The sequence below is a fragment of the Prinia subflava genome, chromosome 6 (genome assembly GCF_021018805.1).
Source record: "Prinia subflava isolate CZ2003 ecotype Zambia chromosome 6, Cam_Psub_1.2, whole genome shotgun sequence".
Taxonomy (NCBI): Eukaryota; Metazoa; Chordata; class Aves; order Passeriformes; family Cisticolidae; genus Prinia; species Prinia subflava.
This window is the reverse complement of record NC_086252.1, coordinates 18,412,398-18,534,293: the sequence shown is the minus strand read 5'-3', so window position 1 is coordinate 18,534,293 and position 121,896 is coordinate 18,412,398. Positions and strand designations below refer to the sequence as shown.

The 121,896-nt window shown below is 42.0% G+C and overlaps 2 protein-coding genes across 8 annotated transcripts; both read left to right on the top strand.

Annotated features, from left to right (window-relative positions):
• Nucleotides 1-2,353: 2,353 nt before the first annotated feature.
• On the top strand, nucleotides 2,354-91,742 carry MAP3K20 (mitogen-activated protein kinase kinase kinase 20). Of its 4 annotated transcripts, none has more exons than XM_063400504.1 (20): nucleotides 2,354-2,698; nucleotides 9,315-9,504; nucleotides 32,383-32,470; nucleotides 36,118-36,219; nucleotides 36,979-37,044; nucleotides 37,984-38,012; nucleotides 38,138-38,275; nucleotides 44,146-44,232; nucleotides 47,754-47,828; nucleotides 53,127-53,233; nucleotides 58,621-58,756; nucleotides 69,450-69,494; nucleotides 70,264-70,294; nucleotides 70,412-70,551; nucleotides 71,625-71,687; nucleotides 72,694-72,786; nucleotides 83,520-83,636; nucleotides 85,163-85,237; nucleotides 86,274-86,424; nucleotides 90,675-91,742. In XM_063400504.1, exons 2-20 carry the CDS (start codon nucleotides 9,346-9,348, stop codon nucleotides 91,352-91,354), a joined length of 2,382 nt encoding a protein of 793 aa, XP_063256574.1. In that variant the 5' UTR covers nucleotides 2,354-2,698; nucleotides 9,315-9,345; the 3' UTR covers nucleotides 91,355-91,742. The 4 variants fall into 4 exon arrangements, with proteins under 4 accessions (XP_063256574.1, XP_063256573.1, XP_063256572.1 ...); XM_063400503.1 differs by having other exon boundaries at nucleotides 2,516-2,655; nucleotides 90,675-91,734; XM_063400502.1 differs by lacking the exon at nucleotides 2,354-2,698 and adding an exon at nucleotides 2,730-2,894.
• Nucleotides 91,743-102,687: 10,945 nt separating this feature from the next.
• Nucleotides 102,688-111,892, top strand: CDCA7 (cell division cycle associated 7). 4 transcript variants are annotated; one of them, XM_063399813.1, is made up of 10 exons: nucleotides 102,688-102,954; nucleotides 104,407-104,529; nucleotides 104,909-105,019; nucleotides 106,433-106,684; nucleotides 107,056-107,133; nucleotides 107,803-107,991; nucleotides 108,421-108,561; nucleotides 108,962-109,111; nucleotides 109,653-109,789; nucleotides 110,116-111,892. In XM_063399813.1, exons 1-10 carry the CDS (start codon nucleotides 102,745-102,747, stop codon nucleotides 110,144-110,146), a joined length of 1,422 nt encoding a protein of 473 aa, XP_063255883.1. In that variant the 5' UTR covers nucleotides 102,688-102,744; the 3' UTR covers nucleotides 110,147-111,892. The 4 variants fall into 4 exon arrangements, with proteins under 4 accessions (XP_063255883.1, XP_063255882.1, XP_063255885.1 ...); XM_063399812.1 differs by having other exon boundaries at nucleotides 107,800-107,991; XM_063399815.1 differs by lacking the exon at nucleotides 102,688-102,954 and adding an exon at nucleotides 103,462-103,720 and having other exon boundaries at nucleotides 107,800-107,991.
• Nucleotides 111,893-121,896: the final 10,004 nt, after the last annotated feature.

Sequence of the window (121,896 nt, the reverse complement as noted above, 5' to 3'; positions counted from 1 at the left end):
GAGGGCTTTCAGGTGAGCCATTTTTCCACCTTTTCCAGATCACAATTCTGATGGAATGAATGGCATAAAACTGCCACCATGTAGTTACAGCTAACATTTCTTAAACTAGCTAAATTAACATTACCATACACTAGGGCTACATCTTCTACAGCAGTGTGTACAACCTTCCCAGTATATCCCGGGCATGACTTCCACCATGTTTTCCAGCCAATTTTTTAAGCTAGAAATGGAAGCAAGCCATAGCAACCACAGAAGCAGCCGTGCTTCAAAGAAACCTCCGCATTAAGCCTGAGATGAACTCTAGGCCAGTCTTGAAGGAGAACTGAGAAATACGGAGCAGGTGTCCACCTCCAAATTATCTGTGTCTAGAGTTTCACATACAGTTTAAGCTGGCATAACCACTACACTGGTAAAAAAGCACTTCCAGGCTCCCATCAGCTGCTTTTATCAGCCCTTGCTCCTTTTCTGCCTTTGTGCTGGCACAAGTCTTTGTGCAATTGCCTGATGACCTGCATTCTGCTCTGAGTGAAACCTGATTTGTTTTCTCTGCAGCAGCTTCTCCTGCACAGCCCAGTTCCCTGCTCAGCCGTGCAAACACCATGCTGGCAGAAGGTGAGGTGGGCAGTGCAGCAGCAGGAACAGGGCTGGACAGGCGGGGCGGGGCTGTGCCTTGTGCTTTTGGCAGGCAGCATGATTTAAACCACCTGGACATATGCATGACACTGTATTTTACATGTTGAAACATGGTGAGATGTCATTACACAACCTGTGATGAGACGTAAAGAGACAATTCTTTTGCATCCTTTCCACTCTAAAATTGAATTTAAAGCTGCTTGAACTGCCTTTATGCTTTGCTAATTGTTGTGGCTTTACAATAACTTCTGTTAGTTTTAAAATATTTTCTTTTTCTGCCTGTCTTGTATCAATTGAAGAAGTCTGAGATTAGGATTGAGGTCTCCAGACAGAATTTCTGAGTTTCTCTCTTTGAGTTTGCTGTCTCAGAAAGGAGGGAAAACATAACACCATCTGTTGGCTCATTGTTCTGTACAGTAGTATGGCCACCTGAGAAACTGCCATTACACTGGTTTCTGATCTTATCCAGCTATTTTTAATTTAATTTTCATGATAATGGAAAAACAACTTTAAAATATCTAGTCTCATTAGCCAGAGAGCAGAAAGAGTACAAGCCCCAAAATGCAGGCTTAAAACCTTGCAGCAGTTTCAACTTCACAACAGTGTAGCGCTGGGGTTGATCAGTCCTTAGGCAGATTTCTTTGCTTTCTCCCACTTGTCCCCTACTACAGCAAGTGCAGTTAGGTGATTTAAACAAGAGGCAGGTTAACACATTGCCTGGTGCAGACTCTGCACTCCTAGTCTTGAAGTAGGAAATATTAACCACCCCCTCATTTCTCATGTGCTACTGGAATAGTTTATTTAGGCCCTGCAACCAGGCCTAAACTCACTTATGGTAAATCCCTGCTCTACAGATACACAGCCATGGAAAAAATGTTTGGCACAGCTGACCAACAAGCAAACAGGCACTCTCCCAGAGGCCATCCTCCCTGGTCAGCCCAAGCCAGGAGGGCCAACCCTGTCCTGTGGTACATCAGGCACAGCATCACCAGCCAGGCAAGGGATGTGATCGTCCCGCTCTGCTCTGCACTTGTGCGGCCCCATCTTGAGTGCTGGGGACAGTTTTGGGTGCCACAATGTAAGAAGGTTATAAAGCTCTTAGAGAGTGTCCAAAGAAACCCAACAGAGATGGTGAAGGGCCTTGAGGAGAAGCCACATGAGGAGTGGCTGAAGGCACTGGGTCTGTTTGTCCTGGAGGAGACTGAGAGGAGACCTCACTGAAGATACAACTTCCTCATGAGGGGAAGCAGAGGGACAGCGCTGATCTCTTCTCTGTAGTCACCTGTGACAGAACCCAAGGGAATGGCCTGAAGTTGTGTCAGGGAAGGTTTAGATTGTATGTTATTAAAAAGTTCTTCGTGCAGTGTGCGGTTGGGCACTGGGACAGGCTCCCCAGGGAAGTGGTCACAGCACCAAGCCTGATAGAGTCCAACAAGCACTTGGACACCGCTCTCAGGCACACAGTGTGATTCTTGGGGACGTCCTGTGCAAGGTGAGGAGCTGGACTTCACGGTCTTGGCGGGTCCCCTCAAGGCAGCACGGTCTGTGGCTGCGGTTCCGAGCAGCTCATGCTCCGTCCCTCGCCTCACGCCAGCCCCACCCGGCGCTCGCGCTGTGGGTGCAGGGTGCGCGGGCCGTGAGGGGCCGCGCGCGCCGAGCGCCAGCGCTCGTGTGTGTCCCGGGGCGGGGGGGGCGCGCTCGCCTCCGCCCGCCGCAGCCGCGGCCCGGGGCCGGCACCGCCCGCCCTGCCCCGGCACCGCGCCCCCTACAGCCGGGGCACCGCGCCGCCCGCGCCCCCGAGCCGGCGGCGGCCGCGCCTCCCCGCGGGGCCCGGCGCGGAGCGCGGGGTGGCGCCGCTGCGAGGCGGTGCGGGGGCGGCGGCGGCTCCGGCTCCGGCTCCTGGCACCAACCGGAAGCGCGGGGGACGGAGCGGGAGACGCGGTCGCGCCGGTTGTAGGCTCCCTCGCCGGCTCCGGGATCGGCGCCGCTCGGGTCCCGCCAGCCCGGAGCCCCTCGGGAAAGGTGAGGACGGCGAAGCGGAGGCAGCTCTCGGGGCGGCGGCGCGGTGGGTGCGCATTCGGCCGGGCGGAGGGAGGCGGCGGGCAGCGGGCCGGGCCGAGCCGTGCGTGTCCCCTCCGGGTTTGACGTTCCCCGTGATGAAGCAACAACTTCAGAAGCGCTGTGAAGGGAGGCGGCCGGCCGGGCACACGGCCTGACCTTGCGCCGCCGTGGTCCCGCCGCGCCGGCCAAAAGCCCCCGCGGTGAGCGGTGCCCACGCTTGGCCGTGCAGTGGGACGGGGGTCGGGACGGGCCGTGCCCCGCCGGGAGGACAGGGCAGGGCAGGGCTGAGCGGTGCCCGCCGAGCGACACCCGGCCGGGACGGCCCGGCCTGGGAAAGCTGCTGCCGGACAGCGGGACACGGGCAGCGGGATATGGGCAGGGGGATATGGGCAATGGGACACGGGCAGCCAGCGTCCGTCCGGGGGCTGCCGCGCTCGGCCACCCCTGCGCTCCTTCGAATGCGTTTCAAATGCAGCGCACCTGCTGCATTTTGCTGTTGTTTTGGGCATAAAAACCGTCGGGTTGGGATCTGAGGTGTGTCTTTCATTCCCTCCATTTTTTTCCTTCTTTTAAGTAAGCTGTCGATTTCTGGTTTTGCTGTGTTTGCTTAAGTTAGCTGGTTTCCAGCAGTATGATCTTTTATTAAGCACGTGTGTGTGAGCCATCTATTACCCTGTATCCAGTATGCTCTGCTGGGAGTTTTAGCGACAGAGCCATCGGGAAAGCCATGGATCGTTACTTTTTCTAAGTTCCAGAAGCAGAAATAATTTGAAAGCACTGGATTAACTGGGTCACTGCCCGAAAATATCATAGCTTTCTGCAGGAGGTATGTGGTTAGATGCTTTCAGGAATTTGTCCTGGAATTGTAAGTCCTCTGAAGCCTACTTATTTTATCTATCCGTGATGTGCTTTGCATACCGGAGGCATTGTGTGAGTAATGGTAACCCTGGAGAGCCTGGCTCACCGTGAGGGGAGGACAGAAACACGGACAAGACTGAGGCCCAGGTCCTGCAGTCTGTGCCAGGACCAAGCTGTGCTGTGGGCCTGGATGCAGCCTTGGCTGCCTTGTCTTCCTTGCGTGCTGTTGTGTGTGTACCCCTGGCAGGCATCACTTACAAAGTGTAATGTAAATGAAGTGACCAATTTAGGGGTTTTCTGAGAAAAAATGTTTTCTGTTTAAAGTGAAGCCTTTAAAGCCTTCAGTCTCTGCCGTTGACACAGCTTGGCTTAAAATTATTCTTTTCCTGCAGTACTCTAACTGTTTAGGTGGAGTTGAGCCCTTTTTCTGCTGCAGTGGTTATATAAATTAAAATAAAATTAGAAATGTTATTAATGGAAGTTATGCAGAATTCTTAGGTTCTGACAAAGGACAGGCTCAAATGTTGTTGAGTCTGTAACTAAGGTAGGCAGAGCCATGGCTCCAGTCTCACCATCTGCAGGACTGCTACTCAGTCTGATTAAGAAAGTTTAGGACTTGTAGAGGTTGTTGGCTTTATTTTAACTCATTGGGAGATTAGAAGATTAGGATATATTTAATTTGGATTTGTGCTTGGAGTTTGTTTGCATCTTATCCATCAGCAGTTCATTATATGATTAAGGAGTTTTTTTAATATAAAAAATTCTTTCCACAGTATCTTTTGTACCTCAATGTCACTGTAACTCCTTTTCTGTTTTCTGTTTGGAGAAGACAATTGCTAACCATGTTTTGGTGTTTGAGGGTGGGGGTTTTTGTTGGACTTTTTTATTTTTTTTAATATATACATATTTTTTTAACTCTGTATAAATATACTGCTCAAAAAATCCAGGTTGGTATGCTTAAGGACTGTAGGCCATGTTGGATACAAAGGATGATTTGGGTCTAAAAATGGATAGTCAAAGATCCTGAAAGCAAATGGGCTGTTTTGCCAAATAAGGAAACTTGGCACATTCAGCTGTGTATTTTAAGATAGCACAAGTGTGGTGTGCTACTACTTTATTGGCAATATGTTGGCAGTGTGCCTTCCTGCAAGAAGCACTGAATCCTGCTTTGTGGAACCACGCAGTAAAGTGAGGGGCAGGGTTGTTCCCCGTAATAAATTACAAAGGCTGTTCCTGCAGTAATTGAATACTTGAGCAGCGTCAGGTGCACGTGCAAAATGAGAGATGCAATTTTCGGTTTTGCAGCCACGCACTAAACAAAATATGAGTTGTAGTTACTGTGCAATTTGTAAATTCTTTCCTCCCTCCTGTCTCTACGTCCCTCAAGTGGAAGCTCTTTATACTCTGGGAGCAGTAGCTGAATGACAGAAGGAAAGATCTTCTGTTCTGTACGTGGAATAAAGCAGAGTGTTGGGTATGGCAGCACTTCCCCTCCATTGCAGTTTGCAGGGAGGTGGGAGGTGTAAGTGAACGTGCTGAGTTCTTCCAGTGTTGCTGTGCTAAGATGTGGGGCAGCCTGCAGCAGGGTCGGTCTGCAGCCCATGGGCCTGGACATTCCCTCACCTTGGGGTGTCATGGGGGAAGAACAAATATGGGACCCTAGCAGGGCCAGGACCCTCACATTGGTGTATCCCCTAAAGTGCTGTAATCACCAGAAGCCAGTGATGGTGGATGGTTTCCTACCCCTGCATCACTGGTGAATTGAGCCTGTGGTGACATAGTGTGGTGACTTCGCTTGCTGCAAAGTGACTCTGCGTAATAGTCCTGACATGTTACATACTAATGTTAAATAACAATTTCAAATGTTAAACACTGCCAAATGCAACACAGATCTCTTACTTTGTGGTATGAAATGAACAGCTTCTAACAGCATGCTCAAATATAAATTACTATGTGGAAAAAATAAAAGAGCCAGGAGAAGATGTAGCTGCGCTGCAAGATTACAAGCTCATGGCACCTATTAGAAATAGAAAAAGGAGAAAATTCTTTTACCTCCAGGAAGATCCCATAGGAATAACTGAAATAACCATCAGTTTAATTATTTCCTGAAATACCTGTCATTCACTGTTTCTGAACTGTCATGTTTTCATTTAACTGAGAGTAAGCAGCAAAGTCAGTCAATGCAGCGTTTCCCTGCTACACAGTGGTGGTAGCTGAACACCCGAACCGTGAGTGGGGAAGGAGGGTGCGGGTACCAGCCCCTCTGAGCTGTGTGCACGGGAGGTGCTGTAGGGCCCCAGGCCGTGCTGCTGAGGATTGCTCTCCTGCCTGTAGAGGTGTAAGATGCGAAAAAGGGCTGCACATTGTTGGAATGCTGTGCCTATTTCAGATGCAAGTGGAAGACTGTGGAGTTTAATGAAGAACCTGATCTATTTTTTTTCTCTTAAGCAATGTTATAAAGTCAGATTTTTAAATATCTTTAAAACAGGATGACAAGTTAATAAGTGTGTATGGATTTGTCATTTGCAATTGTTAATCTAAACAGTTGTTTTCTCAAACACAACACAGAGATTGATCTTTCTAATTGAGGATTACCTACCTTGAATCCAAAAACATAGAGTAATGTTTAAACAGGTCTGTTGTTTCATCTAGAAAAAGAAAACTAATGGAGGCTGGTTTTAATTACAGATCTCTAAACAGAGTGTCTCTTGTAAATCTCCTCTACTTTCTCTGGAAAAAAAAACATCTGGAACAACCTGATGCCAACCAATGAATCATTCTTTAAATAACATTAACTTATTGTATGCTGGTGCCTTATGGCTTCTCTACAACTACCTGAAAAGAGGTTGTGGTCAGGTAGGGGTCAGCCTCTTCTCCCTGACAACCAGTGACAGGACAAGAGGACATGGTTTTAAGCTGTATCAGGGCAGGTTTAGGCTGGACATGAGGAAGAAATTCTTCACAGAAAGGGTGATTAAACACTGGAGTGGACTGCCCAGGGGGTAGTGGAGTCACTGTTGCTGGAGTCGTTTAAGGAGTGACTGGACGTGGCACTCAGTCCTGTGCTCTAGTTGACATGGTGGTATTCAGTCATTGGTTGGACTCAGTATCTCAAAGGTCTTGCCACCTGATTCACCGTGTGAACCTGTGATCTGCAGCTGGTTGACTGCTGTAGGTAAATTTGAAATTGAGAAGGTGTTTAAAGAATGAGTGGTAGCTTCTGCAAGTGCTTGTGTCCCAGGCACTGGATTGTGAGTGCATGAAAATTTAGATAAAGTTTGAAGCAGTAAGGAGGACCCATCAGAAAAGTACTCACTTGTATTTGTCAAGCGTCTGGTGTGCATGTTATTCTCTGCTAATGTAATTTTCAGGAATAAAATAATTTACTAGTTTGTACAGTTCATTTGATGGTTTGGGTGAACAATATGTTAAATAATTTGACAACTCTTCAAAGCTATTGAATTCAGAAAGTGAAGGCCAGAAATTTCTTTCCTGGGATGTGTTTTTCTTTTCACTTGGTTTCTTCTTCCTTCTGCCATCTCAAATGCAATGATCTGTTCTCAGCTATTCCCACTTTCCTGTTAAATTCATGGTCTAGTTGGTGCATATGCTTTTGCCTGGGAGTCACATCACTCGTTTAGTTAATTCTGTTGTCAGTAAGGAAATTGTTCACTCAAGTGTGATTACCCATGCACATAAAATTGTGCAGGGCTGTGGCCCTAAATTGTGAGGTCTTTGGGTTGAGAAGTCAACCTGTTTTATTTGTCTGTCAAGTGTCACATATGCTTGAGACACCATGTAGACAGCATGAACTTGGAGCAACTTTTGCAGTAAACAATGCAAATGAACTTTTGTTTCTGAAGATCTGCTAATTAAGTGGCACTAGCAAAGAGCAAAACATTAAAACATTCATTACTCTCTTTGTAGGTTTGTAGGATTGACCAATTTCCTTTCTCTAAAGAAAACATGTGTAGGCTGTGCAGAAGATGACTCTGAGATGGCAGGAAATTAACAACAGCAACAAGGTTAAAACAAGAACAGAAGGTCAGCAGGACAGTTCAGGCACTTGTATTAGGGAAGAGGCTGCAGAGCACTGGAAAAATGGACTGCATTTCACATCCCACTGGTAACCCCTTGCTCTGACTTGCAGCTCTGGGGAGAGAGCATTCATGTTCCCTCTCTGAGAGCTCTGCAGGCTGGCTGTCAGTGAAAGGCTTGAAGTCTGCTCCTTGCTAAAAAGCCTTCAGTACACACAGTAAAGTTGTCATGGTCTGGTCAGCATTTATCTTTATGGGTGGTCAAGAGGTATAAAATGAGCAGGCAGAGAAGGCTCTATGTTATGTTGTGTGTGGAAAAGCATTGATATCGTCATCTTTCATTTGGAGAATAGCTGCAACCAAATAGTGCCAGAAATTCCTGATCAAATGATATCTTAAAATTTTAGTCAGAGTAGCTACACAATCAGGAGAGCAATGGGGCAAATAATGCCATTGTGTTTGTTACAGAAGGGGCTGGCATAAAGAGATTCTGGCAGTCAGCAATACAAGGAGTTAACACAGGTGTGTTTACCAGCTCTGGACAACACATAACATGGGTTTTATCTCAAAAAGCCCTATGGAATGGAGGTTCCTAGAAGACATTTTATATTTTGGTAGTGTAATTTACCAGTGAAATTGGATGTATAGTTTTCATCATCAACCCAAAATCTCCGATTCTTTTTTGGCTTGTTTCATTAAAACTGCGCTCTCATTTTATGCTGATAAATTTACTGATATTAATTGCAAGTATAGCAACTTTTGATGGTAATTAAAACTACTTTGTCTAGGCTGGTGCATCTGAACTGAACCCCCAGCAGACTTGCAGACAGTTCTGGAATGTGCTGTGTCCTGCAGTCCCGTTAAAGACTGAGTTTTCTGATCTCATATCATTAGAAAAAGAAACCTAAAATTAGTCATTGTTCATCCATTTGGGTGATAATGTTTCTTGAAATTCGCTACAGCCATAAGCTGTATCACCGTGAAATCTCGGGGAAGGACATTCTGTTCCCGTGTCAGCAGGTTTGGGATCATCTCTTGAAACTGCCGACACCAGTCTTGGCACAGGCTGCAGAATTTCACATAATGTAACCCAGATGAATTACTCTGTACTTGCGCTTTGTTACAACGTGCAAACAGCACTGAGTCACTCAGGAAGAGAGATTTACCATGGCCAGGTTTTTCCACATCCTTGCATGAGGTGCTCCGGCCTCGCCCGGAGCGCTGGTAGGGCGCACGGTGTGTGCCAAGGTGCCACGGCTGCTGGCCACGGCTGCTGGCCACGGCTGCTGGCACAGCTGCTGGCCGGCCCGGCCGGGGTGCCGTGTGCCCTGTGCCTGGCTGGCGTGGCAGGAGGACGGCGTGCCCGGCGTGCCGGAGTGGGCAGGCGACCCGGGCCCAGAACACGCTTCCTGTCTGTCCACAGAGAAGGCAGCCACGTGCCTGCCTTTTGCAGGGCTCTTTCTGAGGTGTTTGGGCAACATCAGCATTGCTCCGAGGAATACTGTTAGTTGTTTCTGTCCCCCAGCTCCTCCTAAGAGCTTGTGCATATTATGCAAACTTCTGCACAGCTTGTTGGAATGCAAGTTCTCAGGCACTTTTCCTCCTGTGGCCTATGGATTTTACTGTAGTCTACTTATGATTCTGATTTTGGGGTGACTGCGGATGGGTAACAAAGTCCCTAAGTTCTTGGAGCATGTGCATTAATAAAAGCTTTTCTCTTTACAGGTTTCGCTGTGGTATATTTTGTCATTATGAGATGTCGTCTACCAGTGCTTCATTTGTGCAAATTAAATTTGATGACTTGCAGTTTTTTGAGAACTGCGGTGGAGGGAGTTTTGGGAGTGTCTACCGAGCCCGATGGATTTCTCAGGACAAGGAGGTGGCAGTAAAGAAGCTGCTCAAAATAGAAAAAGAGGTAAAAGTTTACTTTTCATTCACTTTGTCTGCTGTGGTAACAAGAACAAAAATCCTTTTCTAGTGTTTTCCATCCTCTAGGTAATGCAGGGAAACCACCTTGGGATTTTTGTTTAATTACAAGGCTCTGTAAGCCATGAGGTTACAGTAAAGATGTAATGGGCAGTCCAAGCTGAGGGGGTTCATTTAAAAGTATTATTGATTTACTGTCCGCTGTTCTTTCCCACTTTTCTTGTTTCACAACTCTCCTCTGCCTGGCCCTGAGGAGGAGGAGAGCTGGCTGCACCTGTGGAGCTGCTTATTTCCCCTTGATACCACCGGCATGTTGCTGGATAGGAAGAGGTGGTGTTCCTGTCATTACCTGGTGCCATTTTCTCCTCCTGACGTCTGCTCTGTGGTTCACATCTGTATGTTCACTGCAGGCTTAGAGTTGTCTCTTCCCTGCCTGCTGAAGATTTTGATCTAGGGCTCCACTGGCTCCTAGTTAGTCATAGCCACAGAGTCGTAGTTTGGTCTTGTAATGAAGTAGTTTTAACCCTAACTGTTCTGCCAGTCACCTTCTTTTGGGGCATCTCGTGACCTGGAAAGGCAGTTGGGTCCTTGGCAATCCTAGGGGAAATGGCAGAATTACCTAAGTGCACCTTTACCAGCTAAGGTTGGTTTGTTGTGTTTTTGGTTTTTTTATTTTTCTAAAAGCTTTTTAAACTTGCCTGAAAGTCCTGTTGACCCCTCAGCTTTGAACAGTTTCAGCAGAGCCATGATGTATGTGGTCCTCACAGTGCTCCAGTGAGCACCACCGATGGAGCAGTGAGCACACCGCGGTGCAGTGATGGACTGCAGTTCCTGGGCTGCTGTTCCTTCATGACCATAGGTCACTTGTGTACAGTATCCTCAGACTGTGTAGGAAGACAGTTACAGGCTGGAGGACAGAGCAGTGCTAGGCATATGGACTTAGTAAATAATCAGACACCAAAGTTCATCCAGTGCTGCAGCAGTGGAGCTGCCATGATTGTGTCATGCTTAGTGATGTGATAAGCATGTTTGATCATGATTAAGCAGGTTGCTGTCTAAAATAATGTAAAAGGATCTCAAGATTTTTCTAGGACAATGGAAGATTTGTACCTTCTGTCTAATGTCAGTTGTGCTGTTCTCTTTATTTCTACTATTTGTTAATATCAAAAAATACATGAAAAGTATAACTTGTGCTATGCAGTATCAATAATGCACTCCTTAAAAATAACCTGGCTGGCAGATCTCAATCAGGGCCAGTGAAATACCTTTACTGAACTGTTTCTGATGGTGTTATGCTGGTATCTATGCTAGACCTTTTGCTATGTACTTAAAGCATTTTTTGAAAGTAAATTTAAAAACAGTATTACTACATCTTGTGATGGCATCAAACTTACTGACATCAGAAAGGATGGAGAAAGGAAAATCCTGTGTATTAGTTGACACAATTGGACCATTCAACAAAAATGTATTTTTTTAAGACAGCAGAACACAAAGTTCAGCTTGGGTAGCAAGGAACACAGGTTGTACAGTAGGAAAAGGAAACCATATGCCAGAAAGTGTTTCTTATAATTTAAGGGTTTATTTAGGGATTAATGAAGACTTGAAACTCAGTAAGAGCTCATATTGTGGTGCTGTTAGGCAAATTAGGTTAATTGTTTTGCATATGCAAATCAGGATCAAGTAATTTGTAACAACCAGGCGTGCTTTATCTTCGTATGTAGCACCGGGAAAATTGTTGTTAGGCATATGTGGTTCTGTTGTATTCAAAAGGGTGTAAATGAACTATAAGGGCAGCCCAAGTGAATCTGCAAAACACTGAGTGAGGGTGTCAAGAGTGAATGATGAATATCATCCATCAGGATGAGTTGACAGAAGGGGAGCAAGTCCTTCCATCACAAATTTGCTTATTTTTCTTCAGACTGGTTATAATTTGCAACTTAAACTAAACAAGACAGGTTATGGGAGCAGCTTGGTATGGGCACTTTCTCTTGAAGGTTTTCTGGGAAGGCAGTAGAGAGGCAAGTGGTGATGTCTTAAATAAGTCTGACAAGCTTTGGCTGAACTTTTCTGTCAACAACCTTGGAGAATTAAAAAGTTAGAGGTTATATACAAAAATTGCATTTTCATGTGGAGAAAGTGATGGGATAGTTTAATCTAGTGCAAAAAGTTATTGCAAGAACTAGTGCTTGGAATCTGTAGCCAGAAAAATTAGAATGGAAAGAAAAGCACAAATTATCAGGAGCGAGGATGAGTAATATTTGGCACAGACTACAACTAGGACTAAAGGAAAGGATCTAAAAGGAAAGGACTAAAGATGGAGGATCCTTTTCATCTGTCTTCTCATTGAGATGTCTCTTTAGACAATTATATTTGTCAAGTTGTTGAGCTCAAGACAGGAGCATTTTGGTGAAGTATAGTGGCTGTACCAGAGGCCAACTTGGTGGCCAAAAGGTCTTGTGACCCTACTGGCTGTCACATGTTTACATATGTACCATCTTCATCTGTAGTGATGACAATAATGAATGTCTGTAACTGAACTGCACTGAAAGTCATGGTGAGTTACTGACTCTTCTGATATCAGTACAAAAATATCTTGCTGTAACTCTTGTGTATCTGTGTTTAGTAGGTACTTGGATGCATTTAGTCCAGAAAACTAATTATTCTGTGCATTTGGACGGTGTGCTCTCAGGCACTCTTGGGGATGGTCCTGTGTGGGGCTGAGAGTTGGATTTGGTTATCTTTGTGAGTCCCTTCCAGCTGGGCATAACCTGTGATTCTACTCTTTCTAGTTTATTTGGAAGGAAGTATCCTTTTATCTTCATGACTGCATGTCTTGTATTTCTGTTAACTGCTGCCAGTAATCCATAACAACTGATTAGAGGGAAAACATAGGAGAGTTGTGAAAAACTTGCTCAGAGGCATTTCATGCTAGCCAAGTCCAAGGGAACAAGCCAAGTCAATAGAGCTATGGTATCATTCTGCAAATATGTTCTATCTGTGTGTCATTTTATTAAACAAGCCAATCACAACCAGCAAAGATCATGAAAGTTTTATATTAGCCAAGAGGCTAACAAGTTCTAACATGTGAAACAAAGCAATTTTTGTTCCAGCATAGCATACTAGAATATGTGCTTAAAAAAATTACAAATACTTGTAAGAATGTTGCTCAGACAGATTTGTTTGAAACTCTTTGAAATCTGAGAAATACATCTACAAGGCATTAATGTTTTATAGACAGGCAGTAAAACACAACTTTATGGGAAGAGATGTATGTTTATGTGAAAAAAATACACCTAAACAGGTCTGATAGAAAAAAAAATATATGCTACAAGGCCTTGATTAGAATACCAGATGTGAAACTGGACAAGAATTGTGCTGATTAAGTAAAATACAGGAATGTGGCCTGAGTGATTAAATAGCAGCAAAACAAAAACTAAGTTGCCATTTTGTTATCTAGTACAACCACTATAGTGCTTTTAGGTTTAAAGTAGGAAACAGCAGTTCCTAGTGAATAGTTTTGTAGAAAATTAAGCTGTCAGCATGATGTTTATGATGCATGTGGCAGAGTAGAAATGCCTACTGTAGCAGGACCTGTCCTTTTGCCCTAAGTGATAATTGTGTCCACTCATTGAAGAAAATTGCACATCTACCACTCCAGAAGTTATTTGGTATTTTTGTGAGGGATTTATAGGAATTATTAGATAAACCTGTAATTTGGCTCCCACTGAAATGAATGGGAAAGACTGGGCCAGGGGCCTTATTCTGCAAATTGCTAGCAGTTCTTTTGACTCCATTATCTTGAGCAGATAACTGCTGGAGTGAAGTGTTACAAATGTTGTTTTATGCCTTGCCAGGTTAGCTTTTCACTGAGGAGCACTCACCTCCTGTGATTGCCCATCTCTGAAGTTCACCTGTCATTTGTCAGTGCTTTTGAGGGCTGTGCTTTTGGTGGCAGTTTGTTGGCAGCTGCTGTGTGGAGTGTGGTTCTTCACCAGGAGGTTTAGTACTGCTGGAATTTCACCTGGAATTTGAATTTCTTTTTAATACCACTGGTCTTTGAAAGTACTCCATGGTCCATAAGCTGTCTCTATGCTATTGATGGGCAGCAGTGTTGCTTCAGCCTTTACAACCAGGGTACTTGGATACAAGATCACTTGATTTTATCCAGTACATACGTTCCTGGACTCCTTCAAAATGCTGGCAGTGGTCTGTGCAAACTGTAGGAGAGAGGTGGAAAAACCCCAGTAAAATGTAGTTGTAATCTTACTGGGAAATACTTAAATATTTCTGGTGAACTGACAGAACTAACTTGTGGATAAAGAAGTTAATTGAGCAAGATTAACTATGCGTGCTTTGTCCAGTCATGTCTTTAATGCATTTGAGTTTTATGAGACTCAAAAATAAAAACATGCTTTCTCTAGTTTTGATGCTGTATTGCCTGGAGTCTGACTACCATGGAAGTTAATTTTATGTTGTCAGGGCTTCTTGTATGTGATACATGTGTTGTAAGCTTTAGGGGACATTTTAATGCTTCATAAAAATTTTCATACAGCATATAATGCAGCTTGTTCACTTTTTTATTTTTATGATCCACTTCTGGAAAGGACTGTCCAGAAGACATAGATTGTGCTTGTACCTTCTGAAGGGGATGAGTTAAGTATAATCACATGCATGTCACTGGACTTACCTCATTCATGTTTGTAGTGCTAAAAGAGAGCATGTGATAATTTTAATGTGGGTCATGAGAGTAAGGACTGGCAATGATTCGCAAGAGTAACAAGAGAAAAACAACAGAGTAAAATAAAGCAAAACAAAACAAACTGAAATGGATAATTTAGTCCTGAGAGGACTAAAAATAGTAGATGTTCTTTTTCTTTGTAGTTTGTAGCTGGTATGGGTATGGTGCCAGCCTTGAATGACTTTCCACACTGGTCCTGGCTGTAATGAAGGTCAATTTCGATGCTCTGTCAATATTTTATTAGCTCTTTCTAGGAGCTTCTACTCCCTTACCTCTCACAGGTCTGAGTCAGCAAGTATTGAGTGTGAGGAAAGTGAGAGAGAGAGGCTTAGCAGTTGTGAAGTTATGCAGGGTGTAGGAGTCGAATATATGAACTTTCCAGGGATATCTGCACCTATGCTGAAAAATTACAAAGTTTACAGTAAATGATCTCATGGTAACCCATCCAGCCCCCATATTCATTCAAAGAAAAACAGAATCACAGAATCAACTAGATTGGATGAGACCTTTGAAATCAAGTCCAACCTATGACCTAACGTCACCTTGTCAACTACACCATGGCATTGACTGCCACATCTGGTCTTTCCTGAAATACCTCCAGGGATGGAGACTCCACCACCTCCATGGGCAGCCCATTACAACGCTCAGTCACCCCTTCTGGGAAAAACTTCTTCCTGATGTCCAGCCCTAAACCTTACTTGGTGCAGTTTAAGTCTCTGTCATCTTGTCCTATTGCTGGTTGCTGGGAGAAGAGACTGATTTTCACCTCTTTTCAGGTTTACTGCTATGTGGTGTTAGCTGCTAAAAGGAGTTAAAACTGTATTTATTATACCAGAGGAGTGTCTTAAAATGTCTTAGCTTGTGTTTTACAGAGTGGTTATTTTGCAAGGTTTTCTGTTTGGGTTTTTTAATATATTTTAGTAAAGGAATTGGCTTAGAGCGCTCCTCTTGGTGCTGACTAGGGTATTCTCAAAAGGTATCAAGAGGATACTTAGAACCCTTTATAGACTGGAAGTTGTCAAAATTGCTTCAGATGCTGCAGCTGTTGTGTATTCTGTATCTTGCAGGATATCATTTTGGATAGGACAGACTTCTGCAATGAATTTGACTGATTCTTTATTTGCCCTATTCTTAGCTTTTATTCAAGGGGTAATTTTCTGGAGGACTTTATTTTGTAAATGAATGTCATATTTCCAGGAGTCAAGAAAGTCACTGCATGAGATTTTCTTAGTGGATGCTTTGGGTAAGACTGTGTTCTAAGTGTCATGGCATATGCGTTGCAACCAAAATATTGTCCAAACCCCATTTTTGGGAGACAGCAGTATAATAAAAGATGATGTAGCATTGCCAGAATGCAATTATTCTTGCGAAGAACAGGCTTTAGTTTCATTTTGTCTGTTTTAAGACACTTCATTTCTGTGTCTCTCCCTCCTAAAACAATCTTGGAAACACAGGAATCTAGACATAGAAAAGTATTTGTCTGTATTTTGCTACGTTTTATTGTAGTGAATTTTTTACTCATGTATTTAAACATTCTTATACCAAGTTTTCATTAAATGAGTAACAACTTGAGAGTTGCCTCTTATAAATAACAAGTATTTGTAGTACAAGCTGTGTGGTTTACTGGTTTTTTTTGACCAACTTAATTTGAGATTCTTACTTACACTGGCTTGTATATACACTTTTTTTTTAAAATCAAACCAATTTTGGGGTTAATTTGATGTGGACATCAGCTTCAGTGAAACTGATGTGTCAGGGCCCACATTGGCAGTATGTGGCTTCAAAAGTTATTTTGAATTACTTGAGACACAGTAACTGTCAGTGGTGCAAACCAGTGGATTTTGTACTAAAACTGTAGAGGGGTAAGTGCGCATGTCCTCTTGACTGGTGGCAGAGTTGAACAGTTGCTATGTAAACAAATTTGATTAACAGGTAAATTATTAAGCTAAGATGCACCAGATATGTCTGTTGCTTCCTTTTGCTTGTCTTTTGAAGTGCCACTTACAAGTGCCTTTGTAAGTGAGAAATTACCTTGCATGTGCTGCTCATTAGGAATGTAGGTACAGTTTCCTTGGCTTGGTTGAGTCACAGGAAATTACTGTGTGCCTGATCCCTGTGTTAGAAATATCGCTGTGAGGTTTGGACCCTTTCATCTCAGCTGCCTTCAATGTTAGTGGTTTCTTTTCTTATTTTTTTTTTTCCAGAAGGTGCAACATCTGCAAGTGAACAAGTTTTTGGGCTGGTTTCTTAATAAATGATGAATAAATGTTGTTCAGAATAGGGAGAAAATCCCTGTTTAGAAAACACTCTTTCTTATCCCCTTTGCTATCCACAACATGCAGCCTGCTAGGATATTATTGACTATCCTATACTTTTGTAATTAGTTTACTTCCATTGCATATTGTCCTAAATATTATTCTGTCAACTGCAAGTTTTTGTTTGACAGTAGCCTGCTCACATTTCCAATAGATACTTAGTTGCAATTAAAGGCATTTTTTTCTATGGTGGTTTATTTTGTTTGTTTGTTTATTTTGGACTATTTTTTGGTGGGTTTTTTTTTGCTTTTTTTTTTAAATTTTATTTTGAATTTTTCTCTAGATATGTTTCTTCTGTTTCAGTCCTCTTTTTGCATGGACTCGTTGCTATTTATGATTTGGAGCAGAGGTTGTGTTGCTTATTTTTTTATGCCAGCAACCCTTGACATCGAATGGCAGCTCTTTTGTTTCCCCTCCCACGACATTTTCTGACCCTGAGCTTCTGTTGAAGTGATTAACTGCAAAATGGTATTTTTGGATGTTTAAGCTGTCCTGAAGCTTTGCTGTGGAAATCTCATGGATACAGAAGAAATCCCTTTCTCTCAAAGCGCTGTTCTAGGCTGTTGCAGGCTCAAGCAATTGAGGATTGGTTCAAGTTAGACTTATGCTGACATTTATTTAATGATATGGTTTTCTTAAAACTAGGTTACAAGTAGAAAATCACAATGACAGGTGAGTGGTAACTTGAGAGATGATAAGTGATTGCATGGGACAGTGATTTGAGGGACAGCTGACAAATGTCTGTGACCCACATTGAAGTTTGGTGGTGTTGCAATTCCTGGGGATGCTAATTAAATAACTTGCACTCACTGCAGCATACCGAGTGACAAATTGTTTCTGATGACCCCAGAGTAGCTCTTGAGGTGTGTGGAAGTATTGTTTGAATCTGACACAGTTTCTAGGTTGTTGCACGCCTGTGTGATGGTTGAGATGAAGTCAGAGACCTGTGCTGGAGTTGATGTGATCGGAGTCTGGGACCATTAATCTCCTGGAGACATTTTCCACAGGAGTATTCAAAGCTGAGGATGGGCTGCAGTCTCTGGCTGGGTCCCCAAGCTACCCGCCACACACATGGTGGCAATGGAATTTTGAACAAAGAGTTTTGTGCTTTTAGGAGGCCAATAAAATAACCTATAGAACAAGATAGGCCCTACTTTACTTCCTTTTTTTGTTGTTGTTTTTTAGTCCTTAATTTAAACTGGCTGCATGTGAGTTGTGTAAGGGTCTGAGGCACAAGATTTCACTGAAAACAGAGTTGAAGAAAGCAGAAAATATATCCTAACTTGAATGCAAGCATCAAAATCAGTCTTTTTAATAGTACTAACACAACTAAGATTGTAAGTTTTATTTCATATTTACCTATTTCCACTTACTCAGGTGCTGACAGAGAAAGTTTCCTTTTTAAGAGGACGATATAAACAGTCACAGGAAAACATTCAGATGTGTTTATGTTAGCTGGAGGCTGCAGAGGAGTCCAGAGAACAGCTTCAACATTAACTCTTTCTCTTATACTCGGTTAATTGTACTCACACACCAGGGAGATGAGGCCAGCAAGGGCAAACACAGAGCTACTGATCCAGAGCTCTTCTGATCCAACTGCCTCCAAACTGCTCTGTTTCTTCTTTTAAATGTTTCATCTGTTGCAGTTCAGCTACTGGGGAAGAATCCTATTTGCAAATACATATTTGTTTATTAGACTAATGTTTAGAGAATCTGCATTCTGCATACTTTCTATTTAAGAAAGTCAGCTCCACAGGGAAACACAGGGTGTCTTGCACACAGGAGGGTCCCCCTATAGGTGCACTTCCTTGGCAAAATAGGGCCTGGCCCTTGGATATCATTGAAGGGGAACAGTGTCTCACATCTTCCCACTTGTTTTCTGCCTCTGGTTGCTTATTTATTTTACTCCAAAACTCCTGAAAATTGAGGTTCCTTGTGGCTAAATGATGGAGGCAATGGAGAAAAGAATTGTGTTATGATATACATGACTGACCAAATAGCTGTGGGTTTTGTGTATTGGGCATCTGACTTACCAGTAGCTGCATCAAAAATAAGCATGGCTTGTAAATTCCCTTGAGCTGTTGTAGGAGAAATGAGGAAGCTCTTGGTAGACACCAGAAGATGGGATGCAGTTGCTTGTACCAAGTTGCTCTTGGAAGGTGGGAAAACCAAAAGATAGGCATGTGGGCTGGGCAGGTGGCAGCCTTTCAGTGAAAGCTGAGGCACTCTGGAGATTATTGTCTGGCAGAGGCAGAATAGGAGAGATGAGTAGGTAGTTCTGGAAACTTGTTAACATCAAGTAGTTGTTGCACCCTCAAGCAAATGAGCGACATTTTCTGAGGGATTATCTTTTCCTCTTGGAAGAATCGTAGAGCTGAGAAAGTGTCATGCATGCCTATGTGAAATTAGAGGGAGGAAAAGTGCTGAAATCACTTCTTGTCTGATCTTGTAACAACTTTAATTTTAGTAATGTTAGATGCATTTGAGGCAAACCTTTCAAATGTGAAGGCTTGTAAGTAATGATTAGTGGGTTTCCATTTTTGTGAACTGTGTACTTTTAATCTCCTAAACCAAGGAAAAGGCTTTTTGACTTCTCTGTGACGATATGTCTCTATATACTTAGGATGCTGTGTGTGATGTTAAGTGTGTAGAAACAGATGGCTACAATTAGGAGATGTTTAATTCCTCTTTCTTTTGGATGTTGCCTTGCTATTACCCCCTTAAGAGTTTGTGAGAGCTCTAAAGGCAAATGCAAAATCTAGACCCCACTCCAGAGGACCACATATTTTGGAGTTCTGCTCTTAACTTTTGGGTTCTGGATTGTTTATGTAGTTGTACCAAAGTTTTTATTGGAAGGCACCTCTCCAAGCCAGTGTCTCATGTGTCCTGTGCAGAAGTTGGCAGTAATGTGCTTTCTGGCACTGGGTTCCGATTGGTTTACTGTGTTCCCATTACAGACCGATTCCCTGTAAGGGCTATAATTCTGGAAGGAGCCCATTCCCTATTCCCACCGACTGGAAATAAAGCTTAGTTGTCATAGGATCAACAAACATTCTGTTTTTACTTAATAAATTTGAAACCTGCAGTAAGAAATCTCCTGCCTTTTGTATGTCTCAAGTATTTGATTCTGTGCTGTACAGTGAGAAGCGGGATATTTGGTGCCTGTTATAGCTGTTAGTGAGACGAATGTGAAGTAACAGCACTAACAGGGTGCCTGACTCAAGAAATTTAGGGCGAGTGACACTTGATTCTGTAGCAACATTGGCATCAGCTGTTAGCTCTGGGGACGTGGTCATTGCCTTGAAACTGTGACCCGAGCTCCCTTTTTGAGAAACGAAGAACCTGCAAACCCACTTCAAAGACCAGGGCAGCTGCTTTGTTTGTCTTTTAAAAATCTGTATTTCTGCCTTTTTTGCTTGGTCAATGTTTAGAACCATTGAAAAAGGAAATGTGACATGGGGACTGAGATCCTGCAGCTAGAGCTCCTTTATAATTACATATTCAACCACAACCGCACAAAGGAAAATGAGAGTCCCTTTTCCTTTATGTACCTTATTTCAGTTTTCCCTTAGGTTTAAATTGGCGTTTTGGGCTATATTCGCTTGAGCCACTGAAGAGCTTATCAGAAAAGGAAGGAAACAGAGGGAGGGAAAGAAAGATAGATTTCCAAATGATAAGCGTTTGAATAGTCGAAGTTCAATCCCTAAAACAAAAAGTGGAATCTTTTTTTTTTTCTAAATAATGTGCTTTACAGTCTCACCTCTCATCTTGAGAAACATAAAAGAGCAAGTAAAAGAGATGACCCAAATCATAGAGCCCTTTGAAAGAAAAAATTCAGCTGTTTTGAACACTTACAATCAAAGGAAGTGGTTTCCCTAATTACATGAACTATGTGAAAGCTCTCAGAATAGCTCTTCCACCCCAGGATTCCTTGCACTTTAGAAGTTTGCATAAAAGCTCACATGGAGAATCAGATGCAAAGTGTTTGATTCAAATTTTATTAGGCAGAAGTGAGCATACATTCCTATCTCTGGGTTTGACAGCTGCTTGGGTTTGGACCACAAGCCTGGGTTTGATGGATTTCAGTCCTATACTTAAATCTTTCACTCTTCAGGTTCTCTGGTGAGACACCCCTATCGAGAAAAGTAGAATTGAAAAAAATGGAGAAAGGATAGAGGGATTTCTTTGTGAGCTTTCAGTTGAAGATTCTTCACCCTGATTAGGCTGTTCATTGTTGTGAAAACCCCTCTGTGTACATAGCTCATATGAGGAATTTTGCTTTCTCACATTTTAAAGAAACTGTGTATCTTAAAATATATATTTGGAAGAATTGCGATCTGAATTCTACAACTTTAGTATTATTCTAGCACCCCCATTTACTTCAATCCACCGAAATTCTGAATTCAGTAGAGACTTTGAACAAAAAAGCAACATTTTCAAAAGACTATTACACCTTGTGGTTTCTTTTTGTACATACACATTAATAAGGTACGTTAGTCTAAACTAAACAGTGAGGACACATGAAAAAGTGCAGGACACTTCTAAAGATCTCTGGTGCTGTCCCTGAGGATACAATACGGATTAATTAAGGGTTTAAATATTTAAAAGTAATATTGCAAGGTTTGCAGTAATATGCGAGACCATTGCACTTGCTCTGCACAATAGTGATCTCAAAATGGTCCCATTCTCCCCTCAGAGCTAACTACAGTAATTATATCCAGGTTTGATAAAGATGGAGATAATTAATAAAATTGACCCCGAGGAGAGAACTTAAAACTCTTCAAAGTGCAACAATTCAAACTCAAGAAGGAAAAAAGGCAGGAGGGTTATGACAGCCTCCTGCATATATGGAATTGGCCAAACCCTCTTTATAGTACCACTGTATGCCATTTGCAAGATACCACTAACTCTCCTTGAAGAAAAGGGGGAGTGTTTCTCTAGGTCCCTTTTTTCCTGCCAATACTGTTTTGTTTTTTCTTCTCTTTCTTCCAGGCAGAAGGAGGGACGTTCCCTGGAATCAGGGAATTGTCTGCTAGAAGTAAACACCCTCAGGAGGCCAGTGGCGTTGCAAGTAAAGTGTGCAGCACAGCAGCAGGTCGTGTAGAAAGGGAAGGGAAATGTTGCACAGCCATATAGCCGTGACAGGGTGGAACAGAGTTCTTGCTGTGTTGTCTAGAGAGTTGTGTCTCAGGCAGCAAAGCTTTACTAGAGGATGATTTTGCTTGGTTGAAGGAGAATGCTTGAAGTCATTCCACCCTTGCTTGACCTGAAGGTGGCGTGGAAAAATTATATCTACTTGTGTCTGATCCTTGATAGGAGTCAATTTCTTAGGCAAGGGTTTGGGTGTGTCTGGCACTGGAAAATGGGAAGCTGTGGTATATGTGATGTTATTCTTCCACGCCAAAGGACCTGTTGCAGATTTGAATGTACCTTGTGCCACCAAAACATCATGGAGCTCCTGGGCCTTGTATCCAGCTTGTGAGCTCAGTTCATTCTACTGAACTTTACTAATCTAATCCTTGTCATGCTTGGAGCATAAACCAGTTAGTAGTTCCGCAAAGACTACAGGCATTGCTGGAATAGGAAGAGATGCAAATTCTCTCTGCTGCACTCAGATTCAGATTGGAATTGTCATTAGCAGCAGCATGATGCCTTCTCTTCAGCTCTTTAGGTACAGCCCAGGAGAGAGCTTTTGTTGGACTCTGCACGTGACCCTGGTCCTGAAAGTTCCTGTGGTCCCATGTATATACAGTTCTTACTTCCTCTTTTCTGTTTCATTTATTGCAGGTCCTCAGCAAGCACAGTGCAGGGTGATGGAGGAAGTAGTGCAGATCAGTGGTTGTAACCACAGAATAGATGATCTTCTTTTTGTAACTGGCCTTTTAAATGTAATTCATTCCCTATTAGGTATGTGTGGTACTCCTCTTGTATTAGTAAGTACAGACACTTGTAGCGGTTACGGTGCCTCTGGTTGTTCTGCCATAACTTTGGGGTAGGAGCTGACTAAAGGTATTGTTGTTTCATTGGAGAAGAGCAAGGAGAAAACAGACTTTTGACTTAGTTTGGTATTGTGTAGTGGTACAAGACCCCTGTGAGTTCTCTGCTCCTTGTAGGTCTGCAAGACTCAAAGCAACTGCCTTCATAGGTCACTGTAATCAGTCTCACTCTTCTAGATAGGTTCTTCTGGATTTCCACTTTCTGCAGAGTTCAGAGACACTGGCGTTCAAGCTATTGACTTTTTAAAAATGTATTTTGAGGCTGACCATTTGTATTCCTGTATAACAAGGATTAGAAGTGAAATAGATGTTATTGCCATATCTGTGTAAGCTGAGAGCTATAAAGATGCCTAGATAAGATAGGAATATGTACAAGAAAATCATCACAGAGAAGTAAGGGAATAGCTGAAGTTACATGTCAGAAATATATAGTAGAGTAATGATAATAAGTGTGGATTTATGACTCTAAAATCATTTTTAAAATATTGCTAGTTTTCCTCCAAAGTTTGTATCTTAGCCATTGTTTTACTTGAAATTTTTTATTTATAATGGCAAAAAGATTGAGCTACCATAAAGGCAGCATAAAAAATCCCAAGAAAAAAAAATATTGGGCCCATGTATCATAAAGATAAAAGCTTAAAATTTGATGAATTTTTTCTAGTTTTATTTTTTGACCATTGCTACCCAATAGTAGTAGCATTTGAACCGATTTTCTAAGTAAAATACAATTTTCAGTCATAGACAAAGAAGAGCGACTTTTCTGAAAAGCAAGTAGAATTTACCATGGTTCATGCTGGATTTTTTGGATAGTTTAAAAACATGATGTGTGTCATTCAGATAATGATGACAGCTAATTTTCCTGAAAACCTCAGATTTGTGAGGTTATGCTTTGAGGTAGGTAAACATCACAGAAAAATGCCTCTTATCCATGGAGGACTCTCATTCACTTCAGCAGAGTGCCAACATCTATAGTTGGCAACTACTTTCCTTTCTTTTTATGCCTGCTGGTCACAGCTGTAATTTCTGTTTTGAAGGCTTTTTTAAGTTAAGTGGACTCCAGGTAGGGAACTGTTCATACCTTTTCTGCAGGGACAGCTCATTTTTGAGTGATAGCTGGGGAGAGCCTTATGCAGAGCTGTAGCAGCCCATGTGGAAAACAAACCCTTGTGTTTTGCTGTTAACATATAACAGGTAACACATCTTGTGAAGTGTTTTTTTTGTAAGGGTGAGCTCAGCCTGCCTGGTTGAGGAACATTTTCTGGAATTATAACATTCACTAGGATTCCAATAAGAGGGATTCTCCTCAAGTGTTGTCCCTGTCATTAGCTATAGTAGGTTTGATTTATCCATTCGAAGACAGTCTTTAAGTGAGTGTTCATCAAGAACACAATGGATTCTTTTTCCCTGTGGTTAAATTACAGTTTTCATGATCAAGATGGAAAAATACTTCATTGTAAATATCAAAGCTGCTTTAGAAGAGTGGATCAGGGTGTGTAAGTGCAGCTGTTGCAGTCTATGCTAATTGTTCAGCAAAAGCCACTGTATAATGAGATTTGACTTGTTCTAGGTTATCTTATCAAGATTCCTTACAAATACCCTGCAGACCTTAGAAAAATTACTGCTCTGCCTATGTGTGTATGGCCATGGGTCCTTGAGGGGGGATTAGTTTTGCCCATCACTTTCATATCAAAATGCAAACAATGACTTTGATCTCAGAAATAATTTCCTTGGATATTTTTCCATTTGTTTGGTCTGAAATGATCTCTGTGATGCATATTAGCCATGATACCCTCTCACCTGTGGAGTATGCCAGGAGTCAGAAAGTTTGAAGTTCTGTCGTTCTGTTGTATTTTAGGAATGTTGAGGATTTTGTTACTGTTCTCCATAGTCAAAGCTGGTTTGTTTTCAAAGTGATTGTGAGTAACTTGGAAAATTTCCCAACACTGAAAAGAGAAATGATCATTGCTGAAACTAAGCTGTTCTGTGGGAGCTCAGGTATTTCAGCCCTGCTGTTTAGTCCAATCATGTATTGTTTCTACTCAATTGTTGGTGTTGCTTTGCAGCTGGAGGCAGCCTAGTACTCCAAATCTGCCTGAATTAAAAATTACAAATATTGCAGACATTGCTCATTTCTGAATTCTTACACCAGTAAAAATATTTTTTATGCATGTTTTGAATAGTTTTACTTTATGTGAATAGCAGTAGTGAAATCCAGACTAAAAATTAAAAACTAAAAACTAAATTAAAAATTAAAAATTAAAAATTAAAAATTAAAAACTAAATCCTAAACTTGTTCTTGGCAGATCTGCCTTTATTAGACACCTTAATATTAAATGCTCATAAAATCTCACATTGTATACTGCAAAATGTTACAGTCCTATGGGTGTATTTCTACTTGAAATCTATCTGAAAAATTAGTTGTTTTTCCATAATCTTTGTTTCAGTTTTTTGTTTGTTTGGATTTTTTTGTAAACAGCAGTGTAAATGTAACATAGAATTTTTGCAAGCTTACTAACCATTCTGTAAGGATTTTCTGCAGGAAGTGCCTCCACTTAGATTTTTCAGTCTGTTAGCAGCCTTTTCTCTCACAGATAGCAAGTTTTTAACCCTTCTCATGAGGAAAACCAACACCATGATCCTGCAGTTGCTTAGTTAGTGTTGTGAGGGCTCTGCATGGTCATTGTCCTGAGCTGATGGAGGTCAGAGGGAGGACTGAGCCAGTTAGCTTGCTCTCACTCCCTCTTACTGCACAGGGCAGAGGGTCTGCTGCCACATCACGAGGACAAAGCCCCTCTGAATTTTAGAGGGACCAGCTTGCTTTTCATGGGCTGAGCAAGCCTTTGCAGTGTTTTGACAGGCACATTCTGATTTTCCAGCTAGTTCTTTTAATCGCCAGCCTTCAAATTATCCATAACATATCAAGTTCTGTGCGACAGTTGCTGTAAATAACTATAAATAAAACCCAGTTTTCTTTTCAAATGGTCAATATCTAATTCATTTTAGTACTAACAAATCCTATGGTGTTGCATGATGCAAATGAATTATTTTAAAGTAAATTTCATAAGATGGGTTGAGCCTAGAACAGAATACAATAAATGTATGTCCATATTCCTTATCTGTGGTACATTATGATAGTTTAACAGAAATGAGCTGTCTTGGTAATGTGCTTTTTTCTTCCTTCAAGATTGTAACCTTAGAGTCAATACAAGGTATTTAAAGTGTGTGTTTCTGTCATGCTATCTCCAAAAATGAGAGTTTTTTGGTGATATACACTAGTGGATTTAAAATAATGGTAAAATGTTTATATAGCAATGAGAATTTATTAGTTTCCTGTACATTTCCACTTTTAGTCTCTGGGATTTGTAACACTGTAGAACGTAATTTTGGATGCAGATTTCATGCTTTGAAAGATTTGCTCAATCAGAATGCTTCAAAGTAAATATTTTGTACATCATTGTAGATGTACTTATGAGAATTTAATTCTGTTATTTACAGAAATGCTGGTGACATCAATCTAAGACTGTAATTTAACTCTTTCCCATGTGGTTTAAGAAACAGGGTACTGTTTGTTAATACAGCCTGAATATAGAGGCTGTAAGATATAAGTGCTGAAAGTTTTGACATGTAAATGGCCTACAGAAACCAGCTTTTTTTGGGGATGAGTTATCATCTAAATGAATACTAAAAAAGAAGCCCAAGTTCACACAGCTTTAAGTGCCATGCACCCATAGTTTTAATACTATAATTGACTGTGGGAAGGGATGGTAACACGTGTATGCTGAGAGTGTGCCCATTGAAGCACTTTGTAGCTGCTTATTTGCAGGTAAAAAATCTCACTGAGGATTCTTTGGCTTTGCCACACTCGGGTAATTTTCCTCTTGCATTGGTAGTATTAAAGACAGTTTAATAGGTTTAATGAAAATTCTCTGAACTGGACAATCAGTATCCTTTGCTTCTTATTTGGGGCCCCTAAAGCACAAAATTCTTGTTTGTATTATTTTCCTTTGAAAACTTTATGGTAACAGACAAATCAGTAGGAAAAGTCCCAAATTTTTATTTTATATCTGCATAATTTTCTTTTCAGTGTTCAAAACTATAATAATTACTTAACATCCCTATATAATTCTCAGTAATAGTTTTATGTTTCTGAAATCCCTAAGTATCCCTTTATTGCATATTGAGAATATAATTTGTTAGCAATGACAGATGCCGACTGTTTTAGTATTTAATCTGCAAAACGATGCTTTGAGCTTGTTCACCTAGAGGAGCTGGTATTATAAGAGGTGTCATCCTTCATTAGACATCAGTAAATTCACAGGAAAGGATTCATGAGACACTGGAAATGGACATAGACTGGATATATTTCTGAGCAGGAGTCTAGAAGTAAAGGTGTGGGATTTATATGTATTAGCATTCTGTATCTTTTTGTATGTGGATGTCACTAATAGAATGATTTTACTAAAGCATCAGTTGGCCTCTTCCAGCTGCCCTTGTATTAGACTGCAAAACCCGCTGAGAGTAGCTAAGTTGCAACTCTCCCCAAAACATGACAAAGGTCAAAGCCTTTAAAATGCTACGAGACTTAGGAAAAATATCTTTCCAAAACTGCCTTAAGTATGTCTAAATATCTCCTTAATAAACATGGCAAACAGTTCTCTGGAAAATTAAATAGCCAGACTTTTGCACAAAGTAATAATAAATATTATAAGGTAGTTAAGGAAGTTGTATTAATCAGATTAAGTAGCTAACCATGTGTAACTCTATAATTTTGCATGGAGTGAAGGTGCCACTTGCTGTGTGGTTAACTGATTTGCTAAGAGGAGAGTTGCCTTGCTGATGCAATGGTTTCACAAGGGGCTGCAGCTATTTCCTGTGTTAATCCCAAACCAGTGTGCTCAGACCAGAGTGGAAAGACACTTTACTCTTTCCAGTCAGCTGTTTCAAAGGCACCTGGAAGAAGTGGTGGTTGAGTTGCTTTGGGCTCAGTTTGTCTGGACCCATGCAAAAAAGTCTTTTGATACTGAAAAACTCTGTGAACAGATGTTCTTTTACAGTTCCAGCTGTGCTGCTGGAACAGACTGCCCAAACCCTTGATCACTTCTCTTGACTACAAGTGTGAGTGTAACAAATTCCTAATATATTTCCAAGGAGAACCAGAGTAACTAAAATATGCTGAGTTGTTTGGTCTTTGCTAACTTTAACTGCCTTGGCATAGGGAGCTCTAACAAGAGCAGCTGCAGCTGCTATGAGTAGCTGGCAAGTGACAACACAGCTGTATGCAAAGTGCTCTGTCCACATCCTTGCTGCCTTTGCGGCTGCAATTAAAGATCTGACGATATGGCCTTGTCTGATTCCCAAGTAATGCCAGCTCAGCATCAGGTGGCCATTGCCCACATCTGCAGTCAGCACTGACTTTGAAGACCTCATCTGGGCTGCACTTGCTGCTTTTGCTGCACTGCTACAAGGCAGAGCAACGAGTGAGGGCTTGGGTCATCCTGGTGAGCTGAGGTTTGTGCTGCTTGTAACGAGACCACGCTGTCCAGCCAGCTTGCTTTGTCCCCTCTGCTGCTGCTGGCTGTGCTTAGAATCTGTGTTTGTGATTTCTGTCCAGCTGTTGCTGAACTTAGACAAGACCTGGAGGAAAACCTTATTTGTCCCTGCTGAAACACATGAGGATATGGTTATTCATGCGTGGCTGTTTGTACTCCAAGGTTAACACAGTACTAGGGGTCTACAAGCAGCCCTAGGGTGATGTCACTCTTAGATGATGTAACTATCGTTTTCACATAAGTCAATAAGTAGAGATTAAACAGGCATAAAACCAAATTACATGTTAAACACTATGATCCATACCATGGTTCACAGGACACGCTTACACTGTTTGTGCACTTAGGGATTACCTGGATTTCAAACTCTTATGCTGTAATTGTTTTATGAATTGGGTTTGACTTACACTAAACTAGTAAGTGAGAATGAAATTAAAAAGTTTTCAATGTAATTTGTTCTGACCGTGGATTTTGTGATATCTGAATTATGTAAGCAGTGGATTAGGTTTGTTTAGAAATCTGAATCCCTTTGCCTTCAAGAAATGGTGTGCAGTCTGTAATCCCTTCAGCAGGATTCAAGAGAGGGGACATAATTTCATCCATACCTGTGCCGTACGTGCAGTGTGGACAATTTTAGCATAGTTTGATGGTCAGTAACAGGCTGTTACAAAGTTTATCATGGCACTAAGCATAATATTCAACTCTGTTGCAGTTACTTTGTGTGTGTGTGTGTGTATCTTATGTCCAGGGAGTTTGTATTTATGTATTTGGATATCTCCTTCACCTGAACTCCACTAGTTCTGCTTCAACCCAACCTTTAAAAAAAAATTCTGTCTTTCACACAAAAAACTAATGTAATAAGGCAGTTTATTTGTCATCACTATTTAGGAAATAAATTGATACTCATTTAGCTTGCATAAGATAGCAGTTTTACTGAGGGAAGAATGTCACGCCCAAGCCAGTAAGGGCTGACTTCTTCAACAGCCTGTAGACAGACATGCATGACAGGATTTTCTTCCAAGCATTTAGGCATTTTGGATTTAAGTACAGTTTTGATGCTTAAAAGTGATTCTAGATATTCTTGTTAGTGTCTAAGAGACCTTTGACATACCAGTCTTTAACCACCACTTTGTAATTTGCTGTCTGGAAGTAAATTTCATTGAAATACGGCACCTTCTTGTCAAAGATAGTACAAAAGCTTCAAAATATGGACTGGCTTGCATCTGCTTCTCATTGGAAGGAATAAGTGTTTTTAAATTGGCTAATAGAGTTCACAGCTGATCTACAGCAACAGAAGAGAACAAAACATGAAAGGAATAGTCTAGAATCACTAGTGCTAACAACAGCAGAGTGATTAAAAGTGTTTAGAGAGGATTTCTTTGCAATATAATGGTCCTTAGGAAAAGTTGGCAACCTTTTTACCCCAAAGTTGTTCATTGTCATATCTGTGGGCAATTAGAAGATGCTTCTGTAGATTTCTTAGATGGAAGCTTGTTTTGGGATCTGTTAAATCCCAGATTAGAGTACAAACGTGGCTGTGAAGGTGATGGTATTAGCTGTGGTTGACCCAAGATTTTTTCATACTTCTGCAATATGATTTTAGTGTATATAATGTAAATAAGATAATCTTAAAAATATCTTTTTGCATTTCCAAATGATAAAAGCACTGTGTGTCAGTGTGCCTGTGGTAGTGCAGTGCTTGTCCTCTTGGCCTGATACTCATATTTGGATTGCAGCTGCTGTCGTGGTAGCACCGGGTGATTGGTTGGTCTGGGCTTTGCTGCAGTGCAGCCCCTCCTGTTGTCCTGTGACTCCAATGGGCTTTCACTGGATCCAACAGCATCGTGTGAGATGGAGAACAGTCGCTGGGTTCTGCACATAGTTGTGGTGGGATAGGGAGCTATGGAACTTGGATTTGTTCATCATGGGCATTTTTAATCATTCTCTGAGAAGATTCATCTAGTACTACTTTTGTAGCCAGGACCTAAATATAGCTGGGACCTAAATATTTATGCTATGGGAAAATTAAATATGAGACCCATCAATTTAATTCTAATGACCTGTTGAAGTACTTGTGTTGTAAACACCACAGCAGATGGCGTGCTCGTTGCTTTGAAGACATGGTGTGTTTTAAGTACTTTACAAGAAGATGGTTTTATTCCATTCCTCTGACCAAGGTGTTAATGAAAGGGTGGTTTAGATAGTTTTACTAACTGTTTGTGTTATTCCTGTCTCGTATCAGAATATTCAGATAGGCAGTCAAGGAGACTGCGGTCTCCTGGTAATCAGGCAGTAATGCTGATAGAAATTAGAGAATTAAATGCCCAACTGAATATTCCCTAAGGAGTATACAAACATAATACAAAAGTGCCTGAGATGGAGATTTGAGTGACTCAGTGGTCTCCTGTATCCTCCAGCCTAGGGAAGGAGGTTGGAGGTACAACTCATGCTTCTGCTGCTTCAAGAGACCCTTGTGCTGGGAGGATGGTGGGGCTGCAGTTGTAGGGCAGAGTTCCTTCTGCTGGCAGATCCTTGACTGGCCCTAGGAGTGTTGCTGTTTACCTGCAGGTGAATTTTCCCATATTTTTAGATAGCTGCCAATGAAATTATTTTGTAGCCTTGTAGAGTCACTGAAAACAGGAAGGCTATAGCAGTTTCTATGCAGAAATGCACAGTACATCAGCTACTGCTAGTGTAATAAATGTAGAGCTATAGCAAACCAGTATTTGTTTGGCCTGTGTTTTATAGGTGGTACCATGATACATGTGGTTAATTGCATGATTACAGGTTGTCCTGGGGTGACTTTATGATGCTTGTATCCCCAGCTATCTGTTCTGTTTATGTTGGATGTTATACTTTGCTTTTCTCCTAATCCTATCTCACAGCAGAAGAGACACTCAAACCACTACACAAATAAAGGCATTAGATGACTCAATTTTTTGCTGTTGTTGTTGCTTAAAGACTTTTTTGAGTAACTTCAACACAGTTTTGAAGACCTTTAGCTAATGCTCAGACACTTACACATATTCAATTAAATCCTAACTATAGCTTTAAACTTAACTTGGGTTACAATAATTCTTCATGCTGCTTAGCCTGCTCATCAAGAAAAGCAATATTACTGTCAAGTGAGTAATCTTTTTTCACAATACCAGAAAATTAACTTTTAAAATGTATTCTGTTTTCAGCAAATCATACTGCAGACTGACTCACCTACAAGTCCACAAAATAATTTAATTGGCAGTTATCTGAGAACATGTGTGAAAACTCACCTGTGAATAAACAGCAACACTCCCACTGCAAGTCAACGGATCTGTGAAAGGATCTGTCAGATACTTTTGATAAGTTCTGAGGAGTTAATTGTGATCTTGTTTTGTTTAGAGGTTCTTGCCTGGTATAGAGTTAACATAATCTCGAAGTCTTAAAGGAAAGCATCACTGTGGAGAGAAATATAAAATAGTACAAATCTGTATTTGCATAATTTGTATATTTGTGTAAAAACATGTGTCTAAAATCTGTTGAGTATTTGTTTTGATATGCTGCAGAGGTGTTGAGACACTGTTGAGACACTTTGCAGGAGATACCTGACCTTTTTTCTTGAAAACTACAGGACATACATGTCTTAGTTTCTGTGGATACAGTCTCAGTGTCTTGCAGTCTCCTGCTCAAACCCAGCTGCACTGTTCAAGTGGAATTTGAAGGTTTTGTATTTTTATCCAGAATTGCCAAACATCTGTAGTCTGCTTTGAGAAGCAGTTTCAACTGCAGTGCTGGGTATTTGGCAATCTCAAGCATGCTTGCTCTTTGTATTTAATCAGATGCCTCAGCGCATGCCTGGAAATTCCACATTGCCAGTAAACATTGGATGGAGCTGTGTGTGTATGGAATGCTGTAACAGCCTGGAGTGCTGGACTCGCTGAACCCGTGGTACTTTGTGCATAAACACAGATTCTGGATAGGGCTGCTGCTGCTCTGCCAAAAATCCCACATCCCTCTTGGAATAAAGTTTTCCAAGATCTTCAGTTTTTCCAAAGACTTAACTTCCTACATCATTGCCTTGGCCATGAAGGAATAGTCTGAAGCATTCATCTGCCAAACTCTTTCACTAGGTTTTCAAATGCCAAGCATTTGTGAACAGTCTTTTCTAGATATGTGTGTGCTTATATATATATATAAATATGCTGTATATGTGTATACTCAGAGTATGAAATAAGCTATCATAGTAAATGACCCATCCTGAATTGTCTAACTTGTTTATTTGTTTGTTTTCAACAGGCAGAAATACTCAGTGTGCTCAGTCACAAAAACATCATTCAGTTCTATGGAGCTGTCATTGAACCTCCAAATTATGGCATAGTTACAGGTAATGGTTTTGACATTCCTAGAATTATGTGGAAGTTGTTTTTTGTGGTATTGTTGGGGGGTTTTTTTGTTTGTTTGTTTTTTCTATCATGGCTTTAAGCCTCCTGCTCTTATCTTGGGAGATGGTCCAGATTTAGAATTTTCTCTCTTTCCTGTATGAGACAAACTACATAAGATAGGAGTAGAAAGGAAACCCAAGGCAAAGAAATTTCCCAACTGCTCAAACAAATGTTTAGAGTGATAAAACCTGTGAAAGCATGGATTAGGAGGCATATTTTCACATGTCTGTAACCTTTCAAAGTTCAATGTGAAGAGTAGTCTTTTGCATGTGGTACAACCTAACACTAATTTAAGTCACTGCTGGTCAGGTTTTTATTGGGTCTTAGATGGTGGTCAGAACTTGTGAAAATTTGGTTTTTTCTACCTGCCTCTTAGACTTCTAGGTATCACAGCAGATGGCAATGTAATCTGGTGGGAGTGCATCCGAAATGCAGCACACTTCAGGGCATGGGAGCTTTGCTTATTCCAGGAGTATCAGCCTACTGGAGGTCATGGTGTGGCAGCCAGCATTCCAGAGGTGCAGGGGGTGACCACAGTCTACAGCACTCAGAAATGCACTGATGATGGCATATAGACAGGAACTTGAATTCCTTCTGGAAGCAATAAAACTAATAGAAAGCTAATAAATCAAGTAATGTAATTTTACTATCCCTTTTAATATAAGTGTAAACCACCAAGCAGAGTAGCAAAGGAGAGGTGTAATCAATGACCTGGGATGATGTCTGGATCAGAAGTCCTCAGCTTGATCTCACAAAAGATCACTGTTTGGAGGACATACGACCTGCTTACCAGTCACAGGAGAGGCAGCAACTCAAGTAATTCACTGTGCTATTGAGAATGGGGACTCTTTAACTGCCTGTGGGAAAGAGTCTATGGTGTGTAGTTCAACAGCTTTGTTCCATAGAGAACTCTGATCACACCTGGCTAAAGAGAAAAGAGGTTTGGGGATTTTTGAGAAAATTGTGTTGATTCTCCATGCAACTTCTACGGAGACTGGAGTCTTGTGGGTTGGAATGGAAGCAAGGCTCCACTTCCCCAGACCATTTTCAAATGAGAGAATGGCTACTGATAAAAGAAATGTTAATTACGCTTCAAATGTCTTTTAGAGGGATTTTCACTTTGTGATCTTCTGAATGGCCTTCAGTGTTGCAGACAATCCTGTGTTTAGTCACAGATTCGTTTCTTGAGAGAGAAAATCCCAAAGTAGAAGAAATCTTGAGGAATTAATGTTTCTTCAGAGTGATGGGGATGAAAGCACTCAGCCAAGTATTGGCATGTACTGAGCATTAGCTGCATGTAATGTGTTATGTGGGACTGGTAAAGAGTTTTCTGAGAAGGGCTATAGCTGGAGATAAAAAAAAAGTTTTCCTGCTGTGATGTATGTCAGTTCCAGCTCATCCTGCCGCCCAGTGAGCTGCTGTCATGGGTCACATCATTCTAGATGTTACTGGCCATCTCTGTCAGCAGCACTCTCAAGATGTAGCTTTCAGATAAGGCTTTTGGCAACAGCCACCTCATCCCAAAAGGTTCTCAGAGCTTGTGCCCCCATTGCACAGAGTCATGTGTGCCACAGCCCATCACAGGGTGGGTCCAGTAAGGCAATCAGAGCTTTTCTTTCTAAAGCAAATATTTATTTTCCATTATTGACAAAACATTGTCCTTGCAATATATTTCCAAATCCACAAGCTCCTAGTAAATATCTGTGGCACAATAAATATAGAAGGAATACTAACAGTGGAGCTTTGTTGATTGAAGCTTACTTGCCTCTATTCACACAAAGTGGCAAAGGGCTGGAGCAGCTGAGTTGTCCCTGACCCTGGTAGATCAAATTATGCATTGTAAAGGCATGCAAAGCATGCAGCCAACCTATTCCTGAAGAATCCATTTATAAGACAGAGGATGACATCAAGGGTAAAAAAAAGCTTCTGTTTTAATTGTGGAAATGTGCAGGTCAGCAGCTTACTCCTGTCTCGGTGACATCAGAAGCAACACGTCTGTCCTTTCAGTGGGAGGCTGTGCAGCAGTGATCCAAAGCTAACTTGTCACTTGAGTGTTTACTTTCAAAGCGCTTGCTATTTTATCCCTCTTTCATTTAGCACTGGAGTCTTCCTATCTGACTTGCCATGTTCTAGGCTGCAGCTTCAGTTTGGTCTCAGTTTCCTTCCCCATGCAGCAGTCTCACAGTGTTTTTCATTTCCTTGGTTAGGAACAATGGAAATTTTTTATGCATTTACCCCATCATGTATCAAGTATTGATTAATATTATTGTTTTAAAAATTCAGGCACATTTGATGTAGTCTTAAAGGCAATAATTTTGTGGCTGATTTGAAATGATATGAAGATTTTGAGAGTCTTTTAGATAGGCTCTAAATTCTGCCTGAGAAGCACATTGAATAGCCCTGGGAGAGAGGGACAAAAGGCTTAAGATGCTCCTTGTATCCTCCTGGTCTTTGGGCTACTAGGGCTGCACTGGGTGTCATCTGCCTGCCCTGTCATTGCAAACAGATAAAAGAAAATGTGTCAGCTGTTTCATCTTATGAACCCCCTGTTGTGTTTTTAGTAAAACATAAATGAATTCTAAAGAAGATAAAACTTATTTAATAAATACTGAGTAGGAGAGCTATAGCCTTTAAACTGCTATAAAAGACCTGCAGCACAAGGAGATCTGTCCTGCTTATCTCAGGGTTAGAATTCTAGTTTCATCCTTCCATTTTTCATGAACAAATTATTTGGTCTGCTTTTCTGTTTCTCCATGAGGAAAAAAGTTGCAACTTCTACTTGCAAACACTTTCTTTGTAACAGAACATTGTATATTTAGCATGTGGCTTTACTTGGAAAAAAAAAAAAAAAAAAAAAAAAAAGTTGTTTTATTATGGAGCATCATTTATACACAGTATTGCTTACCAGGGGGGTGTATCTTCTGATTTTGGAAACAATAAGATGAATCTGATACCACCAAGCCCATCTGTTAACTGTTCTTCTACTCAAAAGTGGCAAATTCACTGTTTAAAAAAAGTAAGAATTTTAGGTTATATGAAAGTGTTACTGCAGAGATTTGAGTTGTCTCCAGTTTCACACCTAAACGTGTGTAGGGCTAACTAGCTTGTGATTCCTGCTTTGACAGCTCTGACAGTCAGAGTGGATTCCATCTGCCACGCTTCCAAATACCAGCGGGCCCCAAAGGCCCTTGTTTGTCCCCACAGAATCCTGCTGTGGGATTCTGTAGGTATATTTAAGGGAAATTGAGATGAATATCTGCTTGTCCTGAACAAGGAGCACGCAGAACCTTTTACTCTGGAATTTGAACTGCTTTGCCTGTTCTAATGCCTTTTCATTTAAATACCTGTTTTTCAGTATGATTACACTTTTTTGTTTGTTTTTTCATTTTATGTTAGTAGTAGGTTATGTCTGCATTGGGATAATCAGATAAACTCTCCTACCACACTGGTAATAATATTAAGCTGTTGAACCCAAATTCTGTCATTAAGCCAGAGGTTGACTGCTTTCTGGAACTGGCAGAGTTTCTGTCATGTCTTCCAAGTTAGGTGTAATGTTTATAAATGTCTTGTTGTTGCTGTTTTTCAACAGAGTATGCTTCTGCTGGCTCACTGTTTGATTACATTAATAGTAACAAAAGTGAAGAGATGGATATGGATCATATCATGACCTGGGCCACTGACATAGCTAAAGGTAAGCAGGAAGGGTGGTGTATACTGCCCTACACAGCCAGCAAATGTACAGCTTTCCTTAGAAAGTCAGGAAAGCTTCCTAGTCTTCCTTATTCAAACAGTACTAAAACCAATCAAACATATATAAATAAAAAAAGCAAAACCCATTCACTGTTCTTCTTAATATCTTGCTTGTTATGAATCCAAAGTATTCTGGAGTGAAAATGGCTTCTATGAGCCAGTTCTGGTGTGCCTCTAAATCTCAAGAGGATCACTTTGCTGATGTAGAGTAATTATGAGGTAAAGTGCGTAATTGCCCTTACATTTGGGACATTAAGGAAGCTGAGGGCTTATTCTCAGCAAACATACTAAAATTCTTCATGTAACAATGTAGAACAAGCTGTTCCATCCTTTGTGTTCTCTATGACTGACCACACAAGAATTAGTGTCAACTAATGAAAAAAAAAAAAAGTGAATTCATATCTGGCTTAATTGTGTAAACACCTCCTTAACTATATAGTTAGAGAAAATAACTACATGTGATGTTAAAAACCATTAGCATATCCATGTAGATGCTCTGAGAGATGTGTGAGTTTTGCTTAGTGCTTTAAACTCAAAGTAGATTATGGGAAGCTTTGCTTTCTCCCTCAGCACGTACATATGGCACACAGGTATGGCAACTCGTAATGAGTACAACTCCTGGGAAGCAGGAATCGTGACTGCAGACCTGTGATGGCCCTGCTCAGCCTGTCTAACTAGATTGTTCCTTTGCTTTGTGTAGGAATGCACTATTTACACATGGAAGCTCCAGTCAAAGTTATCCACAGGGACCTGAAGTCCAGGAATGGTAAAGTAGCAAAACACTGAAATGCTCTGCATTTACTGTTACCTGTTAATGTGGTATTTAGATCTGTGCCTGAGCTTTGTGAACAAGCAGAACTAATGCCTTGGTTGTCATCAAAGCTGCACTGGTTGAGGCACAGAAAAACCTGTTCCCTCCTCCCCATCCTGAGCCTGTCTGAAGTGCGTTGCAGACCTGTCATCATCTAGAGCGCTGTGGAGGACTCTTTCAATTTGTGTCTTGCTGGCCATGATTGGTCATGAAAGCTGATGAAGCTTTCAGATACTGCCTGGGCACTCCTCCTCTCCTTCTTTTTTCTATTTGGAAAGGTTGAGTACCAGGAAGGGCTGGCAGACACCAGACACAATAGACTGAATAAGTCCTATTATTTCTTACCAGAAAATCTTGTCTTTACTGTGGCCTTTTTTGAGGTTTGACAGATATTCAGGCTTTTGAGTGATACACATTCAGTGTTGAGTCTGTACTTAGCAGTTGACAGTAGTTTCTGAAATTTGCTGAACATTGCCTATTAGATGAAACTTCTACTACTAGTGGTGGGATAGGAGAGGCAAAGATTTTAATAATGCACACAGGGAGATAATAGTCAAGAAACGTGTAGGTCTCACCTCAGTTGTAGGTTTTCTCCTTTTATTAATGACTCTTCCAGAGTTAAACCTAAGTATACTGGGGAGAATGATGTCCATCTGTGTTGCTGTCTTTTAACTCAGTAAGGCCCAAAAGATTTTGCATTTCTTCAGAGGCTTGCAGGTATTCAGCAGATGTTCTGTCACCTTCTCAAAGAAACCAGGATAGGTGTGCACATTCGGATGCTGGCTCAGCTTAGGGTCATTTGTCTTATTGAAAAATGAAGTATTTTACTGTAAAAATGTATTGTGCTTGATTTTAGCATTCTTGTAACCTTTTGGTTTTTCTTTTCATTTTCAGTTGTTATAGCTGCTGATGGTGTGTTAAAGGTATGAACACTTTAATTAATTATTTGTAGAGAGATGCTGCTCTATTTTCCATGTCTGCTGGATTTTCCATGTCTGCTGAGTGAGGTTGATACTAATACCAGTTGAATTTCTTTTTTTTCCCCCAGATCTGTGATTTTGGTGCCTCAAGGTTCCACTCCCATACAACACACATGTCATTAGTGGGCACCTTCCCATGGATGGCCCCAGAAGTTATTCAAAGTCTCCCGGTGTCTGAAACGTGTGACACGTACTCGTACGGAGTGGTGAGTGCCTCATGTCGCTGTGCATTGTGGCGTGGTGCAAGAGCAACAGAAAACACCGCACTCCCTTTTAAGACTGACCCATAATTTGTAATTATATGCTTGAAAATGATAGGAAGAACATAGTATCTTGCATGTTTAGTAACATCTGATTAGATTAGCAGCATGCTGGTGTAGGAAGTGCATGTTTTGCCACAATTATTCAGCCTATGTCCAAAGGCTTTCGGGAGTTACTGAACAACCTGCATCATGAACCTCTGCATGTGGGTTTTTTTGTGGAACCAAGGAGAAAAGGCTAGTCTTGTAATAGGAGTGTAACAAGATGAAATCATTAGCATTCCACTTCCACCAAAGTGGGGTGTCACTGATTTTTATTAAAAAGCAACTGCTCTGTGCTTTTAATTGTTTAAAAGACACTGCTATCACTATCTGTGGGACCCCATCTGAAAATATAGAGGCCCAGCACTGCTTTGCTGAAGGGTGAGGAATCAGTTATAGTTCATAGGAATGTCAGGTTTTCAGATTCAGTAGTGTGAATTACTTTACTCTGTCCACAGTTAAACTCTTAATTTAGTTTTGCTCTGCAATACGAAGTAGGCTAGAAATAGCCCTGCTGGTCCCATCAGTTGTGTGCCTAACCCCATAGCCTTTCTCTGGCAGAGGACAGTAAAGAGTGCTTGGGGGGAAAGGAAAGGAAATGGGGCTGTACTTTCCATGCATATTGGTGCATTAACCATTTTTCTGTTTGGATTCGACAGTGGGTGGTGGAATGAGAAATTCTTCACTACCTGTCAAGTATTACCTCTTTCTCTTTGAGGAATGGGAGGAGGTAGATGTGAGGGAAGCACTGTGGTTTTAAGCTAGCACCTATGGCTATATGTAGCTAAGCTGGTGTCTCCGTAGAGGGTGACTTAAACTTTTTGCCAAACAATTGTTTAGAGTGAGAAAAATTTTCAAGACATGATGTGACATCACTTAACAATGAAAGTTTGAAAGGAGCCTAAATTGTCAGATTCAAACCCCTTGCTTGCTTAACTGAACTAGTTCACAAAGAGAAAGAGAACATAAGCTAACAAATGTGGATGTTAATGTAAACTGTTACTGGAAGCAATCACATATTATCCACTGAAGGGAAAGATTCCAGTTTCAAAACAGCACAACAATGTGAGAGGAAAAATTCCAAACATGGTATTATAGTTCAAACTGCTGACATAGTCATCTTAGTTTGAATTTACTTTAGGTAATGTTTTCAAAGTGGGAGAAGGTAAGAAATTGTTTAATATCTTATCATGTCAAGTATTAACAGTGCCTTGGGAACAGTATGTTGTGCAAAGTTTATTTTAGCTCATTCAAAAAGTCAGATTCCTTTGACAGTTCTGTGCTTGGAGGTGGAACTGAACTACCTTCCTTATGAAAACAATTCAGTGTTGCCAGAGTATTTTAACATTGTTATGGGTGTGTAGTGCTACTTTAGAATGTCTAGTAGTGACCCACAATTTTTAATATATTATTTCTGAACTAATGTGTTCTACTGTGGGTAGAAACTCATGAATTCTTAAGCACTTAGGAGTAATTAATCTTTTTATAACTCTAGCCCTGTAACACCATCATTTTCAGAGGAGATAGAGGGGTAGAAATGAAGAATGACAGTGGCCCAGGTTCTCTTTTTCCGAAATAACTGATATAAAGCTGGTTATACCAGCAAGAAATGACCTGAATTATTACACTGAAAGTTGGAATCTCCCTATAATAAGCATTATACCTGCCAGAGAATTAGCTAGGGGTCTGGAAACAAGAAATCTGAGAAAGGGTATTTTTGTCTCTTTAAGTTATTATCATCTATAAAAACAAAATGAAAAGAATCCCTTTTTGAAGCATAACACTTGCCAGCAGCTTTTGTGCTAGAGAGACAAATCTGCTTTACTTCAGTTAAAGTCCTCTTAACAAAGAACAGAATCCTTTCAAATGTAAACTAGTAAGATGCTAGGAATAGATGTTTCATTTGCAATATTTGTCATCTTCCCTATGGTTTTCTTTAATTTCCTTTCCTCTATTTTTTATCTGAGAGTCTTTTCTTTCTACAAACCAATCTGTGACTTTAAATATTCTGCTTAAGTTGTGTGAGACCTTTTTTCCATGAAGTGTTGAAGTCTTTCTCCAGGCTCATAGGTCTGAGCTGCCTTTCAGCTGAAATGAATTTTCTTTTTTGTGAACAGTTGTATACATGTTTATAGCTAATGTTTAGATTAGCTTGTCCTGCTCTTCATGGATGGTTAAACAGGCCTATGTATTCTCTGACATACACAGTCAGTAATTTATAGTACTGTCATGAAATGCTAAAGCTAAATTTTCCAGGAGAATTTATTACCACATGAAGACAGATCTTACACTTTCCTTCAGCCATGCTGTAGTTCTCTTTTCTGATCCATTCCCAAGTCTGTACTCCAAACAACTGAAACCAAGTGCTACAAGTGATCAACCCTGAGACTGACTTGTGTGTCACGGGGTGTTGCTCAAAACTTATTCTTGCCATCTCTGCCATTCCTTGCTATCTCTGCCAGATAGGAAAGTGTATGTGGAATGACAGTGTCACTCTAAAAGCTGTTCAAAATCATGAAGACATATGCTCAGAATATGTTATCCTGGTAGAATTGTTTGTAGTGCACCAGTGTGTGTTTGTGTATCGGTATAAATGTGTTTAATCACAGAAAGCTTATCTGATGTAACTGAATTATTTTATCACTTACAAGGACAAATGAGTAAAACCATTAATTGGCTATTGGTGGCATAGAGACTGCCATTAAATGCAGCAGCTGTTCAAACACTGCTTTAGTTATGAGAACATATGTTATTTATAGAGGGAATGTTGGCTAGCTCCAGGGGTTATCCCTTACTCTTTTTGAAAAGAATGATGCGATCTTTAACTGCAGTTGGATCAATGCAGAGAAGACAGACCTAATTTTCATGTCTGAGGGCAGTACCTCTGTGAGTGTAATGCTAATGCTTATGCTGTGGCTCCTGACTGCTGTCTGTCAACAGTTGCCTACCAGACAAAGCATATTTTTTTTTCAGGGAAGGTGTTTGGATTGTTTTCTTTTCCTCAGACTACTTGGATGTTCCCCTATCCAAATGGCACTTTGAATCTTGGTTGGCTTTGCCCTGGTATGGAGACAGGGAATGGGGTAGAGGTGCTGTGGGTTTAATTTTTCCTTTGGGTTATTGTCACCTAGTTGAGAGGATGGGAATTGAAATGCACAGCTGAGCTGATAGAATTAAGTATGTGAGCTTTTTCTGAAGCCCACATATTTCTTATTCTCAGGTTTGTGTATAGCATGAACATTCATACATTTATCTCTCCTTTCTGTTCCTCTGTATGCAAAGATGAGTCCAACACCTTCAGAGGCTGCAGCTTACAAACCACTATATTAAATGGCCTTGCTTTAGTTTTCATCATTGTTTCTAGCTTGGCTGTTTTCTCTGTGAGCAGCCGCTGTCCATCATCAAGAGATGTGATGTGATTGGGAAAGCAGGTGATCCTCGCCATCAGAGGTGGGAGGGGAAGTGAACCATGTCAGTCTCTATCAGATTATACACCATATAAGAAAGATAAATTGATTTCCATATGAAGTGAGCTGGGGAGCCAGTTCTGAAAATGAACAGAGTGTACCTATTACAATAAAGAGGCTGGGGTAAGTTAGGTTGAGGTCTTTGCCTGCTGTTGAATCACCCTGGGGAGAGGAAGAGGCAAATGAGAATGCAGACAGTACCCATTTGCTGCTGTTTAAAAGTCTGCTGATGCAATCACTCACCTTAGCTGGTGAATCAGGGTAGCTAGTCCATGAGAAGGGGTTGAAACTCATGTAAAGCTAAACACAGAGACACATCACCGTTGGAAGGAAAGGTTTTCTCTATTTGGCCCGAATATGAAAATTGCATTGTTGTTAAAATATTTCCTAAACCTGTGTAAAGTAAATACAAAGGCTTCCAAAATCTCACTTTTGTATCTTTTACTTTTTATTTATTAGTGAAAGTAATTAGTAAAGGCATCAAAAAAATCCTTCATTTGTGTCAAATAACTGTTTTTCTCTTCAACAATGTGCAGTCTTGGAAGAGTTTATAGCTAGTACTGTTGGTTTAGGGAGGCAGTGATCTGTTCGAGCAGTGGAAATAAACACTAAAGGTGTCATGATAAAGGAATTCGGTGCAAAATGTTCTGCACAAGCATATGTGCATGAATGAAGCAAGACAGCTCTTACAATTTACAGTCTCCTGAAAGAAAGGTAGCACAGCAGTTTTCCAGCTCAAGGCTCTTGCAGACATTTAACATATATTTCATTATGTTCTTTACTTGGAAGGTTATTTAGATACTGCTCTGTCTGATGTGCAAACTTGAGTTTTTTCCTCTGTAGTTTCATGGTGCAGTCCAAACAGATGAGGTTGTTCTGCAAGGCTGCTCAACCACATGTTTGACTTGGTCCAGGGACCTTTGTTTTAAACTGACTGTGTTATACACTGTTTTTTTCTGTGAAGTACATGGGACTAGTAATTTTTTTCCTTCTCTCACAATTAAATTTCCTTGTCTACCATGAGAGAGTTAAAATTGAGGGACCTTTTTTTTCCTTCTGAAAGGATTGAACTGAGGCTAACAGGATAATTGAATATGCCTGTGATAGTTCTTCCCCATATATTTCTTATACTCAGAAAAACTGTTATTATTTTTCCAAGATACCCTTATCTATACTAATCAGTCTTCTGACTCAAGCAGAATTATTCAAATAGGTCTATTGTTGGAGTACCCTGTTCACTTGATTAAAGGCCCAACTCTGCTTCAATGCAATTTTTTTGCCTGACCTCCATCTGCCAATATTGTTGCATTTGCTTTCTCATTATTTTCATAGCTGTCCACAATCCATTCAAAATGATGCAGCTGGAATAAACCTGGGCACTAACCCAAACAGTGAGGATATAGAGACTTGCATCTCTAGTACTTAAGGATCTTAGTGCATTTTGGCAAATCCTGCATTAAAGATTTACTGTGGTTGTTATATTTGATATATAAGCAGAAGAAAAGGTTTGTAGATATTTGCAACAAGATGCGTGTATGAAAGTTCTGCTTTATAAAAAAGGGGACATATACAAGTGGAGGTACAAAGTGCTATTAATTTGGTTGAATTCCAATATGTTGTCCCAATGACAGGAAAACAAGTTGGATTCATTGACTTGAAGCCCTTTTGATGATGCCAAACTCTTTTCTACAGAGTAGCTTAGATTCTTGGGTACTGTGTTACCAAAAGGCTAAAAGCATGCAAAATTAGGAGATCTTTCTATATCTAAGGACAGTAGATCTGTCGAGGAGGACAGAGTAATTTTTAATATGCTGTATATTGCTTAGTTTAATACGATCACATACTTGGAGATAAACAATTACAGTTTTGATTGAAAAATTATGTTTTTATAGGCATATCATAGAAGCAAAATATCTTTTGGATCATATTCACTGGTTGCAATTGCATGGAAATATTTTTAAATGCAAAATTACCGCAAAGCAAAGATATGTCTAGTTGGGAGCTGAGAAGGAGAGGAAGAGTTCGTTGTCTTCCCGAGAGCCATTTGCCAAATGTGAACTTTACAGTGTACAAAGATAGTAAAAAAGCAACCCAGTTTTTCATCTTGGCTTTTCTGTAGAGGAAAAAGCAGAAACGTTCAAATTAATTTTGTGAGAGGATCTTGCACACAAACACTGGTCCAAGTTCCTGCAAATGAAAACTGGTTGCCTGGTAATTGGATACAGAATAGTGCTGTATCAAGGTTTAATAATGTATTTAAAATACAAAGTACAGAAATAAAAATGCTTTTCTTTTTTTCTCTTCCAGGTTCTCTGGGAGATGCTAACAAGGGAGGTCCCCTTTAAAGGCTTGGAAGGATTACAAGTAGCTTGGCTTGTAGTGGAAAAAAACGAGGTAAGACTACGTTTCTACATTCAGGTACATAGATCAGAAAACAGTATTGGGGTTTTGCAAAAGACTTTTTCATCTTCTTCAAATTGAAAGTAAGTTCACGCGTATGGAAAGATTAGCAGTAGGAGCTAACACAAAGGGTCAAAGTGATGTTATTCCTCATGAATGGACCCTTTACATCTAATTGTTGCAGCTTCACGTCGTGATGCTGTAGATCAAAAATTGTACAAGTACTGTACTAGTTTCTCAGTCTCAATTGTAAAACCTAGGGGTTTGTTCTTAGTGATGAAAGAAGCCATTGCGTCCAAGGTAGGGGAACAGTTTAACTCCATCTCCTGCGTTTAGGACATCTTTTTACTGGCCGGGAGTTGATATATCTGTAAGAGACCTTCAGCTACTTCAACTTAACTCTCCCAGCAGGAGTCACTATAGTACAAGAAACTGCCGCTTAGATGAAAATTTCAAAAATAAAAGAAGAAAAAATAGTTTTAAAAAAAGAGAGAAATTACAGTTTTGCCACCTACGTTCAACACGACATTGAAGATGAGCTCCTCACTGGTATCGGCAAGGCTGTGGCATAGCTGCAAGCCTCCTCATGCAGAGTCTTTCCATTTCAAAAGCACTTCAGTGGTGTAAACACCGTTTGTACAGTGTCCCCAGCCTCGCTTTTCTTCTTCTCACAAATTGAGGCTTTCAGTTAGTTGGACATGTGAGCGTATATCTGAACACATAGTCCCTTGATATCAAAGACAGTAACTACATTTAAAAAACATTTAAAGTTGTGACTGTACCACACACAGACAAGCATGGAAATCCTCCACAAAGATGAAACCTCCTCTATCTAGACACAGCGGAAGCTTGGGAAACATTACAATGGCGAGGCACTGGCTGTACAATACAGATTTCTATTATTCTACATAAACTGTTTCTCAAAATGCTTCAGAGTTAAACAGAGGAGTTAGGTTTCCTCCTCTTAGTTTAATGTTTTTTGTTGGTGTTTTTTTCCCTCTCTCTTTTTTCTTCTTTTTGGGGACTGGATTAATTCCAGTGAGTGTCACTGATATACCAGTTAGTTGGAAATGCTACACTAACAGTGTGAAGATTGTGAATGTGGTCTTCTACTGCATTTATCAGAGCAGGGGGCACAAAGACACTCTTTGCCTAGTTTAGGAAAAGCCTCACACATCATTTTGAAGGAGGAACCATAAAGCCTTCCATCAACAGTATTTGATCCTTGTGCCTACCACATGTAGTTTTATGTAAGGGGTACAGAGTGGCATTGGGAATGTTGTAAAGAGATGCAGTCACATGCTGAAACATGGCAGAGAGTAAAACACACATTTCTCTACAGTTTTCCAGAGCAAAGAATTGTGTAAAATACAATATGAACAAAATGTGGATGTGACTATTTTACTCATGGCTGAAGAAACCTAAGGGGTGGCATTCTCAGAGCCAGCTCTTTGCCTGTCAGGTACCACTGGCCTGTTGCTACCATTTTCCTTAGAAGGCTGTGAGGGAGCTTAGAGGGCATTGCATACTTTTAATTTTTTCTGGCCGTGACATGGATGATATGTCCAGCATAAGCCTTGTAAAACTCAGCTTGTGCTTCTTTTCTTCCTAGTTTTCTGTGTCCCAAAACAAGTGTTAGGGTCAGGTTCTGCTCTCAGTTCAGTCTGTTGATATCAGTGGGATTGCATGGTTCCAGTCTACAACAGGATTGGATCACTGTTGAGCCACTCCTCCATTTTTTGGACTGCAAGTCTTTTGTTAAAATCAATGAGGGATTGAGGCCAAAACAGAATTACATAAGGTGAAAAATCCCCTTTGTAAAGCCTGAGGCCCACAAATGGACTTCTAATGTTTCTGTATGGATCTCCTTTGATACTATGCATAATTTCTCAGTGTTATTTTTATTCTGGTAGAGATTTTTTAAAGCCATTTTTAAAAGAAATGTAAAGCAAGAGAGTTCAGGTTATGCTGGACATGGTGTCAATAAATTGCCACTGAGAAATGTATTCTTTATTATAATACTACATTTGGAACCTGCTACCTCTACATTACATATTAGATAGGTGACATTCTTCAGAAGTGAAACAAGTGGTGATTGCAACTGATTGTCCACCTCCTGGAACAGTGAGGGTTACAGACAATACTGTAACAACCGGGGTATTTTTAGGGTAATGACTCAATTAGAGATCAGGCACCAGTACAACTTATTTATGCATTGTACAAATTTCTGTGTATTTCTTCCACTGAAACCCTTGCACGTTAAGTTATGACATTATTAATCAGACTTATGCAGTGTCCTGCCTCTGTATCTCATGTTTCCAGTTCTTCCAGGGTTCAAATGCTTTCGGAGCAGAATTTTTTGACTCTTACTTTTGGCTCCTGTTTCTTGTAAGGCTTTGCAGGTCACGTTGCAGTAATGCAATGGTAAAGGGTGACATAACTTGCTCTGCTTTGCTTCTGAAATGGCAGTAGTAGGTCAGATGAAAGGGTCTTCCTGGCAGGTTAGTCTGAACAGGAATGTAATACCTGGTTCTCACCTCTTAGAGGCCAAGAACCCTTTTTCCAGCTTGACCCCTCTTACATTTGGACTCATTTTCACGGAGAAACTGGTTTTCTATCTAACTTTAAAAAATTATTTATGTAATATGAAACATTTGAAGTCAGTTAACAGCTTTAGTGAGAGCAGAGGGATCTCCTTCAGTGTGTAATGTTGGAAGCATATGCAGTCAAGGGAGAGGCTTCAGTATCTGTGTATGTGAGAAAGGATTTGCTTCTAAGGCTTTCCAGTCTGGAGGCAAGCTGTTAATGTAAAAATCTTCTAATTTAAAACTCTCAGCAAATGAAACCAAATCAGCTTCAAACTAATTCTCTGTAGTCAGTGGTCCTGGCTATAACTAGCAACTCCTTGTCTTCAGTCATTAGGAAATATTTATGAGTTCACTGTGCTCTGTGAGTGCTTTCTGAGATCTGCATGTCCTCATTAATCCTTCTGACCACAGGCTCATGAAACGTCTCTTGTGTCATGTAGAGCTTCACTTAACTCTTTTTAACTCACTTAATGTAATCTATATTTCAGCTATTTGTGTGTCAAAAGTGATTATAGTATTGTACAGCTAGATCATTTATGTGGGAGAAAGGAATTAAGGCAGGCTGTCCATTATGCCTATCTGACAAGTATCTTAAAATATTATGCAGTAACCTCCACAAACTATTATATTTTAGTTTTAAAAGCAGTTTGTCTTGGTTTTGCTTCTTCTCTCTGAGCTTCCTTAAGGAACTCCATTTGTGGATTTAATACATTACTTTCTTATAGGTCTATTAAAAATTATTTGTGCATCTTGCTAGTGTTTGTAATTTTGATTTTTTCTTTCTAATATGTCTCCACATTTTTTATATTGTGTTTAAAAGAGAGAGTGTGCTTTAATTCTTTGAAGTCTGTTGGTCTCATAGGAAATTGCTTAGTAGCAGCTTAAAAGGAAATGCTACCAGTAACTGGTATATTTTCTTTTCATTAGAGATTAACCATTCCAAGCAGTTGTCCCAGAAGTTTTGCAGAACTGATGCACCAGTGTTGGGATGCTGATTCAAAGGTAATTAAATGTGTGTTTGATTTCTGCACCACCACCTCAGACTTTTTTTTTGCAAAGTGCATTAGCCTTTCTTTGGGTGACAAGTCTGAGCTGACACCACTGACACATTTCTTCACAAAGATACCCAGGACTGTCTTTTTTTAGAGAGTTTATATACTCATACCTAAATCTCTCTCTCTTTCTCCCTTTTAATCAAGAGTTATATGCTGCTAACTTTCCTGACAATGACAGGAAATATGGTAAGATGGCAAGAATGTAGCCATTTTGGAGCAAGTGGAAAATTGTGGATTTTATATTTTCTTTAAAAAGTTAATACTTAATCCCTCTTGGATGTATGTGAGCATCACATTATGAAATACAAATTTCAAGGTCCAATTCTGTGCCCTACTTGTGCTGAGAACACAAATATAAGTAAAGAGTAAGTTAATCCATAAAACATGGGTAGGAACAGCAGCAACACATTATAAATTAACACTAAACCTTTCCTAATCTGTTCCCTTAGAGCTTGAATGGTGAGCTTTATAATGACCACACTGTAATAATATGATAATAGCGGTGCTGTTTAACCTTGAAAACAGAATAAAAAGTTAAAAGAGCTGCACCATTGTCACTATTAATCTGCTGCTACAAGGAAGGGATTAAGTAAGTATTTAGACACTAAAAGCTTTTGTAGATTATGAGAGTTACCTTCTTTAAATGGACTTTGTGACCACCCTATTGTACATAAAACTGGCTGGAAAGAGCCTGTGGGCATAGTTTTAGTACTAAGGATTAACATCTATTTCCTTTGCCTATGAAAATATTTGAGACATCGAAGAATAGTTAAGCAAAGGAAATTGTGCTCTTTTTTCTCAAGTCAAGGCACCAGGAAGAACTTTGTTTCTTTAAACTCAGGATAAAGTTAGCTACTACTTCAGAGAAACCAAGATTAATTCCAAGACAAATTAGAGCATATAGGTGCTCTAAACTAGAATTCATTGCCAGAGTAACCATAGAAGAATAATATGAGAAAGGAAATATCCATTCTTGGTCTCTCTTTTAAAAGCAAGGGGTTGCTTTCCTGCAGAATGGATCTGAGATCCATCAACATGTGATTTCCACACAAACAGACATATAATTGCCATTCTCTTAATAACTCCTTGTATCCTCCCCACAGAAGAGAAGGGAGAAAAATGCTTCGAGTTTTTCAATCTACAAGTAGGCTGCTTAATTTTTAAGTCAGTAATTACTGAAGAGGACGTTCAGTGCCAACTGCTTATCTTTACTAACTGCTCCCAAGTGTCAGCATCACTACCAAAGGCCTCAGAATAAGAATTATTGGAGCTTCTTTTCTGTAATTGTGGCACATACTAGATCAGCTCAATCTCTGCCTTGTTTGGCCACATCCATAAGTGTCCAAAAGACTCTTGCTGTTTCTCAGGGAGAGGGAGGGATTTGCATGTAAAAAAATGATGTTTAACCATCAGGCTGTGTTCTGCCTGACAGAGTAATTTATCTGGGCGTGGGCTGGTTCCTGGGGATGTTGTTCCCAGAGGTCTCTCTGATGCATGCAAATTGTGAATCTCGTGTGCAATGGGGTTTTTCTGACAGTCTTCTCTTCGCTAGTTTTTTTTTCATGCAGCTCTTGTGTTAGGCAATTAGAGCTTTGTTCACATGACTGAAGTGGAGTAATCTGTGGTCACAGTTTGGACATGTGACTGACTTATTCAGTCACGTGCTGGGAAAGGTTCGCTGCTTACAGCTCTCAAAATGCTTTGATAAAGGGCTGTGTGGCCTGCCTGAGCCAAAAGATGGAGCACGCTCCTCTGAAATACTGCTCTGTGTAACGTTCCCGTTTTGCCAGGATTAGCTTTAGAAAATCAGATTGTTGATGCATGAACAAGTTACTGAAGGTCAAGCAGGGGTGAGCTTGAGTATGTCAGCTGCTCAAAAGCAGTTGCTAAAGTGCATACTTCTAGCCCGCAGAAGTATGAGGTAACTTTTGGTGGTTTACCCCTGAGAAATGAGGGATATGCGTTTCTGAGGGGCTAAGGAATACACTTGGAGAGCTGCTGCAGAGCAGCTGGAGCGTCAGACACTGCTCACACCAGAATTTCTTCATAGGAACAGAGTTATTAGTGTTACTTTGAATTCTTGAGAATTTCTTCATACATGGAGAAAATTATCTGTAGTGCTCCACGTGATACTTGGAATGGTAGTCTTTATGCAGTTTAAACTGCTAGTTGAAACAAACAGCTCACACCTTAAAATTTCTACCAAACAAGTTGCTTTTGCTGGGGTATTAAATAATTGTAGAAACAAGGTTGCTCATCACTGATGTCTTTGTTTACTGGGGTTACTTGCTTTTGAGACTTGGGTGAATAATGCTTTCTCATTTCATCTGTTCCTTCAGTTTCTCTCCACATCAAAGATGCTTATAAATTACAGAGTATTTTAATGGAAATCAGAAATCTGGGAACAGAGAAGAAGCAAAAAAATGAAAGACATATGGATTAAATATCCTAGTTTTATGCAGACCTATTCAGTAAGAAATACTGAGTAGAAGGAAACAATGAAAACATTAGCCAAAATTATTTCTAGAGGGGCATATATTTTAAAGATTTCAGTATGAGACATCACAGATATAAAGGGAAACAGTTTTCAAAGGCGACTCATGCCTTGATATTTTAAGAATCCCATATAAGGGCTTTCTAGAAAGTGCTAAGCAGTTATCCACTGAAAATATGACTTTTTTTTTTTTTTTTTTTTTTTTTTTAAGTCTCTCAGCTCAGGCTCCCAGTTTCACAAATCACTTCTTGCCAGTTTTAACCAAGGTACCAGTCTGCATTTAGAGTGCATTTATTAAATCTGAAATTATCCTTTTCTAGGGGCAAGAAACCAACGAAACCCAAGTGACAGTGTAGGCTTGTGCCTTCCTGTCAGAGTTTGTCTCCATGCAAAGCTGTTACCTGTAAATATGGCAGGGTAGCTGCTGGCTGTTTACAGAATTTGCACAGCCAGAGATGTACGGTACTTTGGCAGTACTGTGTGACTCTGCATTTGTTCCAGCTCCAGTTGCACCAGCTCTGCAGCTCCTTTGCCTGTAGTGCAGGACCCACCAAGTGATTCTTGCTGCTTCTCCCAAATGAGTTGGTTGATCCTTTTGCCTGCCCTTAGTAAAAGCCCCGCTCTCTGTCATTGTCTCCACTCTGGTTACTCCAGGCAAGCCTGACAGCAGAGTTGACTGTGCTCACTCAGTGTTAGTCCTGCCCTATACTTCCCAGTATACACCTGAGAAAAAAGGAGCAAGAAAGCCTCATAGATGTATTTTGTAAATTATTCCGAAGGGTCCATAAAATGATGTAGATAATGCAGCATGGCAAGGTTTGCCCTTGGTCTTCCTGCAAACAGAATTTGTTTAGTGTAGGTAGGCACATTGTGTACCTGCCAGTCTGTTGGACTGTGTAGCAGTTGCAGTACCCTGGTAATTTACAGGCAGCCCCTATCTCCTGTCTGGCAGCTTTCTCACCATTTGGGAGGCCCTTGAATCCCTTCAGCAGTTCACTTCCACAAGAGACGCAGCTGTAGCAACAAAAAGGATGTGAAGGCTGGTCAAAGGTTCTTCTGCCCCAAAACTGCACTGGAGTTGGTGGTGGTGGTGCCACGGGTGGATTTTGTGCCTGTGCCCCAGTGCAGCCACCTCCTGACTGGGGAAGTTCAGGCTCTTCCCAGGGTGTGTTCAGAGGAGCTGCTCTGCTTTGGCAGGTCCAGCTGTGCACATGGAGGGGAGGATGACTGCCTCCCCAGCCCCCTGTGAAGGCAGGGCGAGCCTGCTGGGTTTCCATGCAAGGGACTGTGTCACCAATGCAAGCAATGTGCTTGAACAGGTACCTGTTGCTGTGAAGCTCTGTGTGCCCAGTTTGCCACTCTGCTGGGCTGGGGAACAAATTGCATAAGCACTTGTGCCTGGGGCAAGCGTGTCTGTGGCAAAGAAAATCTGTGTAGCTCACTGAACTGCCCACTGCCTGAAATCATGGAGGTGGACCAAAAAATGACAGACAAAGCCTCCTGTTACAGCCGAACAGTGCAGCATTACAGTATAAGAGAGCTTGTCTCTTTTTTTGTTATGCATTTGACACTTTTTCATGCTGTTTGACATTTAAAATAAAGAAATTGTCTGTCTTTTATAATGTGGAAATCACTTGGATCTTCCTGAGAGAGACACCTCAGCATTGTTCCTAATTGTTTTTGTGCTCCCAAATTAAAATGCACGTTTTAATTGCGGCATCTGTAATTTTAGCAGAAATGGTATAATTAAAGGCACAGTAGAGAGAGAATGTGCATCATCCCCTTATTATGTATCTACATTTTGTTTCAACCTTTTGTCTCAACCTTGTCTGGGGTCTGTCAAACAGACTAACAGAGTCAGTGCTCTTTCAAGAAACACATTTAACTAGCTTTTTCAGTTTTCAGTTATTATCCTACTTCACAGCTTCCCCTGAGAACTAAGGGAAAAGTAAAAAAAAAAAAAAAAAAACCCCACCAAAAAAAAAAAAAAAAAAAAAAAACAAAACCCCACAAAAAAACCCCAAAAAACCAAACAAACAAACAAAAAAAACAAACCAACAAAACAAAAACAAACCCCAAAAAGCAACAGAAAACTTTTAACTAGTCTTTCTGACTTGTGAGCACAGTGTGTCTTGGATGGAGAGCCCTGGAACAGAAAGTTCAGCAAATGAGCCCAGGACAGAAGAGCACAGAGTCCACTAAAGTGAGCTTAACTGCCAAGCAAGATATCCTTCCTTAGCCTCAATCTTCTCTTCTTCCCTGACTGCTCTTTAAGTAGCTAAATGAGAATTTTTCTGAAAGTATCTCCTCTGCTAGAGGGGAGCTGCCAGAAACCTGGCTTGTTCACACACCAAAGAGTTTGTTAATACCTGTAAAAGGCCAGTTGCTGATGGTCCAGCCTTCTCTTTTGGAAGTATTTTCCCTCTTAGCTTGAGAAAAATTATTCTTTCAAATTAAGAATCTAGATGATTATTGATGATTCTAATGTTAATACTGTTTTACTAGTAGACATGGGAGACTAAGCTAAGGCTTGAGTCCTACTAGCCTGCGTGACTCTTCTCAAACTTTTCTTTAATGGAAGAATAAGAAGAAAGCATTTACAGATTACAGTCCTCTTGTATGATGCTGTGGTCAGAAAGAAGAGTGGCAATTCCTGTAAATTGTGGGGTTTCGGTTGAAAAATTTCTGCAGATAGTTTTAGTAGTTTTATATGAATGCAAATGCTCTGTTTGGGTTTTCTTTTTTCTTCAGAAAAGACCGTCTTTCAAGCAGATTATTTCAATCCTGGAATCTATGTCAAATGACAGCAACCTTCCAGACCAGTGTAACTCATTCCTGCATAACAAGGCGGAGTGGAGGTAAGCTTCCTTCCTCCCGAGATGATATGATGTGGTTTTACATTGAAATGGGATGAGTGGGTTTTTTCAGAAAGACATCAGACTCCGATGATGTACTGGTAGAAAATATGTGTGCTTGAAGTATTTTTAGAACATAACTTACCTTGTTGTTTTTCAGGAATGCCCAGAATGTTGCGAAACTTGTATTAGGAGCCAATGCACTTAGCTGTACCCTATATTTATTATTACACTGGTTTAGGCATCATGATATTTATGGTTTTGTGATTCACATCTTAAAACCTATTACAAGTTTTCAGTTAATCGTGTGGGGGCAAAAGAACTCAGATAACATGTAGGTTTGATGCCATTTTCATAAAGTGCATCAGTGATGTCAATATTAAAAAAGATAAGGGGCCTAAACCCCCTTCTTCCTAGTCAAGCCTCCATTTGTCCTCACTTGTATGCATTCTACCATTTTTATGTGTTCTCTCCTTTGTATCAACTGTGTGTTCACACATCCAGCATATGCCCAGGCCGGTCCTGTTTTTATGTAGTGTTCCAGCATTGCGTGAGCATACGATTTTAGCTATTGCCGATTGTAATTGTTATTCATAAGTGATTATAAATGGAGGTGAGATTTGAGACAATTTTATTACTGCAGTAAAACTTCCAGTCTCTTCTTTGGAATGTGCCAAAACTTCAAAAACCTGTCCCTGAAACTTATTTGTGGGTTAGAAAACTTGCTGCTTCGCAGTACAGCCTTCTGTTTGACACGGAGTGTTGAAAACAGATCTGCACAGGGAGGTGATTTTTGCAGACGCTCGTGCCTCGGTCTATATTAAGAAGTGTTGGGTCTCTGCCAAATAAGCGGGGAGCAGGAGCACCCAAAGATTCCCGGGACGGGTGGAGGATGGGGACGAGCACACGGAAACGGGGCTTGTGTCAAGCCCGGCAATCCCGCGTTTCTTCCGCTGCCTTCCAAGGAAGGCAAGAGGTAGATTTTTTTTACCGGGGCGAGTGGAAAAACTGAGCTGTGGCCGGGACGCCCGGGTGACACGGCGGGGTATAAATAGCGCGGGCCGCGCCCGCCCGGCTCGGCCCCGCGGGGGCTGCGCGCCATCTGCTGGCGGCAGCGCCGCACTGCGCCCCCCGCGCCGCCCCGCGGGGCCCCGCAGCCCGCAGCGCTGAGCTCGGCACAGCCGCTGACCGGCGAGCTTACAGACCCGAGCTTCGTGGCCACCGCCGGGTGGGCAGACTTGGAGCATCGTGCTCGTGCGTTTGACAGCAGACACAACAAGGAGGGTTGGGAAAAAACTACACCCTAGTGAGGGGTTTCTTATACACCCCTATATAATAAAGAATATTTATTTAAAAGATGAGCAAGTACTCAAATGCCTTTAGAAAAAGCTAATAACTACTTAAACCTTGCCAGTATAGCAAAATAAAAAGCTGTACTAGCTGACATTTGGTAACAAACATTGTTTTACTTAATGAGTGTATTTCTTGAAGTGTGACTCAAGTAGCCCAAGTATTTCTTGCAAATTTTGTTTTGATACACCTAAATTTCTCAGATGAGTAATGTCTGAAAAGATGATAATGAAAAGCCATGTAGCTACAAAAAGCTCTTTGGTACTGTCAGGTAATGAAAAAACTTCTTAGCACGGAGACTTGTGTTAAAAATAAATGTGGCAGTTTTTCTGGAAGAATAAATGACTTGGAGACAAGGAAATATGAGAGAGAGAATATAAAAATTCATGATGGGACACGATTTGCCTCTAAGCAAAAATGATTTTTGAATTGAGCCAAAATGAAAACACAATGTTCAGAAAGAGCACAAATCATGTGGGCACTTGTTTGGAAGCTGGAGGGTGCTCTCCTATCCAGCTTCTGGTACCAGCTTCCTGCCCTGATGGGAAAGGCATGTATGTATGGAAGCTTTTGTGAATGTTTACCTGAATAAACAGAACCTATGCAAAAAATTTTCCACCTGAAGTAGAAGAAAGATACATAAAGTGATCCCAAAGGACAAACTCAAAGAGACTTAAGTTTTTTACTAAAAATAATTGCACAGAAGTTTATTGTGTTTTAACTTCTGCATTGAAAAATCTTTGCTTTTAGTGATTGCCTTTTTTTCCCCCATGGTTTTTATATCCCATAGTGATTTGTAAAGAGATAGTGGAACCAGCAGTAGGGAAAGAATGAGATATATTACCACAAAATAGGGAATTTTAATGAAGCCTGGATATCAGAGCCCTGGAGAAGGGTGGGCTTAGGAAAAGCAAAAATTATGCTTGTTCCTTTGAGGGACCTCTGAATTAATGATCCAGATCCTGCACTTTCACAAGGATACTGCACTTACCAAAGCAAATCAAAGCTCAGACAAGCTGGATTGCGTTTTTCCCTACTCTTAAAAAAGGGCAAGCTGAGGTTCTTTTTGTATAGACATGCCAAAATTGTAGCTATAACAGCAAGTAACTGGAGTCTTCAATATCACTGACTGGCTGGCATGAAAACTGAGAGCGGACTGAGTCTATACGTGACTGCTGGAGTTGATAAAACAAATGATATTTTGACTTATCTATACAATGCAGTCTTATTTCCACCGTTTTCTGGTCTTAATTTTTATATTAATGTCACATTTTGATCTGCTCACTCTGTATTTGCTTAAAATAATTCAGTGTCTTCTTTCCTAACTGTTCCACATGTGTTTGGCACATTTTTGTTATTCATAAAACACGGGCACTGCCTTATGCTTGAATTGCATAGGTCTGTCGTATGTTTAGGTTCATATTCTGTGATCTTTTTGGAGCTCTTTCTCAAGTCACTTGAATTACAGTCAGAAAAAATTACCGTAGAAGTAATGATGTTCCAATTCAGTGAGAGATCACATTAGTCTGTATTTAGTCATATATACTAACTGCATCTCTCCCTCCATCCTCTCCCCATGAGTGGCTGCTTCAATGTCGAAAATAGTTTATTAGTGATACTTATATTAGTGTATTACTAGCAATTCAAGACATATAAACAAATGCCAGTCATTGTTTTAATCTGTGAATGTTTATCATTATAGTTTGTAGTAATGCAGAATTTGTTCTTCAGAGTCACGGAATAAAATTATTATAGAAAAACCAGTAAACTCACACTGCATAACTACAGAAGCAAACAAATCCACATGCCCTACCATGTATAATGTTTCAAGCTCCTTCATTTATGGAGTAAGACTCATTAACTGGGCAATGTACAGTAGCTTTCTCTTTAATTACACAGTTTCATTATGCAGTGGAATTATTTTTCAGAATGCAACTGTTTTTGCAGACTGACCTTTTATTGTAAGAGAAGTTTCTGTCTAATGAAGAGAGATAATTACTGTACAAAATAGACTTTTGACATAGAGAAAACTATTGTTACCAGGACTCCCCTAGTGCATAATATTATTTTAAAAGAGAATGTAATTTACATATTTAAAAAATTATAGAGTTGTGTGTAAGTAGCAACGATTATGAGAGACAAACTAAGAAAAGCAGTGCTTGCAACTGCCCTCAAATTGCTCTGTAGTTTCCACAGTAGATAGCATAGTATGTATTGCACCTGACAAAAAGGATTTATGAGGAATGTGAGTGTCTGCAGAGGAGTCACTTTCTGACCTTCGGTCCAATGCCTTTTCGTTTGTTCCTGTGTTGTCTCTTTATTATGATGTGTGACCACTTTCTATCCAGCACAGGGATCAGTCTTAATCTATGCATGCCTAAATATGATAGAGAATTTTTCTTGAAATCTGAAGCATGATAATTATGAGGGGTATTTGTTCTGACCACCACATAGAACAGCTCACTCGGCAGGACTCAAGTGTGATAAATGCTTTTGCCCCCAGGTGGCTGATTTCTGCAGTAGAATTAAGCATGGTGGTAAAGTTTGCAGTAGGATTTGCAGGTTATTCTAGGACTGAATCCTTTCACTGTACTTTGTAAGCATTACTCTCTGACACAGATGTCTTATCAAAATGAGAAATCCATAAAATTTGGAATATTTCTATGATTTGATTTGCTTCAATAGGCTCTTTGGGTATGCTATTTTCCCACACTGAGAGGCTGAATCCTTTAGTGGAGAAGAGTTTAATCATTCCATGCTAGGACAGGAGAGTTACAGAAACGAGTAATTCTCTTTCTCCATCCCAAGTAGAAATGGCAAGTAACTCTGTTAGTCCTTCTACTTTCTTTATGAAAACATCAGAAGAAGCATATTTTGTTCACAATGTGTTAACACAAGAAAAATAATGTGGAAGTTTGAGCAGAATATTTGACCTTGCAGAGTCCAAATAGCTATCTTTGGAGCTCTCTTTAGGATCTCTTGTCTTCTTAGGAGCTCACTTTTTCAAGGAGAAAAACAAAACACCGTGATTGACTCTTCCCACAACTGTCAGGATATAGGTGGCAGGCAGTGCACAGTCCCAAGCGGGTGCAGAAATGTTAAACGCAGATACAACCTCTGATACTAATTGGAGATTTTTCTTCGGTTAACCCACAAGCAAAATATTTGTCTGAATCTGGTAACAGAAGTGTTGTTCACCTTCTGTGTATTTGTATAGTGCAAAACTTGTTAAACTCTTTTCCAAGACCATGTTCAGTGCGTGTGTTTCAAATACACTGTCCATCAGAAAGGATGTCAAAGGAAACTACTTTGTTAAGGGAGGTACATGCAGTGAGACGAAATAAAGATGGTATCTGCAACTTTCTTCATCATACTGCCTTCATTTCCCGCCCTTCCTACTTTTCATAACTTTGTATGTATGGTGAGAAGTGGAGAAAAGTAAATCAAATCCTTTTCACAACTGTTCCAAACTTGAGAAGCTTGTATTTGTAACCATTTGCAGGGCTGGCTCATATCACAGTTCGTATTTTTGCTCTTGTATCTTCACCTAAAGAAGCAGGAAGGTAAATGGGGAAAACATTCCCCCATAAAATGCTTCTGTGCATTTTGAGTGTAAGTCCAAATAGTATTTACAGTCAAGTTATAAACCCAGAGAAATGGGCTTCTTGGACTGCCTGTATTGTGTTGCTAATGCTGTCCCATTACCAGTTCTCAGTGCAGTTTCTTTATGGATCAGATCATGTTTCATGATGCTGGGGGGAAAGAAGGCATTTTTATTTAAAAAATGTTTTTGTTATATGGTATTTTACTCTTTTAAATGTTATTTTTCTTCAGCTGAAGGTATTATGGTTATTCTGAAGTATAAACATTACCATTTGTTCCTAAAGCTGTGAAAGACTTTGCATTTGGTAATTAAATGAACTGCTTGAGTTAGTATTGTACTTTTCAGGCTTTCACATTTAATTAACATTCAAGTGGGAATTATGAACAATTTATATCTGTCAGGAAAAGACAAGACGTAACAAATTGTCTCCGTGCAGATGTGAAATTGAGGCAACCTTAGAGAGACTAAAGAAACTGGAGCGTGATCTGAGCTTTAAAGAGCAGGAACTAAAGGAACGGGAGAGACGTTTGAAGATGTGGGAGCAGAAGTTAACTGAACAATCAAATACTCCTGTAAGTAGACAATAATTCAACCTTTCATCTTGTGTCAGAAGTATTTGGAGCTTTGTCTATGTAAATCTCAAGACATACCAAGGAAGTAGTGCTCCTGTTTTCAGTTGTTCCTTTGGGCCAATTGCATCCCTCCAGATAACAATATTTTTTTTTAATTTCACCTAATAAATTAGATACCACATATTACTGAGAGTTCCTATTGTGACATGGGCATTTTAAGTAGTCTCCCACTTATTTATTTAGAGTTCTCAGCTTTAAAAATGTTTACATTCAATAAATTCTTTTTTCAACTACAAAGTTGTTGACTTTATAGGATGCAGGATTTGGTCTTAAATGTAAGAATCCTTTGTATCTTCCAGAAGGCATGTCATGAAACTTACACAAATTTTTAAAAATTCTGTTCTTTTTCTTTGAGAAGAAGCAAATTCCCATTCTGTGAAAAGGGGGTCAAAATTTTAAGTATTAATTTAAGGCTCTGTTCATAATTACAGTTAATATAACTTTGACTTGCCAGTTACCAGCTAGTAGAATTCCCATATATCTGTTAGTAAATTGAACAAAAAACCTTCCTTGCGTTATCTTGAATTTCTTAATGAAATACTATGCTCTTCAACCACTGATTGGCAGAGGGAGGACCACAGGGTTTAGTGCATGGTGAGACATATTACAACAGAGTTGTTAAAAAAGAATACTCTGATACCTAATTGTTTTTAAAGCACTAGCTAAAACAAATACCAAATTGAGATTGCAGTAGCATATGATTTTTCTTATGCTCAATTTTATCCTACTTACAACCTTGATTCCAGCCAGACCCATTTACATGTGACTTGTTTTGAAGGCATAGCTTATTGGTGCTCTGTAAATGAAGTTGGGTTTGTGTTCCAGCTGCGAACATGCAGTAATGAAATGACGGAGGATAGATGTTTTCCTGTGTGCAGACTCTGTATGTTTTCAGTCGATATCTGTATGCCTGCTTTAACACTTGCAAGATTCCAGTAACTGAGCTGTGGGCCATCCTCTATCCTGAGCACAGCATGAGGCACAGCCGTAATGAGCAAACCTTTTCACCAGCAAGGCCCTAGGGTTTTTTATGCTGTACTTGCTTATGACTTGTACTTTTCACTTAGAGCTGGCATTGCTGCAAGAATAAAGCATTGTGCTAAGGCCTATTGTGCTAAGCATGAACTGTCTTTCTGCATAGCATTAACCCAACTCTCCTATTGCATTTAAATGCAATTTCTTTTAATACAGAAATATAGGTTTGTTTTTTCCATACATCTTAAATGAACTGTTACACAGAACATATTTTTTAAAAAGCCCTTTTATTAGAAAAGATTTAACATACTGGCATAAAAAGACTTGTTCAAGCAGGATTGGTTTTTTCGTAGCACCGGTTACACATACAACTATATTGTAAATTCATAGCTGTAAATCATTTGCAAAATATCTTTGGGCATTCTGATTGCAAGCTGTAATCCTTGGGAGTCAAGCATCTGTCTCCCTCCATTAGTTCAGGCAGTGTCTGCTCAGCATCAGACTAGAGGGTTGCAAAGGGAGCTGCAGTGCTTGACTTTAAACTACTTTGACTATAAAAGCAGGAGTAAGGGTATGGCAACCAGAGCTGTGACACTTCTTAGAGTTCCCACTAGGCACAAACCTGGTTCTCAGCCAACACTGGGCCTTGTAGTGTCTCAGCTGTCCCTGCTCTGTGTTCTGTAGTCACCTCTTCACTTGGCTCTGCAGCAAAGACCAGAGGCCAGCAGTGGTGTGCAGGAGCAGAAACTTAAACCAAGGGACAGAAGAACAGCGAAGCTGTCTCTGCCGCTTGATCCTCCAGTGTTGTAGGGTTGTATGGTAGGTAACTATGGAGCAGACTGCATGGTAGGTAACAGGAGCAGGCTGCTCCTGCTCCAAAGAGTAAAGTATAGCTTCACTCCCTTCAGCATGAGGGAAGGATGAGGTCAATATTTAGGAATGCTTTTCTGCATTTCTCCCTGCTCTTGTTTTGACCCTATTTCTACTGCATCTTATACAAGAGATACCTTTGAGTCTGATCTCTGCAAATTTCTTTGTGCTGATCTCCAGGAGCCTCTAGCACAAGGGAATCTGGAGCATTTTGGTGGAGTAAAATATATCCATAGCTGCAGTGAAATGGGAGACTTCTCTTGAAAGATTTGACTTTACAAGAGTATGTGTGTAGCTAAGATGAACATCTTTCTTAGAGGAAGACAGTGAGCAAGGCATGAAATCCATAGATCACCTGTGATGCCCTGTACCTGCAGGTGGTCATTTAAGAACCATGGAATTTAGAGAGATTGGTGGATCTCGGCCATTTGTAAGAGTCTCTTCTGATAGTTATCATATGCAGTGTGTCACTAAAGACATGTCCTGTCCCAACAAACTTTTTAAATCGTCCAGATAACAAGATGGCAAAATATAGAGGAAGTAAAGTATTTATAATTTGCAAAATGAGCCATTCACAGCTTACCCAGCCTCAGACATTGAACAGTCAATGACCCAGAAAGGTGTTTTAGGGAAAAGCTGATTTGCAGCTTTGTTGATTTTTGTAGGGAAATTCTTCCCACATGTTAGGGGATGCTCTTCTGTGGATCTCAAGTGACTGTAACTACCTGGCAATCCTACCTACCAGCTTGTGGGCTGTGTACTAGGTCTTGTTTTTAAACAATTTCTTCTTGTTATCAGGAAGAGCTTTTGGTGATCCTTGATCCAATTAGCACGCTGTTAATGGTGTAAATGGGTTTTTTGTACAGCCAGGTGTACAGAAGCTTAGCTGCAGGTCCTTTCATCACCTAGTGGTAGGATGCATTAAAAGTATTTAGGGTACCCCATCACCCCAATTTTTTAGTTTTATTTTTGTTTCTTAAACCCTGATTACTAACTTTACTTAACCACAGCGCAAATAGTAAGTCTATGTAAGCAGGGAAAGCTCAAGTGGAACAGAAGACAGATACTGTCTTTAGAAAAGAAATAGAAAATTAGTCAGTGTAAGTGGTTTTACCAAGAAAGGGGCACTCTTTGAGCAGTCCTGGCTTGTGTTACATACCAGGGCATCACCATAATCACCCTTGTAACCTGTTGTGATCAACTGCCATTGACTCTTCAGTCACTTTTCTGATTAGGTTAAAAAAAGATATGAAAACCCATGAATTTTTGGGAGGTGGTTTTACAAATGCTTTGAAAAGAGAGAGCCTAGTGCAGGTGTTCACACACAGCTCCTTTGCTGTTGTTTTAGTAGTATCTCAGTTTGGCACCCCAAGACAAGTAGGTAGTTTAATTCAGGGTGAGACTGCTGAGTTTTTATTCCTTGTGAAGCACAGGCAAACATGTCACAGACGTTACTAACCTGGCCCCTCTGTGCAGAGGCATTAATCATTTACCTGAAGAGGGCATATTTCATTTGTTACTACAAACAGACTGGGCCAGGAGATTGCCATTATTTCTAGGTGAAGATTAGTAGAAATTTAATATGATGTACAACCAATTGACAGATGTCTCTTGATACTATTAAAGAAAAAAAAAAGTTTAAAAAAAAAAAAAATCAAGTATCTAACAAGCTGACCCAAACCACCCCTCTTCCCCTGCCTGCTTGTCCCTGGGATGGCTTCTGAAGGTGTGGTGCTGGTGCAGGCTGGAGGCCAATTCTCCTGTCCTTTGCATTGGTGAGACTCATTTCTGACTGTGGCTGTTGTTGCAGGGTGACCCTTTCTCTCCTTTTGAGCATACCCTCAAGACTAGTCTGCTGCTGCTTTCATTTCTGATTTTTAGGGGCTGCTGCTTCTCCATCAAATTGCAGAGCTTGTTTGGATTCTGTGGTCTTAACCTGATTTATTCTTCAATCCTGAAAAGTTGAATTAAGCAACTCCAATTGTCTTGGAACCAGTCCACCTGGTTGGGAAATGTCATATTCGGGTTTCTGCTGTACAATATGAAGGATTGAAGAGTTTGAACCCTTTTTTGTCATGAAAGCTCTGTTGCCTGTGGTTCTTGCCATGCCACTCAGTGATTTTGCACTTTGGTTTAAGAACAATGACCCCAGAAGGACACTATCTGTTTTAATGAATTCTTACTTGACCTCCGTGTTTAGATTCACTAATCGTATGCTTTCTGTTGATTGCTGACTAATCTGGTGGTGTCTTTTTCCTTGATTTTTAAATTGGTTCTAACTTTCACTTTTGCTCTGTCCTTTCCTCCTTTGAATAGTTTTTCTTACCTCTTGCTGCAAGAATGTCTCAGGAGTCTTACTTTGAATCTAAAACAGAGGAGTCAAACAGTGCAGAGATGTCATGTCAGATCACAGCAACAAGTAACGGGGAGGTAGCTGGCATGAACCAAAGTCTGAAGGCCTTGATGATGACGGGCTTTGGGGATATCTTCTCTCTGAACCAAGCAGGATCTGTCCTGCATTCTGGAATGCAGATAAACATGCAAGCCAAAAAGAATTCTTCTAAAACCACCTCTATGAGAAAAGGGAAGAAAATCAACATGGCTTTGGGTTTCAGTGAATTCGACTGGTCAGATGATGATGATGATGATGATGATGATTTTGATGACACAGATGACAGCAGTGAATGAAATAAGTTGTAGAATTAACCCTGAAATCGTTTTAGCAAAGCAAAACAATAAAGTTTTAGAACAAGAATTCTGTCAGTTTGGTCTGTTTAAATCCTGTAAAAGAACAAAAAAACAAACAACAACAAAAATATTTACAGGCTGAGCATATTTGTGTGTAGAAAGATATGTTGTTTTTGTTTCAATTGTGCTGACTTATTTCTGCTTTGATTAAATTTGGAACTAAAATTTCCAAACTAATTGAGATTATTATTATTTTATGATTATATCTATAATTCCTAGTGCCTGATTACAGAAACTATGGCTTGATAAATTTAAGATCTGGAAACACTGGGAGAAACTTCAATGCTATTAATGCCATTAATGTACTTCAAATTTTTCTTCTGTGTTTTTTTATCATTTCCCTTACCCCTTTAATTGTCAATCATATGCATATGCTTCTATTTCCAGATTTGCTATTCTCTGCAGCCATTCTTACTGTTGTACTGGAGGGGTTTGCTGTGTTTCTAATTTAAAGCCCTTTCCAAGGCAACATTGTTGGAAGTCACAAATAGGTTTCTAGGAAGAGGGAAGCTTGGGGGGGAAGAGAGGGGTTAGTTAAATATATAGTTTAAAAACTGAATAGCAGCAGAACCCAGATAATCCCTATTGGCAGATGATTTGTATAAATGTTCTTTTTTCCCCCCCTCACGTGTATGTGCATGTGTATATAATTCACTCTAGCAAAGTAAACTGCAATCAGACCTCTGCATCTATTATCAGATATTGTGATCTAGAAGCTAATTTTCTGCTATGTTGATGTGAATCCATGGAGCCTCATTAACTCTGATGGACTTATTCTTGTACCTGAGAGCAAAAATCGGTGTTTGTAAATTTTGATTCTGTTGTATCTGCTAAACGGTGTGTGCCATCCTTAGCACAGGACAAAGAGAACCCACTGTGACCTTTCAGCTTGGGCCCTACTGCTGTGGCTTATGTGAAATTCTCTGTAGTAGAATCTGGCAGTAATGTCAGGCATCTTTACTAGACTCTGCATAACTGTTTTTTGCAGCTACATGACTTTTAAAGTATTGTTATTGTCGCTGCTGTTACAGCTTATCATAAAACTCAGTGTGTAACAATCTGCTGCAATAATTGCCTGCCAGGCACTTATGTTGAGAGCAGTGAGGATGTTTCTCCTGATGACCCCTTTAGTGGTGATGCAGAAGGAGGGAGGGAAACCAGTGCGAACACAGATGCAGGTTAGAAAGGAAGATGTTGTAAAATATTTGCCAAGGAAGAAGGGCAGCATTTCAAAAGAAGAATGTTACTATGTTGTTCAGCAACAGTGAGAATAAGCCATCAAAATTCCATTCTCAATTACTGTAAGGGTTTATTTTATAAAACTTCTGGTTTTCAATGGCTTCTTTAATTATAGGCTTGCCTGTTACACAGCTCTAACCTACATATTATGGTGTTTTGTGGATAGCTTAGAGGAAAATGGATACATTAGATAACAGCAGGCCTGAAATCATTACCTGTTCACTCAACAAAACAAAGTTCTTTGAAGAGTTTTTCTAGAGTGGGCACCTCTTTGGGCTGTGAGAAAGAATTGTTTTATCCTTAAGCATCAGCACTGGTCTGGTCACCTGCAAGGCACGAGTGCTGCGCTTCAGGCTGGCCCACTCCCTTGGGCTTGCACAGGATTCCACCTGCCAGATGTGCAGTTTAACCTTCTTCCAAACACTCCCAGAGCTTATTGACTTGAACTTAACCCTCTTGTATCTGGAAGCTTTCCTCATGATGAAATTATCATTTAAATGATGCGGGAAATGTTCAAAGTATCCCAAGAAGAAACCTCCTTTGGCTCAGGTGGGGATGGCTTCTCAGGTCCATCAAAGCGACCTGATTTTAGGGAGAAAAAGAGACCTGGAAGGGCAAATAATGAAATAGAAATAAGAACAAATAGCCTTTTCCAATGTAGATTTGTACTGTTTTTGTAAGTCTACGTCTGCTAATATCCACAGCAATGATATTATTTTTGTAACTGTCACTTTGCACTCAGCAAAATTTGATGGATATGTGTAATGTAATATGTGCACTTTAGGTCTTAAGATGTGTATCATTGTGCATAAATTACCATACCACATAAGCAGTATAGGGTTGTACAACTGAAAAAAAATTTTGGTTCAGTACATTTTGAATTCAAAAACCCCCAAAAATCTGTTCCTAGCATTGATATTTTGCACTTTTTTGGTGTTTGACAATCTTGGATCACTTCATGCACATTTATGTTTGTGTGAGCTTTAATTGAATTTGTAAATTCACTCCTTAATCTTTATAGAAATAAAAATAGTTTTAAAATAGTGTGACACAGGTTTTCATAGTTGCAACATCACATGGTTTAAGTCTGTCTTCAAGGTTTTGTGCTTACCCAGGGGTGTAACTTATATCAGCAAATATCATCAGAATGTGGTAACGTGCTTGTAGTAATTTCTACTATCTACTTGCTTCAGTATTTTTTATTGAAGCAAGATGGATTTTTCCCCTTGTCTTTTTTCCCCATGTTGTTTCTCAAAGCAAATTAAACTGTATTAAGGGAAAATTTAAGCTCTTCTAAAACTTCTGCAAAGGTGACCTATCAATCATGGATAAGGTGATAACATGACAAACTGTTTTGATGCAGTTGAGATAGTGTTATACTTAGGATATTGGCTGTGCTTACTAAAGAAGCAGTGGTATTAATTGCATTTTTACTTTCCTGTGATGAGTTTCACATCATGTGTCTCCAGTTTACAAGCCAGTTACCATATGTGAGAATCAAGCTGTGATTGATTCTCAGAAATGCTTCTCACTAGATAAAGGCTTTGAAAATGGCTCTGATGGGCAGGTATGGTGGTTGCAGGAGGTCAGAGTATTCCATCTTCCACTCCTGATTTTGCTCTGCAGTGTATCCCAGTCCATCTTCTACCTGTCTCATCACCAGGTTATACCAACCTCCACAACAGTGCACAGCCACAGAGTGTGTCAGCATATGAAAGCATTAACCAAACCCAGAAGGCATTTCTCTGGCTGCTGTGGGGCAAAGCCAGAACAAATCACCAAAAGCTTTCCTGTGCCTTGTACACCTCTTAGCTCTTGAGGCCCTGCCAGGCCTTTTGGGTTCCCAGTTTCCTCTGTCTTCCATAAAGCCTGAAGGTATTTGCAGTAAAATATCACTTCATTCGGTGGAGGAGAAAATTCAGAACCAGGCCTGAACTTCACATTTTTACCAGGCTGCTGTACTGCAAACATTAACTTAGGTGGGTAAATGGCCTCAGAAGAATGGGAAGGGTTGACTTTTGGCTTGCCTAAAGGTGCATGGTCAGCTGGGACCAAGACAGGATGTCCAATTCCCTTTCTTTTCCTTCCAGTGGTGAGAAAAAGTGGCAATGGGACTTAATGAAGGAAAACTTTTGCTCTAGTTGTTTTTGTTCCAATGACATCACTGATTTCTTGGAGCAGCAAGTGCCTTAAGGTGCGGTGTGTAGGTGGGCTGCATCACCAGCCCTGGTGTGCTCCCTGACATGGAGCTTGTCCCTCTGGATGGGAAGGGCTTTCTGGAGGTGAGGTCTGGCCTGGCCTCTTGTCACAGTCATGTTCATGGCTTGTCATTTGCTTATCATTCCAGAGGTTTCCTTATGTGTTGATTCCCTTTCCTTCTGGGTTTTAAAGTGTTTATTCTAAGTTAAACATCTGATGCAGTAATGATGGGTGTTGCCCTCAGCAGTAGCAATAGACCAGTAGTGTGCATATAGCTTTTAAGTACTGAGCAGTGTCACTGTGTGTCTTTAGTGCTGAACTTCCTTTATCTGTAATCAGGCAGCTTTTACAGGTTTTTAATAAGACCTCTGACTTGACAGGGGTTTTAACTACAGTCCTAGGTAGAATGTTCATGTAGAAAAAGTAAGTTCATTTAGTAATTTTCACAGCCCTTAAAATGCACTGGTAGGAATCTGGAGGAGAGACCTTTCCCCTTTCCCCCAGGCTTCAACTTAGTGCACACTGTAAAATCTGCACAGAGATTTCTGATGTGTGAAGATATAATTTTAAAACTGTAGAACCAACAACTTTCTTTTAACGTTTTATATTGTGTGCTAAATACTCATATGCCTTTTTAAGTGAGATATAGTCCACTGCATTTCTTGCTTTTGCACTACTGAAGAAGTTTTGTACTGAATAGTAGGAGTTGATGCTACTTACACTTTAGGTTTGAACTGATGGAATTCGAATAGAAAATATTTTCACTGTGTTAGAAAACTTCATTTTCCCTTCTGAAAAAGCAAAGCTGAGCGCAATGCCTGTGCCAAGACTCTTGTGCTGTAAACTGAATATATCATTTGTGTGGAACATGCAATGTTACACTTCTGTGTGGTAAAATCTTGCAGTGTCAGTTATCCTCTTTATTGCACTTGACATACCATGTCTTGTTTTATTCACACTGTTGATTCCATTTTCCAGTGTAAAACCAAAGCAAACAAACAAACAGAAATGTATTCAATTTCCTCAATTGGTGTCAAAAATTTCTTTTGGTGTGAACTTTTCCCTTGCTTCTCTTTTGTTCCAAACTTCTATTTTGCAATAAACATTTTGACAGTAAATTTTATGCATTTGTGTCACTGTGTAAAATGCTGGTATTCCAACAGGTTCCTTATTGTCTGCTGGTTTAAGTCACTTTTTCGTGTTACTAACTGTGTGACATTTCTCCTTTATTCTCCCATTAAAAAAAAAAAGATTATAGAATACATAACTCTTCTGCCACTGGTTATATTTAAACATGAAGAAAGCTGAAAAAACCCACTGTACATCTAAAAATGCATTATTGGACTTCTTCAGTAAATTTTTGAGTTGTACAAATGGTTGCACCAGGCTGCTGCTGCTGCAGCTGCCAGTTTGACTATAAGTACCTACAAAGGGCACAACTCACGGGCTCCTGGGGGTGTTGACCATTGCCCCCTGCCCTCCCTTGTGCTGAAGTGCTGCCCCAGCACTGCCTGTGCCCACAGCGTTCTGCCCAGGCTGCGGGTCACTGCCAGCCTGCAGCTGGAGGTGCCGGGGTGAGGGCCTGCCCAGGGACAGGCTTGGCGTGTGGTGAGGTCTGGGGAGCCTGGGGGTGGCAGGGGTCTCTGAAGCAGGTGACAAAGCCATTGGTGGCTCATGGGTAACTGAGCTGAGTCTCTCCTCAGTCACTGGAATCTACATCAAAAGAGTTTGCAACTACACCGTGGTACTGAGCTTCTGTGAGGCGCTGACTGTCCAAATACAGATCTACAGCAATTAGTGCTAACCCTTTAAGCTGGATAAGAATGCCAAGAAGGTGACCCTTGGGATACCATATACTTGAATGAGTAAAATGGCAATCACTAGTACAGTGACGTCTTCTCCTCTGTCAGTCTTCAAATCATCCCAGAATTCTGTTTAATGCAGCCCTTCCTCTGTGGTTTCCTGGTGCTTCAAGAGCTAACACCATCTTGCATCCAACAAAGTGTAGGAGGAGGCTGGGAAGTGCTGCACTCCCCCAGCCTTATGGGAGTAGTTACAAAGCAGTGGCAGAAACCAAGAGAGACTTGTCTGTAGATGGGTGGGAAGACAGTCTGCAGTCCTGCAGACAGGCCAGACTCCAAATTTGGGTTTTGCTGCTGTCCAGTGAAAGTTTTCCTTCCTTTTGCAGAAAATATCCATCATTTGGGAGGGAGTCGTAATGTCAGCATTTTTTTCATTGCAGAAATCAAGTGGCGCCATAGCAAAAGCCTTCCTATAGTATCAGAACCAAGAGGAGAGGCAGATAGAGTCCCTTGCCATCAGATGGTTTACTTTTGCTTCCTAAGTTGTTTTTGCTGGGGATCTGCTGCTAATTGTATCTGCAGAGAGGGACAGGTTCGATTTAACACTGCCAACACACAGTTGGAGCCAGCCCACAATCAGTGTGAATACAGTGGTTTAGTACATCAGTACAAGTTGTAGCCTAACTCCTGCACTTTGCAGGGAAAAAGGAACAGAATAGTTCAGCCACCACAGGAAAAATTGGGTGGAGGGGAGACAAGTGGTCAGATGGTTTTCTTTTCAATTCGTATCTCTCACACAGTTGCTGCCCTCCTTTGATATTTGTGCATGGACCGAAGAAGATGTGGTGAGTATTTTGTGTTAATGTGGCCAGAGTCGTGATGCTGGAACTCTGTAACAAATTACAGTGGGCGTGGGGGGAGGGAAGGCCGGATCAGAACATCTGGGTGAGATTTTACTGCTGTTTGTTTGGTGAAACTGGTGTCCCAGAAAGGCTTGAAAATGACCAAGAGTAAATTAAGGATTTGAGTTACCTTCATGGAACAGCCACGTTCTCCAGTGTCCAGAAAACAGTGGGAGCTGGGAAGTGACAGCAGCCAGGAGGGCATTCCTGGGTCCTCGTTTAAAGAATGTGGAAGTGCCCAATGACCCAACCCTGGATAGGACAAAATGATTTCAAAGGTTTTATCCCACTGTGGGCCACCTGGATGGCAATTGACTGAACAAAAGTTTAGGGCTTTTTAGGGGGTGTGGAACCTCTCTTTCATATAAAATAATAATACATTTACCAAAGGATTGCCTGGAAAGCCAGTGCAAAAACCATGAAAGCCCTGGCTCCTTCACTTCAGCCCTTTTAGCACGTGACATTTCTCAGCTTCTGCTTTGGTCATTTCAGTTCTTCATGACAGTAAACTGAGAAAGGTGGCTGCACAATGGAAGGCAGTTTGAAAGAGCTAAATAGAAGTAATCATTTGCACTGGTGAATCTTGAGTTATTTATCCCAAAGTGAGAAATATTTTTAAATTTTGTTTTGAAAAGGATTACTTGTGAACTCCAAATAACTAATTCAAGATTTTGATAATTTGAACTTCAAGATTGATTCCTCTTTTTTGCAGTTTTTCTGGATGCAACAACTTACTAGAAAAGGTAAAAGCTTCATATGTCCTTTCATATTCACATTTATGAGCTAATATGCATTTGTTAATTTCCCTCCCCTCCAATAAAGCACTGTGTGGATTTCTGAATAACCTCTTTTATCTTAAGGTGATACTTCTGGTGAAATGAGTATCTATGCTAGCTTGTTTAAGGAACATCATATCACTGGGAAGCAATTGCTTCTTCTAGAAGAAGAGGATTTAAAGGACATGGGAATTGTTTCCAGAGGACACATCATCCATTTAAAGGTATTATCAGCATATATTGAATGTTGCAGTAGATTATAGTGTGAGTATTATGAAATCTATGGGGTTTCAGTAGTATTAGCAACAAAAAAAAGTTACAAAGCTAAATAGAGAATATACTTGGTATCTAAAATAAATAGAATTATAGCTTCATACGGATCTAGAATGCAAAGCAGTACTGCTCCAGGTTCTCCTAGGAGGGCCATTCTGCTTTCCCAAGCAGAAAAGCTTGGGAATCTTCAGAGAGAGCTCTCTTTAGCTAAAAGAGAAACAGATACAAAAACAGTTGTTCGAACTGAAATCTCAGCTTCTCAACTTTCACATCTCATTTAAAGCATAAAGCATATTTAGACTAACAAAACTCAGTTGGACAACTTTAAAGCTGATTGACAGACAGGTTTCTTTGCTCTTAGAACTTTGCTTTAAAATGGTGTTTTAAATATCTAATGTTTGTAATGAGTTAAGAAAATCACAGTCTGGAAAGTGATCACAACAGCAGTAATGGTGTTAGTACTGCCACCACAGGAGAGAGTTCTGTTTTCTGGCCGTCAGCTTGGGAAAAGGGATTCTATAAAAGCAGCATCTATAATTCTGTTTGGTCTCAATCATTTTAGATAACAATTTGCTAGTAAAGAGATACTTGTATTGTAATTGCTAGTCCTGCAAATTTAGCTTTGCAAGTCACACAGATTTATTCCCCTTTTGCTCATCAGCCATTTGATATCTTTAATTTACATTTCCTACAGGGAAAATTATCGAAACTTAATAAAGTCAATAACATCCAAAATGAAAGATCTCAGTTCCCTGGGTTGATTTGAGCATAAATAAAAACAACAAAACCAAACTCCCGAACATCTCATTCTCTGATTAAGCAGATCTGATTCTGAACACAAACCAGGGCCAATCTACCACAACAGTTTTCAGAACAAGGCTATATTTTAAACTCTTCTCACATGCCCTAATGTATCCACAGTGGAAAACAGAGGGCACCTGGGGTTGTGCTGTTTTTCATGTTGGTATTTGCAGGATGAAATACTAAATAACTCCCATCTGGTTTTGTTGATTTTTTTTCCTAGACTGCTATCGAGAAGTTAACCCATGACTACCTAAATCTATTTCATTTTCCACCATTAATTAAGGCAAGTCTCACCATTGATATAAGACATGCTTCTCGTGCTGGTATGAATATTTCACTGTTCTCATGTCTCAACTTTCCCCCATTCAGGGGAGGGCAAGGCTGCAGTTCCTACAGAGGGTTGTAACAAATGTGGAGAGCCAACAGCAGCAATGGGTCACATCAGAACAAATATTAGGATAATAGAAGTCGTTTTCAGGGAGGTTCTAAGTTTTTATCATGGTGCCAGTAGAATTATATAAAACGACAACTGATTGCAATTTGTTTGCTGTGATTAATCAGAAACTACTTTGAAGAGCCATTCCTCCAAACTGCTGCCACCAACTGGTCACCACTGAAGAACAGCAGACTCCTGGCCCAGAATAAGCCATCATTCCCCAGTTTGCTAATGTCATAGAGAGAAGGATGATGTAGTGTTTTGTCACCCTTACATTAACCAATTCATTTTCTGATATCAGTAATAAGACCCATGCAAAAGGGAGAGAGTGTTTGGTGTTGCTAGAGCAGATATTTGCCTTATTTAATTCAGTGAGCTAATCAAGGAATTCTAGACCCCAAATCCTGGAGTAGGATGAAATTTTTATGAAAAAAAATATTAAGAAGTCATAATTTATTGCACAGCTATAGAGTGAAATCCACTTAAAGTGAATTTGCATATAGTAAAACTCTTCCCTGGAGGGAAAAATGAAAGTCAGGGCATTGCTGCCTTGCTGTGCCAGCTGCAATTCCAATGGCAGAGGCTGCCACAGTGCTCACAGGGACACTGCACCGTGCCAGAGCAATTCAGCCAGGAGCAGAAATTGTGCAGCAGCTCCTGGTTTCCATGCACTACCAGTCCTAAGCCCATGCAGATGCCTTTGCCCCTCTTGGAGTATGATGTCTCCTTTCTGCTGCCTGCCAGACCTGTAGCACCTGAAAAGCAAATCCTCTCTGCCACCAAAAGGTGTGCTCCTCTCTCCCAGTGGGCTGTGGTAGATGTGAATTCTCACCTTTGCCTGTTTTTTTGGCAGGATTCTGCAGGTGAAGCTGAAGAAAGCATTGAGAAAGTAGTGAATCTTGAACTTGTTTTTGGTTATCACTTGAAGCCAGGAAACGGTCCAAAGGTAAGCTGGGAGTGCCAGATCAGTTGGTTTGGTTAAGAGACCCTACCCAGAGGGTCCAGCATCTTCTGGACACAAAAGATAAATTGGCATGAGGATCCTCTTGTTTTGGAAAGTGCCGACTGAATGTCAAGGTGGCAAATGGGGCTGGATCAGTGACGGGGAACTGTCCCCCAGAACAGACAAGGAAGAAAATAGTGGCACAGAAAATTTTGGCTGAAAGCTTTTGTATCCTTGTGAACAATTTTTTTAATTGTAATTTTTGCAGTTTGGGGCTTCATTTGTTTCTTTTATCCCAATGGGTGTGAAATGGTAATCCATTCATTAAAAAAACCCCACTGACAGTTGAGTAGTGGCATACACCAAATGTCTGTGGGCAGACTTCCTTTTGTGTCAGCAGAAAGGAGATACTGTTTTATGCAACCAGGAGGAGTTTGGAAAATACTTGGTATGCATGGCTGCTGGCTGGCCAGGGTGGGACTGGTCCTGCTGCAGACTGTGTGCCCTCATGGTGCTGGGGAGGGAGGGAGGGTGAGCTGCAGCACATTGCACAAAACTGCTGTGCCTCAGGCATTGCCAGAGTGCCACAGCCTAATCAAACCTCAGCTCCAAGCCGAGCTGGTTCAAGGATCTCTCGTTATACCCTGTGTAACAGGAGCTTGGTGACTCCAGATGTTCCAGCAAAGGGCTTCTACCACATCGTTTTTTCTCAAGAGTGAGGTTTGTCCCATGCTTTTTGTTTGCTTTGTCCAGCTTGCCATGGACTCTTGAGTTCAAGGGTTTTAGAATTAATCATCTATGTGGAAATGGTGTGCAAAGCATTTCTGAGCTAGAGTCAGGGGTTGTGACAGCAGGATTTGTTTCCTTTTGTATTTGATAAATCTGCATTGTGTGTCCACCCTAAACTTGTGGGAGGCTGACTTTCATCTTGTGTTATCTGGCTGCTTTGCTTTCAGGGCATATTGTTTGCAGAAGTCTCTTGATTTCTGTACTTGGTGGTGCTTGCAGAGAAAGCATTTAGGTTTGAACTTAGTAGGAACTTGTACTCATACTGAAATAATTTCATCAATTTGAAAAAGCTTTTTGTCTGAAGATTTCCTTTTTTAGTTTGTTTCTTTTGTCCTGAGTACTTCTTTTTCCTATAAAAAACCTTCTTTATCACTATGTGAATTACTTAGACTGTCTCAGTGTTCTTAAATGCATGTGGCTTATGCAGCTGTACAGCTGCTTTTTGTAGGTGTGCACTTTTCTCTCCCATGTGCAGCTTTTTGTAGGTGTGCACTTTTCTCTCCCATGTGCAGCTCTCCCATGTGCATCTTGAAGGAACTAAAAATCCATTAAAAAGCTTGTATCTCCCTTCCATTTCCAATATAGGCTGTGAGCCATAGTGCAGGGAGTTGGGCAACCAGCTCCAGGAAAGAGCAGGAGCAGGAGCAAATAGATCTCTGAGCACTGAAGAGAAATTCATGTTGTACTAATGCCTCAAGTTTTAAGATGAGTAGATGTTTTAGCCCTGACAGCAAAGCGTGCAAATGAGACTGTATGCAAAGTCTATGGGACAGAAGCTGAACTGTTGTGAGAGGGCAGAGTCAGTTCAACGTACCTGTGTACTCTGACATAACCTCTGCAGGCTTCTGACAGCGTTTTTGATTTGGTCCTGCCTTCCCTGTGAGCTCCTAAATGCTCCTGTCTGCTCTGTGTGCTGTTGGGCCCTTTTCTAAGGAGGCCATTCCCTCTGCAGCTGTGGGTGCATGCCAGGCATGCCTCCCTCTCAGCTGCCCTGCTGCAGCACCCCGTGTGCTTAGTGCTGCCATTCCAGGGAATGCACAGTTTGTCCCCTGAGTATGTCCGGGCTGGAAACATCTGTCTGAGATCTGCACATTAACTTGTACCTGCCTCTAAAGATGTTGCAGCAGAGCCAGTTTGAAAAGTCAGCTGGAAGGAGCGGATTGTCTGAGGTTTTGGGTAGGATGCTAGGGCAAACATGGGCAAGTAATTTACAGTAAACATAACATAACAAAGACTGGTGTGGTACATACTGTATAGGAAATTTGGCTAGCTTGCTTCTTTGAAAACCCCTGCATACAATCTTCTGGCTCCCCTAGAGGCTGCTTTGAGCCAGCTACTGCTGCCATCTAGATTTGTTCCAAACGGAACTGGGAAAAGGGTGAAAACCAGGATTGAAGGGTTTAAGCTTCTTTTATTGTCCCATTTTTGTAAAGGAGTGGTGCCTGTTCCTGTAAAACTGGGTCAGCAGAAGCACTTGGGATCATACCTTCCACCATCTTTATAGCTAAAAAGCTGGCCTATATCAGTTTAAAAATAAATTTCTCAAAGGAACTTTACCCTAATCAGTCCTTATAACCAGCTGCCTAGCTCAGAAGTATTTCTCCTGTTTTAATCATGAGGAAAAAGAGCAATAAGCTCAAATCTGGGTTACACATTGAGGGTGTTCCCTGGGTGATGTGTTGGCTGCTAGATTTGTGTACAGCGAGGGAGGTGATTGGGCTCAGCTGGGAGGTGGTGCAGCGCAGCAGGAAGGGCTCTGTGGGGAGAACAGGTCCTGCTGGGGGGTTCTACACCAGGCTGCCTCTGTGCTGCTCTTCTGGGGTGAGTTCCCTTTCGTTACTCTAGTGCATCTTGTGGTGTAGTTGCAAGCCCACCCATGTCACTGGAGGTGGCTATGCCCAAGCTGGGACAGGATGGACACGCAGGATAAAACCTCCTGGTCCAAACTAAAGCTGTGGAATGGGTGCAGCCGTGGAGTGCATCATGACATTCAGCAATACCAACAGATATAAAAGTGCTGGAGAAGCTGGTCCAGGACCCAGAAACCATTTCAGGGATGCCAGTTAATTCGGATGTGTTTTTCTGGTAAGAGCACAGCAGCATCTGTGGTGTGAGGATGGTTCCTCAGGGCACAGTGTCCTCTCCTGGGCACTGCACTGCCCCATCAGCTCAGCCAGCACACCTTTTTTCCTCAGCAGCAGGAACTTAAGTGCCTTGGGAATGGCAGCGCCTTTTAGCAAGGATGCTGCTGGATATGCTTCAAGACAGCATTTGAATGTTCAGCCTTTTCTGTATGCTGAATGAAACATTGACTTCTCAGTAAACAGCTTTACCAGCCCCATATTTTTTATCTAATTTAAACTGAATCTTGTAGTGGGATTATGTTGGTTTCCACCAGCTGACAGATGCAGTCATTTCATTACAGTTTCTTCCTTTTTTAGCTGCATCTTTGGAGGCGATAAAAGCTCAGTTGACCTTTGTGCTCTCTGAATGCATCAGGAGTGAGCACTGCAAAGCTAACCTGGTTTTCAGAGGTTTCTTTTCCAACTCTTGTAGTTCAAGTTATGTGGTTACTTCCAGTCACTGCCTTTTCATGACCTTTCTGTACACAATTCCCAATGAGCTGAATGATGATAGATTTAGACTTCTCTTTTCCCCACAAATTAAAAAAAAACCAAAAAAGCAGGGGACCACCAATTAAGTCCAAGATGGAGGGTAAAACAACAACCCCTGGCAGTTGTGGCTTGAGCTGATTTGCAGGACTGCAGGGGGAATTTTCAATGGCTTTCTCATCCTAGATGGCTCATTAAAATTTCCCAATCAGCAAAAGGTGCCTGAGCTAGGTTGGTTCCACACTGATGAATCACCAAACCCCTTGAGAAGGATGCCTTACAGTCTTTTTTGCCTTCTATTGATGCATTCTTTAGTTTTGGTCCTCAAAAGGGCAGATTTCACCATGCCATTGAATGTTTTCATTTTTTACTGAGAGTGGCACAATTTGACCTATATCCAAACACAAAGCCTTGAAGTTGCCTCACCATTTTGCCTTATTTTTCCCCACTTACCTCTCCCTCCATTTGACAAGGTGAGGAGCAGAGCCTCTTCAAAACCAACTGCTAACTGTGCCTTGAATACCCGAACTGAGGCATATTTTAATGCTATTATTTTAAAGTGTAGTGGCAAAGAGTAAGGCTTCTTTAAAGCAACATTGTGACCAACTCTTCATGTGTAGAAGCCCAGGCTGGCAAAATGCAGGGAGTACAAGAGAAAACAGCACTGAAATAGTTGTAACTGGAATGTGATTTCACAACTGCTTGAGACCATTTCTGCTGCTTGTTCCTCTCCACCCTCCCACTATATCAACGCTCATAAATTGTTTCTTTACTTTCTTAAAAACAAAGCAAGAGCCAAGGTATAAAATTTGAAACTTCAGTTTTACCGTTTTTCAGCCATTTATAGTCTCTGTGCTCTGTAGGTATTTTTACCCACTTCAGTACATAAAAATGGAGGAAGAATTGGTTTTATCTGACCCTTCCTTTGCAAAATAATCACAGGTACCTTGACTTTCTAACATGAGGTTATTGATCCTTATATCAAAACCTCATCTTCTAAAACCTCCCTCTTTAATTCCATGTCAAAGCACAATGCTTCCATTACTAAAGACTAATAGTTAATGCAAGAATCAGAGTAGCTGTATTTGTGTACTATTTTCATAGATTTGCTCCTATTCTAACAAGTAGTCAGTGAAGTGACACAAAAAATTACCTAGGCTGTAAAAATAAAACCACAGCCACATTAAAATATTGCCACCACCATGAAGAACAGAATAATGTAGTCTGCCAAGAAGGTGGATCAGTGCAGGTGATCTGAGCTCCTGGTATTTTCTTCCAAAAACTCTTTTCAGGACCATGTATTGTTTTTGCATGAGGTGGAGCTGGTATAACTCCACAATCTCCACTAGGATTGCTCCAGATGTAGCTTCCTGCGTAACTGAAGTTGAACGCAAGCCAAGACCTTTAAAAATCCTTGTGTAGGCAGTGCTAGACCAGGGATTCCTATTAGAAATTATTCCATAGCCCTGAAGAGAGATAGACTGTTAAGGAAGGTATTGTGTTCACTTGACTTTCTAGACTTTTTAATCTAAAGGTTTATTTTTATACTTTGGGCACTGAATTAACTTGCTGCCTTCCACACGCTATCTCTCACGTACAGCCTCGGTCACAGATACGTCTGTAGAAGCACAGACAGGTTCCCAGTGATCTGTAGGCTTGGCATGTGCTAGACAGACAAAAGCCTGGACAAGGAGCCTTTGTTCCCAGCAGAACAGTGGCCCTGCCAGGCCTTTCCTGGGCTCCTGAGCACCCTTGTCCCCTCAGCCAATGTCCTGCGAGCTGCAAGTCCCAGAGTGTGAGCAGTCACTCCGTGTGCTGCAGTGGGGACATGGTGACCACATTCAGCACGCTGTCCCCACAAGTGGCCCACAGGAAATGCCCTGGAGGACAGTACATGAGGGCACCATGCAGCCTTCAGGGAAGGGACTCGTTTTTCATGCTTCCACCTTTACCATCCCGCTGTTACAAGCAGGCTGCTCATGTGGATGATGCCTGGGACTGCAACACCCCCTTTGCTCCTGATCACATGGCAGGGGCAGCTCTTGGCAAATGCTGGGGTATCACTGAGCTCTTGCCTTGCTTGCTGCAAGCCCCTGCTCCTGGGGCACACACAGCAGTGCCTGGCATTTACCATTATGTGCCATTCTGTTGTTCACGGCGCTCCACGGCCCTGGATGTTAAAGAGGAGAGCTGTCAGGGACAGATATTTTTGGTACTGCTGGCTGGTCTGTGTAGGTGTTAGGGGGCCTTGTGCTTCTCCAGGCAAAGCTGCAGCCTGGCAGTGCCTGTTGCCTTGCAGAGGAGTAAGGGCTCTGGCTCGGAGGAGGCACCCAGGCGACTGAGAACATAAATATATCTTCCGCTTGCTTTGTTTCTGGACATTTTAAGACCATCTCTCTCGCAAGGCCTCCCCTCCGCCCCTCTTTTTTTCTGCCTGCACAGCTGAAACAAAACCAGCGGTGGAGCCACCTTCTCTTGCTGTAGCCTGGCTGGCAGCAGCCTGCCCTGACCTGAGACACCAGCCATTGTTAAGGGTATAACACATTTACATATTTTGCAATAAAACATCAGTTATTTGCATTACTGTGTCAAGTTTTATTTGATTCTTTCACCTAAAAATGACTCATTTTCCTTTCTTGTATTTTAAAAACCAACTACTCTAAGCTTGTTTGAGAATAATCAAAAATTGCCCATTTAGCTAGAAGTCATTTTCTTTTCAAAAGGCAAATGTTATTTAATCTTTCAGCTGTTCATTGTGCCATCATAAATACTTTCTTTTCAGCACAGTTGTGGGGACTGAAATGAGCCCACTAATTGCCTCCCATTTCGACTGACATGTGGTGGTTTAGTGGAAAGAGAACACAGCGGGGAGAAGGAAATAGGAGGCTGAGAAAATGAGAGCTAATTATTTTCACTGCCTCATGTCAGGCTCTGTGTCAGCCTTGTTTTTACAAACTGGAAGGTTTAGCACTAAATAAAACAAACTGGCGTCATGTTTTTATATACTGGCAGTGTCATGGAAGCAGCTGCACATCTCAAAGACAATATAATGCCTGCATTCGCATGGACACCATCTGACAGCCACTGTGAGCCACTGCTAATGAGGATATCACAGTGGTGCCAAGTGAAAGGTGCTGAATTATGTATGATTCTTCATCAGTGCAGCAATAGTCCTGTACATCATTATGAGACATTGTTTTGCTGAAGAGATTAAAACATTCTTAGTTCCAGACCCTGCAACCTATACATGCTACAAGAGGTTATTAATGGAATTTTTAGGGAGAGTTTCTTGTGGATTTCTTTTTGGTTAAAAATATCTCATGGGACAAAGCTGTGGTGGGTCATGACACTATACATATAAAGAAGAGAAGCAAATTAACCATAATTGTGTTATCTTCCTTTAAATCCAGTATAATAAAATATAGTGTAGCAGGGTGATACATAATGATAAATAACCCAAGTGCTGTCACTAGATGTTCAACTCTAATGCCTTTAAAACAGCAGGTTTCAGCAGCTGAGATAGATAATAGCTAAGAGTGTAAAGGAGCTTCTGGGGACCTAAATCATCAACATGCTACTACTTTTAGTATCAGCACGGCCAACATTTTTTCCTTATTTGTTTCATCTTGTGCTACATCTTAGTTTTCTTCTAATATCCAGTTATCTGCTACAATGCCATTTCCATTTTTATTTCAATCTCTAAAAAACCAAGAAAGTTCATCGCAACCACTGATTTTAAAATGAATCCTTGATTTGGGCCCCCTTGAAAAATGAAGTGCCTCCCTAGCAAAGGTTTTAAGCTGTTGTTGCAGGATATGTGTTTGCTGTTTAGAGCCTGTGCCTGATCTTTTTCATTTCCCTTTCAGGTTTTTTTTGCAGACATAAACGCATATGGGGTTAAAGGAGTATTGTCACCACAGTAAGCTGGAGACTTAATTTTTAAAATGTTCTTACTTTCTGTTTCAAAGCTGAGAAGAAGCAGCTCAAATACGTGTGTGTTTTGCTTTTCCTCAATAATTTTCAGAGGTTGTTGATTTACTGGCTTTGTCAAAGTGTTATTTGGAAATGTTTTCTCACAAAGTTTTGCAGGTTGTGCATTTTGGTTCTGAAACTAGATAATTTTTTAAAACAAAAAGCTGATTTTTTTTTACTTAGATCAAAATCAAGCAGGTAGATTTTGGGAGGTATTTTAATGCCTGAATGACAAGATGTCCAGGGAATTCTCTTTGAAGGACTTGTGCAAGCATATCTATCAATGAGACACTTTGAACAAGCCATTTCCAAATTATTTTCCCAGATATGCCTGCCACTAAATGTAGTTTTGATCTAAGAAGTCATAGGGCTGTAATTCATCAAAGAATTGAAAATCATATGCCTGGTTTTTCTAGGCAAATTTTTGTTTAAATAGATGAGCGTGTCTTGTTATAAGAACCTGGAACTCCACTGGAAAACAGGGAAATATGTCTCTTTCTTTCTGCAGCACTCAAATCTTGCATTAGTTACTGCATGGTTGAACAAAATAGGTTTGTAAGACAAGTAAGCACCTACTTATCTGAGACATTTGCTGAGTGCCTTGATTCTAAAGTCACCTACCTGCTGCCTTTTCTAATTCCTTCCTTCCCTCCTTCCTTCCCTCCTTCCTTCCCTCCTTCCTTCCCTCCTTCCTTCCCTCCTTCCTTCCTTCCCTCCTTCCCTCCCTCCTTCTTTCCCTCCTTCCTTCCCTCCCCTTTTATCTTTTCTTTCTTTCTCCCAACATCCCCTTCCCTTTCTTGCCTCTTTCTTTCCTTATCTGCTCCTCTCTCTCTCATTCTCTCTTTCCCCTTCCAGTAATGATTTTCTAATAACACAAAATTAAAACCTTTCCAAATAAAATGAGATGTATTTTTGAGGGACCAGAGTGGGTATCCCAGTATGGTATCTTGCCCTCCTGGTATCTGCAGTGTGTCTGGAGAGGGCTCCAAAGCAGACCAGAGGTGTGGGGACTGGATCTGAGGGGCAGGAGAGTGTGTGTGTCTCTGAAGGTGCAGCTCAGAGCTGGGGCAGGCAGTGTTTGTGCAAGCCTCAGGCACCACCCCTGCGTGGGGCAGTTTGATCCATGACTGCATAGAGAGGGATCCTGGATGTACACAGCTTTTCTCTAGAGGTGGTTGGTTGATTAATTTTGTTTATAAAATAAGATCATATTTGTCAGGGAAATGTGTCTGCAGGGAAATGTGAGTGAACAGCACAAAATCGTGAGTCAGGAGGGCACGGGAGCCCTGGCACAAGGTGCAGCTCTAGCTCTCAAGTGCTTGGCACTGGTAATCCTCAGAGATGGCAGCAGATGTGCTGAACTAACTGGAGGATAGTACTTTACGTCCATATTTTTTTCTTTTCTTGGGTCTGGTGTTTTTGTAAAACTTAACAAATATCATCAAGCATCTTGTCTCTAGCCTCAGGTTTGATTTGCAGTAGCATGAGTCTCCTGCAAAAAGGCCTGGCAACAAGAACGTTGGGCAGGGAGAGGAGCACAGTCGGAGAGAGGAGGAGGAGTCAGAGACAATTTGCTTTGCTGTTGCTGTTCTGTTTCAAAGCTCGTGCCCTCCTCAGCCGATGTCAGGGCTGGTGCACAGTGCTGAGCCTGCCTGGGACAGGACAGGCTTTACCCTGGGTCAGCTCACAAATGAAAAAAACAGCACAGAAAAGAGACGTGCAAAGAGATACAGTCTCTGATTAGGAATTGGAGGGACAGGGTGACTGCAGCACCTGATCAGGTTACACAGGAAGCCAATAGCAGAACTAGAAACTGAACTTTGTGCCTCTGAGTCTTGGTTGGAGCCTTGACCACTGAACTGCAGTTCCCATCACTCAAACTCACATGAGGGCAGTGCAAAAACCAACTCACATGCCCTCTCTGCTTGTAAAATGTGGAAGCTTTCAAAGGGGACAGATGGACACACAGGGCCAAATGCTGTCATAAACATAATTTCTTGTTTCATTCAGAAATGATTATATTTCAGTTTTCTTTTAATTTGGAATTGCCAATTTAATGCGTGATGGAAAGCTTTGAGCCTTCTGAGAGCTGAGTTCCTACATTACGCTTATGAGAGATGTAGGTGCAAACACCACAGACAATCACCTGTGCAAAGAAACACTTTTTAGGCTGCTGTATGTTTGTCTGTGCAAATAACTGCTTACCCAGGCCTGTGGCCCTAAGTGTCCATCTGTGTCCCCACTGAAAGTTTTTGCATTTTCTGAGCAAAACAAAGGTGAAGACTGCCTGCTGCGAGCACGGAGCCCACACCTGCCTAACAGGTGGCATGTGGCAGACACAGACCCCTGAACCCCTAGCATGTCTGGAGGAGCTCCTGTCTTTGTGAAGGGAAGATTCCCTCCTTCCTGTGTGGAGGGGGAGACACTCTGCTTCACTGGCAGGGGACTGATTTTGGAGGAGCTCAGTGTGCACTGTACAGCATCTCGTCCCCAAAGCACCTGCCGGGCAGACCAGCAAATGTTGGCTGGTTTGCACCACTGCTCCCCAGTGGGAGCCTCCCTGGCCACAGACACGAACCCCAGCTCCAGCACTGGGTCCATGTGGGATGTCCTGCAGGATGCTGCCAGCTGTCACTTTCTGCAGGCTGACACCTGTGCAAAGTATGGGATGTTCAGCTCTGGGGATTTTTTAAGGATACCTTTTATTGCTGTGGTTTATTAGGCTCGCTGTGATTATTTTCTTAGCTGAGCTTCTTTATAATTAATAATGCAACTGGAGGCAAGCAGAAGGTGAGGATGCTCAGTGCCTCGCTGGGCTCTAGTATCTGAAATAACCGAGCTGTACTAACAAGCTCATCCTTCTGCCCATTATTTGAACGATGTCTTGACGCTGTTGCACAGGCCTTGGTCATTTCTTCCTGGGCTCACTGGGACAGTGTCCTTGTGGCTGGCTGCCAGCACTGCCTGTGACCTGAGCGCTGGCTCCCACCCTGGGTGCACAGCGCTCCCGGGGCGCACGCTCAGGCAGTCTGTCTGTCCAGGGGGACACGCAGGGACACTGCGCCTCGGAACACACCACACCTGCAAGGTGGCAGCTGCCTGCTGAGAGGGTGAGCTGGGAGAAGAGGGAACGAGCACAGTGAGGGGTTTCCATTATCAACACTGTACTGCAAACATGCAAATCCTAAAATACGTATGTGTCTCTCAGCTTTCTCGCTGGGTTATTTTTTTCCTTCATATATTTAGGATTAGATTTTGGGTTGTTTCGGCTTTCAGTTTTGTTTCATTTTGGGCTTTGTTGTTGGGGTTTTTTTCCTATTTGTATTCTAACAATCCAGCATTCTTTTTTTTTATTATTCATAGGATTGTAAATGGAAAATGTACATGGAGATGGATGGGGATGAAATTGCAATAACCTACATAAAAGATGTGACATTCAACACTAACCTACCTGATGCAGAGATTTTAAAGATGACAAAGGTATTTACAGCCTTAAAGCTTTCACAAATTCACAGATCTCAAACAAAGACATTAAAATACCACAGCAGTCGACTTTTGTGCTTGCAGAAGCTCAATCTCTTGACAGCTTTTAAATAAAATGCACATTTTAAATAGAATTGTATCAAAATAGGAGTTAGGTATTTGGGTTCTCCTTTAAGCTGACAATAATGTTAATAGACAAATAAGAGAAGGAACTAATTTATATTTTCTTGTTTTAATTCCATGTTTTATCCTCTGAATTTATTACTCCTTTTAGTGAAAAGAATGTTCCAAAAATTGCTTTATTTTTCAAGAGAAGAAACCAATTTAAATGTTCCGGAAACTTCATGTGATTTGTCTGGGGGGTTTTGTTGGATTTTTTCTCTCTTTAGTGTTTTTGTTGTTGGTGGTGGTTTTTGTTTTCCTTTTGTTTTTTTGGTATAGTTTTAGAACTTCCACCTGATTCTAAAACTCTCTCTTTCATGCACCAGTGGATTGTAAAGACTGAAACCCATAGCAGACAGTACAGCACTGAACATCTGCAATTCATTGTCACTGAGCATTTTACCCTGTGTCAGAACCTGCCTGTAAATAATTACCAGTATGCATTTAGACTGCTTTTCCCTAAGGAACAGAAGTTCTGTTGATGCAGAGGGCATTGTGTTAGCTATTATTTTAATTGTTTGTTTTTATTAATATGCCCCACTTGATAATAGCTAACAAAATAAATTTCTAACTGAAAAAATATACACCTTGATTGCCAATTAGAATGCTGCTCTAATGTACACTGGTATAAACACCTGAACTCTTGAGTGCTTTTAACTGTGAAATTTTGGGGCAAAACTGGGGCGGGGGGGGAAACTTTGTCATTTTTCTAAAGGAAAAAATGAAAATCAGATTGTCACCAGTTAGAATTTTAAGGAAGATGTGATATAAGTGTATTTGCCAAGAAAGATTGTAGTATTTAATTCATACTAATACTATTTTTATGGTCAGTGATTTCTGGAACAACACTTGTGATTTTTTTTTGGTTTTATTATTATTATGACAGTTGTTGTTATTATCACTAGTTTTCTGTCTAATTTTAATCTTGGACACTTCAATTTTTCCTTCAAAAAAGGTGTAAAGTTAAATAAACTAACAACTAGATACAGTAACGTTAACTTTTCACATAGTTCAACATTTTTATATTTGTCAAGGAATATCTCTGAGAGTCTCTAGATATTTGTTCTTGTCTTCCTCTGTAAATTTAGAAAAAGGTGAGCTTTATCCCCCCCAAAAACATTACATGTTGTCTCATCTGCTGTGCGCATTATATGGAAATCTCTTCTCAGTTTCCTTTTGTAAACCAGGAAGTAAACATTTCAAAAATATATTGCTTTGACTCATAAAATTTTGAGAAAAGTACTGATGTTAACAACATAGGAATGAATGAAATGAGGCAAATGTAAATCCCTTTTGGGTGATTTAGAAGCAGGTCGGGAGATGAGGAGCACCTTAGAAAACTCCCACCATGTTTTTTCCAGCCACCGTTTGTAATGGAGAAGTGGATTGTGGGCATAGAAGAGCACCAGTCTGTGGAATGTGTTGTTACGTATGAGGTAAGCTCCAAGAAACAAATAAAATACTTGATCCAAGACAAAACCTACACAGGAGGTGTGGAAATAACATCCTCTGGCTTTGTTGTATCCTATAATCAGGTTCTCAGCAGCCTGTAATTAGTTGTAAAATATAATCTTCAGAGCAAAAGCTGAATTAAGTTTACAGAGACAATGGCCTTAGACTGCTGCCTGGGATGGCTCTTCTTCTCAAGGATGAAAGCTCCTTTTGCTTCAAGTGTAATGGTCAGTGTTGTTTGCATTAGTTAAAGAGGCTGGTTTTTATCTTTTCAATGATGTCCTAATTAGGAGAGCAGAGAAGCAACAGGAGAAGAAAGAAAATGAGAAATCAAGAGTAAGATAAAATAAAACCCAGAATACAATTTGATGTGATAGAAATTAGCTTTGTCAAAAGAGTTTGCAGTTACTTACAATACTGATTTTATAAAGACTAACTCTGTCTGTCAGAAAAAGGTTAATAAATGAGATTCCAGCTCTGTCCCGAACAAGCATTCAGGCAGTGATGGAAATCCTGGACCTTGCTTGTTTGTCTCAAAAATGAAGAAGTAGTTTTCTTTCAGGCTGAAGATTCTCACAGGAGTCATAAGTCCTTAACAGCAAACTGTTAACTGAAGGATACTCCAGGAAAATTTTGTTGGGGATCCCCCTGCAAAAATACCTGCTTAATCCTACCTCTTTTAGAAGAAAGGAGTGCACATTTGATGCTCATTCATAGAACGAGTAAAATGTATTTTTGTGTTTGTAGAGGAAGGCCTTCAGATCTTTCCTCCAAGAAAAGGGTACAAGAATTGAAGCAGTTATTCACTACCACATTTTTAGCATAATCACAAGTACCAGCCAAAATTATCCAGAGTCTAAAAATATTTGAGAACTAGCTAAGTGATTTTGCAAAACAGGCTCTATATTGAAACAACTGCTGCCGCCCAGGCACTAGTGGAAGTTCCCTCGCAGGGGAGCTTAGTGTGTTCTGTGTTGTGTGTTGTTACATCCTCATGCTTGTTGTGTCCCTCCTGAGCAGAGTGATGTCAGAGCTCCCAAAAGCACGAGGCACATCCAAGCTATCTGCTGGAGCAAGGTGAAGGCGCAGGACGAGGTTGAGGCGGTTCAGCTCTTGATACAGACCTCGCTCCCCAATTCGGAGGGGAACTCACGGAGCAGATCTGACTCAGGTAAGTCAAGATGTGAACTTTATTGCTGACAGGGGCAGGGTATATATAGGGAGAACAGCAAAAAGTCAACACACGTCAACCACCCCCCTCAGCTTGGTGCCACCTGTGGGTGTGCTGGAGGTGCACTTGACCCCTCTGTACGTCAGTGATGAGGATAATAAATGACACTGGTCCCAACAGGGACCCCTGAGGGACACCACTTGTCACTGATGTACACCAGGACTCTGAGCTGGTGACCTCGGGATGCAACCATTCAACCAACTCCTGATCCACCCAACAGTCTACCCATCAAATCCATCTCTGCCCAGTTTAGAGAGAAGGATGCTGGGGGGATCATGTTAATAAATGCTTTACAGAAGTCCAGATAAATGACATCTGTAGCTCTTCCCTTGTCCACTGATGTTAAGATCAGGAAGCATTTTGTTTCCCCAGTCCTCATCCTGCTGTCCATTGACTTGATAGGTTGGCTGATATTGAAGACTGAGACAAAGTCTTCTCCCTATCTGTTGTTACCAGTTTTCCAGTGCTGTTTATCAGGGGGTACATCTTCTTTGAACTTCTTATTTTGTTAACATAGCTGAAACCCTTCTTGTTATTCTTTGCATCCCTTGCCAGGTTCAGTTCCAGTTTTGTTTTGCCCTTCCTCACTACATCCATGTACAAGCAAACTTCATGTCTGTACTCTTCCCATGCTACCTGTCCTTGTTTCCACTTCCTGTGCATTTGCTTCTTTCCCCTTACTTTGACCAGCAGTTCCCTACTCAGACACACCAGTCTCTTGCCTTCTTTGCCCAATTTCTTGCTCCTGGAGACCTCTTGCACTCTATGGAAGACTTCATTAAATATCTGTCAGCTCTATTCCACTCCCTTGTCCCCAGGGGATCCTACTGACTATGTCCTTGAGGAGCTGGAATTCTGTTTTTGTAAAATTCATGAGTCTAACTTTACCTGGCCCATGTCCCTCAGGACTGCTAACCCTAGAAATGCATGATCATTGACGCCCAGGCTGCCTCCAGTCTTGCTGTCTCTGAGTAACTTGCTTACACTGGTGGCCATCAGATCCATTTTTCCCTCTGGCAGAGCTGCCTGTCTCCTGTCTCTGAAGGGAAGGGGGATGCCCTTTATGCTCCTAGAGGAAGCAGGCTGGAAGCAGTCCATGGTGATAAGCTCAAACTCAACTGGACTGCTTTGGCCAGCCCTTCCCTCCCACCCTTAGCCACCCAGCACACAGCTTTGCACAGATGTTGTGCTTGGATGAAGGGCACCTCCTGTTAGGATGTGTGGGTGCTCTTGCTCTGGCCAGTGCTCGTGCAAGGGGGACACACATACTGAGGCTGTGGCCTCAGAAGCTGCATGTGGGGTGCAAAAGGTCCCCTGTGGATGATACACTGTTTTGACAAGTACAATACTGCCAGCCTGGCAGACACAAATGCTCCTGACATCCTGCTCTTCTCTGAAGAATTGTAGAAATCTTTCCACTGCATTCTTTTTCCACAGCTCAGCTTGCCCATTTGAGCCAGCCTTGGCTCATCACTGTCTGGCTCCTGGAATGGTGTTTGTTATACCTTCTGGGGCTTGATTTGTTCAGTGAGATACGTTTAATAATGCAGTGGGCTCTACACTGCAGTTTTCATTTCCTAATAAATTTATGCTGCTGACAGATTCACACTTGTCTCAGTTGACTCTAGCACAGCTCTGCCTTTAAGATCTGCTGCTGTTTTTGTAAAGGTGTTTGTTAGCCCATCTGTTTTTCTCTTTGAGTTCACAGTAGGGCTGCAGAAATGTTTGGGTTGGGACACCTGAGGGGCAGTACAGGAGCTGGAACAAGATGCCAGTGAGCAGAGGAGGAATTTCTCAATTTTGTACACCACTGGCAAGTGCAGAAGAATGGCCCTATGAATTGAGAGGTGTTGGGTTTGGATTACAGACACATCTAACATGGGTGTGCTTATTCCTAACCAACTGTGATCCATTTGCAACACAATTACATTTTGTAATGCAAACGAAACCTAGCACATGTCCTAAAAGATACACGTCCAGGTTAGCTTTGCAGATAGATGTTACCCTGGTTTTGGGGTGAGGAGCCCTGCGGCCGTACCATGTGTGGTGTGTATCTTCACAGGTTGGCTCAGCTGCTGTAAGCCAAAATGGTTGCTTTTTTTTCAGTGAGTGGTGGGAGAGCTTGTCTGTCCCTTTGGCACACTGGAGGAGTTACATGGAAGCACTAATGTTTTGTCAGCAGCCAATTGAACCCCCACAGTTCAAAGGAGGCGGGTTACCAGCCAGCACAAAAGCTGTGCCTCAGCTCTAGCAAACCTTCTGGCCTGTCTTCTTTACCAGACCACCTATCCCATGTTTAAAAGACCACCAAATCCAAGCACAAAGGTAAGGGTAATACCTGTCCAATAGGCTAAAATAACCAGCAGTGAAGGTGCTACCTCTGTGGTCTACCACAGACAGCACGTACAGTGCACAGAGTGTACAGAGTTGGTGGCTCAGAGACCACCTGAGGGAGAAGCCCCCCAGCCCACGAGAGGCAGCCCCACAGGGCTCCCTGGGAGATCCTTTCTGGTCAGCTGGATCCTGGGCTGCCAGCTGCTGATGGCTGTAAGGAGCAAGGACTGAACAGTCTGGAGGGAGCCCCTTGATCAGAGAGATCAGCACTGTTCCCGTAGTGCATGTGATGGCCACCTGAGTGTTGATAACAAATGAAGACCCAAACTTGAGTGCTGAGCCTGCTGTGTCCAGGTTGATAGTGTCAATAGTGTCTGGCGAGTACATTTTGGCATGCACGCTTCTTTTAAACCATGACTTTCAAGGAGGTTAAGAAGCAGAGGAGGCAATTCCCATCTGTCTTTCTGTGAAAGAAGGTTCACCTCTAAGTGCTGGTGGAGCTATCTTCTGTGTCAGTGTCACACACACTATGACAGGGAAGACAGTTTCCTTTTGACATACTTGACAATAAGTTGAAGTGATTTAAATCTCTTTGGATTCAAACAAAGTCTGGGGAAAAGAGGAGTGAAAAAGATCATCCATTACATTTTAACAGGAGCAATCCTAATGAGGACAGAGCTGCTATCCCGCTCCCACAAAACTCCCCATAGTCAATGAAGTGTTCCAGTGAGAGGCAGTGAGGGTTAAGCTTTCCTGTTGGAACAATATTAGCAATCTTTAAGGACAAATCATTCAAATCTCTCTAGAACAAAATTATTTTAGCTGCTCCCCATGGGTCTTTGGCCAGAGCTGTGGCCTCAGATAAGAGGAATTCCTGTTCTCTGCTCTACCCACAAAGTAGCAAACCAGGCAGCCTTTGCAGTTCAAATGGAAAATTTACAGCTATTGTATTTGCTAAAGGCTTTCATGGAAACCACAGGACTGACTTTCAAAACCACTTCAGTGTGATCTCTGAAAGCTACAACTTTTGTTATGACCCCAGGGCTGTGACAGTAGGTGTAGAGGGAACTGTAATACCCTGAGTTGCTCACAGTTAAGCACTGTCTGAGCCAGCCTGGCTGAAGCCTAATGCCTCACCGACTTTTCCACATACAGAGTTGGTTTTCTGCATGAAGCTGGATGCAAAGAGGATTGAATTCTGAATTTGTAGTCGCAGCAACTGAAGTAGTTCTGTTTTTTATGGTATGTAGCAGTTTGAAAAGAAAGTGGAGCCAGAGGAGGTGAATGTGGCTGGCACAGCTGAGATTTGCACTGGCTCTGCACTGCTTCCTGTCTGTGCTGGGCTTCGAACAGCACGACTGTGCCAGATGGGAGAGATGCAGCTGGAATGCAATGCTGCAGCAGTATTGGTACCTTGGGGTGACCTCTGTGCCAGCTCCGGAGGTCTCCAGGCTCTTTTGTAATGAATGCTGTGGAGAAATCTGCTGAGGTTGCCAAGAGCATCACAGGGCATGTTTAAAACCAGGTTGGGTTCAAAAGAGCAGGAGGCACTTGGGAGTGGGAACCCACCCGAACAGCCAAGTGGATGGCTCTGAAACTGTCTTCTAGTCTTTGCCCCATAAGCTGCAGTGGCATCAGAAATATTTGTATCACTCGCTATTTTAAAAGCCCAACATTACGTTCAACCATGGAACATACTCAAATCTAGGATTATTTGCTGCAAGGCTGGGAGGGCAGGGGTGGCTTGAGGTTCTTCCGAGAGAAACCCTGGTACTTAACCTCACACCTTCGGCACATCTGAGAGCGGTTTTCCATGGATTCACAGAAAGCTGACTGTGTTTCCATTTCCTCGCCAGGCACCGACAGCCAGTGGATGCAGACCCTGCGCATGCAGCAGATAGCGAAAGCCATTTCCCTGCAGCACGGCCGCCCGCACAGCCCCACCGCGGTCACGCAGTACCTGCCCTACCTGCGCAGCCAGCACTCCTACGCCGCCGCCGTCAGGAGGACGCGCGCTCCCGTCACCCACCAGTTCACATCCATCGGCCACTCGAGGAATTCCTCTCCCCTGTCGCACAGTTTGATGAGAAACCTTTCGAACCTGCACTTGAACTCCAAAGGCAGCAGCGCCTCCAGCACAGCCTCCGACACGCCTTCGGAGAGGGACAGGTCGGCCGGCAGAGGCCGGGGCGCCTCGCACAGCGTTCCCTCCCGCAGCTCCTCGGGCGGGCGCCGCAGCGGGACCGGCTCCCCGGTGCCCCCCCGGCACTCGGGAAGAGCCAGCAGGACTCCTCTGCCAGCGGCCCCCGCGGCTGCCCAGCACCGCAGGTACCCCCGCGCCCCTGCGCAGCCCGCCGCCATCCCTGGCATGCCCCCTCCGGGAGACGGCGAGCCCCGGCGGGGCGAAGGGGAGAGCAGAGCCAGCGAGGGCGGCTGGATAAAGGTGCAGCACGCGAGGAAACCCCACAGGCAGGCCGCCGGCAAGCCCGCAAAGGAGAGAACTAGGGGGAGCTGGCGGGGCCGGAGGATGTTCTGAGGGGAATTTGGCCCTTTATTTAACTGAACGTTCAACCTGGAGAAGATTGTTGCTCTTTAATTTGCTGCACTGAAGCCGGTACCTGCCTGGCTGGGGCCTGCCAGCCGACAGGGAGAGCTGCCACCTCTCCTGTCACTGTCAGCACCAAGGGATTTAATTCGGTGTTCTCCCCGCTGTTTTGCTGCTCATGTTCTCAGCTGGCTGGATATCCACTCGCTTAATATTCAAAAATAAAATCCATAAGGCACAGCCAGATGCCACAAAGAAAGGCTCTCTGTTTCATCCTTAGGAGAGTTGTGCTGTTACCTCTCCTCACCTCACTTTGCCTCTAGATGCTGAGTCCAGCTCTGAGCAGAGTCTTCTCACCCCTTTTCTAGCCTGCTTCTGCCACGACTATAGGAAGAGGTAGCATTTTTATCAGACCAGCAGAGTCTGAAAGAAAGGGACACAAGGACACTTTTCTTCAGGTCCACTTTAGTAGCTTCACTTCTCCACTTTCAGCTTGCCATCCCTTGTCAGGAATTTCTTACTTTGTTCCTTATTAAAAGCCCCAACATTAGCTACCAAACATCACTGAGCACACTCTGTCACGTACAGTTGTCTTAATCAGGAGAATCAAAAACTAGGCTTTATTCTTTTGGGGAAAAAAAAATTAAAATAGAGTGAGAAGAAAGCATTGCCTTTATCATAGTTACAACTAACCCCACTGAGGTCTATGATAATATTTATCCCTGTGCAGCTGCTATTTTTTAATTGAATTTTTAAATGTGGCCAGACTGTGTCGCTTTTGTCTTTCAGTATTCAGGTAGTAAAGACAAGGTCAGCAAAGTTTCTGATTAATGTGGTCTTTAGCTCTGCTGAGAACAAAGACACAGCTTAGACCCAGTTGGCGTCAGAAAGTTTCTTCGTGGCCTTTTCACTCCAAGTTGATTTCACACAATTAAAAAGGAGAAAAAAAAGTTCGGGTTTCACAAGATGCAAGAGAGAAAAAAAGGAAGAAACAGATAAAGGAAGCTGAACCCAAAGCAATGCACGGTACCCTCTGAAAGCCAAGGAACTGTAAATTAGAGGTGCCTTTGAACAGGGTGCTGCACACCACCCATCCCAGGGGGTACTTGCTGGCACACCATGGTGAACGATGCCGGCACGTCACCCGCTCAGGGTGAGGGGGTGTCACCACAGCCCTGTCACTGGCTGTTCTAAAGGATGTGTAAATTCCCTGCTCCACACAAAGGCCACTCCTGTGGGTATGTGCAACTCTCCTCTGATTTCCACCAGCCCCAGTGAGGGCTGAGTCCTGGGGTGAGTTTTCAATACCTACCAAAGTGAATTGAGACTCACATTTTGTGAATGCAGGATAGGGTCCACCAAAACCTATGATGTGAGACACAAATGACACCAGGTGTCAGGAACTGGATTTCTGTCACTCAAGTGCCTTTTCCTCTGCCAGCAGTCAAGGGCAGAAAAAATAGAAGTTTTACCTTGAAATGAACTCAGCTGCATGTGATGAACAAAGTTTACCGTTTTCTCAGGGTTTCAAACTGGCTGAAAGCTAGTTAGTAACCCAGCTTCTGGCCCTGGTTTACTGAGCCTGACAACTAATTTGGGGGACATGGACAACCTAGCACTGGGTGTTTCTCTGTCACAGCTTAGCAGGCGACTGGGATTTTGTCTGGTTGGGGATCCTTCCAACGTTTCTTGCCATGACCAAAATGGTATGGAAGATACCAACTGATAATAACTGCGCCTGAGACTAGTTGCTAGAAATGGGCTTGTGTAATTAAAATTTGGATATGCACCTCAGAAATCACAGTTGGGCCTCCACAAATCCTAAGAAAGAAATTGCAAGAATTTGGAAAAGCACCTTTCTCTTCTAGGGTGATCAGGATGGTGGTGGTGCAGTTGTACAAGCCTGATACACTGTGGGCTGCTGCTGGCAATTCAAGATTTATCAGCTGTCTGTGGCTGTTCGTCAAGATGTCCAGCAGGATTCCTCTGCTGTTTGTAAGCTATTTAATGCTGTGCCTAATTTTAATCTGCAATGTACTGTTTGTCCACATCTGTTGTATTAAAGTGTTCATTAGCATTTAAAGAAGGAGCGGATGGTATTGATCATGCCCATTAAAATTAAACAATCATGCATTAGTGACTGATTAGAAATCCTTTTGCTGTACCAGCATTGCTGGTTAAAGCAACAGTGAGTTAACTTGTTTAAAAAATTTTAGATTTGGTTTTTACTTTTAGAAATATTTAGTTTTCCATCTTGTTTTTATCACTTTTAATGTGGCTACTCCCTATCTTGGTGATAATTCATTATTTAAAAGAATGTGCTTACATTTTCACACACACTCCCAGTACTTTACAAAGCTGAGCCTTTTTTTTTTTCATGTTTTACTAACATGCAGCTAGAAGACCATGCACAGCAACGTGTAAAATCAGACTGCCTTGGGCAATTACGCCTCTGGAAATGCTCTTTGGAAAGGAGCCATGTGAGGTTCACTTAGGGTTTTCTTACAAGTCTGTTAAAGGCAACCACATTTAAGTACCCCAATGTCTAGATTTGCATGCCAGGAGCTGGACACATGCCCTCCATCCACACACTTGGCAGTGCTGCAGCTGCTACACCCTCCCTCCATGGCTGACTCTGCAAGTGGCACAAAACACCACTGCTGTAGAGCTGTCCTTGGTTTCTTGGCCTTTCTTTTTCTTGGGCTACGTATCTCCATGCTTGGGTGTTGATGTTTTCTTAATCCCCAAAAGGCACCTGCATTTTCCTCTTCCAGGGTGTAAAATGCTGTGAACTATAAGAAGCGAGCTCTGAGTTGCCTGCTGGAATGGATGATGAAAAATAGCAAAGAGCTCATGAAGGCAGATTCAGAACTGGATGCCCAAAGTGAGTGAGTATTTGCGTCCAACTGAGAGAATGTTTACAAAATCAGATGCAAATTTTCTTTTCCTTTCTTTTTTTTTTTAATGCGAGACTTGCTGTCAGAGCTTAGACAGAGTCTTTCCATTCATTCAGCAGCATTTTACTCTGGATCTTGTGGGAGTCACAAGAGCTGCCCCGCTCTGTCTGGATGCCAGACATCAGCAGGAGAGTTTCAGGGTGAACAGCAGCATCTCCTCCTGGCAATTAGTTCCTGGCCCTGCTGGTGGGTTGTGAGGGAGGAAGCAGTGCTCGGTTCAGACAGGAGGAGCAGGTTTACCTCAGCATCATGGTCCTCGGTTTTCTGAAATTCTACAGGCTTTACTTCCACAGCTGATGTCTTCATAGCATGAGCAAAAAGACTTCTTTTTCTGCCAACAAGGCATGTGGTTCAAATTTTTTCAATGTCTCTTTTTTTCTTTCTTCCCCCCTATCTTTCCCTTATACGTAAGGATGCCTTAAAAAAACAAAAATCTAAAAACAGCAAAAGACCAGAAAGAACAACAGGAGGATGGAGAGCAGTCACCACTGAGGGTAGCAATCATGCTTCTTCAGCTCAGTGGCCCAGAGCTGGGTCTGACCCTGTTGTATATCGGCTCCCTAAGAACATAAGTTTCCCCGGCAGCACTGGGGTAGCTGCCATTGCCACCAGGACAGGCTGTAAGAGAGGAGTGTCCTGGGGACCTGGTCACAGAGGGAGTGACAACTACACCAGAAGCTTTGCATGGTGCTGCACTCTCCAGGTGCTTGCCCCCTGTGTCTTGCAGGTCAGAGACGTGCTGCTGTGCTGTGAACCAGTTGGCAATTCAAGCTCCCGTGAAACCCCGCTCCTGAGCAGGGCAGCACACAAATGTGAGACTCCCTGGAGCAAAAACATTGCCCAGGCCTGTAAACACAGGCCACATTTGTTTACATGCAGCCAGGGCAAGTCCCTGTTCAGCTGGGAGGGGAGAGTGCCCATTTATGCCTCCCCCCAGCTCTGCCATGACTGAGCTAATGACCCATGAGAACACGCTTTCCTGCTGTGAAATGGGGATGGGTGATTTTGGACATGGCTTACTTTTCAAAGGAAAAACTGGCTACTGCAGTTTTGCTCTATCTTACCTGCTCCCACAGACTATTTTCTAGCAGTCGGCCATGTATGACAGCATGCTGACCAGAATCTGGCAACTTGCTGAGCTGATTTAAAGAGCAGAGGTTGCCCCACTAAAAGCAACAGCCCTCAGCTATGGCACCCCTCTGTCCTGCTCTCTAGCTCAGCTGATGCTGCTCAGGATCAAACCCCATTTATTTTAAGACCTTCTATAGCTTGCAGACTTGCTGCCAAGAACATTGGACTGTACAGCAAATATATGCAATTGGTTTTTTTGATTGTGCTAGAGAATGCACTTTGACACAGTAATAATAATAATAATTATTATTATTACTTTAGGCTGGGAAAGACGGGCAGTGACTTATGTAACTGGAAAAACCCCAAACTGAGAGACCTCTTGGCATCTTGTGTCACTAAATGGAATCAAATAGCTGTGCTACCTCTGAAAATTACATCTGACAGAATTATTTTCTGTATATGTGTCCACCATAGGAGGGTTTTTACATTATATTCTTATCTAGTGAATTGCCACGCTTAGCAGTTCAAGCCAGTTTGTTGCAAAAATTTAGAGGTTAGAAAGGAGAAGTCTATTAAGGCAATAACACTAATAAGGGTCTGGCAAGATCACGTTTGAGTGAATGTAAATACAGGGCATTTGAGATGAACAGCTCCGAGGACAGAGGAATGGTGTGGGCAGGCAGCAGAGCAGCGGGCAGGCAGCAGTGCAGTGGGCAGGCAGTGGTGCAGCGTGCAGGCAGCGGTGCAGCAGGGAGGCAGCGGTGCAGCAGGGAGGCAGCAGTGCAGTGGGCAGGCAGTGGTGCAGCAGGGAGGCAGCGGTGCAGTGTGCAGGCAGCAGTGCAGCGTGCAGGCAGTGGTGCAGCAGGGAGGCAGCGGTGCAGCGGGCAGGCAGTGGTGCAGTGGGCAGGCAGTGGTGCAGCAGGGAGGCAGCGGTGCAGCAGGGAGGCAGCGGTGCAGCGGGCAGGCAGCGATGCAGCGGGCAGGCAGCGGTGCAGTGGGCAGGCAGCGGTGCAGCGGGCAGGCAGCGGTGCAGCGGGGGGCAGCGGTGCAGCGGGGGGGGCAGCAGTGCAGCAGGCAGGCAGCGGTGCAGTGGGCAGGCAGTGGTGCAGTGGGCAGGCAGTGGTGCAGTGGGCAGGCAGCGGTGCAGCGGGCAGGCAGCGGTGCAGCAGGGAAGCAGCGGTGCAGTGGGCAGGCAGTGGTGCAGCAGGGAGGCAGTGGTGCAGCGGGAGGCAGTGGTGCAGCAGGGAGGCAGCGGTGCAGCGTGCAGGCAGTGGTGCAGCAGGCAGGCAGTGGTGCAATGGGCAGGCAGCGGTGCAGTGGGCAGGCAGTGGTGCAGCAGTGGGGCAGCGGTGCAGCGGGCAGGCAGTGGTGCAGTGGGCAGGCAGTGGTGCAGCAGGGAGGCAGCGGTGCAGCAGGGAGGCAGCGGTGCAGCGGGCAGGCAGTGGTGCAGCAGGGAGGCAGCGGTGCAGCGGGCAGGCAGTGGTGCAGCAGGGAGGCAGTGGTGCAGTGGGCAGGCAGTGGTGCAGTGGGCAGGCAGCGATGCAGCAGGGAGGCAGCGGTGCAGCGGGCAGGCAGCGGTGCAGCAGGGAGGCAGCGGTGCAGCGGGCAGGCAGTGGTGCAGCGGGCAGCCCTTCCCTGCAGCTCCCACTGCAGCAGCCCTGCCTGGGCCAGACCCCTCCCGGGCTCTCTGCCGGGTGCAGGCACGGACATTGCGCCGTGCAGAATGCAGTGACTCAGCGTACTTGGGGCTCAACACAAACATTCCCAAAAATTTTCCTGCCTTAGCAAGCAAGCAAGGGCTCCCTGCAGCAGAGAGGGAGCCCTCATGCTGTGAAAAAACCCCAAGGGCTTGAAAGCTTGAGGTGTGCACTGGAGACCTCCAGCAGGCACTAGCGAGCCCTGAGGCAGGCATTCTACCTGTCCCCCTCGCTTCCTCCCTCCTGAGAGCGCTGCCTGGGGACAGAGACCCCTGGGGAGGAGGCCATGCCACCGCCTCTCCTCCCACTCCCATCCTCTCCCAGCAACCACATCTTGCTCAAGGCTGGCGGAGGCAATGCAAATCAATACTTGCAAAAAGGCAGTGGCAAAGCTTATAGAAACGGGAAAAAACCACAGACTACAGTAAGTATTTTGGTTATTTCCTGATAGCCTTCTGTTTCCCACAGCTATACATTTGTAGAACATTTTGTAAATTATTTCTTTATGACGTGACTAAATGTAATTTGTGTTTTCAAAGGGAAATAAAAATCAAAGCCTGACAATGAAAGGGCTGGGATCTTGTGCTTTTAGAAGCGGCTACTGCATATCAAAACTATTTTCGATCAACACTTTTTGCTATGCATTTTGTGGAATGGCTACAGGGTAATCAAATGAGCATTGTAATTATGCTCCCATAATGTTCACCATAATGCTCTGGGCTCAAAATGATCGGCTTGACTTACATTTGGAATAACCATTAAGGTTTCTATCAAAAATGACCACATTTCAGCCATTCTCTTAGTGTGCTGATGGATGTAGTATCAACTGCACTTTTCCTGACACTGATTTGTATTATTCCTTTGGTTTTCCTTCTCTTATTCTTTCAATTTTTGTGGTCTTGCCAGTTTGTGTCAAAGAAGCACAGTATTGGATAGGATCAGACATGACCACTTTCAATTCAACATGCAGGACGCATTGGCACCCAGCCTTTACTAACAAGAAAAATCAAAGCAAAGCACAAGGAGATACAAACCTGTTAAATTAAAAGGAGAAAATCTATTTCTCCTTGGAGAGAGAAAAAAAGGAAAAAGATACTAATTGCATTGTGGAGGTATTTTATGGAGCTGGTACAGTTGGTCTTACTAGAAACTGATTCTACATGTTAAATATTTAAACTTATATTTGTTTTACAAAATCTGATTCTGCCTATCAGAGCATGGTGTTAAAAATATTTACATTAAAAAGGTACTCCATAAAAATTCAAGTCCAGCATATATGTAGAGACCTAGCTGTAATTAATTCTCTGAAAGTGGCTATCCTCCTGCTTCTGTGTAAGAACAAGTGTGTCCTTTCTGGGTTGCAATCAATAGCAGGTTACCTGATTATACACCTTATTATGTCTTGTATAGTAGTGTGAGCCACTGGAGGGTGACATGTGAACAAATAGATATGCTTGATCAGATCTTCTCAAGAAACACACCTTACAGGAGAGAGAAAAACAATTAGTATGTGTTATAGGTTACCGATTTACAATTTACATCATAAATCAATGTCTGATTATTTTAATGCAAAATGTTTTTTAGCTTCATTTTATTGCACTAATGGTTTCAATAACACACTATAATTTGCTAAGATGAAGAGGTGATTGGACAGCTCTTATAGAAATTTTTAATTACTGTCATTAGTGGCTGCAATCTTATTCTTTTCTCTGGAGCTGAGATATGTGTTATTGCATTGTGCTATGGGTACTCTGTGGCCATGAGAATCCAAACTCTCCCTTTCCTCTTAAATGCTTGCATCTATAAATATGTGTCAGTCTGCAAGTCTTATCACAATAAATATTAGCATCACACAAACATTAACTAACATATCCACATGCTATTTAGGCAGGTGTGGTGGTGCATCCCCACCCTTGGGCCATACTATGATTTCAGAAATACTCATTAAGCCTTGGCCTTGACAAACACCACCTGGGCTAAGCTCCTCTTCAGCTTGTCAGAAACACTGCCTGCTCCCAGGAGCTTATGCTTTCTAGTGAGGCAGTTTTTAATGAACAGCCTACAAAACTGATTATTCTTGCCTGAATAACAACCCAAGTGGAACAACATTTTTGTTACCACACTTCTAAAGAAAATTATCGACCCAAATTGTGGCCAGTATGGAAAATTGCTATGACCAAAGCCAACTCTTTTGTGACCCTATAAAGAGCAGTCCCAAGTGAGAGCCTTTGAGCCCAGCTGGACCGCAGCAGGCTGTGGCCAGCACCTCCCTGAGCGGGGCCTCTCAGAGCCAGCCCAGTCTCATGTTTGCCATACCTGGGGGACCAACAAGGGAGCCTGTGCTACCCCCCACTCCTCCAGACTCAACCCTTTGCCCATTGAGAAGATGCAAAGGCATCTGATGTGAGTACTTTGCTGAATTCAAAGGGGATTTTTCAAATGTATACACCTTGTATGTAGTCCTTTGGGTCTGTGTTTGAGTGTGAATATGCTATAGCAAATGAACTATGAATGTTGCTTCCTAGATTCTTAAGTACTTTAGATCTGTAAGTTAGGCCTACTGCTGATTTACTGCTGTGCTATAGTAAATTCTGTAAGAATCTTGTGTTAAATTGTTTACATTAAGCTGTTGGTTAACTGCTGTTAAGTTTAAGTGGCATTAAAACTTTTAGGCCTAAACAATTTTTCAAGTGTAGGGCTTTGTTTGGCAAGGAAGTCCATCCCGAACCTTGTGACTCAATGTGAGGGTCTCCCTTATTCTTTTTTATCCTTATTCTTTCTCAGCCTTACCCTTTTTCCATGTAGATAATTTTTGGTTGATTTTAGTTTTCGATTGATTTTAGACTTCAGTATAATTTTTCTCTGTGTGCTTTAACAATCTAGTAAGTAGTAGAGTGAATCTTGCCAATGAACTTTGTCATGCTTTTGCTTTTATATTAAACATACTTTTGCCAATACCTTTGCCAGAGAAGCTTTGAGTATCCTAAAACACTCATTCATGAGAGCAGGTAAAAATGTATTGCTTCAATTAAAAAAACAATAAAGGGAAAGGAGCATAAAGAGTGTTGAGTGTAGTTAAGATAGGAAGGGTATAGGAGAGCAGGGCCAGGGCAGCAGGAGTCCTGCCTCCAGAGAGAAAAGCGGTGTCACAGTGCCAACAGCTGAAATCCGCGGGGTGACATGGGGGACAGCATTTGTCCTTTGTCCCAGCAGACAAAAGGTCACATCTATTGTTTCTGACAATGGGGCTATTGTTGGAGGTGCATGTTCTTGCTGCTGCTTGAAGCTCCTAACACGTTAACAACTTTGATTCCCACAGATAGATGCAGAAAGCGTTGTGTGCTCAATCTACTGCATGTCCCTCCATAATGTCAGCCTATTCCCTTAGCAGGTCTTCCAAGGGCTGCTACCATGCAGTGACAGCTCATTTCAAGGACAGACGAGACCTTAACAGACTATTCTCTTGAAAAGACCTGACAAAATACTCCAGATGATCTTTTCTGACATGTGAGCCCTGAGGGATGAGCTGCTGGTAGCACTGGATAGGCTATGCAGGACCCTGACTGAGGGACTGAACAGGCAGGGATGTTTTCCTCCACTCACATTAGCCTAATTTAAATGTGGCTGAAAATGCAAAGTTCACCTGAGTTCAGCTTTGCATATCTTCAGCAACTGTTAATAGCTAGATGTTGGACAGTGGTGCTGCCTATGTCTTGACAAACACAGAAAAGCTTTTTCCATCGTGGTAAAGCCAGCTGGTAAGTATGTTATGCCCATCCACTGAGGGCACCTGAGCCCTCCAGGGCACAGCAGGGGCATGCAGACCGTGAAGATGAAAACAAGAAATCACACTATCACAGGTCACAGACCTTCATTTTCTGGTACCCTTGCTGTGTGCTGTAGGAAGGGATGCCTTTGCCCATCACATACATCCCATTTCTCTTTTCCCTTTCCTGTGCTCTTCTTCCCAGTCATCTGTAAAATATGTGAGCTGATATACACAATTTTCAGTAGAATGATTATTTTTCACATATTAAAAAAAATCCTGACAACACAGTTCATGAAATATCCTGGATTCCCCACAAAGTCTCTGCTCTGGCCTATTAATTTGAAAGCCATTTGATTACATATGTAGTTTGAAGAATGCTGTTTGCATTAAGCATTAAATGGACAAGTAACTTTATTCTGCAGTTTTGCTTTAGCTAGTGCCACCAGTACTCCATAATATTTCATATGATGCTCTTGAAAGCTGTGAAGGTTGGCTACTTCTCTAGTAAAATTCTGATAATTGTGATTCAAGATGTTAAGGGCTTTTACTGTTCATAAATGGAATCTCTTCTTCCATGTAAGTAAACTAGTATTTGTAGATTTCTTTTTCTGGAAGAAATAAAACTACATCAAAATTCAAAAAACATTCCCCCTATTCCCAGCTGAGCTGTCTTGTTTGGAAGCCATGTGGGTGGCAACCCTCCACTAAACGTGGATTTAGAGGAATGGAGTGTGGTCTGGTCTCCGGAGAACCGGTTTCGTTCATCTGCTTTTGTGTGCGCTGAGAAGCCAGCAGTGCAGGTAAGTATGTAATTATGGGTTTATTTAAAATGGAGATTCTTTTACCTGACAGATTGCAGCATGCACAGGAAGAATAATGCCCACAGGAAACAGAACACCTCCGTGAGGGCTCTTACAACCTATTGTGCTGCAGCCCATTTACAGGCTTTGGATGGGAGATGATTCGTGGTTTGCCTTACACAGGCACGGGTTTGCACACGCACACGGCCTCCTCCCTCCAGCTGGCTGCACTGGGGTCGCCCGCTGCCAGGGAGGCACCTGGAAATGCTGAGTGGCAAGAGTTGCACTGCTATTGAGCCCTGCTCAAACCGCAGGATAAACAGAGGATTATAGCAAACACCAGGGCCACAAATCCCATACAGCTTCTTCAGGGCTTCTCCCGTTGCTACTGCTGCCAAATACCACGTAGCAGTTGTTTTGCTGTGTTTAACGGCTGTACTTGATTTAATGTGCTATTATACATGTTACCAAAAATGGTTTAAAATGACTGATCTATTTTCTTCTGGCCTGTCTTCAAATAGTATTGTGACTGCAAAGGGCAAGGCAGCCAAGTTCTTTGTAAAATTCTGTTGAACCGCTGCTACCCGAGGAGCAGAGGCGTCACCCAGAGTGTCACCCCTGTCACTGGTCTGTGGGGCCCTGGTGGGTGACCCTCCATTCCCGTGGCACTCCGGGAGGGCTGTTCTGGCACTGGGCACTGGAACTGCTGCTTGGCACTGCTGGCACGCTGCGGGCACTGCTGGCGCGGCCAGGACACAGACCCTTGGCTTTATTTCATGCAGAAGCCCCACTGCCCTTGAAAACTGGGGTTTATTTCAGAGTGAAGACAACCGAGGTTTGTCATATAAAATTATTTGAAACAAAAAAAAGGAGAGCTAGAAACCACGGAGGCTGCCCAGCTGGCCCCGGCTCAGGCACGCGTGGGCGCCGCCCCCGCCCCCGTCCGCACCCGAGTCCCGCCGCGTTCCGCCCGGGAGCTTTTCGCGCCACAGGGCCAGGCCCTTGCAGCTCCACAAATCATGCACCGCGAAAAGAAAAAAAAGGGAGACCTCCGCACTGGCCCCTTCGGGGACATCCCGAGATACTGATGAGCTCCTCAGCAGAGGCAGGCAGGCGGGCGCAGAGCGAGCCCGCGGGGTGCCCGACCCCGGGGAGGTCACACTGCATCTGCCAGGACGCGGGCGGCAACGCGGGAAGGCGCCGCCGGCCCCGCCCCCCGCGGTCCAGCGCTTTGGCGCGAACCTTCAGTTCCCGGCGCTCTCCCGCCGCCGCCAGCATGGCCCCGTCGCGCCCGCAGGTGAGCGCTGCCCGCCGCCGCCCGCCCGGCTCGCCGCAGGGCTGCGGGCCGCCGCCGCTGCGGGCAGGGGGGAGGCTGTGGCGCTCGCCATGCTCCCGTGACCCTCGGGCTCTTTAGAACAAGCCGGACTAAGCCGCGCTGCGGAAGCCTGGGGTCGGATGGGGGGGCTTTTTAGTTTGGGCTATGCGGGAGGAGCGCACCACTCGGACCGGCAGCCTCGGCTCTCCTGCCCCGCCGCGGTGCTCGGGCGCCCCGTGCGTGGCGGTGCCCTTGCCCGCCTCACTGGGGTAGGGGACTCGGCTTGGGAGCTGTCGGCCCGGAGCCATGCGCCCATCGCCCCCGCCTCGCCCGGGGCGCGGGGACGGTCGTGGGGCGGTGTTGGCCCCGCCGGCTGGGACGGGCCGGGCAGGGCGGGAGGGGGCGCAGGGGTCGGCGCGGTGGCGGGCGGGCGGCCCGGCCGCGTGTCTGCGGGGCGGCACCATTGAGCGGGAGGCGGGGAGAGGCGCTGGCGGGGCCGCACCCGAGGGGACGGGCGTGTTGCGAGCCCCGGGTCACCTGGCCGGGGCTGCTGCCCGCCTGAGGCCCCCGGTGCGGGCCGGGCCGTCCCGGAGCGGTGCCCCCGGCTGCGCGCACCCTCAGCCGCGGCGGGCGGCACCCGCAAGCGCCCTTTGTGTCTGCGGCCGGCCGGGCCGCGGTCCGGGGCTCGGCCGAACTGGGAGGGGAGAAGCCGCCAGAGCGGTGCTCTGGAGAGGACGGAGGGCCGCAGGTTGGCCCGGCAGCTGCTGTTTAAACCCGGTCTGTCCCGCGTTTGGCCCGGCCCATTAAGCGACGGAGCTCATGACCCGGGCAGCACCTCAGTGTGGGTGACAAATGGGGGATAAAATGGGTCACTGCCAGGAGAAACATTCCCTGGGAAAGGAAAACCTGAAACCCATTAAAAAAGTCATCTAAATCGGTGGCAACATGAACAAAACAGCAAGCTGCTTTGTCTGGACACAGTTGTTTTAAAACTGGGTAGGATTCTTTGGCCCTTCCTTAAGAGCTGCAGAGTATTTAGTGTTTGCCTCAAACTGCAAGTAATAAATGAATCAAAGTAGATTTCTAGGTATTTTCGTGTACTTACACTTCTTTTCCATCACTGGCTATGATGACTGAGGAATGATATGATTTGTGTGCTTGTTTCCACTTGTCTGTTTGCATAAAAGAAGTATTCCTAATTACTGGATGAAATTCATTTATAAGAATGATGAAAACTGTATCAGAGTAAAAACTGTTGTCATTCCTAACTCTGAGATTTATTTCAAAGCTGCTGTTTGTTTTGTGACTTGCATTCAAGATTGCTGAACATCCCAAAATGTTCAAACTTCCTAAGCTTCAAAAAAAAGAGATCCTTTAAGGCTGCTTTGCTGCAGTAGGTCTCTTCTTAATGGTGTTGCTGTTGTCCTTTTGTAGCGCCGTTGTTCAGGAAGGAGAAACTTCACAGCCTTTAGAAATACGAAACTGATTCCCATGGAAACATCCTCATCCTCTGATGACAGTTGTGACAGTTTTGGTTCTGATAATTTTGCTAACACAGTAAGTACAGTACAAGAACAAATAAGATGGTATATGTGCAGTACTAGTAAAGATTGCAAAAATATAAAGCTAATAATGTAAAACTACTTGCTCTGCTTCTGTTTTTGTATAGTAGTTATAAATCTCTGCTATATGCTGTAATTTAATTTCACTCTTTACTTGTGCTTCTAGGTGGTAATTGTTAAAAACAGATTAGCTAACAATTCTAGCCTTTGATATGTCACCTGACCTAATGTGCTTGGTAATTTGCTGCTGTGGTTCTGAAACCCCTTGTGAAATGCCTTAACTTTTTTTCCTTTATTAAAAAGCTTATACTGCACTTATAAATGTTAATAATTTTCTGTACATCTTAAGTTAAAGGATATTTTATTTTTTGTAGAAATGCAAATTTAGGTCGGATATTAATGAAGAACTGGCAAAAATTTTTCATGAAGCCTCTGATGATGAATCTTTCTGTGGCTTTTCGGAAAATGAGGTTCAAGACGCATTGGTAAGACAGTTGATTTTGGTTTGCTGTTTTATATTTAAATTCTTACACATTCTTAATTGGAAAATAATGCCAGCTTCAGCTTGAAAGTTCAATGTTTCAGAAGGAAGCATAATTTCATTTAGTAAACAATCCAAGTAGCCAAAGCTTAGTATTCTTTTTGTCTCCATGAAAAGCACTCAAGATACTGAGCTTTTAAAATCTGCCATATGTATTTTGAAATATACCTCTTAAAACTGTCCTGCTGGATGTTCCTCTGTTGGAGCCTACATTTCTGGTTTCCTCAGTATGAAATGTTAGGTGAGCCCATGGACTCCCTGAAACCTCAGAAGAGTTGCTGTGTGTCTTGGGACTGTTGCTGTGTGTGCTTGTGACAGGGACTGCTGTCTTTCAGCAGTAGAGAAATGGTGGCAGTGGTGAAATCTGCCTTTCTGCTCTTCCTTGACATCAGTGCAAGATCAGTTTTATTGCTTAAAAAGACCAAGAGTTGATATTCAGAAGAGAAGCTGAAGTATAGTATCACATTTGGCAAAACCTCAGCACATGCTGAGGAATGACTAGAAAAGAAAAATGTCTAATTAGAAGAAATCACGTCTGAGTTAAAACACAATAGTAAAGAGAGTAAGTAGGAGACAAAGCTGGAGTAGATAAGTAGAAAAAAAGTCAATAACTGCACGTAACATGCAAACAGAATCACATACCTGCTTAATAAAAACCCTGTGTACATAAAAATGGCCATTTGATGCCCACTGTTATTGCTGATCAAAATAAGACTGTCTTGTTGTGTCAAAAAAGAAAAATCAAAGCCTATTGCATAATGAGCTTTTAGCTAAATAATTTATATCCTCACTGAACCACTGGTTCTTGGGAAACTTGTAAGCAAGACATCACAATTCAAAGATCAGAAAATACTGGGATTTTATTCATAATTATTTAATTGGTTGGCTCTAGAAGGAAGTTTCCATTTATTATCATTGATACTGTGAGATGACTGTACTTGACACCCTACAAAATTGGGTTTGACCATGTGCAGAGAACTGCATAGTGGCATTTTTTACAGCCAAATGCTATATGTAGCAAAATCAAGCCCTTTAAAGGCAGTTCCCTTTCTCATACACACACACAAACTATTTTTGCTATTAGACCTGCAAGTGACAGCTAAGACTGCTGCAGCTGGACCTGCACTCCCTTTTGTGGTGTGTTTGGCACAACCATGAGGGTCTCCCTGAGAAGTTTTTATCCCCGTGTTCCCTTTCTTTCCCTCCTGCTCCAAAGTGCACTAGAGCACTAGGACTGGATGTCTGGATTTCAGCCAGGTAGCCTCTTAAACTGCTCTTAGACAAAATGTTGTCAACTGTATTTAATTTCAGAGCGACTCTCCTGGATTTACCTGCTTCCATTTTGGTTTGTTAACAGAAATTGGAATCGGATTCAGATGAGAATGATACAAGGGCTGAAAGCAAGGTTGATCAGAGAAGGCAGAAATGCCCTGTTCCTCTGAAAGTAGCCATGAAGTTTCCATCCCGAAGATCGGAGAGGAGGAAGGGGGGGATGGAACCTGTTCCTGAAACACCAATGCCTGCTCCAGATTCAGACTCTGACACTGAAGAAAATGGTGCCATGTTTTTAGAAAAAAGAGCTTTGAACATAAAGAAGAACAAAGCAATGGCAAGTACTCTGTGGACTGGCCCTTTTTTCCCCCCCTCCCTTTTGACTCTTGGGGCCCTCTTTTTAAATTCACTGTAATGGGAATTACGTGAATGTATTAAAATGAATTTGCATTTCTAAAATACAAATCTGATACTTTATATTTACTGGTATATGAAAATCCATAGGCTGCAAGCCTAACAACATAATAAGTTTGAGCATTTCCAAATTACTTGCAGTCACTAAAACATAAATAAGACATAAATGTAAAGAGTTGAAGAATGGCAGCATTTCCTATAAGTAATTGTACTTTTAGCCAATTGCCCTAGTAGTCTGTAATAGCACATAAATACCCTTTTAAGGCTCTGCTTTATTTTTCTCTTTCTTCTTAGCTTGCAAAACTAATGGCTGAGTTGCAAAATGTTTCTGGTATCTTTGGTGGGAGAAAATCGTTGCCAGCTGTCAGTCATGTGAGTATAAGCTTAGTATATTTGTATTCAGATTTCTAAGAGTCAAATTCTGACATTACAGAGCAGGATTCTCAATGTAAAAACTCAATAAACTGTGCAAATCAAAGTCCAGTTAGAATTTACTGCTTCCTAAAATGAGTATCCTCATTGTGTAATTCTCTCTTGATTTGCCATGGTGTAAAGCAGAACAGATTAATTTATAAAGGTGAAGTGTCTCCACAGGCCCATAAAACCAAACAAGGTGCTGTGTAAATATGTGTTTATACAAAGGCTGGAGATAAGGGAGGGCAGCTCAACCCTGAATATTCTGAGTTTGAAGCCTTGAAAAATACCTGGCATTTAGCCTAACTTTAAAGAGGGTTGGGTTGTGGATCAGCAGTGTAATGAATTTCACTGCTGATGTATTTGTAATTTGGGTGGAGGTTAGAACAACGCTGAAAATCACAGCTCCTCACAGACATGGGTTCTGCTGCTTTGGACTGTTTCTCTGTGAGTAGCAGAATGCTGAAGATGACCTTGCTTAGGATGTTCTTTTCTTCTGGTTTTTGACTGGGACAGGGGTAGACGTGTCTTAGATGAGAGGAAGGCATCTTTAGGGGAGGAATTCAGTAGGGTCAAGAGCTATCTGTGGTTTCACCTGTTTCATTAGGGGCTTTTAAACATTAGCAGGCACCAAAGCAACTTCCAAGGCGTTCACTGCCCAAATATGCTTTGAGGAGGAACCCAGACCGGAGTTCTCGGCCTCACACGAGGTCCAGGTCCTTGATTGAGGGTCCTCCTGCTCTTGTCCCAGAGGAGGAAGAAGATGACCGGTACATCTTGGTGAGAAGAAGAAAGATGTCTGATGAAGATCTGGAGGTATGAAGATCTACTCCTGTTGTGGGTTGTGAGGGTGGTTTTGTATGAAGGTTTCCCTTCAGGAAAATAGCAATTCATAGAGAGTTGATGAGGTTTATCAGTATGCCATGGCCTTGGAAAAATTTAAAAAAGAAAAAAAGGCCATTTTGTATGTGCTCTCCATTTCCCCTTCCTTGTCCTTGAAAAACTACTTCCTCTTGCACTCCAGCAGGAGTGAAGCAAGATCAGTAGCATCACTGCACCCTGAAGGGGACAGATCACATAAAGGTGATAAAGCTCAATCTATATCATACACCTGTACAAAATTCTGTTATATCTTGCTTAAATATATGATGGGTGTTTGAGACTTCAGCATTGCTGTGAAGATCCTCGCCTTTGGAGAGTTTTTGCTGAAACTAATAGTAAAAGTCCTGTGTCTTTGCTATTCAGCACGAGGCCCGCACTCCCAGGAGGGGTCACCGTGGTGCCGTGGCTTTTCCACATGTTGTGCGCCCAGTTGAGGACATAACAGCAGAAGAGCTGGATAATATTTGTGGATCTGCAAGAGACAAAGTATATAACAGGGCCATGGTAGGTATTTTCCAGCTTTGTGAAGTCATGTTTTTGTTATTCTGTGTGTTTCAGCATCAAATAGCGCACACTCCCTCTCGCTGAGAGGGTGTGATTTTTGGGAGAAATATGTCTGGGGTCTTGAAGTGCCCCTTCTTATTTTTGCCAGATTTGTGGAATGGCCTTTACCAAGCCAATTAGCTTGCTTTCACTCTGGAACAACTGTAATACTAAGTGATACCAGCCAGGGGAAATGATTACCAGACACTGAAGTGTTAAAACAGTCCTGGTTCAAACTTGCAGGGTGGCCGTCTGTTTCAGGGTGAGCACTGCTAGGTGCCAAAGAGATTTTGTTCAATACATTTTTTCCCCTAGCTAAAATGCCATCTTAAATGTTTTGTTTGTTCCCCCTGTGTTCTAGGGATCCACCTGTCATCAGTGTCGCCAAAAAACCATCGACACCAAGACCAACTGTCGCAACCCGGAGTGCGTGGGCGTGCGGGGCCAGTTCTGCGGGCCGTGCCTGCGCAACAGATACGGGGAGGATGTGCGAGCCGCGCTGCTCGACCCGGTGCGCAGCTCGGGGGCTTTGGTGTGCTGGCTGGCACTGGCAGCAGGGCTGTAACAGAGCTGCCTGCAGTGCTGTTGTACGTCGTGTAGTCCTAGCTTGATTCAGCCTGAATCACTGAACTGTGTTGTGTAGAACTTGTATTTACTGATTCTGTAGTTTTATTTGCAGGAGTAAAGTACAGAACAGAGCAGTGGGCAAAATATTCTTGTGTTTGAGCATCAGAATAGAGTTCTCTTTTGCCTTGCGTTAGTGCTTAATGCCCTTTGGAAAGGAACTGTGTTGTGGACAAAGGATGTGGGCTATGATGTAGGAATTAAAACAGTGGAACGCTTCCTGTGGTTATGTGCAAGGCTGGCAATGGAGAGCTTAATCCCCTGCAGCCTGAGGAATTTGTACTCTTGCACTGGTTTAGACAACTTAAGGCAGTACTGATGCTCACTGCAGAACACTCAGTGTGTAGCAGGGCACTCCTGAATTGCGGGTGTGAGTTAAATCTGGCATAGGATCTCAGCTGAAAGGGCTTGTTCTCTCTTCTGTGTAGACATGGAGATGTCCCCCTTGTCGTGGAATCTGCAACTGTAGCTTCTGCAGACAGCGAGACGGCCGATGTGCCACGGGTGTCCTGGTCTATCTGGCCAAGTACCACGGCTTTGACAATGTCCATGCCTACTTGAAAAGGTGAGTGTGCCATTGGGTCAGTGACGCGTGCCATTGGGTCAGTGACGTGGCTGCATTAAGTGATAAGCATCTCAAAAGTGGGAGGGCAAAGATGTCCACATCCTAGTTGGTCAGGTAAATCTCAAGATTACTCTGTGTTGCCTCCAGAATCTGAGATTTTCCCTGTGATTTTCCTGATACATTGGTTCTTATCTGAAAGAAGTGATATATCCACTCTGCCTTTTAGCTCTCAACCTCAGTGTTTATTGTCAGGGCTTCCACTAATTAGTCTAAACGGTTTTCAGTGTTTTGCTACAAGCTTACTCATGTTCTTACTTGTCTTTCAGTCTGAAACAAGAACTTGGAATGGAAGACTGAAGCTGTGACTACCTTTAAGTAACATACTCTTTCACCAACGTAATATTGCCTGCAATGAATTTTTTAATCAAATGAGATTACAAAGTGCCTTCCCTTCCCTTTTGGGTAAAAAAGGATAAAAACATTTCATTTATTTCAGTATAGATCATACTTGGGAAAGCTGTTTAATGCAGGTCTTTACCCACAGGCCATTGTTTTCTCTTAAGACAACTTTGCAAATCAAATAGCATCAGTCCTTGTTTCCATGATAGTATCTTCTTTTTTTCTTTGGTAAGTTTTCTTCCTGAAAGGAGATGAGGCTTTAAGCCATTAGTTTCACTCATGTAGCAATCTGTGCTGCAGGTTTACCTATGCTCCAAAATTAGTTACAAAAGGATAAAGATGTTCTGAAAACTTCTGCAATACAGACACTTGATGATGAGATGGAACAGTAGAATTCTCTGAAACAACAGCATGTTCTTAAGTTAAAAAGGGAATTCCTGTAAGTTGCAGCTGGGCAGTCTCCAGGCACTAACATTTGGCTTTATAGAGTACTAAAAGTTCACTCTTGCCATCTCAAGGGAGATCCTCTGAATTAGAAAATGCAGTAGATGCTGTTTGACGTGGCACTTTGTGTTTTTGCACAGATGAGAGAAGGCCACAGCTGAAAGCTTCCACATCACCAGCATTGCCTACTGGTGACAGTGATGTGAATGTACTGGTACACATTGTGTAGTGACCACTGTCTAAAACAGAAGGTTCCAAGTGTTAAATTACTGTTTTGGTGGACTCTCTTTTCCCTGTTCCTGCTGCAGCTGCAGAAGTGCTTTGCAGAGTCAGCAGTGCTTCTGGGGAAGAGGGATACCTCCAGACCAGGGCTTGGTCAAGTAGAGGAGTGGCAGTTCATGTGCCTGTTGGCCATCTTTGATGGATGAAAGGTGGTAACTTGTTTAGTTTGGTTATCAGGAAAACAGGCAATGAATGTTTCTGTATCTGGCTCTTTGTGATTGTTGAAGGTTCTTTCAACATGACACTTGTGAAATGAAAGTACAGCAGAAATGGAGCTGAAGAATTCTGATATGCTGAGCACACAGGGGTCTCCTCAATGTTGTAGAAAAGAAAGTGCCATAAAAATTGTATCCAGAGAACCATAAAGGGTGTAAATGTGCTTAGTTTTGTTATGGAAACTACTGTATAAGCTTTGTGTAAGGTTTAGAATGTAATGCTTTAAATAATGTACAGTTGAATAGCAGAATGATCAACATGGGATTACACTTCTGTGCTTGCGCAGTGTTTGCACTGTGTGTATCCAAAATGACCCACAGTTCATACCTGTCTGGGAATTGCATCAGTGTGTGTGGGAGGAGAGGAGAGAGGAATTTAGAAACAACAGATATTTATGTCTCAGACTTGCAGTTCTGTTTCATAAATCATCTCTCCTATTGAAAATCTCCTGTCCTCTCTTCATCTGTTTTTATAGTGTGAATAGCTGTGCAATCTGAGGTGTGGAGAGTGCTCTTCCCTCTAGGTACATTTTGTGAAGAAGGAACTCATTTTAGAAATACATGTTCTGACAGATAAAAGTGGTTGGGGTTTTTTTTCCTCCTAATTGCTTGGCTTGCCTTCTGATTGCTGGAGTGTGAAAGTACTGTGCTAAAAGCAGACCCTTATGTTATATTATAGAGACTGCTGTATTTAGATTTACTCTGATCTACACTGTTCTGTACAAAATTTTTATTTTTAAAATAAAAATATTCAGTTTTAGAATATTTTTGCCTCTGAACTTGTTTTTAAAAGCCTCTTAGAGTTATACTGCTATTTTACCACTTTCAGGTGAACTTATGCTGCTAAGTAAAGGACTTGGTTGTTCCCATCGTATCTGGGGGAGCAGTGGGACGTGAACATCGTATTATCTCTGGCCCTGTGTTCCTGAATCAGGCTTGCTCTGATATTTATGCTGCTTGGATTTAGTGTTCAGTACTTTGTGACTAAGTGGTGATGATCAAAATACAGAGTGCTTAGTTCAGGCTTGATACAGGCTCTAGGCAGGTGTGCTGTGTGCTTTACCCTCCTGCTTTTGCTCCTTTTTTTAAACCAGATGCCTACATCCTGAGCTGACAAGGATGAGGACACAAGTTGAGACTAATGTGTCTGCCATTTAAATTTATTTATTTATTTATTCTTTTACAAACAAGCTCTTAAGTAGCCTCTCAGGAGCTCTTTCCTGGAGCACAGAATTACCTGAGGGGCCTTGATTGCATGCTGATAGTGAAGACACTTGTGCTGCTTTTGTGCCCTGGGTCTAGAGGCAGGAGTTGTATGAGGCTGTGGCAGAAGGTTACACAAAGCTGTAACCCTCTGTAGTGAGGGGAGATGGAAAAGAGGTGATCCACCAGTAACTGAGCTGTCCCAGATATTCTTTACTGGTAAAATCCTCACCTTGTTACTCACCTAAAAACTGTGCTTAGATGTGCCTGTCATCACACTGCTGGTCATGTGAATAAATTCATATTTAGGAATTGTGTAGGATGTTAGTTTGTTTGATGTGATAATTTTGAGGTGTCTCAATACACCACTTTCTCTAAGCCCCTCTGCCACAGCTACTTAAGTGCTGTTGATGTGGACTTGAAAAATAGTTAATGAGTTCATGATTTATAAGTGCAGTGAGTGAGCAGCAATTTAAGCAACTTGAGAGGAAAAGGTCCTGTCAGCTTTAAAAACCAAAGATGCATGGAAATAGAGTATCACTGTGTAAGGAAGAACAAAAGAATGAAGCTCATGTGTGAGGTAGAATGACTACTGATTTATAATTGAAAAAGGCTGCACGAGTTGACATTTCCTCACTACAAAGCTTTTGAGCCAGGTGATCTTGTGCATAGATCTGAAAAAACTTTTTTTTTAACCTGATACAATAACTTATAATGAATATATAGTATATACTGATTTAATTTGCCATAACTTCCTTATTATCAGAAGATTTTCTTAGGCTGCTATATACTAATATATATGTTATTTGCTTTGTCCCCAATTCCACTGCTTTTTAATTAAGCCAGACATTGAAGCATTAGGTCTCTTCAAATCTTCAAAATAAATGTCTGTCTTCCTTAACAATTAAACTTTTTTTCATTACATGTCAGTTAAAAAATCAACATGGCAGTGTTGCTTCACAGGCTGAAGTAAACATTGCAGAGCAGCACACTTGGCTGCTTAACCAGTTAGTGCAGGGAACTGCAATGGAATTGCCTTTGGAAACTACCCCTCTTCCTTCCTAGCCTCATGTGCTGATATACCTTTGTCTGCCAGCAACCTTTTGAAAAGAAAAGCACAGAGATGGTAACATACCGAAGCAGCAGCATCATTTGCTTAGGTAGGCAAACGAAATGAAAATGCTGGTATATAGTTAAAGAATGACATGAAGTGTTTCAGGGTGAGGGAACTCAGCTGACTTTGAAACCATCTGTAATACACTGTGCATTTGAAACTTTTGGCAAGAGAGTCACCCACTGACCTCTGCTGGCATAATCCAGTTTGTTCTCTTATGCCTTTTTGTGAGTGCAGCTTTTGCATGGCTGATGGCATGAGCTAGTGGGGAGATTTTGGAAACACTACCTACTGTTCTTTCATGTTCTTGGCCTCTAAAGCAAGTGAGTAAAAAGATAAAACTGTCAAATAGAAGCTGGCCAGTCTATGGGGTCCTAAACACCAGCACCCAGATCATGCTGGGCTTTGTTGTAGATACACGTGAGTGCATGGGCTCCAAATGCCAAAGAGAGAGGACACCACACTTGCATGACTGGGTCTCACTATTCTTCCAATAGTAAGCCTGGGTCTCCTAAAAGGGTGCCAAAACCCCCACAAGCCCTTGGACCTGGGAAACGGTAGGAGAACTGTATGTTTGAACCCAAAAATTTAATGAGCAGTGCTAGAGGTGAAAGTCCTGAAAATGGAAGGTGGGAGGGGAACTGGGAATCCTTTTGTGACCGATACTTACAAGAAGCTGAGGATATTGAATCGATATAAAAATATGTCTAGAGCATAGAGATGCAGATGTATTAAACCAGCTCCTGTTGCTGTTTGGTACAGGCTTTCTTCCAGCTAGAACAGATCAAGCAGTAAGGATGGCAGACAATTCTGTTATGTGAGAAAAAGAAACCAGAAGTTATGGCATGGTCAGCATGGGGCAAGAAGGCATTGCATCTGTCTCTGTTAGTAGTGCTGTAGTAGTTTTTGTACTGATCACTTGGACTAGAAGAAAAAAAAATCAGTTGAAGTATAGCTCCAGCTGTGTTGAAATCTACTGATTGAATCTACAAGACTTCCAAGTCTTGGAATATGTCTATGGGCAAACCTTATATCTACTCCTGAAAGCACATATAAAATGTTACTGAAATTATAGATTTGTGTTTGGACTCAAGCTAGCTTTATATCCTTTCCTGTCTTTAATGTAACTGCAGGCACAGAGAATGAAATTATGTGCTAGGTTCTGTCAAGAGGTGTAAGTAACAGAAGCCTATGGCAACCATCCTCATTTTCTTTTAATCACATACATAATAACAAAGCAACCCTACCAGCACTCCTTTTGGCCTTACCTCTTTTTAGGTTGAATATCCATGTAAAAGTGGTGTGTTTGTGAATTGCTACATAAGCTTCACAACTGACTGACACTGGGACTGAGGGGGAGAGCTCTCCCACAAATAAAAATTGTTATTCATGTTTTCAGAGAACTAACAGTTATGTCTCCTCTCTGGATATCCAAACAAACTCCTGTTTGAAAATATACTTGAACAATTAAGCATTTTAGACCTGAGAGAAATTTAGATGGTTTCTACTTTATTATATAGCTGAAGCAAGTTCAGTCAGTGTCCACCATTCTGTTTAACACCTTGGAAGCTCACCATTTTTAGATGTGCTCTAAAGTTCCAAATATAGAGGCTTAGCAATGTTCCTACTCAAATGTGAATGAACACAGGCACTCTTATCTTACATGATTCTCTTCTTACATAGCTTATTAGCAGAATTTAGCAGTAGGAAAGATTCTATTTCTTAGTGCTTTTGTGCTGTGTATTTTTTTTGTTGTTGGGTGTGTTGGGGGGTTGGTTTCGGTTTTGGGTATTTCTTTTTGAGGCTAGTTGTAATGTGAATACAAGTGATAACAGTGAATCATCAGGAAAAAAAAAACCCTTTGGAAATAAGCCAGAGTCAAATTCTTTTCTCGTGCTCTGTTCAATCTGCTTCCTCTTTAAAAGAAAACTTTCACATTAGCAGAAAAATAAATGCTTAGCCAGAGTTCTTTTTGTGTCCCTTTCAGCAGGGAGAAGGGAATGAGTGTGCTGAGCTCAATGCCCATGCTGGCTTCCTCCTGCCGTGGAGAGTTAACACTCTAAAGCTTTTTCTTCCCCCTTTATTTCTCTTTCCATTTAATTCTTATGAAAAAGTTGCAATGTTACAATTTTAGTATTGGAAACCAAGCACAGAGTTTTGTTGTGAGGAACTGAAACGCTTTGATGTAATCCTAGTTTTTTTCTGGGAGAAGTAACTTCTAGTTTTTAAATGGTTGGTGTGGCTAGCAGCAGTACTACAAAGCTCTGAAAAGCACCTCCAGTAAATAAAAATATACCTGTGTACATGATATCTGTGTGCCCATTACAGAATACAGATACAGTGTTCTGTCAAAACCTGCTAGTGATCTTAAATAAATCACTTCTCATGTAGTTGCAAGACCAAAACCCCATTCATTAACATAGCTAAAGCCTGCTTTGGAAAAAAATTAACACTTGAATGTTCTTAATGTAAGTACAATTAATTTCATCAAGACATGCAGAATTACCTACAGCAAGGAATAATGCTTTGCTCGCCTTTTTTTTTTTTTCCCTTTTTTTTTTCTGTATACCTACTAAGCACAGGCTGGAGACACACACCCTTTCTCCTTGCAAACAGAGTTACTTTATTTCCTTGACATATTCAGTAGTAAGTATATTATGCACTATTTATTTGACATATTAGTAAGTGTATTTTACATTATAGCTGATGCATGCAAGTTGAGAGTATTGTAGTATCTTAGGTATCATTTTTTTTATTCCCACCTGTTTTTCCAGCTTCTAAAATCTCATGTTTAGCTTTTGATTTCTAGTTCTGAAGAAAAGTTACGAATGAGATGAGAAGTTTTGCTGATGTCAGGCTTAACTAACTTGCTAATTAAGCCTGTCTCCTGAAATGTAGCTTCTGTTTTCCCCTGTACAGATACCACATTATACTTCACAAATATTGGGATCCACAAGGAACTGTTTTTCCTGCCGTATCTTAGAGTTTCCTGATACCTGGTGCAACAGCTAGCCTTGCTGGAGCTCCCTTGCACCTCCCAGTGAGCACAGCTTGCTGTGTAATATGCAAGAAGACATGGATTTGGTAAATGGCTTCGTTTCTACAAAACACTCAACTCCTCTGCACACTTCAAAAGACCTTGAGCTCTTTCTGCCTCAATTTCTGAGCAATATTTTCTCGATGTTTGCATGGCACCTCAACCATGTTGACTTTTTCCCTCAGGAAACAGTTGCTGCAGCCAAAAGAGGTACCAGAGGTGTCACACCAGGGTATTGTTGCTCTTGCTTTTACCTGTCATTGTACTGAGCTCTGCAATGTTGTGGTTAGTGAGTTTTTGGGACATGGAGCACCAAAACTAAAAAGAAGGGAGAGAATCTGTCTTGTAGTTGCTCTTAGTTGCAAAGATCATTCAGCAGCTGCTGCCAGCTCCCACCACTGGTGAGATGAGGGAGGTTATGCTTTGTTAGACAGCCTGTCTGGAAGCACAGGTGCTTTTTAACCATTGTTGGTGAGATTGAGGTTCCTTCACATCTGTCACAACTGGTATGAAGGAACTGTATGTGAGCAAATGCTGAGTGTCCTGAAGTAGAAATGTTATCAAGTGAGGCAGCAGCTAAGGTGGATCTAAGTCCTGAGGCCCGTGTGGAGTTTAATGGCCTATGGTTTACTTGGAGGCAATGTCTGTGTGCTGCTCAGAGCCAGAGAGGCTGTTGTGGTGACACACAGCTTGGTAGCTGCACTGTGCTCAGCCCAGGGAAATCTAGTGGAGGCCACGTCCCAGTTCGGAGACTAAAGGTGAGAGGCTGAGCTAACAGATTTCCTCAAACTGAACAAGGGATGAAATGCAGAAAATGTGGTCAAAAATGTCCATTAAATAGGAAAAAATCCTTTCAGTTACATGATTTGCCCCTCGTGACCCTAGGTTTACCCACACCCCTTTTACTTATGCCCTAAGTGAAAGTCTTGTTTAAACAAAAAACTGATAGCACAGACCAGCAGTGCTATTTATTGATGTAGATAAATTTACTTTAAAATTATTTAAGTAGTGCTTTAGCTAGGGAAATTAGATCTAATATGGTACAATACAGCTGGAGGTGCAGAAAACATTCTTAAATGGCAAAAATGTAAAGGGTTTCCTCCTGGTCCTGAGCTCCTCTGATGTATGTCCTAAGACATTGCCAATGCATACCTTTCCCTAAAGTTTACTGTTTTGTTACAGTTCTGTGTGCTAAAGCCTGTAATTCTGAAAAAAAAGGAGTAAATGATGCTGGAAAGTAAATATGATTTGCAGCCTTGGTTTGAACTAAAGGTTCATGTTCAGCATATTGTATATTTCTTTATTTTTCTTAAACCTGTTATAAGAATGTTCCATCTGAGCAGTTGCTCTAAAAGCAAATGAAACATAAGGCATTAGTGTTGGTTCATGTGTTAGTTCTCTGAGATAAAATGCTTTGTTGTATCCTGCTAATAAATCCTAAATTTTTTTGATTACACATCAGAGACTCCAGACTAGAGCAGGCTGCTTTCTTGAGGGCTAGGAGAGACATTCACATTGGGGCACTCTTCCTTAACCTCCAGACAAACCCTTTATCTTCACTAATGTGCATTCTTTTACTTTCTGCAGATACGTACCCCAAATTCTGTTTTGCCATCTGCTCTGCTGCAATTGAGGCTTCAGAGGGTTGGCTATTTATTACTTAATAGCCATGGATAGAAATACAGTAAATTCTTTACAAAATAAAAATCAATACTCACTGACATACTGCATATTGAGGAAAATAATTGTTTATGGCACACAGCTTAAGCTGTTCTGGTAATCACGTTGAAAAATACAATATTTATTCATTAGATCAAATTTAATGAGGCCTCCTGGCAGTAATTATAAAAATTACTGTAGCAGTAAATTAGTAATGAGTTGTGATGTGCTTCCTACCTGTGAGGAAGGACTGGGGGTTGAAAAAATTGATATCCAGACAACACTAGGGAGGGTGAGATCTTGAGGCTAGGAGTCAAGCTCACAGCAGCGCGGAAGTTGTTCACTGCACCGGAATGGTTAAACTAAAAAAAAGAGGAAAAACAAAAATAGCTGAGAGACTAATAATCATGAGTCTCACTTGAAATTGTAGCTCTACATTTGTTTCCAAACCAATACCTATAGGCAAGGGAACAATGTTGTCAATGGGAGAAACAGACTTTTGTACATCCCCCAGCTACAAACGCAGCTGAAGTGACCTAATTTACTGTAGCAGATCTTAGGCTGGGAACAGCTTCTTGCTTTCCAATTGTAATAAAGTTCCATGCAAAACACAGCAAAGAGCACAATGTTTTCTTAGTGCCCTTAAATCTTCAGAAGAGTCACCTAAGATGTGGAGCTAAGACAAAGGTTTAAATCCCCCACCAGCTTGCTTTCATGCAGGCGAGTTTGACCCGGATTTCTTTCTTCTGAGACAAAGCTTTAAGGAATGCCGAGGCTTTTGGTAGCAAATGGTACACAGTATGAATAACACCAGGGCATAAAGGTATAAAAATGGTACCACTTCTATCAAAGTCCAGGTTGCTGCTGAGTACGGGGTGTTGCTGCAGTAGCAGAGTCTGGCTAGAGAAAGGGGTTTTGCTGCACTCCAAAATTAATGCAAAAATGAATTGGCATATAATTATGTTTCTATCTGTAGCTTGTAAAGGTGCCATAGATGTGACAGGTGATGTTTGGTATTGTAAAACACAATTGCATTGGCTAGCTTTTAGCAAATTTGTTAGCAAAAATATTTTTGGAAGATTTTTAAGGTCTTTTGCTGCAGAAGATTGATTCTGTATTGAAACATCTACCCAAAATTAAATGGAAAAGGCTGTGTGTTTTTGTCTCTCATGGCACAAAACTGCCCTTAAATACACTGTTGAGGCTTCAAAAGGAGGGGGAAATCTAGCACGACTTATGTTGACTTACTCTTTATGTTGGTATTTTGTACTGAAAGGAGCCACTAAGCATGGACACTTCCACACACCCTTACCCATTGTGAAGGCAGAAGGGAGAGAAGTGAGTCCGTTCACCCTGTAGTCATCTTCCAAGGCCCTTGAAAGAAGCAGAAATGCAGGTCCCTTGCACACAGAGATGCTTGGGGTTTCTTAAGCTGAAAGAGTTCTTAAGAGTCAAGCAGTGCAGTACTGAGCCTGATGCATACACTGAAAATACACTAAAAATGCATACACTGAAAATACATATAAAGCCTTGGGCAAACTAGGAAACGAACAGCAACAGGTCAGCATACAGCAGGATCATTTTTGCAGTTTCTGTACTTTCAATTAAAGGGTACATCTTGTTCCCCCCTCTAAAAAGCAGTGATTTGCAGTGGTTTGGCTAATTTACATTAGCTGGCTTCTTGTTACTGAAATAAGGCAAGAAGAGCTTTTGCCATGATGCAATTACAGAAAGACAACACCTCTCAGCCACCCAGAGACTGACCCAACTTCATTGCCACTAAATCCACAGACATACTCTGTCTGTGCTGTTATGTCACACTGCAGAGAAAACCCATCTGGTTTTGGCTGTGAAGATGGTGTCTGTGCTGTCTGAGTGCTGAGTTCTTTTCCTAGCACTGCCATGCATTTCCTCAGTGACCTTAGGAAATTCAGTCTTCCCCATTTCTCTTTTTAAAGCACAGAAATCCTCTCCAGGCTTTCCCTTGCAGTCTGATCCTGTCTGGAAAAGAAAATAAAGTGGAGGTTTTTATTATTAGATAAACTGAATTTGGCAATGGACAGATGTTCACTTTGCATACAGCTGTGCTGGCTGAAGATATATTTTTCTGTCTTTCTGGAGGCTAAATTAACACTGATAGAAAAATCTGTGGTCTTCAGATAGAAAACACTTTAGAAATAGGAATTTTTGTGGGTTGGATTTTCAGAATTGCTGTCAGCCACAGTTGAAATCAGTGGAAGCTGTGGGCTGAAAAAACCTGGAGCCCTGAACTACAATAGTTTACATGAATGTAGAAATAGTTAATGGCTGGCACAGGATTTTGGATCAATCCCCACTAAAAGCTCTCAGGTAAATACAAAAGGTAGATGTGGTGGAATGCTCCTAATTGTTTTTTTGCCTGTGTTGTTTTTTGATGTTTGTTTCATTTTTTAAAACTGCAGAATGCAGGTTTGAGGACTTACTGCCCAGAAGGCTACAAGCTTTCATCATAAGCTATTGTCTAATAATGCAAAATAGGTTTTCAGTTAGTATTGTGAATTCTTAGGGCAAAATGGGAGCAATTTACCTAATGTTTCTCCTTCTACACTTATGAAATTACTTTACTGTATGTGGAGGAAGCGGGGGACACTGTGGAACTAAATCCAAAAACTAAATAATAGTGATGAAGCTTTTAAGAGAACGTCTCACAATCTGACATAAGTAGTAAGATTGTTGCTGTGCACTATTACTATAATTAAATTACATTATGCTATTGCATTAAACTAATCCGTCAGTAATACTGTACTTAGCAGCAAGATTTTGTCACATAAACATTATGTGCCTTTAAACTTCTGCATTTTGTCTTGCAAAATGCAGAGAAAATACCGAAATTGGAGGAGCAGAATATAACATGAAAAGCTATAGCAGTGGAAAAAGGCCAGCTGGTTCAACATGCCAGTCCTTTTAAAGCAGGTAAGTAGAGTGTTAGAATACATTTACCAAAAGGGTGGAACATGAGATGCATGCGTGAGGTGCCTGCTATTACTTTGAAAATGTTAGGAACCGATCTAAAAATTCTCTTTCTAGCCTTTTCCCAAACTACAGAACACGTAAGGTTAAATCAGAAGCTGCTGAGAGTAAACTGTTAAGAAAAACATGCAAATAATAACTGAAATGAAGCTGCAATCTTTTATCTGAACAGAGGCAGAAAAAGAAGGGGGCTACGGATCACTTAGACTATGATCAGTGAAACGGCAGCTGATCAGAGAGGTGCAGTCTTTAGAACAATGCTAGCTTTTGCAGACCCAGGAAGCAGAATAATATTTTTCATACTGAAGACTTCATTCCCATCGTAACAGATCAAACCATCTTTCAGAGCAGCAGATCCTGTCCTCTCTCTGCCTGGTAAGCTGTTGTACATTTATTCTGGTGCTAGTTCTTTTCCAAATGAGTTACTGGTACTTTCATCCACATCCTGTTGACAGCTATCCCTTTCTCACCTTTGTAAAATACAGATTGTGTTAATCGTTCCTTTTTGTTATCATGCACAATTACTTGGATTTCAGCAAAAATTATCAAGGAAAATGACAAGCAGATTTCTGTCCCTGTGCTTACCTCTCCCACAGAAAACATACAGACACACACTATAAACTTACTGTATGCCCAACTGCTGTAACTGGAGATACAGCATTTGCTATCCTTCCTGTATTTGCCTCTGCCTTTAAGTGTTCACTGAACCAGCCTAGTCTGCACTCCCTGTGATCTAATTGTGCCA

Coding starts and splice junctions, on each gene's coding strand:
- MAP3K20 (XM_063400504.1), top strand. CDS start 9,346: ATGTCGTCTACCAGTGCTTCATTTGTGCAAATTAAATTTGATGACTTG. Junction 37,045..37,983: donor GGACCTGAAGTCCAGGAATG/GTAAAGTAGCAA, acceptor TTTCATTTTCAG/TTGTTATAGCTGCTGATGGT. Junction 71,688..72,693: donor ATTTTCCACCATTAATTAAG/GCAAGTCTCACC, acceptor TTTTTTTGGCAG/GATTCTGCAGGTGAAGCTGA.
- CDCA7 (XM_063399812.1), top strand. CDS start 102,745: ATGAGCTCCTCAGCAGAGGCAGGCAGGCGGGCGCAGAGCGAGCCCGCG. Junction 109,112..109,652: donor GAGCCGCGCTGCTCGACCCG/GTGCGCAGCTCG, acceptor TCTTCTGTGTAG/ACATGGAGATGTCCCCCTTG. Junction 109,790..110,115: donor GTCCATGCCTACTTGAAAAG/GTGAGTGTGCCA, acceptor CTTGTCTTTCAG/TCTGAAACAAGAACTTGGAA.